Raw genomic sequence first — 144,179 nt, forward strand, 5'->3', positions numbered from 1 at the left:
TGCTGAAGGCATTTTGTCTTGCAGTCCTAGTCTTGGAATTACATTTGAATGGGTAGCCATGTATGTTCCCATTATGTAAGAAGGTAAGTTTCCACTATACAGCCAAAATTCCTGTTATCAAGGCCTGCATGACTTGCATTTCATTCTGGTACTTAAGCCACTTCCATTCCTATGGCCTCCTGAATGATACTCTTAGACAATTCTGAGATGAAAATGGTACTTGACTTTTTTCTCAGAAACAATTTACTTCAGCATATCATTGCTTTTCTGTACAGGCTGTTTTAACATCTACTTCTAAATATTAGTTTCCAAGCCAGAGACCTTTTTCCACTTAAATCCTCATGATCTAGTGCTGCTATTATTATTTAATTTCATCCCTAATCACTTCACTAATGATCATCAGGTTGTTTATCTTAAATAATAATCTTGTGTTGTGTCAAGGAAACATGTCAAAAAAAAAAAAATCATTGATTTACTCAGAATATCTCAGGTCTCATGAAAGAAGAATTCAGATTATTTGGGGAAAATGGATTTGAACAAAGTATTGTAGCTTATTAATTCATTTTACTGTATATCCACGACTTCAAAATAATTTTTTTTTAACACTTAGATATAACTAGCACCAACCTAATAGGGTTTTGGCAGACCCATCAATTTGGCATAATTGATTGTCCATTTCCTTTTTTTTTTCTTACCCACTCAAATAAATGTCCAATTGTCTTATCTGACAATAAGATCAAGTGATATGTAGAGAAACTGTGTGGAGGAAACACTTATCATGATACCTTAGGTCAGATATTTTTCTCTACTCCATTGAAATCCAATGGGATGATGAACAGGAGATTGTGAATTCAAATATCATGGTCCTGTCCTTAAAAACACCTCTTTCACAAGATTTGGCAGTTCATGTTGGGGTGGTTTAAAAGCTTTCCATCCCAAAATGTCTTTGTCAGATTACTGATTGGGTGATTTCACTATTGCCACTAAGTGCAGACCACCATCAATCTCAGTTTACATTAAAACATCCAGCTGTAAGCTGTGCAGGCTGATGACTCAGATTCACTATCATCTCTGATTTAGCTCCAACAGGTGAAGAGTTTATCTTCCAGGCTGGTAACCTCTTCAACTGCTGCAGATAAATCCAATGTGAAACAGTTTGAATTGCTCTTCTTTTCTCAATTATCCAGCTATCAGTTCACAAGGAGCTATGGGAGTCATGCTGCAAACCTCTGCTGTCCAGTTCAGAGGTGCAAATCTTATCAGAAAAGAAAAGATTCCAATCAGTTTGGATAGTTTTCTGCGATTCCAGTCATCTCCTCAAGCAGTGACAATATATTATTATTAAGGATTTTATCAGATTATTGTAATCCAAGGCCTATGAAAGAAATATGACAGGAAATACATCCACAGTGTTAATCTTCTAGGAAAAAGTCTATTTATTGTTTCAACATTTATTGGCAGTTACATCAATCACATGCTGGGAGATGTAGAGCTCTACAGTTGGACTGCACCTCATGGAGTAAGCTTTGGTATGAGCTCAGAGATGTCTGCTGCTGAGTGATGGGATTAGCTCATAGCTAAGCTCAGAGAGTGGATAAGAGTGTAGCAGCTGAGATGTGAAATGGCAGGTGCCATAGATTGGCTGACAGGAGCAGAGCAAAGAACACGGTGAGGTATACTGACTGCTTTCAATGGCAAATAAATATTTCTGGACCTTGAGGCCTAGTGGCACACATCAGCCCACAGCCATTCTAGTTAGTCACAGCAGTACCCAAAACAAGATAGCTGTACACGTGCCACCTTGGGGAATGATCTCTAGACCAGTTGTCAGATTGTATGAAATGTCTGCTGGGGAGTGCACAAGTTGGAACAGGACAAAGTCTTAAGGGGAAATAGTGTAGTGACTCGTCAGCACACAGAACTACATCCCCATGCCAAGGAGCATGCTGGAAATTACTGGGAGAGAAGCAGCCCTTGTGTGCAGATGTGTGGAGAACTGGAACTGGTAGGGCAGGAGTGGAGATGGAAAAGTCTTTGGTAGAGCTATTTGGGATCCAACCCACATTATGTGGTTCAGAGTCACTAATAGGGCTCGCTACCCTACCCACACAAGTAGGGCATACCAGAGAATGCCTAGTCCACTATGTAATGGAGGAGTCACAGCACAGGGAAGACCAGAAAGCATGGACAAGTGATGTGCTGCTCAGTGTTGACACATCCAGGCTGGATGGGGCAGCCCCATAGATGCCAGTTCTAGGTATGGGGCTAGAAACTGCTGACTGCAAAGCACCCTTGGAGCATGAGGTTTGCAAAGTATGTCCTCTGCAGTTCTACAAATTCACATTCATTTACTTTGCTGAGCTGTAGCAGTCAGATGTATAAGGAAATATCTACTAGGTTTTGACTGAATTTCACTCAAAAAATGGTATTTTATCCACTAAGCTATTTTATCTACCTGGTCTAGTACCAGATCTGGAGGTTGGTGGCCCTGCCTATGGCAGAAGGGTGGGAACTTGGTGACCCTTGGGGTCCCTTCCAACCCAAGCCATTTTATGATTCTATGATTCTATGATTCTATGATCTTTGTATTAGTGAATCCATTTAATAAATTCTGTTTCTCCTGAGAAAAACAGGAGGCGGTATTTCATCAATCATGTGTCACATGTGACTTTCAAAAAATGATCTTGAAGGCAGAGGTTTTTAATTCCACCTGGTTAAAGTTGTCTTTCAATAGAAGCTAGCATGACTACAGTCTTTGTGTAAACATTATACCAAAGAGTAACTTCTTTTGAAGGTAATGAGAGGAGAACCACTCTTCAGTGAGGATGGATTTTTACAAAATGCCAACATTAGTGCATTTATGGGTGCAAAAATCATATACATGCAGATGTCTATATGGCAAGTATCTTTTTTTCTGACAGTGACAATGAACAACTTAATCTTTCAAGTGACAAATGACTTCTTATTTGGCAGAGCTGATTAAATTTGTTTTGTGGTTAGAAAAAGAAGTTGTGCTACAATTCACTGATACAGAAACAATCAAAATAGATTGGTTTTGCTGATGTGATTCTAGACATGAAATAATTATCCCTTTATGAAATCACATCTGTAAAAAGATAATTGATTTGAACGAGTACAATTTTTCAGAGACAGGAGTGAATACAGCACCTATTTTACCTCTACAATATTTTCTTATAGTCTTTAAAAACCTAACATTTAATAGTGGCTGTTTTACCATTTGTTTATTTTTATTTTATGTGTGCCTTTCCCTCACGCTTATATATTTAGACATAAAAATGTTGGGCATCAGAAAAGCAAGAAAATAGCTTGGAACACGGTGGAGGAAGCGGTTTGCCTAAATGACACAGTAGTTTTTCAACCTTCTGTTTCAACCTTCATGCTTCCAAGGGCTGTCCCAAGGAGTTCATACAACATGAAGTGACTTTAATGTTTTCCAGCATTATAAGCCTCCCATTTCTTTTGCCTATTGGATGCTCTGACTGGAAAGCAGCATTCTGCACAATGGCACATGCCCTGTCAACTCCAGAAAGCATTTTGATTTGCAGAAACAGGACCAACATTGGTACCCAGAAGTGTGAGATGAAGAGAAATAATGCCAGACAAAGGTACAGATGCCATAGTAGAATTTCAAGGTTTGACAAGGGAAAACGGTTAAAGGAATTTATAGCATACAATGTAGAGAACAGATTTGGCAATAAACAATAAAAGAATATGCTAAAATAGTGTCAGTAAGAGAGGAAATGTAAGTATGCTATTTGGAAGTGACTGGTGATGTTAAATTTTTAGGTCAATTAGTGGAATAATTTATATAGGGTGGTAATAAATGGAACAACTGAGGAGGAAGGCTGGTTTGTACTTGTCTATCATGAGTAATTGAGAGTTTCCACTGCTGTAGCTGTGTGAAAGTCAGAGGTGTTGCTAAGATGCATGGGAAGAGACTTTTCCAATGCATACAGTGAAATAGAAACGTGACATTGGTCATTATTCCCAGGGGCTTCATCTTCAGTACACTGAGACAGTGATGTTGCACAATTTAAAACACAAAGTGGGCATGGAACAAAAATAGCCAACAACGCTGATGGGCAAGAGGAAGCAAGAGGATGCAAGAAGAAGCTGGATGCAAAGGACTTCCTCAATTTGTCAAAACATAAATACAGAAAGATGCAATGGCCTTTTACTAAAAGTTACTTCCTCCTCTCAATTTCTTTAACGGAGACTATAATAAAGGATAAGTAACCTTGACATGGATACATTTAAATAGTAAATTTTCTGAGCACTGAAACCCTGGGACCCTCAGCAAACACAGAAAAAGGATGTAGTTTAGAGACATTTTTCAATCAGTTGATCACGGGGATAAGAAAATGTGGTACGTGTAACAACAGGAGGCAGAGTCTGATGATCATTCTAGAGCAGCATTCTAGGTGAAGTTTAACAGCACAGCCTCATCTTCCATGGAACCAAAAAAGAACAAAGCATTACTCATGACTTTGTGCTTATTTTTGAATGATCTGAAAAATATACAGCAATTAAATACTGGACTGCATTTAGCAAGCACTGCACACTAATGTAGTTAATTTACAGGAACTGCTTTTGATGATACAACACTGTGCTGCTAGCAGAAAAAAAAAATCATAATAAAGCAAACTGAAAATGCAGCATTAGATAAAGTGAATTTAAGATGAAAATAATAACATAAATACTGCAGTCCCAATTTTATTGTTCATAACAGAAAGTTGGCTGTGTTTTCCATTAACTAACAGAAAAACCAAAAAATGTAAAACTTAAAAGTGAGTTCACTATATTATGCTCTGTATTTATTCTGGTTGTACGTTGCATTGATTTTGTTTTATCTACTGCTTTGAAGTCTGTACCATTTCCATGATGCTCTGCTTTTTGAAAACAGTCCCTTATTAACACAGAGGAAAGAAGCTTTGACTAGCACCTTAGGACTAGGTTTCTACAGTCTATGAATATACAAATGCCACAGATTTTGGTGGAATTGAAGTTCATCAGTGCCTAGTACTGAAAACAGTTTAGCAGAACAGTAACTAAAGAAAAAAGATAAAAAGTTTGGATGTAATTAACCAGGAAGGTCATTCTTTCTGTTCTCTAAGCAGATATTCCAGTACTCTAGCAAGTTATTAATGGAGCCAGTGCACAGATGATCAAAGGAGGAGCTTGAAAGAAGTAAAGATTTTCAATGCCATGCTGTTTTTCTGGCCGCAGGCCTCCTACCAACATAGTTATTTCTTCTGATTAAGTGCAAAGCCAGGTTAAAGCAATGAATTTTTCATGGAAGAATATGCTTCCAATTTTGGATATATAACGAAAACAAGTTTGCATATGGTATTACTTAACAGGTTGGAGCAGAGAACTTAGTTTGGTTGAATTATTGCAACTACTTAGATACTCTTTTATAATGATCTCATTTAAGTCAGTTCTAACCAGCCTACATGCCAATAATATTCAATGCTTCATTTCCATGATTTACTTGAATTTTTTTTATTTATAACCACCCCACAGCATTGTGCTGTCTACTGGGTGCACAGGAATGGAAACACACACTCTTCTAATGCTACTGTTTTTCAATAGAGAAGCCCTAGAAGAGATTACGCAGAGACAGAAGGAATTGCCAGAAAGTTCATATTTTGATTGAAGGAAATGAAGGCATGTATATTTATTCTCAAAAGAGCAGCTCTCCATGACATTGAACGCTATCTCAGATCCAGAAATCTCACTCATTCCATAGACCCCTTTCAGTCTTGAACAGTCTCAAATACAGAGCCAGTAACATTTCTTAAGGGGGTAAGTCTAAAGGAGAGAAAAGCTAAGGATGATTTGGTGCTTAACTTGGCACAATTTTTGACACTAGTATCCATGACACTATTTTGTAAATAAGATAAAACATAGTCTGGATAAAATTATCTTTTGTAGGTGCAGAACTAATGGTACACCCTGCTGTGTTTCATACTAGTACTGTTCATACTGTTGATGACCAGGTCTGTTATCAATAGGTCTTTGCTAGTTTGAGAATATGCACTGGGTGAGGTGCCATCCTTCTGCCTGTTCCTTGCTTGAACAGTGAGTCTTCAAAGAATTTGCAAAAGCTGAGAAGGCCCCATTCAGTCTCCTTGAGAACAAGGTCAAAATCACAGACATTCTTGACGTTATCTGACACATACAGGGTGAAATTCAATACAAAAGCATGCAAGGCAGGAAGAACCAACTGCACAAACACAAGATATGGACTAACTCCCCAGGCAGCAGCAATTCAGAAACAGGGAAGTGGCATGCAGTGAGTCATGAGCTGGAGATGAGTCAAGAATTTCCTGACATTTGAAAAAGCAAACAATCTTGATATGCTTGAGAAGCAGCATACAGCCTAGGGAAGATAAGAAGCTGCATACCTTGCTGGAGACATTAATTATTGTTTGCAGCCATATAAAGGTTTTACTGATGTAGTAGACAGAGCAGGTCTCATAGAAGATGTGATCATAGATGAACTGTTTGCCCAGGGCAATGTTAAGCACGTCAGGAAGCCATCAACAGCACTGTGAAAACAAGGTAAGGGAGATGTAGGTTGAATATCAGGTACACAGCATTCTTTGCTGGGACTGGAATGTACACTTTCGTAGATTATGTACAATAACATGAGATTGTTTTGACCAGTTAGGCTATTTGGCATAAAGCTTATCTACTCAAACATACGAAGGAGCCCAGAGATGTGAGGGCACTGAGGGAACCTCATTACCCCAGCCAGAGATGCAAGTCCCTGTCAGGCTGTCTAGGAGAGCCTTGGTGCCAGGAGCGAGGGCTGTGGCCCAGTTGTGAGTGTGTTTGCAGATGTGTGCCTGATCACATCATGGCTTAGGTTGCAGGGGACCTTAAGGATAACTGTGGCCAGGATTGCCATCCACTCTGGCTGCCCAGGACCCCACTCAACCTGGCCTTCAATGCCTCCAGAAATGGGGCATCCACAGCTTTTCTGGGCAGCCTGTGCCCTCCAAGTAAGGAATTTCTTCCTAATCCTTGACCTAAATGTTCTCTCTTTTAGTTTAAAGGCATTCCCCCTTGTCCTATCACTGTTAGACCGTGTGAAAAGTCACTCTCCTTCCTGCTTTTAAGATCCCTTCAATCATACCTTTGGCCACTGACAAACTGGACACTGGACAAGAGCACCAGCTTCCTGCAAGGAGCTTTCACAGAAAATGAGATGATAGAAAAATAATCATGCAAAGAGCACAGACTGAATCCTCCTGATAGGAAATATTCCTAATGCTGTCTGGTTTCAGACTTACTCTGTTTCATGAGGCAGGATGCTTCCTTTGCCAAAAGCATTTTGAGAGCTACGATAAATGACTACAGTAAATTAAAGAAGGAGTCTCTGAAGTTTAAAGGAAGCAATTTGCAGTACCATATTTTATGTACATCAAGCACTTTTCAAAATCAGTGACAACCATCTAAAGCAGACAGTTTAGGCATTCTATAACTCACTATCAGCTACAACATATTTCTTAGCTCCAAAACAAACTGATATGGAAATAGCATTTGAAGCTTCTTTATATCCTATCAGTTTAATTTCTAAAGAAGCCTATTATTTAAGCTTCATTTTCTAAATATGAAAGAACAAAATAACATGATAACTGGTGGGCCCCAGCAAAAAATATATTGAAGGAAATCTGTGTTTGTTTGTTTTATTTTGTTTGTTTGTTTGTTTGTTTTGTTTAGGACTGGAAAGGTATGTTGGAAGATGTAGTAAATGCTAGGGCAGCAGATCTCAATCCCAACATTACATCTATTTCGTATCATCTTAGCATGAAAACTGAATGCCCAGACCACACAGCAGACCAAGAAAGTGTAACATGCAACCCTGTGTCAGCACTTGTATTTCTTTTGGTCACTTCCAGGCTGCTCCCACTCAGTGAGTGGGACTCCCTGCCCTGTTTCACCTCCTAGCCAGGGAGCCTTCCCCTCCCCAGGTTGTATTTAGTGGGAGGCAGCAGAGACCAATTCCTACCCCATGGTCATACAGATCTTAATGGATCTCTAATGACCCATCCTAAAAATGGCTAAGCACCACAGATGGAGAAAAATCAGGTGGGCAGGTAGTGAGGCTGAGGATGGACCAGAGCTGAAGTGAAAAGAGAAGCACGCAAAATCAGCAGTACATCATATCCTTTGGAAACACCTGCCTTCAAATCAGGGATATGGCAGCCATGTGAACTTGGGCAGTTTTTACATAAGTGGATTGCCCAATGCAACATAGGAAATGTGCAAATGAGCAAGGGTGAACATAGCAGAACAGAGGCCCTCCAAAAATCTGCTAAAAAAGGCCCTTCTTAATTTTGTCGATGGCTAATTTTCAATATTCTGATGCAGATGAAGCCAGAAACAACACACAGGGTACCAAGCTGCAGGAAATGTATCTTTTTAGTGATGCCTGGCAGCAAGTTAGAATAAGTCAAAGCTCCTCCTCCATTTTCACCCTCCCAGCAGAGAAGAATGCTGGAAATACCAAACGAGACATATACATACTAAAAATTGAGATTTTTAATACATCAGTACACTTTTAGTAAGCCCAGATGTTATTAATAGCATCAGTACAGGCATTTATTTTCCTCACACTAAAACTAGAGTTTTAATCCCCTATTGATTTAAGCTGAAGTGCAGGACACGCTGCAATTTATGTGATTGATTCATGCACCTTGAGGGAATCAAATCATCTGTAAACCAAATTTTTTTCTTCCCTTAGAGGTCCCCATTAGATAAATGTCTCTGTAAGGAAAATATGTTCTTTACATTAAGGTCAAGAGGTCAAATACTCTGCAAGCAAAAGCAGGTGGCACTTCAGTGAAGTACAAATGTAATATTCAGACTGAAAAACACATTTCCCTAACTTATGAGAAGGTAACTTGGATTCAAGAAAAACGTTTTTTGGAAAATCTGAGAAGTTACATAATTCCATAGAGAACATACATTTGGCATAAACAGAAAATTATATTTATCTATTTACATGCACTGAGCGCATTGAAAGCTCATTATTGCTGAACTCCAGTCCAATGTCCAATTCAAATAGTCAGGATGTGCTCTGATCTACAGACAGAGCCAAGTATTTCCCCTATTAGAACTGCTTGTCTTGGGCATGAAGTACAAGCTGAAACATCCCAGTTACTTCATGAAAGGAAACCTGGATACCTGTACAGAAACCACAGATAAATCACCTTAGGAAGAAAGACTGAAGGAGAAGACAGTCCTGGAAGTCTCTGCTGGATGTGCTGATGATTGATGTCTCCTTAAGCATTCTCTTTAAAAGATTTATGTCAAAGTTTTTCCGGCATCTTCACAAAGTTTTTGCCCATTCAGCCTAGTGTGGGAATGTGTGATAATGTAGGAGGATGAAACTTGAAAGCATTTCTGGCTCATTTGAAATATCAGCAACCACGATTTGGTGATAAAAAACAAAGTTGTTTAGATATTGTTATTGATGTAAATCTATATGATGCTATTTCAGGCAGCAACAATATCATTTGATTTTTCTTCTACATTTGTGTTGCAGGGACTAAGTGCCTTGGAGGAGGGAAGGAAACAACAACTCAAGAATTCAAACATAGATTTATTTATATGCTGAATGACACCACTATGGAGTTGAGGATATACTACTACACATTACCTTTCTCATCTACAGCATAGAATCATAGGATCATAGAATCGCTTGAGTTGGAAGGGACATTTAAGGCTCCCTTCCAGTCCAGCCCCCCTACAATGATCAGGGACACCTACAGCTAGAGCAGGTTGCTCAGAGCCCTATCCAAGGATGGGGCATCCACCACCTCTCTGGGTAATTCTTAGCATTCAAAGCCAAAAGATAAGTGATCCATTCAAGTGTTTGATCTATTTGTGTAAAAAGCTAATTAATATTTTCTTTTTGTTTGTTTGTTTCATGGTGACATTCAGTCTTTACCCACACGGTTAAGTTGGGAGGAATCCACAGTGGCCAACATGCATTCTTCTTCAGGCTGATCTGAACAAGGAGTGCCAGTGTTTCTTGTTCACATGTGGCTCAAGTGGTTCATGTTGAGCTGGCTGCCAAGTATCACAGAAAACCTGGTAGGAGCGTAACAGGGCTGTCTGCTGCCTTTTCAGCTGAGACATCACAACACTGCTTGTCCCATGTTTACTTACATCATCCTTAGCTTGTAAAAACTGTATACCAGCTCTCAAACCAATGTGCCATTCACACTCAGATGGGTGACTACCAATCCCAGAAGGCTGGCCTGGTACTATCCTGCTACCAATATGCCACCTCAAATGGACAACACATTCTGTAATGTTGGAAACATCTCTCTGCACCTCGTATGTAAAGGCTACTGTAAGTAAAAGATTTTTATGATGACCTTTTTTCCCCCTTTCTTTTTTTAGGTATTATTTATGACCGAGGTAAAAAGATTCAAGACTCCCCGGTGCACACTATCTTCCCAAAGGAGTAAATTGTAAGGAAATTATTACACCTCTGTAAAACAAGGTAAATGAATCACTTCTTCACCTTCCCCTCAGAGAATGGCTTTCACTCATTACACCGTTACAAAGCTCTCCTGTTATATTTAGCTCAGATAAAACTATGGAGAGCGTGGACTCTCCTTTCGTTGAAGTCCTGGTCATTGAGCCAATGAATGGAGATAGGTGATGCAGCATTTGGAAAAACACTTCTGTTTACAAAACTGTGATGAGTCATTGGAATGAACCTGAGTATTTAGTTCAGTTCCCTCCTTGTTGTGCTAAATAAGTCTTCATTTTCATCCATTCCTGTGTAGCCGCATCTCAGCTGGATCTAATAGTACCAACAATTTGAAGTGAAAATTGCTTTTGGTGTCTCACAATATTTCATGCATAAAGCAGCCCTCGCAGGCAGAAGATGCAACTGCTCATCCTGTGCAGAGCAGTGAAGTTACTGAGGTGTCAGGAAACAAATGGACTAAATTTAATGTGGTTTTCCAGTTTCCAAACAGTGCCAACCTATGAACCTTTATGTAATGGCCCAAGGACACAAGACTTCACCAGCATGGGAGGGCACGAAGGAAAAACACTACAGTATTTCCAGCCTAGTTCACCAGAGATGAGAGAGAGAACTCATTTAATATTAAAATTATTTGAAAACATAGAAACAAACACATGGTGTCTGAAAATTCAGTGCAGTGAAAATGGAGGTGTCAGGTTTTGCACAGTGGGCTGCAGTGTATGCACACTGCTTCTTTGCCAGTCAGAAATACAGAAAAAAAAACATTTATTGTATACTGCCTGGAAGAGTTTACTGTATCTATTTAAATGGTTATGAGAGAGGTTTCAGAGGAACAAGAAGCTCTATTTAAGGGCAGCACTGCAGTAGCTGAAGATTTATTTCTATTTGCTCCTTGTGGGAGGTGAGGATTGTATTTTGCATTTTAAAACATATTTGTAGAAGGTGCCAGACACCACCATAAACACCAACCCTCTGTTCATCTAATCTATAAAGCATCCTGGGCTTGAATCCTGGGCATAAAGCATTCAGGGCTCCATGCCTGAAGCACTACTCCTCCTTGACTCCCATCCCTGAGGACTGGCAGTGGGAGGGCTGCAGGACATCACCTCCTCCAGCACCAGGAGCCCACAGTGTTGCTCAGCAATGTACATCTCACTGTGAGATACAACCACTGCCATCTGCTCTTTGTTAACACATACATTTGTATCACATTTAAACTCATTTGGATTGATCACAGCCCTGCCTTAAATTGATGTTAAGTTTATCCTAGCTGATCCTATGGGAAAATAGTCAGAACTCAGTAAAACAACACCTCAGAATGACATCTTAGGTACGAACTTAAAGGTAAAGCATCAGTCCAGCAATTCAATGTGACTGTGAAGAAAGAAGAAAGACTTCAGTAGGGTCTGCAGTGATAAAGCAAGGGGAAATGGTTTCAAATTTAAATGGAAGATTTAGACTGAATATAAGAAAAAAGTTCTTTACAGAAAGGGTGGTGAGGCACTGGAACAGGTTGCCCAGAGAGGTGGTGGATGCCCCATCCCTGGAGACATCCAAGGTTAGGCTGGATGGGGCTCTAAGCAACCTCATTGAGCTATGATCGATGATCGTCCCTGTTCAATGCAGGGGAGTTGGACTAGATGTCCTTTAAAGGTCCCCTTCCAACTCAAATGATTTTATGACTGTGCAATAGTTGTGACTGAGTGGTTATGGTGATGGAATATAAATCCATTGGGGTCCTGTGCAGGTTTGAATACTGCTGACACTGAAGTGATTGATTTTAAGGGGAATGACTTAAAACTAAACAAAGGGTGATTCAGATTAGAAGTTAGGAAAAAAATCCCTTCAGAAAGTAGTGAGGAACTGGCACAGGCTGCCCAGAGAAGCTATGGATAGCCCATCTCTGGAGGTGCTCAAAGCCAGGTTGGGCAGCAATCCTGTCCACGGCAGGAAGACAGACTTTGCTGATCTTTAAAGCCTCTTCCAACCTAAGCCATTCTATGATTCTATCACTTTATAATGCTTCTGATGTTCTTTTCTGTTTTGTTTTCTCATTTTGGGATGGGCACAGTTGTCTTTCTGCAGCTTTACATGGCAGGATGTAGGAGATGATGTAGTCAGCAAGTTATTTTTAAGCTGAGTTCTTGATAGAGACAGAAGCAAACAAGTGCTTGACAGAAAACCAACATCAGGATGGATATTAGGAAATAATTGTTCTCAGAAAGAATGGTAAGGTATTGGAACAGGCTGCCCAGGGAAGTGTAGTCACCATCCCTGGAGGCGTTCAAGAAAAGGATGGATGTTGCACTAAGGGATATGGCTTAGTGGGCACGGTGCTGATGGGTTGATGGTTGGACTAGATGATCTTGGAGGTCTTTTCCAACCTTACTGAGTCTATGATTTTATGAACAGGCACACACTTGCTGTTTCCCACAAAACTTTATTTATGGAAATGATTCAGAACTTCCACTTTCCTGTATTTTGCTGGAAGCATGGCTACAAATCATCTCCAGCTCCAGAAGTGCACCCCTGTCACAAAGGAGGTGTAGGAACTAATTTTGAGCCATCAGAAATGTTTTCAGGCTGTCAAACACAAGTTGTGTGTCACTGTGAGGGTGAAATAGAGGAAGGGACCTAAGAGCACTTGACAAAAAATTAAAGGCCAGCAGAAGCACATTGCTAATTCATAGAAATCCTGCAACCAGGCTTCAGAACAGCACTGGTACAAAGTAATAAGCTACAAACCTTTGATTCCTTTAAAAACACTACTGCCAATCATCTCAAGTTTGTTATTTACTGCCTGCATACTGAGCTGCCTTCCAGTTTGAACACTGAAAAAGAAATTTCCCTGGACAACAGGCCAACAGTGATTAAAATTTAAAATCCAATTCACTGCTTTAACCCTACGCTCTCCTGTCTTCTGTGCAAGGAAAAATAGGTGTTTCACCTAAAATTTGACAAAAGAGCGGATCTTTGCAAAATTAAATTAAAAAATTAAATTAAAAAAAAAAAAAGATAACTTGCATGATTAAAGCCAGGTGGGACGATGCCCTGAGCAGCCTGATCTGGTGGGTGGCAGCCCTGCCCACGGCAGGGGTTAGAATTGGATGATCTTTGAGATCCCTTCCAACTCAACCCACCCTAAGATTTTATGATTGGGAGGGGAGAGAGGAGAGAAGCTTTATCATTAGTATCCAGGGCTTTTTTTGGAGGGTTTCATACAGGGTAAAGCAAGAGCCAAAATATTTATGGGGAAAAATCCACGCAGAATCTTTCTGGAATCCATGCTGTGTCACTCCTGCGCTGTGCACTTATTACATGAAAATAGAAGCAGCCAACCCGGAACACTCCATTTTCTGATTAAAAAGAGGAAAGAAGAGGGGAGGGAATTGTTATCGCTGTGTTTGCAGCATGGCATGCTGACAATTTTTTTTTTTTCTAAACTTACTTTTACAAGTGCATCATTAATAATTCATGCTGCTCCTAAACGGCAGGGCAGCCGCTATTGCTTTGTCGCATCTCACAATGGCTGAGTGACAACTGTGGCTCTGACTCCGGGCAGTTATCTCTGACTGTGCCTGAGAGACACATCGCCGTCCTTCCTTTGCCATTCAATCTGACATGGCTGTGACAAATGCCGCCGTGCCCTGTCATTCCCTTCACCCTCTGATAACAGAAATCTGCCACTTTTCGATGTGTGGTCTGCACTCTCGTCCCCCAGAGAAGAAGCTGTATGCTAATGATGTGCAGGTTTGTTTCTGGTTGCTTTTCCCCTGTTACGTATTTGGATTGATTGTGCTTCAAAGAGCACAGCGTTCAAGTGCTGCTGGGGACCAGCACCCAGCTGCAGCCTGTATGGTAATGGTGTCCACAGGGGCTGAGGGATAAAATAAAGGCTGTCATTTTTAGCTAGGAGACAAAGAACAGACGGTGAAAGACCACAGCTGGAAAGTGCCTGTTGTTGGATGCTGAGGAGCTTTGGGGCCTGAGCTGGAAGCGTGCAGCGAACCCCCACACTACTGAAGGTTTCCCAACGCAAAGAATCATTGAATTATTTGAGTTGGAAGGGAACTTTAAAGGCCATCTGGAACAACTCCCCTGCAATGAACAGGGACACCTACAGCAGAGCAGGTTGCTCAGAGCCTGACCTTGGATGTCTCCAGGGATGCGGCACCCATCACCTTTCTGGGCAACCTGTTCCTGGGTCTCACTGCCCTGGTCATGAAACTCATTTTTCTTACATGCAGTTTAAATCTCTAGTTTTAGTTTGAAACTATTTCCCCTTGTCCTATCTCAACAATCTCTACTAGTCTGCCCCTTCTTTCTTACAGCCCCTCAATAGATACTGGAAGGCTATCAGTTCTCCCTGGAGCTTTCTCCTCTCCATGCTGAACAACTATGAATGACACTGCATGCAGTATGTGTTGCATATCCTGCTTCTGTACTGGAGCATCCTGTGCTTGCTTTCAGAAGTCCATAGAAGAAAACAATCCTGCTTCCTGCCTCTGGTGCTCTGGAAGCAGTCGGTTTGAAAGTTGTGGGGTTTGCTCTGACCCTGACAGCACCTTGCAGCCCCCTCCTCCCTGCTGCCTGCAACCAAGGGCACGTGCCTGATGCGTTCAAACAAAATGACTCCATTCAGTGAATGTGCAATACCTATTACAGCACACTGAAGAACCTGTTGAGGTTTCTAGTTCCAGAAAGGAACTAGGAATCTTAATGAGTTTCCTATTGTCCAGCACTTCGATCTTCCCAGATAAGTGGGTGTAGGTGAGTGCAAAAGAAAGATTAAGCCACTGTAGCTGGAGATGCCAATACCAGTGTATTGAACCCACCAAGCCCTAGAAGCTGGCTTCAGAACCTAATTGGGGCATATCCAGCATTCAGCTGTCATTCCTGCAGCGAATGTTCACTCCATGTTGCTATTACAAACACATGGGACAAAGATGTTCAAGGGCACTTTATTTTCTTACGGAGACACAGAATGCTGCTTCTTTTATCCTTCTCTTCAGCAGTTGTTACCAACTGCAAGCCCTAAAGGCGGGCAGTGGGCATTTGTTAGAACAGCAAGCTTGCTTCCAAGTCCACTGAAGCTGATGGAAAAAGGATCTCCTTTCTTTCATCAGATTTTGGATCCTGCCCTATGGGACCTTATGGTTTAGGAAACAGGTGGTTTTTGTTGTGTTGGGTTTTTTTTGAGGTTTTTGATATGGATTTTTTTTTTTCCTCTTTCCTTTGTTACTTCTCCATCTCATGTTTGTGACTAGAAAATGCTTTAAACATGCCATACCTCCAAGTGAAAAGAAGCTGAGGCAGTGTTACTCCTACCATTTGTATAACATAAGAGAAATTAATTAAAAAGCTGCACAGCAGGGCTGGAACTGTTAGAAACTAGAAAGAGAAAGAATGAGGCAGAACAGCAAACAGGAGCAGACTTCTGATGTTCTTTGCACATGATGTTTTTTCCCATTAAAGTACTTTCATGGCTGCTCCACGCGCTTCTCAAAGATCAACTCATCTTGCACACAGGCTTTGCTGAAAGATAATGAGCAATTCCTAGCAAGAGTTGATTAACATGTGATCTTTGACATTTTGAATCATGAGCAGTTGCCAGATGCTTTTCTCCCCTACAAAGAATGAAACCTACAGCTTAAGCATTGAGAATTTGATTTTGTGACATTTTTCCATATCAATCTAGACTGCTCTGCTTTCCAGTGTCATAGTGAGAAAGTGCCCTGAGTTTGTCCAACATTTTTCACAGACTCATTAAGGTTGGAGAAGACCACTAAGATCATCGAGTCCAACTGTCAACTGCTGACTCTTTGGATGGACCTTGAATGAAAGGTTTGAGAAGGCTACAGAACAACTTCAGTTATTCTGATCCACTTGCTAGAAACAGTCTGAAAGTTTTTTAGTTTATCTGAAATCCTTGCAAATGTTTTTATATATATTTGACGTCTTTGCTGTTTTCTCTTACCGCTTCTGAAAACCAAGCAATACAACAGCACTCATCAGAGCGTGATTATTGTTTTTGTGTACAAAAGATGGTTGTGGAAGAAAGGTTTGAGTAAGATCTCAACTGGAAATGACTTCTGCAAAAGAAGTGCCAACAAAGCAGACATCCTGCTGGGATTATAGACCACCTAACCAGGATGAAGAGATGGATAAGGGGTTCTTTGAGCAGCTGGCAGAAGTCAGGCAATCACTGGCCCTTGTTCTCATGTGGGACTTCAAGTTCCCTGATATATGCTGGGAATACAACACGGTACAGAAGAAGCAGTCTAGGTGGTTTCTAGAGTGTATGGAAGGTAACTTCCTGACACAGCTGGTGAGAGAGCTCATCAGGGAAGGTAATTAAATTAATCATCCAGAGCAGGGCAAGGAGCCTGGTGAGGAGGCTGGAGCAAAACCTCGTGAGGAGCAGCTGAGGGAACTGGGATTGTTCAGTGTGGAGGAGACTCAGGGGAGACCTTATTGCTCTCTATAACTACCTGACAGGAGACTGGGAAGAGATGGAAGTTGGCCTCTTCTCCCACATAACAAGCAATAGGATTAGAGGGCATGGCTTCAAGTTGTACCATGGGAGGTTCTGGTTGGATAGTAGGAAAAATTTCTCTGAAAGAGTGGAGAGGTGCTGGAATGGGCCACACAGTGAGGTGGTGAAGTCACTGTCCCTGGAGGTGGTAAGGAAACATTTGGATGCTGTACTAAGGGACATGGTTTAGTGGGAAATATTGGCGGTAGGTGGATGGTTGGACTGGATGTTCTTGGAGGTCTTTTCCAACTCTGGTGGTGATTCTATGATTTCAAAGTTCTATGGACTATATCATCTTCAAGTAGAATGGAATTCACACCTTTTAATGTGTGCTGCATTGCAAGTGCAAAGTGGTTCTATCCACTGGTATATGCTGACCCCCTTCACATGAAATGGCTCACACCTTAGGTTCACTAGTCAGTCAATTGAGTCAACCTGATAAAGCAAACAAATTCAGCCAAAGCACAAGTAAAGCACCACAGAAGGTACTGTTGCAAAGGTAGAAGAGTAATGCATGGCACAGATGCAGAGAAATTGCTGTACATCCTGAGAGTAGCATGCTGGCCACAGCAAGGAAATACTAACTGAAATAATTAATTTTCCAGATGCCATTTTAACGCCAAACAACTTAATTTGGGCCTTAAAAATGAAGCGCCAGTTTTGCATGACAAATCTACAGAGCATTTAGGGAAACACTGTGCAAGTGATTTACAAATACATGCAGCAAGGTTGGTATCAGTGTTACTTGGCTTGGCTTGCATTTGTGCTCTGCGGCTACAAAAAGCCACAAAGAGCATTGGACATGTTAAAATGTCAAGATAATTATTCCCAAACATTCATATTCCAGTAGCACTCATAAGCCCATCACATAGTAGGGTCTAACTGCTTTATTCCATTCGTTAACAGGGATTCTAACATTGAGGCCATAGAGCTTCTCCTTCTGCCTCAAAGGAGGATAAACAGGACTCAAGTAAAGTTACCTAGCTTACATTTAAAATCCTGCACTGATGAAAGCCTTTCCCTACAAAAATCGCTTCTGCAAAGATTTATCTCTGTTCCATCTCTTTCTTCCTAACATTTAAGCTCATTTCTTCTTGTTCCTTTCACTGGAGCAGGCTGCCCAGTGAGGCTGGGGAGTCTCCTCTGGAGATATTCAAGACTCACCTGGACACCTGCTTATGCAGCCTGCTGTAGGGAACCTGCTTAACTGGATATTTCAAAACCTCTGAGGCATGCCAAATGCTCCCCATCTCTGAATACACCTAGGGAAAAACACTGCATTATGGGTTGTACATGCTCCTGGTGAAAGTCAATTGCCTTTGCAATGGATTGATTTGTAGCATCTCACTCCCTGCCTACAACACCATGCAAACAGAAATCATCGTGAGGGCAGCCAGCCCAAATTACACTGCAGTATGCGGGGATCTTTGTGGGCTGTCACCTTTGCTGAAAGGTCTTGCAATACTTTGTTCTCTGCAATAAGTTTAGATCTCTGGATGGTCAGAAACTGGCAGTGCACGTCCTGAGACTCTGCTCTCCATCTATTTTTAGAACAGCTTCATCTCATGTTCCAGATATTGCAAGAGTCCTCCAGGCATCCTGTGTCAGCAGTGCAGCTCCTACCTTAATGCACAGAGCAGTTGAACACTCAATTAGTGGCAATGAGCTCCCGAGCTCGTTGGCACTGGAGAATTGGTTCTGTTGTTCATGTACTGATGCTTTAGAATCTCTAGACACGCATAGCTAATTTTGTTTTTAACCACTCTAGCTGTTCCTCTCAATCTCCAAAAGCTCCTGAGAAGCACTATAACCCCACTGGTTCCCATTTCCATGATACATGTTCCCAACACACGCAATTACTGCATGCATAATTGCCAGTTCACATAGGCTCAATTATTAGTTTCTAAAGCAGGTATTTAACTAGTCCTTCTAAATCACTGGGAGGGTGATTTAAACATGATTTCTTATACCCTTGTGGTGTCAGCCTCAGTAAAACGGTTTGAGTGTGCAGTAAATCCAAGTCTTAGTGCTATCTCTTTTGTAAGCAGGACCTTCCATCTCAGAACAAGTAAAGTCCTTTAATACACAGAAACCTTTTAAATTTCTGAATATCTGGATAAAGCAAACTTTCTGAAACAAAGGTTGAAAAACAGACCGGCACACTCAGCATAACAAAAGAGCATCAAGAGATCTGAAAGCACAGCAAAAGTGGCGAGCGCGTTCTGCTGAATATAGAGCACAAGGGACTAAGCATGAACATCCAATTCAGATGGATCTTGGCTCAACTGGGAAATATGCAATTAAATGACAATCTGGCTTTATGCCAAGCTGTGATGTAGGACATTCTGACATCTAATGCAGAAGCCTTATTGATGCCTCACAGCACTCAATGCCTTTAAGTCTTTGTGGAACAACTGAAGCATAAAGTACAGACACTAACAGCTAGTGAACTGGGCTGTGAAAAGACATAATAAAGTAAAAAACAAAAGTTTGTTTGTAGCTTAAGACAAAACACTTTCATTGTTTCAAGGAACGGGCAGGGGAACAGTAGTCCTGGTGGCTTACCCACAGAATCATGGAATAGTTTGGGTCGGGAGGACCCTTAAAGGTCACCTAGTGCAATTCCCCTGCACTGAACAGGGGCACCTACAGTTAGAGCAGGTTGCTCAGAGCCCCATCCAGCCTGATCTTGAGTGTCTTCAGGGACAGGGTGTCCATCACCTCTCTGGGCAACTTGTTGCAATGCACAACCACCCTAATCATGAAAACCATTTCCTGATACCCAATCTAAATCTCCTGTTTTAGTTTGAAACCATTTTCCCTTGTCCTGTCACAACAGACAGAGCTAATGAGTCTGTTCCCTTCTTTCTTATAACCCCCACAGGACCGTGTAAATACAGAATTTTGTTGCTATACACATTACTATTGTTAAATAGATAAAAACATACTTCCTTCTTGTAACACTACAATTCTGGGCTTTTCAAGAGTACTGTATCCTTTACACATCCCTTTGAAAGCTCTGTTCATGCTTACCTTGGTGCTGCACCCCAACCTTGGTATCTATTCAGACTTATCACTACAGCAGGCCTGACAAAATACACTCATCCACACGTGGTTCAAAGCCAGTCCCACATAGCTTCCTATCCTGAGAACACCACACAGAAAAACAGCATAACAAGTGAAAGCACACAGCATCATTCAGCCAGCTTCTGTCCTTCCATGCTTCCACTGCTCCTGCCATGGAAATGCTGGTTTCCAGAAGTTAGGAATCTCTAGGCTCACACTTGTTCAGAGCTACAGACCTAAACAACCATGCCTGCACTGTCTCCACTTGAAGACATGGTGCATGGTGTATCAGGTAAGATCCATTCCTGCTATGAGAAAAGCTTTCTTTAAGAAGAGGTTCCACAGATTCTTGTCCCCATCTACCCTCAGGCATTTCTGCACTTTGCCTGTTTCTTGTATATCAAGATAACCTAAGGATACTTGGCTCCTCTGGGCTGTGCCACAGATTTACAGGTACAGTTACTTTAACTCTCCATTTAAAAGATATGGAAAAGTACTATTTTAAGAACTGTACCAATTCTGCCAGAGTAATATCTCTGGAACAAGTATTTTCAGTCTGATTTTATAGCACTACCTCAGGATCCACTGGTGACTACATTGTGCTCTGCTACAAATGGTATAATAAATAGCCCTAGATTAAACTCCAGAATACATGACATAGTAATATATTTACTTTTTATCTACTCTTGATGCATCTTGTGTTGCAATTTGATTCCTGTCATAAGTTTTTAAAGCGATGTTAAAAAAAATATTGCAAATAGTGCATCTTGCTTACTAGGCAGTATCAGGAATAGATTTCACCTTGTCTCCATGTTTAAGTAAAGCTAATTAAATATTTTCTCAGACATCTTGCATCTTTACAGGGAAGTCTTACAGTATTTGCCTGATTTCTTTGTTTTCCTTACTTCACTTGAGGATCTGTAATTGAATGCATTGCAGGGAAAGATGGGCGTTCTGCTACAGCCCCGGGAAAAGTAAAATAGAATTCCTAGACTAAGCACCAAAAACATAACACAAACACAGTCCTTCTGTTATTTACTCTCTGCTGAAGTACATACATATATAAATTATTAGTTAGCTACTGACTTGGGAGGGAGGAGTTAATTATTATTATTTTTCCTTCTGATTTGGGCAAATTGAAGTAGTGAGACTAGCTATAAACACCATTTAGAGCTTTGCTCATTTGCTGTTGTGATTTTTTATTTTTTTTAATCACACCCTAAGAGAGAGAGAGAGGGACAGTGGGTCACATTTCCAATGTAGGTGATGTTATGGCAGCAGAAGGCCTATTGCCAGGAAAACTATTCTGTTCAGGAACACAGAACTCATTCATAATAGAAAAATCTCATTCATAATAGAAAAACACAAGCAATGCAGATCTCTAAAACATCTTACCATGATATTCCCAGCCTTAGCTATAGCAACGTACAGAGTATTATCTTATCCCCATTGCATCTTTTTCCACAAGTAATCACCACGGTTGATACCAGCAAAGTCTCAAAAGGGGTGGCCAGACTCAGTCACCCCTTGGGTCTGGCCCAGCAGCTCTGTGAACAGAGCGATCTGACAAAACCTTTAAGTATCATCCCAGGAACCATACAGCATTATAGGGGTTGAACAAGACCTCTGCAGTTCATCTCGTCATATCCCCCCTTCTTAACCAAGTTCCCTACTTGGCACCAACTTCCAAGCTTTGCCCATGCTCCCCTGTTCTGTCGCTGGGCACCACTGAAAAGACCCTGGCCCCATCCACTTGACTTCTGCCCTTCAGATATTTATATGCATTGATAAGATCTCCCCTCAGCTTTCTGTTCTCCATGCTGAACAGTCCCAGGTCTCTCACAGCCTATCCTCATCAAGCAGATGCTCCAGGCCCCTAACCATCTTTTTGGCCCTTCGCTGTGCTTTCTGAAGAAGTTCCCTGTCTCTTCTGAACTGTGCAGCCCAGAACTAGACATGATACTTCAGATGCGGCCTCACCAGAGCAGAGTACAGGGGGAAGGTCACCCCTCTCACCCTGCCAGCTACGCTCTTTTTAATGCACTTCAGGACACTGAACTGTAAATAGACATGACTTCACATGAAATTCATTATTTAAAGGTTTAAAATGCAACCTGAATCTGAATAGCTAAATTCAAACTTAAAACAGAATGCCACTGCCCAGGCTACTTTTATGGCAAAGGAACGATGGCTGTTTTTGCTGTTTGGATAAACTAACTGGGCCTTTGATCAAGGGATTAGAGGAATGTAACATGAAAAAAAAACAACCCTGCTCAATTCAAGAGTTAAAGAAAGTTGATAAATCATGTAGGCCTTTCTATATCACAGAATTATAATTTACTAATATTGCTAAGCATCAGTCATGTCTCTTACTTCTACTAAGCCATAAATAGGCAACTGCTGATGAAAAAACACACCACAAATTAAAATCAGCAATGACTTCTTTTTCCTTGAAATTCGGGTATGTACTACAAATACTGAGCTTTTACATGAGGAAAATTGGCAAGATGATCACAAATAAAGTTTCTTAATTTGGACTTCCATTCTTCCTCCTGTCTCAAGTTCTCACAATTGCACTAGGGTTATTTAGTTCCCACTTGGACTCCACTCACACTAATGAACAGCGCTCTGATGAGCAAAATATTATCTTATCTACTTATTTTTCCTCTAAAATTTCATTCTGGAGTTTGAATTGGTTGATACTAACATAAAATACCTTTGTACCAGATTTGAGATAAAAATAATAAATTAATAATGTATAGAGCCTGCTACCTTACACTTGCATCGTTACCAAAACTGTAAATCATATATTCAAAGAAAAAGTGCATCACAGAAGTTCTATCACAACAGCAAGTTTCACACTTATTTGCTAATGTATTTTTCAACTACTCTATAGATGATCTAAACTTAGGCTTCGTGTCAGTGTTTGAAATATCATTGTTTCAGTAAGAACTGACAAGTGATTTCGTTCCCAATGACATGGAGAATCTTGACTTGGGCCTTTCCTATTATATCATGATCTCTTTAACTTATTCAATTACCATTAGCTGATGGAAATACTCAATTATTTCCATTTGAGGATGGATTTGAATAAGTTATATAGCACCAAAGAAAACACCTGCACATGCTATTTTCAGTACCCGAAGTCCCTCCACCTTTCAGGTTCTAGAAACTATTTTCACTCCTAATACTAGTAGCAAAATAAATGCTCTCAAGACTAATGAAAAAGGGAAACCATTTCCAAAACAAATTGTAAAAATATTGACCAGCTCTATAATCTACCACAATATTTTGTCCTTTAATTCCTTGCTCTCCCATAAGGAATGTAATGGATGAGGTAGATTGTATAGCATCATATATCTCGCATATGCCTGTAAAATACACTTACACAGTATTTCATTTGGATGCAAGACATAAAATGATTCCTTATTTTCCTGAAGATAATATTCCTTGAAGAAATCATAACAAAACTTCTACAAATTTCTCCTGTTTGATTTCATTCCAAAGCACTAAAGATCTTCTCAGCCTTTTGAATTTACTGAGGCTGATGAAGTTACTTGCAGCTTTTCAGAAAAAATTCACAGCATTTGATAAATCAGGTTGACCTCTTGCAATGTTTTTATTATAATTTCCCTCCTTCATCCAGATTTAGCAAAGATGACTCTAACAATATTTTTACAGAACAGGTCATTCACAGCATTGTCAGAGCTGTTTATTTTCTGTTTTCATATTTTACTGGCAAGCACTACTCATTTCAAGTCCTGCACTGGATTGAAATGAAGAATAAGTGATTTAAGAATTAAAAAATAGAAGTTGCAATCTTGGTCTTATTTAAGATTCCATCAACACCCACCTCATCAATTACTACTCTCAATAGCATCCTAGTGAGGTGCAGCTCTGAGTATATAACATACGGGTCTTACATCATTTTGTTCTCCTTTGTAAAGCCCAGAAATCTTGAGGTAGAAGAGCAACCTTTGAGGTCAGCTGCCTTACTCACAGGTGCTCCATGAGAAAGACGTTCTGCTTCATGCAGGACTGAAAGGAATTATGTTTGCAAATGAACAAAGCAATTTATCCATTACTGTTTAGCAATAGAGGAACGTGTGTTGCTTCATGCCTCATCCATGTCAGCTGTGGAGAACACAACAAACTTGAACAGAGGATTTTGTTGGGTACCACAATGGCTCTGTAACTTCAACTGTCCTTTGAAATGTGTGGTACCACTTGTAATCACTAAAGCCCAGCACAGGTAAATTGAGAACAGGGATGCATGAAAGATCATACATCTAATTACCTGCATGTTACGAATTAAATCAGAGATGAATATGATGCTACATATTAATGGCATCAGTTTGATGCTCTCAGGATGTGCCAAAGTATAATTACGACTAAGTGCACGTGAAAGTCTTAAGAGATGAAAAGTTCTCATTACAAGGAGGAAAAAAAGGACAAATAGAGAAGCACTATTGATGGAAATGATGTCTGCTAATGATGTGAAAACTGGAAACTGAGAAGCTGTTAAGTACAGTACAACTCAGTAACCTCGTTGTGATCAAATTATAAAAGGGAACGGAACATCTGCAGTTTGTCAAGTTATGAGCAAAGACTGCAGTATTAGCATTACCTAAAGAAAGCACATTTTTAGCAGTGATATGGTCTGCAAATGAACTCACATCCTTCCCCATTTAACATTTCAGATGCAGCTCAAACATATCTCCAAAAAGCAGGAACTGCAATGTGGCATCCACAAAATAAACATAAAATAAAAACAATCACTGTGATTTTGTGTACAGCATCTGTTCTACTCTGCTTCACTGTGTGCACTCTGATAGCAATCATTATTTTCAGATGAAAAGAACTGCAAACCAAAAGTCAACATTCTTTTCAATTCATTACTAGTTGCATTGTCCTCAGTTGAACCCCACTGTTCTTACAGTAATAAGACTTGACATTTAAGTAGGGCTTAACAGCTTTTGAAGCATAAGGCTTTGATAGACCACTTCCCCTTTCATGAATGATGTAAATTAGAAAGACATTCTCCTGAATTGGTCAATCTTGAGTTTTCAATGTGCTTTTATTCTAAGAAATTGATTTTCAGAAGAGCTGAGTACTTAAATTTACTCACTGGGTCAGTTTTCATATCTTCATTAAACTCGCTGAAGCTTCAACAAGTGGTGCAGCAAATTATAAACCTCTTCTGTGGGCAAGCAGGAGGAGCTCAATCCAAAAATCAAATCCTGATTCTGCAGTTAAGTACAGAACCAAAAAGGTCCCTTCCATACCAAATTCTCTGTTCACTAAGAGTTCAAAACATTTCTTTGAACCACTGAATATCTGCAATATAATTTCTCTTTCTTTTCCTTCTGTGCTAATGGTATTTGCTTATTCTTGACATGCAAGTCAGTGGGGCTTTTTTTGGTTTGTTTGTTTTCTATTTGTTGAGCACACATCCAATCTGTGGTAGAACATACAGAAATGTAAAAGGATGCTTAATTGCCTTTCAGAAAGATTAAACTCCACGCTGAAGCGTCAAGATTCTGTATGTGAACTCAGAACTTTGTAACTTCAGAACATTATTCCAAAGTAATTTATTAAGACAATCTACACTGTAAAGAATCTCTGCTGCTTAGGTGATAAACAGAAGCAGACCTTCCCAAGCAAAAGAGCTGATTCTTACCTTCTTGGTAGTTTCAAATCCAAAAAACAGAAGTCAAATGAACAGCTGGGGCCTCTCAGAACAAGTGACTGGTATAAACAAAGTTCTGTTTTCCTTCTTTCAGTACCTTGCTTCTGAAAAACAGACAAATCTTCTGACATCCACTTTGTGAAGTGCAATGACCTACATTAAAGAGGAAGCACTAATCTCCTCAGGAATATTACAGTTGTTGCATATTCTAAAAATACGAAAATGTAATAATTATAGAGACAATAACTCAAGACACAGTACTCAACACAGCTCAAAATATTTCCTGTCTTAGAATCATGCGAAGATCTAGGTTGGAAAAGACCTTCAAGATCATCTATGTCCAACCACCACCTAACACTGCTCAGTCCACCACTAAATCCTGTCCCTTGGTGCCACATCTACACATCACTAGAATACCTACAGTATTATGGTGACTCCATCACTTCTCTGGGCAGCCTGTTCCAATGCTGGTTTCCAACCACTGCACTTCTGAGCAGATTTGGGGAAAATAATAACAACATCTAAGAAAGCACTTGAAAGTTATTCCTTAAATAAAAAGGTTATAGAAAATGAACACATTTTTATGCTTTATAATTGGAAATTCTACTGCCTATTTTCACATCTGAATTTATCTGTAATAGAACTCAAAATTTAGTGCAATATTCTGGAGGAAGAAATTTCAGTACATCAGGAAGTATGGTTTTCTAGTGCTGTTTACAAAAGGCAAATGAAGCCTTAAATTTTAGTGGGTATGCATGGCCATAACATACTAGAATTAAAATGAGAAAGATAAGAAAAATAAACCCATTTCTGTAAATACTGACATACTTCACATAAGGAGAATTACTGAATCTACCTGGAAATAATTTACTTCAGAATTTTTGAATGGTATGAACTAAAGTACTTTTACATTCTCCCTCCCCCCAGTTGGTAATACATTGCTGAATTTATTCAGAAAGGTTTTACATCAAAAACATAGTTGTTAATGCATATGATCAAGATGCTCTTCCAAATGTGAATTAATTACAAATTGGTTAATTTCAATAAATTCTAAGAAAACCTTTCCAGACTGTTTTATTCTCTTTCAGATAAGACTTATTTTTGCAATTCAACACTGCATTTAAACTTACAAAAACAAGTTTCTTCTGCAGATTCATCAAGTTGGCATATGTGGTGCATCATCTTCTATGTTACAATTATTACTGAACACTTTTCATCTAATCAAATTTGCTGAAGTCAACACTGACATGTAACCAATGCCAGACAGTTACAGCAATTGGCAAAATATATATATATACATCTTTGTCCTACAAATCTGACATCCCTGGTACATCTTACACACTTTCAAGATTTAAGCAGAAGAAATGCAGCAACCACTGAAGTTGAATTATTTTTACCTGAGTTAATTTTGAAGTATTTGGTCAGTTGTTTTCCACTAACAAATTTAAATTCCCTATCACCACACCACCAGAGTCAAGGGAGAATCTACCACAAATTGTCTGCACTCTAATTTTGTATGATGTGTAAAAAAACAGATTTACAAGAAATAGACAACCAACTCAATACATTACATGAATGTGTTTAAAAGCTTTTCTCTACTTCTTCACTCAGAATGCCCATAGATAAGTTCAATTACATAGATAATTCCTGCAAGACTTCATTACATTACCTTCCTGATTAGAAACTACTACTAACTGGACAGATAATTTGCCAGAAACATTAAAAAAAAAAAAAAAAAAAGCATTCTTTAATTAGCTGTGAAAAGGAAGTAAACACTTAAGTAATTAGTGCATTAAATGAAAACATGACAATTTTATTATTAATTAGTAACTTTTATAACTCAAGTTTAAAAATATTGAATCAAACAATTCGAATTCACAAAGAGAAGTCTGGAACTATATACACTTATAATTAAGAATATCTAAATTTTTGCCAGTATTTACTTATTTTTTGTACAAGTTCTTTCACACAGCCATATTTACAAACATCTTTTTAAAACATATGAACAGACATATTTTATAGCATTTACAAATAATTTGGATGTTTTTTTTTAAACCAGAATACATTGCGTTGACAAACATTTGGTTTCATCATGTAGTACTGAACAGTTCTTTATTCAGTGGGATGGAAAGAGTTATCATTATCCAAGTATCTAAAAAATAATTGGCACCGAGAATTATCATATATGGCTTTAAATATCTCCCTAACAATCAACTCACAAGTAGAAATTAAAATCTACCTGTGGTATATTTCTAAATCTTGAGTCTTTGAATGAGTGAGGTCTACAAATCTGCACACACATTCTAAGCATATATTCAGAAATAAGAAGTCCTACTAATTCTTCCTAAAACAAAACAAAAACAAACAAACAAAAAAAAACACCAAAAAACCCTGTTTCCATTGAAGTCAAGCACGAACTTAAGGACGGACGGAGGGACTTTTCTAGACAATCTGCTGCTTTGATGGATGTTTTTTTTATTGTGGTCTATAACAAATTTGAGAAAACAATATTTTGAAGATTTTGAAGTAATGATATGAGGTCTTAGATGGAGAAGAATAATTTTTTTTTCTCACAAAAGGAACTTCTTTCAGGAAAAAGAAAGTCCAAGGTAGTTTTGTACTGAAAGTTGCTGACACAGTCCAACCAGCCATATCTGTAAAAAGGTTTTACCTCATAAATAAACTAAAAATCTGTCTGCTTGCTTGTTTTTGTTGTGTTAGGAAAAGAATTACAAGTTTTGGCTTTGGCAAATAAGTAGCCATCCCATTTAAATACCATTCTTTAGAGCTCCTGCACGGATTGTTCCACAGTCTGTTCTTCTACAGACTGCATCGCTTCCTGAACATAAACTATGAATTCTGAAGCTTCTCCACCCTGTGTGTAGACAGTCACTGTCTCAATTCCCTCCACTTCATCTGATGAGACTACCAGGTGATGCTGTTCAGACAGCTCCACTGAGGCCTGCTGCAGAGTCTCCTGAATCATCAAAGTGTGATTGGCTGATTGCTCCTCTTCTTTTACCTAGGAAGAAATTGAAGTGTTTACAGAAGTTTCACCTTTCCAATAAATAATTGCTACTGTGATGATTAATGCAAATACAACACAGAAATCAGAAACTTTTGAAAGCTTTACACAAAACTTGTAGCAATTAATTTTAATAAGTGTTTAGACAGACAAAATACTGAAAGCAGTAAACCATCATTGCAGTTACACCCATGGAGAACTACAAGATTATAGGAACCCATGTCTCTTGAAACAGTTTTAATCTCTCACCCGTAATTCACTCAAAACTGCCCTTATTTAAATAAACCAAAAAAGTAAACAGCTCCTCCACTAACAATAACATGAGAATCCATCCAAAGCCACATTAAAAGACGTATACAGTCATCACAGAATGGCTTGGGTTGATAGGGATCTTAAAAGATCATCCTGGACCCAACCCCCCTGCTATGGGCACCAACACACCACAGAACAATTCTCACTCTTTTTTTTTTTTTTTTAAACCAATAGATTGTTGCTCATTGAGGTAAAATAAGTAAACAAACAAACAAAGAAAGTCATTCTAAACTTCAAGAACAGTCATTGTAACCAAAACATAATGGACTAATTAATTAGAAAACTGTGAAATTTAAGATTGACTGAAATGCACCCATACACCTGTTTATGAGGCAGCAATTTTTACATTATTGAAAGAATACTGATAGTAGCAACTGAAAATTGCTTTTAATAAGCATTCTACTTTTTGACAAAAAAGGAAGATTCTGGTATTAAATTTAAAAGAACTCCACTATTTGTAAATTATACTGAGACTACAGTACTCAGTAGAATTCAAGATCAAAATCTAGCTCTTCACTAGATCCGTACAGCCCATCAATGCGTAGTGTTCCAGGCCAGTAACAACACACTGCATTCTAAGTTATGAGGAGGAAATTGATTCTAACACATACTAATTATAACATTATTTTGGAGACAGAATGGGATAGCAATTTTTACATGCACAAAATACATGCAAAGGCATCTGTTAGGTGTTTTCAGCATAACACCACTCCCCTTGTTCACTGACGAGGGCTGTTTTATTTGCTGGAATATAAATGCCAATCCACTTGTATTTGCAACATGCAGTTAATTAGATCTTCTCTTCCTTTCCTATTTGGAAAATGGGTAGTTCTTGCTAAGGCCTATTTCTTTTTCATTTAGGCTTATAAAATGCTTTATAAAATGAACTTCCAGAGATAAATGATGTTTGTCACTGCAAGAAGGTAATCGACTGAATCTCTAGGAGCAATCTCTACAGAAATACCTTTTTCACATCATCAAATGGATCTATAAATCACCAACTTATATATAAATCATAAACTATATATATATATATCACTAACAACAGAGCATGAACACAGAACTGTGGCTCACTTACATACTTTGGCAGAAAGCAAAACTTGATGGCATTTCTAATAGTCACACAAAGTGAAATATGAAGAGAACACAGGATCAATCAGTTTACTAGATCAGTTTACTAGATTTCAGTGTAACCCTTGTACCTCAGAGCAGTGTATGTTGTGCTCCTGGCAGCAATGAAGTCATAAGAGATTTTAAAAAATAAGTATGATAGATTGCACTCTTTGTGGAGTCCTCTAAATTACGTATATTTACATCTGTAATATACATTTTTATTTTTTTTTTTTAAATTAGAAACTATTCAAAAGTTCTCCACTTCTCCTTTGTACTACATTGATTTCTAAGCAGTAGTATTAGAACAATGGACTCCAAGGAATTCTACGGAAGTTCAGTATTGGTGCTTAGGAGGAGAGTGGGAACAGCAGGGAGAACAGCAGTGAAGTGTTTAAGCATGTGCCAAACTCCTTAGAGACTGGCAAGAAGAAATTCTGTATGCCCATTTCTTGGTTCTCTTTTTTAGATTTTTAGTTATTTATTTACTTATTACACTCCCCCAAGCAACCATTCCCATTTTCGTATATTGACTTTTCTGCAGTTTTTTTTCTTCCATGTTTTAAGTATCTGACAGATCAGGAAGATTTCAGACACAAACAGACCCCGCAGGACTTCGTATCACTTTGAACTTTCACTCAATTCATCAAGCTTTACAAGGCTTTTTCTCAAACAATAACAAATATGTTCAGGTGTTAAATTATTCAGAGGTCCAAGTACATCTGTGGTACTGATGAAATATAAGTGGATCTTAACTGGTAAAAGATCAAACTTCTAAAGAGAATCTTACCAATGCCATTTGCCTTACCTCAACAGCACAATTACAGCTACTGATGCTGACTCTGGCTTTATTGCACAGCATTCAGGTTATAGGGATGAAGATATGTGATAAGGATAAAGTCCATTCCATGTTCTGCATCTTTTACCAAGCATACCTGAACCTTTTAATTGCAATTTATTTTAAACAGCTCCAGCAGTCGTTAAGGTTCCATGTCTAACAAAGTTGTGTGATGTAGAATGCTTTGTCTTGACGTAAGAAAATTTGCACCCACCTCCAGAAAAACAAATATATGGTATTGCAAAAAAAGGATATCCCTAAAGTTACCTTTTACATTTTGAGCTCCTGTTCAAAATGCAACAAACTAAACCATGAAAAGAAACATAACACTTTCCTTCTCCTGATACTCCTATATACCTTTTTCAACAAAAACAACCACTCTAGCTGCTGCTTAAACACTAAAAATTTTGTGAATTCAGACAGCACTCCCTTTCTGTAACTGTTTCATTCCCTTTCCTGAGGCTACCTGCTCCAGTGGTAGCTCCTGCTTGAAATGTAAGGCTCCACACAACATCTACAACATCTGATCTAAGATCAGAACAGGTGGACCAACGTCTAATCGCCAATGGAGCTGGATGGAAAGCTGCAGTTAAAAATGTCAGGAAATTATAATCTCATATCTTGTTCTTATGTCAGCCTACAGATAGAGTCCTTGATGCTATTGATCTTCAAAAACAGATCGAGGTGTCTAAAAGTTGGCTTTTTAATTATGTAGTGCACAGTCACTTCTCTGGTATTAGTGCATGATACATAATCCTCTGATACGCCTCAGGCCAGAAAAATTACACTACTTTGCTAAGAGCTGCAGGAATGCACAACACAGTCTGAAAAAGATCTTGTATGGTCTCAATTTAGTCACTCTCAATCAGAACTATAAATAATTTTAAAAATAGTTCTGTGAGTGTACACAAATAATGAACAAAGGAAGACAAAGCACAGTTGACATGAAAATGAAATGAAACTAGAATCTCATTCAATTAAATAACAACAATCTAATACTCGTTTTGAAATTAAAATGGCCAATAAAGAAATTTCACTTAACCTTCCCATCTACCTTTATCAATACAGATTTGTGCCCTTGTCAAGCAAGGTAAAGAAGACTAATGTCCTTATTTTTTGTGTTTCTAGCTTCCAGTATCTTTTTTGGACAGTTATCTGTAATCCTTTTAGTTTGACAAATTACCACTTTACTTCGGATATTTACATTTTAAATCAGTTCAATGTTTACATGCTTCTGCTTGGTTCCTGTTAGGTAGTTCTACAGGGAATAATCTCAAAATAATTTATATCCCTCAAACCGATGAAACAGTGGGACAGCTGCCATAAGAATGAATGAAGTTACTACACTCCATTCTTTTTATTGGCAACTGAAATCTCTGGAAGAGTAGCATCCACGACCTCTTTTCTGTTCAAGAGCCAGATGATAAGCATCTGACTGCATATACTGCACTAGAGAATGGCAGAAAGGATCTGAAGCCACACAGCTGGTATACTAAATCAATTCAGTACCTGCATAAATATTCTTCACTGGCTTAAAGTGCTTCCTCATATAAGCTGATGGATCCTCTGCCCCCATGTCTTTATAAAAAGATCAAGATTTCTAAATTATCTCAAGTTCTAAATGCAAATATCTGAGGACTATCTAAATGACAAAAAAATGGATACATCTAGAGGAACTTCTTCCTATAAAACAAATCAAGTAATTTATATTTTAAGATATATTAACTCAAGCCATTAATATGCCAAAATAAACTTCTTCCTTACTGTAAAAAAAGGGAAAAAAGGAAATACATAAACTGCCAAAGCTGCTTTCTTATGTTATAGCTCATAGAAATAATGAGCATTTACATTTTTCTTTGCAGTCAGTAGGAATTCCAGATTCACATATTTAAAACAGCCTTGCTGAGCTAGACTCAAAATCCTCTGCAGAATCTACATTTTGGACTGAATGCTGCCTTTCAGGTTACCATGAAGAAGAAAAGTTAAACAGACGCTGCAGGAATTCAGAATCTTACACTAGGTTACAGATGACTCTATTTATATTGTAAGAAACCACAGTAAGCAAACATACAAGTTATGAACTGAAAATCTGAAAACAAAAAGTGAATATAAGCATTCTAGATCATAGAGAGCACCTGGCTATGTGATGCCCAGCTTACGCTGCTGCCTGCTGGACTGCCTCTACCATTTCGTTCGGTGCCATTTGAATAATCTGAACTCTCTCTGTTGTGGTTTACACACAGACACGTTGTGTGAAAAACACACAGATGCACAGAAAAACAGTGTAATTTGATCGTCTATATAGAATCTCTATAGAGAGGTAGAAAACAAAGACAATCTGGTGAACACTCATTTCAGAATAACAGAAAAATTCAACACACAAGACTCAAGATGCATAAAATTAAAAATGCAAAGTGGCAAATAGATCTTCATACTGGTGAAGTAGATTTTTAAGAAGCTTCATCCATTGGCTGGTCAAACTAACTCTGACAAAGAGACTGTGATTGGCAACATCTCTTGTCTAGCAGAATGCATTATCACCAGATTTTCCTCTGAAGAAATAAGGCAACACTCCACAATTTCAAGAGTTCTAACAGAGAGCATTTATGTTGACAAGAGATTTTATTCGTATGTTATGCAGATGACAAGAACTTCACAGAACCTAAGAAAATGGGGACATCTGCCCACAACAACACTTTTATTTGCTGGCATCCCTGAGATAAAGAATAAATTGCTCCACGTGCTAAAGGAACGTCAGTCTTGGTAATCAACACATATATAACTCTATGTATTAACAAAAGTTCAGGAAGAACAGTGTAACAAGGATCAAGTAGGTACAAATCATAGCCAGATTAAAATATGAGTGTTTGTGAAGTGTAACATGCAGTACCTGTTGACATGACAGCCATAGTAATATTATTAGATGCTTATTTTTGAAGATGTGTTATGCTATAAAATTCTGTCCTGTGATCATCTGCAAGCTGATATGTAATCCTTGCTATGCATTACTTCTGCTGTCACTTTGAAAAAATGTGGCTGTTGCCATGGTAGGATTTTACCACAGCCTGAAGAGATCACAGAATGAAATGATGAAAGGAACTAAAACGAAGTACGAAATGCATGAAAAACCAGTGTTTTCCTAAGCTTGATAAAGATATGTCTGGCTAGTGAAACAATTCATACACTTGCTCTTGAGATCAAGGAATTTAGAAGTCCAGGCTGAAAACATACTACTGTGCTTTTCAGGAACAGAGCTGAATTCCAAGCTGCAGAGGTACTAAGATCACTCTTGTCTGTTGTTTTTGAATGGGAGAAAAAGAGAAAGTGAGCCAATAGCTGCTCTTCATTGTTAGTATTAGTATAGTGAGTTGGACCAGGATCTGAACTCTATCAGGTATTCTAAGTGCAAAAAGTATTTCACATCCAAAGGTCTCATAATTTCAACATAAAACATGAAACAGTAAGCAGACAAAAGGAGATGGATAAGCACAATATAAACATGACAGTGGTATCCTCAGGATTGGACATTAGGAAAAAATTCTCTGAAAGAGATGTCAGGTGCTGGAACAGGGTCCCAGGGAGGTGGTGGAGTCACTTTCCCTGGAGGGGTTCAAGAAACGTGTTGATGTGTCCCTGAGGGGGGGGTGGTTTACTGGGAAAAATTGGTGATAGGTGCAGTTGGACTGGATGATCTTGGAGGTCTTTCCAACCTTGGTGATTCTGTGATTCTACCTTCACATAACAGGCAGCAATGTCAACACACCAACAGCCTAACCATAGATAACTGGTGGTGTTGTACTTTTGAAGACAATGAGGTACAAGTTGCTCTTCGTTAAGAATCCACATAACTAAGGACAGCCACAGAATTGTAGAGGTTGGAAGGGAACCTCTGCAAGTCATTCAACCCAACCACCCGCTGAAGGAGGTTCCCTACAGTATGCTGCAAAGGAAAGCATCCAGGTATGTTTAGAACCACTCTAGAGGAGACTCTACAACTTCTCTGCGCAGCCTGTTCCAGTGCTCTGTAACAACTCTCAAAGTAAAGAGGTTATTTGTCATGTTCAGCTGAAACTTCCTGAGTTCCAGTTTGGTAGCCACCAAAAAGATCCTGGCTCCATCCACCTGACTTCCCTCCTTTCAATACTTATATGCATTGATAAGATCTCCTCAGCCTTCTCCACACTGAACAGTCTCGGGTTTCTCAGCCTATCCTCAAAGAGAGATGCTCCAGGTCCCTAACCATCTTTTTGGCCCTCTGCTGTACTCTCTGAAGAAATTCCCTATCTTTTGTTAATGGTGGAGCCCAGAACTGGACATAATACTCTAGATGTGGCCTCACCAGGGCAGAGTACAGAGGGAAAAGAATCTCAACCTGCTGGCCATGCTCTTCTAATGCACCCCAGGGTACCACCGACTTTCCTGGACATAATATGGAAGGCATTAAGAAAGTTATTTAGAAAAAGTATTGAATAATTAAATCTTCACAGTAGTAAAGTAGAAATCAAAATCTTTCAAATTTCAAAAGTAGAAATCAAAATCTTAACAGCTAATGAGAGATGGGCCACTAAATGAGAAAGCAGTAAAAAGTTAATGAGTCAAATGGCTGTATATTACTTAGGAAGTGAAGCTCTGAATCTTCAAGTAAATCTTTCACATGCCTCTGTACCATAAGAAAGACTGCAGAAAAACATTCTGTTTGCAGTGGTCATTCAGGTATAATTGTCATGGAGAATTAGGGATTTGAAGAGGTGAAAATACTTTGGGAATAGGTTAGTTGGATTTTGGAGTGGGAAGTGATTTGGTTTTGTTAGAGAGAACAAAGAGTACTGCTCTGCTCAAGCAGTTTTCTGTGTACAAGGCAGGCAGGATTTGCTTTGAATAAAAAGGGATTTCAGTAACTTACTCATACAGGATAAATAATACCGAGGACAAGATTTAAAGCTTTACATAATCATCTGCTGATGAGTTTCTCATATCAGAACAATAACTTCTGTGCTAATAAAAATACTCAAAACATATTTCAGGTCTAAAGACAAGCAAATTAACAACACATTTGTTTACTAATATCTACATAAAAACAGGAACTATTGGTAACGTAAACACATAACATGCAACCAAACTTAGCTGAGTTCTACAGTATAGTGATCTACAAGTTTGACTGAAACTAGAAATCCAAAAATCCACTGCTCTGCTCATTAAATTGAGGCAAAAATATAAAACTAGATTTGGATAAAGAATTCTACATGGTTTCTATCTTTGGTTTCAAAAAGATTTTACAAAAATAATACACCCTGCCTTTACACAAAATACACATATTGAAACAGAATACATCTAGTTACCACCACTCATTCCTGCTCGTGACCACTGGAAATGGAAGAACTATAACAAAAATGAGAGATGCTGGACGCAGTCCAAAAATGGACAACTCTGCTGATGCTGCAGAATGCAGAATGCAGCTTGCAGAACAAGCAAGAATGTTTGCTTTGTGAAACCAACAAAATATATCTTGAATTTTGTCACCATAGAGAATCATTTACAGACAGGACATGATGACAGAGTCCTTTTCTACTAAAAAATAATTTAACAGCTGTGTGCATCTGTGAGGGAAACATTTCTTCACAAGAAGCATGGTATGTATATCAAACAAATGCTTAACATGGAACAATCTTCTCCAGAATTCGTTGGCATCCTTGTTTGATGTAGTGCCTAACTGAAAGATGTAGTCATACTTCAAGGCAGTTTGTAATTGAAAGGTTTTGAAAACACATCTGCAGACACTGCTAATCAAGTGTGACTGTGATATTGGCATGATTACTCATCCTCCAATCCTGGCTCTATATTCAACATGCGATCTAAAAACACAGTCCACCTATATAAATTATGAACTGAACAAACTCTGTCAGCAAAATAAACAAAAACACATTCACATTTGTTTTCACCCTATAGCATGAGGGTAAAATGATATCTGCTAAGTGTCAGAGAATTAAAACCACAGAAAGGAAAGTCACTTGCTTTACAGTGCCAGACACTCCTTGCTATGTTCCGTGTCTCTGCAGAAATGTCCAATTTCTTGTCTGTCTTTACCATTCACTATGGATATTTCTTATTTTGTTAAAGCATTTATTAATCTCTTTCCTAGCAATTCTTCAAACGTACCACTCCACACTTCCACCTTTTTCCCATTTTACTTTTTCTAGTAAGTGCAGAGTATCTCAAACATTATGCCATAAATACCATCACTATCTGTAGTAATCCAGACTTGATCACTAGTAACTGAAATAGATTCAAACTGACAAACTGTTCTTTTCGTTTCATACTGTGATCAAAGCCTCACTGTGGATTTTTGCCAATTTCAGAATATAATGGCAGAACCTCACAACTGAATCCTGGTTTTCTCTCAGGCATTTGGTGTGCATTACCTTCCTTATCAGCTGTATGTTCCCATAGCACAACAACATGACAGAACTTCTCCCAGTTTAGACATCAAAAAGGTTTAATCTTGATAATAATCTAATGTAGTGGCTCTCAGGCAAGAATAAGCTGAAGACATTTCAGATTCTAGACAGAATCTTTGAAAGGACTCACATACATAGCACTATCAGAGCTAACAAGAACTTCCATTTCCCAATCATAACCCAAACTAGATAGGACTTACATTTTTTTTTTTTAAAGTCATATTATGAATAATGATTCAGTCTGAGATTCATTATTGTTATGCTGTGAAACTATTTTCTTTTATAAAATCATTCCTATGAACAACAAATATAAAATTTCCATAGTCAAAATTGAATTATTTTTTTCTTCTCAGCACTCAATACGTGAGGTGGGAGCTCTGAATACAAAATCTGATCTTGAGTACAGCTGCATAATAATTTGTACTCATGGTTTAATATATAAGCAATATGAACATATAAAACTCAGAAATAATGTAATAGAACAACGTAAACTCCATAACCTTTCTGCTTGTGAATTAATACAAAATAATTTAAAAAGAAGATACCAAACAGAGCTAGCTATATACATGACATGTAGCAATCTACTGAGAAGGACTTAGACAAAGCTTGTTTCTCCAGGTAAAAGTCTTGCATTAACATGAAACACTAGAAGTACTGCACAGAGAAGACATTTAAACACACAGTTTGGGGAAATACTAAGAGATGAAGAGGGCTGCCTTATTCACATAATTTCAGGGATAAAGTGTCAATGGCACATTTACGAGTGAAAGTAAAGAGGAGTACAGATGTTGCAGAAAGTTCCAAGAAGGAAAAGAAAGAAAAAGATAGCAATAATGTAGTGTAACATTCACAGAAGAAAAAGAAAAGAAAAAAACAATGTTTAAAATGTCCTACTAATATAGCATTTCAAAGAAATTTTAAGGTGCAAACATAGAAATATGAAAGCAATTTGCCGGGCCAGCCAAAAATGAGGGATGAAAAAAATAGGTTATGTGTGCTCTTCATAAAAAGAGAAACAGAACAGCATAAAAATCAGAACAATACATGTTTTAAGGAAAAAAAAAAAGAAACTGAGCAGCTAAGCAAGGACTTGGAGAGGCCACTGAAGAACAAGAATGGAAATTCAGTGACAGATGATGCTGATATATTGCTGACACCCTGAATGAATTTTTTGTCTCACAATTCACAAGAGAAGCTGAAGGTCACAGAATAGAGTCTGGAATAAATTTTCCAGTGGGGAAGTGAAATACGAACGTGTCTTATGATCACCTCAAGGTTAACAATTAGGAACTCAGCATAATTAAAACCTGACAAAGTAGCAGGTACAAATGAGTGATATCCAATAGAAAGCAATGCAGTGTTAAAAAGAAAAGCTGTCAGGAGAGGATTACAATCACTTTAATAACATTTAAAGACTTTTCCCCGCAGGCTGAAATGGGTGTGGCTGTAATTCTGAAGCCATTCTCTGCTGGGCAGAACTGAAAATAATAAACAGAGCAGTGTCATAGGTCAAACAGATCTGATAAAGCATCAGAAGTACGAAATTAAAAGAGAAAAAAAAAATCATTAAAAAAACAAACACCTCTACAGATCTCCTTTGTTCCTTGCTCTACTTCCACAGAGCCCACCCAAGGTAACTAGGAATCTAAGATATTAGAAAAATTCAGTGTAAGCAGAGGAAGCACAAGATCACTCAGCTTGAGAAGTGCTACAGTTCTACACTAATTTTATTTTCTGCAACTTCAAAATTAGGGGGGAAAGGCATTTTATCAGCAGCACTCTTAACAGGTAGAAACAAAAAAGAAAAATAGTAAAGATTCTGTGCTCTGAGAATTCAATATTTGATGTAGAAGTGGAGCTTATACCACTCTGACATTAGACCACTGGAATTTGTTGATATATATAAAGCAAAGGAAAAGCAGTGATCAGTTCTTAACAGCTTGTAAACTCAAAGGCTAGAACTATGGATTAAAAAGTGAGATAGAATTAATTTGCAATATGAACACTCACAAAATGCTAATAGCAAATTCAGATGCTCTAACAAGAAAGAGGATAGGTGTTAAGATGACTGAGAAATTGATCAGATTCAATAGTCAGAAGAGTTACTGTTTTAAATTATTAATTTTCACAGAATCTTTCAGTTGGAAGGGACTCTTAAAGGTCATCAAGCTCAACTCCTCTGCAATGAACAGGGACACCTAGAGCTCCATCAGGTTGTTCAGAGTCCCATTCAGCCTGACCTTGGATGTCTCCAGGGACGGGGCATTAATCACATCTCTGGGCAACCTATTCCAGTTCCTCACCACCCTTATTGTGAAAAACTTCTTTCCTACATACAGTCTAAATCTTCCCTCTTTTACTTTGAACCATTTCTCCTTGTCCCATCACAACAGACCCTGCTAAAGAATCTGTCCTCTTCTTTCTCATAGCCCCCATTTAGATACTGAGAGGACACTCTCAGGTCTCCTCGGAGCCTTCTCTTCTTCAGGCTGAACAGCCCAGCTCTCTCAGCCTGCCCTCGTAGGAGAGGTGTTCCATTCCTCAGATGATTTTTGTGGCCCTTCTCTGGACACGCTCCAGCAGGTTCCATGTTTCTCCTATACTGAGGACTCCACACCTGGATGCAGCACTCCACGCGAGGCCTCACCAGCACACAGTAGAGAGGCAGGATCACCTCCTTCGCTCTGCCGACTTGTCTTCTTTTAATACAGCCCAGGATATGGTTGCCTTTCTGACTGCTGGCTCATGTCCAGAATGCCATCCACCAGTACTCTCAAGTCCTTTTCAGCACAATCCTTACATCTCCCAGCTTGTATTGCTAACGGGGGTTGCCGTGACCCAGCTGCAAGACCTTGCACTTGGCTTTGTTGAACCTCATGAGGTTCTCCTGGACCCACTGCTCAGCCTGACTAGATCTCTCTGGATGGCATCCTGTCCCTTGGATGTGCTGATCACACCACACAGCTTGGTGTCACCATTTTTTCCTAGTTTCACATACACAGTTTCTTCCTCACAGTTGTCACTTATCTAGGCATTGTTTTCTCCCAGGTTTCTGGTAGAAGGGCCTCAAAATACACACTTTTAAGGAGAGAACAGTATTTGGTTGTGGATAATAATGCATTTAGCCTTTTAAATCAGTCACAAATACAGCACAGTATACATATTGGCACTGAGTAAAGTTATTTTAAATTTGCATGTAGAGATGATTAAATGTCTCTCCTTTTTAATGATAGAATTTAATTTACAAATCTGGAACTGTTTTTCCTAATTAAAAAAAAAAATTACTCCAAAAATTCTTACATGTTTTCTAATAAAAACACCTGTTAAGTAAAAAATAAAAATTATATTAAAAAAAAAATTTTGAAATGCTTTTTCTTGAAATTCTGCCTTGTTTCCCTTACATCTGGGTGGCTATTGTCTTCAAACTGTTTTCACAGACTACACACTTCTACAGAATTCTTATGAATTTAATATCCACAATACTAAAACCTCAAGTTAGTTCAGGCAACCATAATAACAACACTTTGGGTTCATTTAAATAAAAGGAACTTTTCATTTTTCCCTAATGTGAGTGGTCATACTGACTTCAATCTCATAGAACCAACTGCTGCTAAGGAGCATCAGTAATACTCTTCTCTGAGCTGTTACATGACTGCAAATGAGTTTTGTTGCATCCCTCATTAAGAAAGGCAGTATGAACTCAGACTGGGCACAAGTCTTCTTTGTTCTCATGGCATGTGACTTTAAGACCTTGCATACCTCTCTAACCTTAGCTACAGGACAGCAATGGAAAGGACAAATGATGGTCACTCATCCATGGTTATGGTCAAACAGTATAATGGTTGCAGAGTACGCACAGTTGTATACAAACCTTCCATGTTCTGTTTCCAAAATAATGCAGCACTAAGGAACTCCTGACTCTTTTAGATGACAGTGGGACTACATCCCCACTCATGATGGAGGTACACTATTTTAAGAAGTCTGAAAATGCTATATTTTCTCGCTCTCACATGTTCCTATATATATTTATCCACTTATATTTTATGTATTTATACTGATGGCTATGTATTTTATATAAATATATGAGTGTATTTATGTATAAACGTGTGTGTGTGTGCACATAAACTGGGGCTGGGACAGAACTAGGCTATTTAGTCTAGGAAAAAGGAGGCTAAGGAGAGACCTTACTGTTCTCTTCCAGTATCTGAAAGGTGCTTACAGCAAGAGTGGGGCTGGTCTCTTCTCATTGATGACAGGTCACAGGACGAGGGGAAATGGCCTCAAGTTGCACCAGGTAAGTTTAGGTTTAGCAGAGGGCTGTTACTTAGGGTAGCGTGGTTAGATTGTGGTTGGACTCAATGATCTTTAAGGTCTTTTCCAACCTGGGCAATTCCATGATTCTATACATATATACACACAACAAAGGGAAAAAATTACCTTACGACAAATCCTGTGTGTCTTACAAAGTCATTCACAATTTAGGCTTTATAGAACTTCACTGATTTCACAAGAAATATACTAAAATAAAACAAAGCTGTCATGGAGAAGAGCTCTTACCTGCTTTACTACTGTCACAGTTCCAGGTGCCATGGTAACAACAGAAGCAACTGCAGTGGCATCATGGGTTTCTGATCCCAACTCAATGATTTGCTGGAGAATGTTTACAGCTGTTGGATCAAGTCTTTCACCTTATTAGAAAGACAGTATGTATAAGATCATTACAGTAAAGCAGGCCTTAAGGGTATGCAAATCTAACTGCCAGAGACACTCTTTCCCCTCATGCTTTAACCCTGATACATTGTGCTGCCTGTAAATTCAACCAGCTCACTAGCATGACACTTTAATAACAGATCTATAGGATGAAAGTATTCACAAAACAAATGCGTGCATCAACAAGTGAAACCACATTGCTCATTTTTATAACTATTTTAAAGAGATCAAAAAGAATACACTGACTAAACAAACAACAGATACAACTCACAGCAGTAACTGTAAATTATGCAGCTGTGAGACTATACAAATCCAAATGTGTATTTGCCAGACATTTATATTAAGCAGAATCTGAAGCCTATACTTACAACAAAGACAGCTGTTCGGTATATTAGATATCTGTGTTTATCATCTGTCCGAATGTGTGCAACACCTCACATCCTTAAATTATCACTAATGTGCTGAAGTGAAAAAGTTAATTTCTTGAGAAAATCAATGCCTATTACATTATAAGTATGGGATCAGAACAAGTTTGTCACATTTTTCAATTTTCTTTATGTGTGCAATTCTACCAAAGGAAAGGCAAGTTTACAAAAAAAATTACATACTTTCACTTCTCCTGAAATGTAAAAAGGAAAAACTCAGCTGCTGAAGAATGTTTTGTGACATGCAGGAATAGGAATCCCCCTCCTGTGGTCTGCATGTCCATACGATTAGCAGTAGCATGATAGATGTCAGAAAGGGAGGAAAACTCAAGGTCATGATAAAGCTGCTTCCTTTTGCTGAAATCACTGCTGAAACTAGGAAAGAGGCCTGAAGGAGCCAGTCAATGGAATAAAGCTCATGTCTTAACCCCCAACCTTTACAAACTGATACTGTAGTGGGAATCTAGCTCAGATCATTTAATTTCAAACTAAGCAGTTCTATTTTGTTACCCAAATGAAATTTGGATCTAATTTTATCTGAGAACTGAAAAATGTTTTCTTGCTTTAATTTTTTTTCTGTATAACTGCCTTCAGTTACATAACTGGTATAAACTACTAGGTTTTATATCAGAAAAGTTGGATGATTAAACCAAATTGTTCTACTTTGAAAATTACTGCCTCATGCTTAAAATCAAAACTGTTATATGCAGCATATTCCGTGATCATGCTTACTTTAATTTAAATATTATAGCTTAAGAAATTTTCTCAAGATATTTTTACTCATTCTGAATTCCCACTTACTAACAATATACAGAAAGTGCCAGTTACATAATGGAACTGTGACGTGCCTGGAGACGCCAAAAGAAATGGGAGCTTGTGAAACTTATCCGTATTATGAACCATACAGTTCACAGCAATGGTAAAATGCTCTCCTCTGGCAGCCACTGCATTTATTTACACACATAAATTCAAAAAATATAAGCACTGATTCTAGTCTCTGTTTTAACACTCTCTTAGACCTAAGAGTTTCTTCTTACAGTTGTTATTGTTCCTGACTTATCAATCTCTTTTTCTTCTCTAATGTGATACTGAATAGTTCATTCTGCTTTCTGTACCATTAGAATTAAGTTTGGTTGTACTGTTTTAGGAAAACAGTATCTGGTTCTATCATTAGTGATAGGACCAGAGGGAATGGTTTCAAGCTACGGCAGGGGAGATTCAGGCTGGACATTAGGAAGTATTACTTGTCAGAAAGGGTGGTCAGGCACTGGAATGGACTGCCCAGGGAGGTGGTGGAGTCACCGAGCCTGGGGGTGTTCAAGGAAAGGCTGGATGTTGTGTTGAGGGACATGGTTTAGTGGGAGCTATTGGGAATAGGTGAACGGTTGGACTGGGTGATCTTTTAGGTCTTTTCCAACCTTGGTGATTCTATGATTCTGTGATTCTATACCATGAGGAATACAGTAAATTAAGCATTCCACTGTGTCAGTTCTGTAGGATGGCTGATTTATAAGGGAAGAAAAATGATAGCTAGAGAACTGCCATTAGATACACACCATCTGCTTTGTCAAGGCAGCTGAGTTCACTGAATAATGCAGGCAGGAAATTCCACACATTTAATAATAAAAGGCAAAGTACAGTGTGGTGATTATGATTGATTTAAGGACACAGAAATTAATTATGAATGGTCACTTACTATTTACGCTCCAAGAAAACTCCCAAGAATTTCTGGATGACAAATTTCAGCATTTTTAACTGTTTCACAGTGATTGTATACTGCCCACTATACTGAAAAGAACTAGATATTTATGAAAAAATACATATTTGGTGTTCCAACCCCACAGAAAAGTAACCTACCATTTTCAGAAGTATATCTAAGGTTCTGTAATGCAGCTACAGCAGCCTGAGTGCCTTGATCATCTTCTCCAGCCTCTGTGATATGGAGATACTGAGTAGATGCTTCTTCAGAAACTTCAGCAGTTAACTTGAAAACAAAACACAGCCAACGCATGGTTAATCTCCCTCTCATTTCAGCAAATTAGAGAACAATCAAAGTTATCAGTCTAAAATAACGAGTTTTGGACAATAAGCAAGAGTTATAGAAATTATCTTTCCCACAGCTACTATTTTCAAAAGAGGCTGTTAACATGTACTTTTGTTCTGATGGGACTTTACTATTGTACCAATGACAAAGATTTGCTTGAATCCTGGGTGTCCTCTTACTTTCTCATGTTTGGCCACCAAGGAAGGCGGATATAGTATGGTTTGTGAAATCCATATGGAAATAACACTTCAAAGGACTACATTCTAAAATACTTGCCCCTTCTCCTTTGATTAACTGTCCACACAGAACCTACTGTGATAGTTTTTGAGCATTTTATACTCTATCCATGCGTACTGCTGAACACAAACCACAGGACAGACTTCTAAACCAGGCATCAGGCTGATGCTTAGGGCCGGACTGCCTGAAATCCAGCAGGATCTGAAACTGACTTGTCCACTGCAATTGATTTCTGTTTTTCTCCTGTCACTGGAGACCAACAATGAACTAATCAGGCAGTGGAAACTCAGCTTGCTAACTGTGATTTTTTAATGGAAGTGACTGGATGGTTCTGCGGTTTTGCCGTAGCTTCTACATCTACATTCAATTTTGTTTCATTAAAGTAACAGTCCTTATTTTAAAACAAATTGCTACCCAAGTTACAGCAGAAAAAAGATTTAGAAATTACAGCTGCTTAAGGCAGCTGCACTACCCCACCCATCAAGAAAATTCAGATGGGTTTTGGCTTTGCTTTGTTTTTTTCCTGACTTGGCTTCTTAGATCTACGTTAAATATTTTAAGCTTTGCTCCTAATCATTGATGCTGTGACTCCTATATACTTTGGACACAAGACTAAATAGTGGAAGACATACTCTTTCTAACAGTATCTCATTTAGCTGATTAACATATAAATTCAGTTTTCTGTATTTTAACATTGGACCAAGTCATAAGCTTATTTCATTAATTCAATACAACCTCACAGCTTTGGGCACCTTCAAGTTAACATCAGTGAATATTTTTTGTATGTATATTTTTTGTATATATGTTTTTTTAGTTTCATATATTTTTGCTAAAACTTTTATTCTTTCTACTGCAGAGGACTAGAGCCTTCTCCATACAAAAAAACACAGTACATTATTAGTCCAATTACTAGTCATGAAAGCAGTCAATATTGACAGTCAAAGGAGTGTGTGCATTGAAAATGGTGATGAGAGAACACAGGACCTCCTGTTCTTATATAAAGTTGAGAACACACTTTTGAGCACTTGTTATCCTTAACTTTCCCTCCACAACTTCCTAAAATCCTAGGCCCAAATCCATGAAAAATTTGCTTTACCTCCCACTTTGCTTCTCCATCGTGTTCCACAAGCTTCATTCCATGCTTGTTCTTAAGATGTCTGTTGAATTCCCATTTTGTACCATATACAAAGCTGCAAACAGGACACTTAATACCACCTACAAGGAGACAAAAATAAATTATTTTAATTATTTTTCTATTAGGTATTTTTCAAGGAAGTAAATACCCATTTCATTTAACCTCATCTCTGCTAAGATTTACAATTTAATTTTAAAATCTTTGCTTTCATAATGTAAATAGTATGAAAGACTGGAAAAAAACCTCACAAAGTAGGTGAACTCTTAAAATGCTTTAAAGGCAATTTTGGATAATGGTAATAAAAGGAATATGGAACAACTCATGCACCTGGAAAGGTATAGCAATCTTTCTTCCCTACCTTCATGTTTCCCTATGATGGATGGAAAGTTGGAGGAATGCTGTTTCCATCTTTCTCTGCTTCTACATCCCCCTCTCTCTTGGGAATCCCTCCCCAATTACAAACATACAGCTATCTGCATTAGCTTGAGATAGTACTTCATTTCTGTAATTAAGTTCGAGCGAAAAATAATGGTTTCAAGCCTACTGAGCTAAATGTTAAGAGACATAGCCAGAATATAACAGAGGGAATTTAAACTGCAAAGTAACAACTTACTTACTGGGCAAGAACATAAGCTCACAGTCATGATTCTGGTTGAAATTCAAGCTAAGCAGCACTAAGAGACCATGTGTAGTTTCCAAGTGACATTTCTTTGAAGTCCAAGGGTATTTGTGACTCATACTGTGCCATAGGCCAAGCATAAACTAAGACTAGTACATGCATTAAATAATTCTAAATAAATACTTTTTCACAATAAATACCCTTTTATTTCAAATTGTAGAGTTCTTCAGAAACTTCAATGCTTGCTCCATTGCACGCTGTTGTAGCTTCCAATGTAAATTGTATGTATATTCAAAAAATCTACAGGAATGGGCTCTATCAAGTTTTAGGTTTAGATACTGGCTTCCTGCTGTCCTATTAAGACACTTGTTGTCTTTGAAGATCTTTCTCAAGTTCAAAACAACATATTTGTGAATTTGGCACAGTGTTAACCTAGTAAACAATTTTTTACGGGTAAAAAAATACTGAATATGATGAAATCATAAGCGGCGAATTTTAGACTAAACAGTTTTCACTTCTTTTTCTTATTAAAGTCACTTGTCAAATGTCAGATTCCAGTTGTTTGTAATTATGCAAGTAAGTTTTTTTGTTTTTTGTTTTGTTTTGTTGTTTTTTCCCTATTGACTAAATAAGAGCAGGAATAACATATGATAATTTGTTGCATTAGGTGACCGGAACTCACTCTAACAAATCTAACTGCTTTAGGAGCTATTCCACCAGATGGCAAATGATGACTCTTACTCATCGTGTTGAAATGCTTCAAACAGACTCTCACAAACTGGCAATAGGCCAAGCTCTCACTGCCCATAGTCTTTTAAGCATAAGGTGATTAGAAAAAGCTTTCAATGTTACAGTCATGGAAATCCAGCAAATGGTATTCTACCAGGTGAAAATAAACTTTCTGTTTTGGTAAAACAGAACGTAACTACACGCACTCACTAGAGTCTCTCATTGACACTTAATATTCATCTATGATTTCCCCCTCGTTGCTCTCAGTCTAGTGTAAGTCCTCACCAAACTTCATTATAGCAGATGCTTAATATTCTATCCCAGTACACAAAAATGAACTGGTTTCTCTATTAAAGGGCTTAAAACTCTGCAGTTCACAAAAGCAAAATAATGTGGCTCTGATGAGGACAAAGAAATTATCGGTTTGAGAAAAGGAAATTAAATATTAATTCCACACTAATCTGTACTATTAGAAAGGAATACTATTGTGTAAGAGAAGCCTTTCCCACATTAGTTATGGAAATCATTATAACAATACACCAGATTAATTAAAGTGCAACTTCTGTTACTGAGACTTTAAATAAAGAACAACTACGAAAGCACAGAAGTGATAATATTTAAGTCTAGGTCAGTGATTTGGAAAACTTTGGAAAACTAACTTTTGCACAATTCTTTAAAAATTTGCAGCAGAGAGTCAGTAAATGATGTATCTTCTATTTTTAATATCAAAACTGATCTCTGCAACAAAAAAATACACAAAGACAACTGTTTTTGTCTGCTAAAGTGATGACAGTGGTATAATAGACCATAAGGCCACAAATAGATCATCCTGAATGTACTGAGCAAGTTGCTGCATGAACACAAATAGAAAACCCATACTCCAGAGAGTGCAGAAATACATAAGCAAAACAATGCGTGGTAGGGAATAATCAGTAAAGAAAAAGTAAGCAATTTACAGGAAAAAAAACAACATGACATGCTCAACACTGGAGAACAAATTAAACTAAAAAAAGAAACTATCTAATGAGTTGGCAGAGTCTTCTAATATAAACTCCGAAGAGAAACCCTCCTGGCTGTTCCCAGCAATACATAATCCTCTTGCCTCTTCTATTTTCTAAGCACTTCCAGGAATGTACAGTGGAATCTAGCAGTTTACAGGCATTCAAGTATTTAAAATTAAGGTATTTGGAACACAGCACTGTAGTCACAAACCAAACGACAAGAATGGAGAAGAAAAGATGAGTGCATGTGAGATGATTCACTCTTGGGTAACTTGGAACAAGCAGGATACAAAATGAGGAATATTTTTACATGGCTTCTATTAGGTGTTAATTTTTGTTTGCCTCCCTTCTCTTTTCTTTTTTCTTTCTTTTTTTTTTTTTTTTTCAAACCCACTCATTTACTGGTTCTCTTGTCTTTTCATACTTGTCTGCAGTCCTTTAATTTCAAAGGACTTGTTTAATAGCAAGTCTGAACAGTCATTTTCTCTAATATGAATACATGAATAATTTTCTAAAATAGCTTTCAGATCCATGAATATGCTAAATTGAAGCTTGATAGAGACTACTGAGGCAGCAAGTTGCAACCGCTGACCAAGGCTGCATATCTTGTCACACTGCATCATACGTCCACATTGATCCATTTGTGCTGTGACCTAAAGATCCTCTGATTCCAAAATCAGGGAAAAAATTAACTTGAATAGCACTTATGTGCAACTCCAAATGCAAATCTTAATTAACTCAGTCTCCCAAAGGGAACAATTTTTTCCTAGTGAGATACGAAGACACTGAGAGGGGGAAAAAAAAAGATAAATGATCTTCATACGGTCTGACAAAAAAACTACAATGATCCCATTTTTGAGTCCACATGTAATACTCCCCACAACAGGCTACACAGGAGGAAGAGGAGCTGGCAAAGGAGGTTGCATGTGGGAAAACTGCATCTACTAGCATGGCTTTCCTCATGATAGTTCTGAGATGAGGCATAGTCTTGGTCGCTGTTACACAAATTTGAAGTCCATTCACTGTTCCTATACCTTACAGAGCAGGTGAACAACTGGGAAGCAAGCACAGTGTTAGTGGTAGCATGGGAAATGTGTACGGAAAGGAAGAGAAAGAAGTCAGGGAAAACAGCATGTCTAGCAGAGAAAAACATAAAGGGTAATTCTCTTTAATCTCATTCCAAGGTCCTAATTCTCTGACAACAACTGCATTCTCTATTTTATAATTTGTTTGTTTGTTTCAGTGGAAAAGAAGTAATAAAATCAACTCTACCAAACCCTAAAATATTTCCAGAACAATTTTTTTAATTTAATTAGGCCTTTCCATCTTCAAGTCTAGGCACTAGAACTGAATAAGGTTTGTGTTTCATGAACCTTTTACACTCACAAAGGTATCTGATAGCAGAGTCAATTGTTTGTTTTGATTCACTGCCCAGTGCAAAAAAGGACTGATGGGAATCAGACAACCAGTACATGCGAGTGCTTTGCTGTTACTCAGGCTCTGCAAGGAAAAAGTTACACTGTGATTGATGCCTGTATGAAGTAGAAATGGCAGAAATAAAGCAAATAGTGCTGTCCATCTTTTCAGAAGGAAATACAGGACTTCAGCTGAAAATTATCAACAAAAAATAATGACAGTGAGTAATAGAACTTCTAATGCTAACTACATAAACATGATAAAATAAACTAATTCAAGCTGATTTTCCTTCCCCTCTGACGCTCTGTTAGCTCCTGAATTTTGGATATCCGCCAACATTCTCATTACGTCTTCTTGACCTGTCTATGATGGCCATTTCTCCAACTGACAGGTGCCTACAATTAATCAGTTTTATTTTTGTGTAGTACAACTTTAGTTTTACACAACAATAACAAGGAATGGAACACTTAGGACCCTAACACAGTGACACGAAGTAGAGAAATGCAGGCCAGGTGCAACAACCTTCTGATGTGGAGACACAAGATGCAGCATAGAAGACAAGGAGTGATAAGAAATGGGACACAAGGTTGGTAAAGAAGATCTCAGCTATAAACTATCAAAAAAAAAAAAAAAAAAAAAAGATCTGCAGATAGACAACACTGATGCCCTTCACAAGTATTTTGCTGCTCTTTAAACTATTAACAGTAAATTTGGATGTAATTTGGAGCTACAGACCAATTAAAAAGAAAGCGTAAATATGCAGAAACCAACATGTTAACACTGACCTCAAGCAGAAGGGGAGAAGAAAACAAAGCCGTCAAGATTAACATCATTAGATCTAGATTAAAGACTATTCTTAAATTAGGTTGTTAAGATTTACATTATACTAACACATACATAAGTTGTACTTCCTTTGGCCACAAACAAGCTTTTGAGCAGTACTCTGTGCAACTGGTTTTATCTGCACTCTCTTTTGCGGGGGAACAATTTAGTGTCATTTACTCTCAGTGTTTAGTTCAACCTTGTAAAATTGTCATCGAAATTTATCAGTGTGTCATTCATTTCAAGATACTGAATCTTTACTTACAGAAGGAGACAAGTGAAAAAGATAAATGTACACAGCAGTGAACAGAACAGGCAAGGTCAATCAAAAGTCTGATTCACTCACTCTTAGAAATCAAGAACAAAGGACAGTGAAAAAAACAGTTAAAGGCAGGCTGTTCAGAATTACCACAAAGTAGTACTAATTTATAACACCCAATAACATGATGAATAAATATCCTGCAGAAGTTTATTCTACATCAGGTTTGCTTCAGCAAGATAACATCAAATCTTATAAAGTGGATGATTACCTTGTTGGATAAGAGCTTCTGCAGCAGGCTCCCCAGAACCTACATTTACGTACTCTTCGTTAGGATGCTTTTTGTTGTAATGCCTCTTCAGGGAACCAGATATGTTGCAGGAATAACGGCAGTGTGCACAACGGAAAGGCTAGGAGCAAAAAGGAAACAGCTCTAAGCTGCTAGATTTAGATTCAGAGAAACCAGTTTGAATTCTAGTTTGGGCATTTTCCAAGGAGACTTTCCAAAATTCAACACAAAGTCACAATTAAATTTTACCTACAATTTCGAACTTGTAATTATATGCAAAAACAAACAAACAAACAGAAAAAAAGAAAAAAACAATCAAGAATTCTCAACATTATAATATCAGTACTTACTTTCACAATTCAATAAACTGGGTATTTTCATAATGAAATCAGACCTGATCTCAGGTCTGACCACACAGAGATCCTCTGCAAGCGATTTACTCAGTTGCCCTGAACAAAGTAATTTTCGTCCGAAAAGAGGGAGTAAGAGAGCTAAAATAACTTCAGCTTTTGAGTGAGACATGCAACTATTAAAGGAAGCTAGGCAGAACCAGGTCTGAAACAGAATGCAGACACTGACTGAACTCCTTCGGGAAAAGTCAAGTTCCTCAGAACAAGCAAAATGCTTCATGTGCAGCCACACTGACCAGACTCATCTAAAGCTAGTCAGCAGAAAACAGCTGGTACAGAAATTCTGATTAAGAAGCTGAATTTAAAGCAGGGAAATGTCTGCTGTCAGGGTCTACTGACCAGAACATTGCCCTAACATTGCTGCTCATGACCTTCCTTGAGGCTTCAAGCCTCAATAAGGAAGAAAACTGGTGTTCAGATTCCTTTAACCTTTCAATCCAGAAGGTGCTGTAACATTCAGCCTTCAATTTTTTCATAGTAATCGCCCTCTATTTCCACAGCAGGTACCACAGTTCTTTCAAGTAAATATTTTATGCAGATTGCTTAGTTGTTGTATCAGTTTAAATACACTCGCATGTACTGTTATTATGTGCTGTATGACAGCAGGATTGGTAGCAGAGTGAGGAGAGACAGTAATTTTTTCTTTAATCTGGCCATATAGAGTTGATGGCACAACCTCTACAGCTCTGTGCAAACAGAATACATTTATGCTATGATAATGCACATAACAAACATGAAATAGTACATGCTGAATTATACTAAACCTAGCAGTGGATGTTCTATGATCCTGAAGATGAAAACGGAAGTGCAGAAAAACTTCAAAAATGGTCTGTCCAAGTCACCAGTACGAGATCACAAAATATTCTGCTATTGTCCTATTTGCCAGTATGAGGTCACACAATAGTTTCACGTGTATCTACTTATAATTATTTCTAATTAATACTTTGGAAGTTTCAGAATAATCAACCTTTTACATTTGGTTCAGTTATTTCAAACATGTCTGATGGTAACAAAAGGTCTGAACAATATGCAGTATTATGCTATCTGCTAAGCAATTAGAATACTTCACACATTTCAGCTAAGCAGAGGGCAGAAAATAGGACAAGAAAGCAAGCAAGCAAATGAACAAAACAAAAAACATAGGCAAATCTAATCATTGGTAGAGAAATTTTCCCAAGCTTCTATTATTCATTACTGCTCGAAGTTCACCATCTTCAGCAAATTACATTAGCATCTCCAAGCCATAATGGAAAAGGGCTTTTCTAAACATCCTGTTGATTCCTTTAAGCAAACTGTATTGTAATGGTGTAACAGCAGCAACTTTACTGCTCTACTACTGTCTACAGTGCAAATTCATGAAGCTGATATTCAGAAAAAAATGTTCAAATGTCAAGTTACAAAACTTTTGTTGTCAAAAACAATCTTAACGCAATCATAAAACTGACCAGATTCAATATCTCAATAAATTTAACAAAAAGAACGAGTGCTAGAACTTGAGAATGGTGAAAAAGGACATCACCTTACCACTGATCATCATGTTTTTCTGCAGGTATAATGCTTATACATACAGGGAAATGAATGAACAATACATCTGGATGAAACTGTTTTATCAGAAGAACTGTCAGCATGTTTAGTGTTCATGAGAATACACCAAATGACACAGTGCAAGTTCACTAGAAATGCTATTTTCAAAACACTCTACATCTGCCCAGCTTTCCTACTATGTCAGGAAAATGTAGTCCATTCACTTCAAATTTGTTTCTTCAAATTCTACGCTGTACTGTTTTGCTTTTGTTTTGTGTTTACTGTTTGTTTTTTTTTTTTTTTAACCAGAATAATTAAGAATAAAAAAGTCTGAGCATTGGTGGATGTCTCCATGGACACTGCTGAGGGAGCTGGCAGAGGTGATTGCTGAACTGCTCTCTGTCATCTTCGAGAGGTCTTGGAGAATGGGGAAGGTGCCTAAAGACTGGAGGATAGCCAGTCCGGTCTTCAAAAAGGGCAAGAAGGAAGATCCAGGTAATTACAGGCCAGTCAGCCTCACCTCTCTCCCTGGAAAGGTGATGGAACAGCTTGTGCTGGATGCCATCTCCAGACAACTGGAAGAAAAGGAGGTTATCAGGAGTAGTCAGCATGGGTTCACCAGGGGGAGGTCGTGCTTGACCAACCTGGTAGCCTTCTGTGATGTTGTCACTGGCTGGGTGGATGGGGGGAGAGCAGTGGATGTAGTCTACCTTGATTTCAGCAAGGTGTTTGATACTGTCTCCAGAACAAAGCTGAAGAAGTGTGGGATAGATGAGTGGACAGTGAGGTGGGTTGAGAACTGACTGACTGGCAGAGCGCAGAGGGTCATCGTTGGGGGTGCAGATTCTGGTTGGAGACCTGTAACTAGCGGTGTTCCTCAGGGGTCAGTGCTGGGTCCGGTCTTGTTCAACATCTTCATCAATGACCTTGATGAGGGAATAGTGGCCACCCTCAACAAGTTTGCTGAGGATACGAAGTTGGGAGGATTGGCTGACATGCCTGAAGGCTGTGCTGCCATTCAGTGAGACCTGGACAGGCCGGAGAGCTGGGCAGTAAGAAACCAGATGAGGTTTAACAAAAGCAAGTGTAGAGTCTTGCATCTGGGGAGGAATAATTGCATGCACTGGTACAGGTTGGGGGATGAGCTGCTGGAGAGGAGCTCTGCGGAGAGGGACCTGGGTGTCCTGGTGGACGACAGGTTGGCCATGAGCCAGCAGTGTGCCCTTGTGGCCAAGAGGGCCAATGGCTTACTGGGGTGCATTAAAAAGAGCATGGCCAGCAGATTGAGGGAGGTGATCCTCCCCCTCTACTCTGCCCTGGTGAGGCCTCATCTGGAGTACTGCGTCCAGTTCTGGGCTCCCCAGTACAAAAAAGACAGGGATCTCTTGGAAAGAGTCCAGCGGAGGGCCACGAAGATGGTGAAGGGCCTGGAGCATCTCCCCTATGGAGAGAGGTTAAGTGAACTGGGTCTGTTCAGCCTTGAGAGAAGACTGAGAGGGGACCTGATCCAGGTCTATAAATATCTAAGATGTGGGGGGCAGAGTGGCGAGAACGGACTCTTTTCAGTGGTGAGTGGAGACAGGACAAGGGGAAACGGACAGAAACTGCAGCACAGGAAGTGCTTTCCGCACCAAGAACTTTTTATGGTGAGGGTGACGGAGCACTGGGACAGGCTGCCCAGGGAAGTCGTGGAGTCTCCTTCTCTGGAGATGTTCAAGACCTGCCTGGATGCCGACCTGTGTGGCCTGGTGTAGGGAACCTGCTTTGGCATGGGGGTTGGACTCGATGATCTCTGGAGGTCCCATCCAACCCCTATGATTCTGTGATTCTGTGATCCCTGGAGACATTCAAGGTCAGGCTGGACAGAGCTCCGAGCAACCTGATCTAGCTATACACGTTCCTTATTGTTGAAGAGGAGTTGGACCAAATGACCTTTAAAGGTCTCTTCCAACTCAAATGATTCTATGTGCATTTCTTCTCATGTGCAGTTGAAGGAAATTTCCTGTGACCAGCTTCAGCTTAACCAAAATAAAAAAGTAAAAAAGTTCTAAACAGCAGTGTCTGTAGTCTAGAAAAGCAGTACAGCAGTAATTAGTCACCAAGAACTCACCTATCACTAAACATATAAAGAAAAAACAAAACATAATCTATTTCAGTTTCTCAGATATCTATAATTTAAATCAAACTATGAAATGTTGATAATTATTTATAATTCTTTTTTTTTTTTCTTCCAGTGCTCCCTGAAATGAGTTCTTGTACTTCTGAGGTCGAGGTATTACCAGCAACTCACTGTCCACACAGGAAATAATTCTCAGCACAGTAACAGGATTAACTTTGATTTCTGCAGCTCTGGAATTCATTTTTGAGAGTGTCCTGAGGTCCAAATTCAAGCACCTGCCAACCACCAGGGTTCTGTGACTCAAACACCATGTAGCTTGGAAATGGGATTGATTGAACTATTATTACATTGTGTTGCTACTGATGAGCTTTATATGCATAAAAGCAACTATCCCAGAGAGAGGTAGGTGTTACTAAGAGACAATTAATGAACCCCTCTTAGCAAATATTCCTGATTGACTTACTTCAGTGCTTTGCAGTTCTCTTAATGCATTGAATAGCCACAATTCAATGTAGGCTTAGAGGACTGCCAAGAGATATTTTATTTGTAACACTAAAACATAGTCAGAACTACCCATGTTTTAACTCATAAAGTACTTACTGTGAGTACTTTCATCTCATTAGCCATTTAAAAAGGAAAAGAGTGTTTTTCCACTAAAAAGATAGGAAAATTTTTTTATATATATATTATTGTATATATTATTATGTATTATTATTATATATTATATTATATATTATATTATTGTATATATAATATATTGTTATATATTATATTATTATTATAATTATATATATTATTAAGAAAAAAAATCTTTCTTTAAAATATACAGTCCCTCTAGATGATTTGCTTCATTTTCCTATATGATCTTGCCTTCCAAAACTTAAATCATGAGTCAAAAAACTGTCATTCTTTCTGCTGTATGAAGAAGCAACTAAAGTGTACTCTTCATAGAAGCAAACTAATTTGTTAGATAATGAAAACTGTTTGCATATCAAAATAGTATGACATTTTCCATGATTACTATGTTCATTGCTAAGATAAGTGTTACATTAAAATGAACATTTCATACATAAAAAACACCCGGTTTTTCGGGAAAAAAAGACAAGGATCACTTCTGTTTTCTGAAAGCAATATTTCACAATTCATTGCATCAAGATCATGCTGAGAACCAATTTGAGAATAAAGCCAAACTAAAGTCTACAAATTTCTCACCTAAACACTTCATAGAAGCATTAACAATCTTCAAAATTCTCTCCAAGCCACATTTCAGATAAACGTGTTGGGTTTTTTTAAGTTAATTAATTCTCATCAATTTTCTTCAAGTATATGAACTCACATACAAACTTTCACGGCAGATTAAGATGGGCAATGAACAGTGATGGATGGGATGCATATTCCTACTTTAATAAGGAATTTTAAGATACATATGAGATTAGTAATGTCAAGTCAGACATAATAGTTACATCTGACATATATTTTAATACATGTATCTTTGTCAGGTACAGATACTGAAAATAGTCCACAAACAAAACAAATCCACCTCAGAAGTCTGAATATGAAGTGAATATTCCCAAAATATTATATTATTAAGATGCTGTAATTGTGACTATAAAACAAAATGTGCTAGTTTTGAAGCTGTTGCCTGAAGTTCCATGTATTGCTGAAAGTCATCAGTAACGACAACTTATGTTTTCTTACCTTGAAAGGGACATGTTGTTCCATATGACGTAGGAGTTGTGGCTTCTGAACAGCTGTATAGTCACATACTGTACATTTAAACTGCTTTCCTGAAACAGGTAGAAAATGGAATCACAATTTTCTATTTAAATTCTGAAAACTACCTTAATATTTCTTCATAATAATGATTTCCAAAATTATAATAATGAACAATACTCAGTTTACCACCTGTTCTCCAAAATTTGATTAAACAGAGTGAAGAGCAGTAAGGAAGAAAAAAGGCTTGAGCGTCACCTTTAAATTACAAGTGTTAACTATTTGAGGTTCTCTTGGGATAGTTTTTTGGTGAAAAAGAGAAAAAAGCAGTATAGCAAAGCCTAAATGGAAGAAGGAAATAGAGAATTTACCACTACAGTCACTTTTACTTCGCTATTCATAAAGCAGATTTATACATCTCTAAAATATTGATGTTTGGTCATGGTTATATGGGTTTACTCTTCTTTTGTCCCCAGTAGTGAGCTGCTAAAATTCAAACACATTTAAGTTTGCTTGGTTTTCCCTGCATGCTTTCTTGATATATTTCAGGTATAGCATGACAGAACCTATTATTTTTACCACAAGATTTCTTCAACGTATTTTGCTCTACTTTTCCAATAATGACGCAAAGTACCTTAAAAAGATTTCTATGAAGGCTTAACCCAAGACACAGGGAGAAATAAAACTGGTCATAGAATGAAATAGGATTAATATGGCAAATAGCAGAACCTCATGTTCCCACCTTTCACTTTTGCTTACACAGTTTTAAAAATGAGCACAGACTGCAGCAGAGAGCATGATGGCTCCTTGTTCATTATGAGTTTTTGCCTTTTTTCATCTAAATCTCTGCAGTAACCCTCAGACTCACATACAGTCCTACAAGGCAAGAGAGAGCACATACTGGGATTAGCTCACACCTCCTGTGCGGTGTCTGGAGGCTGCCAAACAGAAGGAGAAAGGGAAAGTTCTATCATCTGTCCTTGTAGTGCTGACTTGTATTTATTTTAAAAGGGGACACATTTTCTCAAAATGTTTGGGCTTAAAATAACTTCGGAACTTCTACTTGACAACAGAACATGAAGACAACTGTAGCATAGTTGCAAAACTTTGTTCTCACAGATACAAGGCTAAAAAGTCACTGAAAGATTCAAGATACACTGTATTTCTCAAGTACTTTACAGACTGCAAGTCTGATTGTCAGTACAGTCATACAATTTGTAGAGACTGCTGTGGAAAAAAAAAATACAAAAAAACCCAACAACATTAATTCAGTACAGAAGTGTTATCCATAGAAAAGTGCTTCTTTAAGTTCCGTATAGAAAGATTATGTTGTATTCCTAGATTATTTGAAATTTTTTTACATGCCTACAAGTTTTTAAGTCAGGCCTTAATACTGCAGTTACTAAACCTGAAATAGCAATAAGAAAACAGAAGAATAAGAAATGGAATTGCAACTACCCAAGCTGATAGGGAGAACATTCAGTCTAAAAGTCAACATTTTTAACAGAGGGCATGACTAATGTCTAAGACAATTTACTCAAAAATCAGATAGATGCCCTGTCACGTGAAGTCTTTAACTCAAGTCTGCTTAGATATAATACATCTAAAAAGATGTCCCACACAACTCATCTGAAATATGATGTAGAATTATTAAATTACAGTCTGTATTCTGCAAGATATCAGACTTTGTGGTCATAATAACCAGCTTTTAGCCTTGAAACCATTACCCTAAGAGGAATGAATTCTCTATGACATTTTCAAGAAACATCTGTAGCTGTTTGTGGCTCTGTAAAGAGGGAAGCTCTCAAACAAATACCATGCACTACTTCCCTTTGTGCACCTTTTAGTTTAAAGCATTTTCTCTCCCCAATCTTTTTTCCTTATGATTTAAAAATAAAATAGCTTGTCTCCATTTTTTGTCTTGCTTTCAAACTCCCTTTCTCTACACATTTAGATTGTATCAGTCCTGCTATGTATTCAACACAGAAAGACTGCATTTCCTAATTAAATGCCCATGGTTGGCCAACTATATCTGATCAAAGCAGTGTGTGTGTTAAAGCTAATCAAAAAGCAAAAGAAGCAATAGGAAGGATAAATAAGTATTGTCTTGAAGAAATGAGGTTTCTTTAAACTCTGAATCTCACTCAAACAATTGCAAGCATTTTATAACAAGTGTGAAAGCTTCCATGAAACAAACCTAAGAAAAATTGTGTTGCAATTTCTGATATCTAATTAAATAATGAAAAACAGCTTTTTTGATTTATTTCTTATCACAATCAGTAATAAGACTGGGCTGCAGAGTTGTTTTCTATCATGTCACCCTCAAGTGGAATAAAACAGACAGAAAACCACTTTATATTCCACTAGTTAAATTGACCTTGCAAGGCTGATATTTGAACAAAAATTGCCCAGATTCCTAACTCAGGAAGACAAGACTCAAAGAGCAGAAGCATCTCTCAAATTCATTTGTTTGTGAAATAATTGAAAAACACTAGCTATGTGCTAGTGAGAAGTTCTGAAGTGCTGTCAGTGTAGGAGGAGACATTCAGCAAAGAGAAATCAGCAGCATCCTAGAGGTTCTGAGTCCCTTAACAAATCATACAGTACATTCTTGATGACAAATGTTATCTTTATTTTCACAATTGTTGGAAATATATGAAGAGTTTACTGAAGCGAACTTTGTGAGGAATAAGACTCTATAGAGTCACTCTCTATCTAGAGATAGTGAAATCTGTCACCCCAATGGCAGCATGCATTTTTCCAAAGGTAATGGGAATTTCCTAGAACTCTGTGTTTGTATCAGTCCCCATGAAGGAGGTATTAATGGCACCACAGGAAGATGTTTTTCTAAGCTTCATATTTTAATTATATTCCAAATTTTCTTTCAATTCAAATACAACCTGCTCTCCCCCACTGCCAGCTATCAGCAGATGATCTGGTAAGTGAAATTGCTGATTTCTGCACATGTAATTTATACATACAAGTGCAGTACCTGTATGTTATTGATCAAGTTATTTGAATACACTGGAAAGTACTTTTGGAATAAGGAATGATTTTCTGAGTTGGCAATACTACATATTTCCTATAATATATATCATACCACTATGAAAGGGAACACCCCTTCAGTTAGTGTCACACACACTGAGGAGAACAGACACAAAAATAAGAGTATCAAAGGATAATAAGGAACTTGTGTGCAAGGGCAATGCTAGTGAGCAGGCAAAAATTTCAAGAAAAAATAATTTAAATGAAATAGTCAATAAAGAGAGGCATTAGGCTCCACAAGGTTGCATGAATAACAAAGACCATGCTACTAAGCTCAGCACAACTTATAATGCTTATTATGCTTTGAAAACAACAGGGAAATAAAGTATTGTTGCATCCCAAATTTTGAAAGAAATTAGAATATTTTTATCTTGGTTTACATCTAATTTTTTCCTATCATTACCACAGAAATATTAAAATTACTGAGCAAATGTTTCTGCACGTGTGTCTATTGTGAATACATACCTATGTGTACCACCTAGGATACCTGGGGACACAGGTGTGCAGTAATTTGCCTCTACTGGGCTACTGGATTTGGCAACTCCTAGCAATATTCTCACAGAATAAAGCAGATAATAAAGGAATTATCTGTATTTTCAAACTTCTGTTGAGATCAGAAGTACTCTGAAAGTATATGGAAGGAAGTGACCACAATAGAGAAAAGCAAGTTTTCCACGGACAACTGTCTTTCACAGAGGTCAATTTTGAAAAGTTTTTGAATTATTACATAAACAGAAATATCTCCTGGGAAAAAACAAACTTTGTAAGTAGTGTTCAGTGCTCAAATGAAAAAAAGGTTGTTAATATAGTGCTATATGACAGGCAGCAGTTATTGCCCTAAAATAAACTTGGATTTAATAAATGTGCTCTTACCATCAGCAGTATGAAGGAGTTTATGGCTCTTCAAAGTGCTTTTTGATTTGAACTTTTTCCCACACATATCACAAAGGTGTGTTTTCTCAGTGCTGTGACGATTCATATGAGCTTTCAAGTTACTCTTGCTGCGAGCAGCATACTCACAGAGAGAACATTTGAAGGGTTTGACACCTAAAAACAAAAAATGCACTAGGAAACAAGCTGTATGTTTTGATAAGAGAGTGGACATTTCAGAAATTACAAATTTTGAGAGAACAACACAGGCAACATTTTAAAATTAGGGTGTTTACATTTAAGAAATTTAATTTGTAGAGTCTAAGTAAACTACACTGAGTTCTTGACAGTATCAGATGATTTAACTCATTACGAGAACGGAGTGTTGGGGTGCTCATTTTAGAATTAAATATTTCTATATTAAATGCAGGTTCTAAGTTCAATAAAGAAAATATGATTATTTTTGTATTGTTATGTTGACCCTGCATTTAAAAGCAGAATCCAATCCATCTAAATTTGAATCTAACTGACAACCAAATGTTTTCCTAAAAGTCTTCTGATAACTAACATACTCTATTTACTGTAATAAAGAACAGAGAAACTTCTTTTAAGAAGACTGGTTCATTAGATATTTAATACATAAGCACAAATTAAATGTGTAAAGTTGCATTTGATTGTTAATTAGCTTCAGACCTGCTAATGGCTTGCATAGTCGTACTTTTTTCTGGTTAAGCTTACAACTTCACTTCTTTCAAATCGTCCAAAGCATCAGTATCTCATCTAGCAGAAAGTGAACTAGAACAAAGTAAATCTTTCAAAGAAAAGTTAGATGTAACTGAACTAGTAGAGTAATTCCACAGTTTCATGAGGCTCTGACAGTTTTAGGTTGATAGTCATGATCTTAAAACTGGATTTACAAGCATGAGGAATTACAACCTACTTTCAAGCAGACTTGATTGCACGCTTTGATTTTGGAATAAATTCCTGTCCATTTCTCCCTAGTTACATGAAAAGGGTACCAAATTTTCCTGGCAGTATAAACTCTGTCTACAGAATACATGACCAATTGTTCCAAGCCTTCGATTTTGAATTACCAAAGCTCCTGAAGGATCCTAGAGAGAACAACTACCATAGTAAAAAGATAGAGTTCAGGCTTTCAAACACACTATGAGAATAAATGTCTGCATGGGCACTAACACTTTGGTAACAAAAAAACAGTTCAGGAATTCCATTATTCTCTTTATGCAAATTTATGGATAAAGAATCCAGAACAATGCTGAAAGGCCAAAGGCAATCTGCTCCATAGTTTATTTACCATTTGAGTTGTCATATGAGCTGTCTTCCATCTATTATGAGCACAGATACACTGAGTAGGCAAAAGCTTTTACTGGACAACAGTTTTAAGTCAAAGGAATTTTCAAACTCTGTGCTAGCACTGAAATGCAATTTCTTCCTGAGACACATAAATAAATACATATATGCATGTAACATATATTTGTATGCAATTATATGCATATATACACATATAGAATGCTGACGCGCACACGCACACATACATATATACAGGATCAGCAGTGTCATATCTTTTTTCCATCACTGTTTAGGCCCATGTCAGCTAGCTGCCATGCTCAGCATGATGCAATTAAAATACACACAGAAGTTGTAAGTGCACATCAAAGCAACAGGATTTCAGCTGTTTTACTAATAGTTTCCTTTAACAAGCATGTTTGGACAAATCTGAAAGAGCAGTAGCTTTTCATATGGAATTACTGAAAATTACTGGTTTTAAGAGACTCTGAATTTGAATTTAAATCGCTTCTCTCTTTTTTATAGAATAATTTTTGGATGTATATGAATGAGGTCTAGAAAAAAATGGAATAAGAAGCTTATTAATTTTCTTTAACCTTTAGGCTGTCTATTCATGTTGAGAACATGTACTTTTTGGATGCATATGAATGAGGTATTGAAAAAATGGAATCAGAAGCTTATTAATTTTCTTTAACCTTTAGGCTTTCCATTTGTGTTGTGAAAATGTAATTTCATATGTGATTTAGAATCTATTAAACTAATTATATAAACATTGAGAGCTATTCTACTGTAGTTTAACTTTTTTTTGATTCAGGTATAGCAGTAAATTTGAATTCCTTTTTAAGTCAGTGAAGCTTGTGTGGAATAAGAAACTGATCATATCCTCAAAAACTCAAAACCAGACTTTTACCTTCATGAGCCCAAATGTGACGCTGAAGGTCTGATCCATTCTTCATAAAATAAAAATCACAATAGGGACATTTCACAGCTCGTTTTCCAATAAGTCCTTTCAACTGCACTCTTCTGCCAAGAATCTCAGAAATGGTACTCATCGAAACCTCTGAGAGAAAAGTAACAGATAATAAAAGCAAGAAGGACATCAGGGAATTTGTTCTCTGTTACATATCTAATACTGAAGAGCTAGATCCTGATCCACTTCAGATTTTTGTAAGTTTTACCTTCGCTCATGCCACTCAGATAATACCAAAGTAATGAATACAACACTTCTACTTTAGGGCCTTTTCCTTTAAAGCCTTTCATATGTTCTTACCTTTCTCTCTCAATTTGCACACTCCATAATCCCCACTATTTGGGTACAATAAATAAATGAATAAATAAATCTTGCACATGCCATTGGCTGAAAAACCATTTTCCAACTATGAACATTTACAATAAACAAATCTAGTGGTTTTTTCTTCAACATTTTCAGAAGAGTTTCTTCAAAATTTCTCCCCAGCTTACCAGAGATGTCAAGGATCACAATAATTCAGTCAGTTACAATCCTCAGAATGCCTGATAACCAGAAATTTTCAAGTGAAAAAATAGCGGTGTGCTCTTGCAGCTTGAAAAGCAAATGGTATCCTGGGATCCATCAGAAAAGGGGGGGTCAGCAGAGACAGGGAAGTGATTGTCCCCCTCTACTCTGCTCTTGGGAGGCCCCATATGGAGTACTGAGTCCAGGTCTGGAGCCGCCAGTACAAAAAAGACAGAGAGCTGTTGGAGAGGTTCCAGAGGAGAGCCACAAAGGTGATCAGGGGACTGGAGCACCTCCCCTACGAAGTCAAGATGAGGGAGCTGGGCTTGTTCAGCCTGGAGAAAAGAAGGCTGCGGGATGACCTCATTGCAGCCTTTCAGTACCTAAAGGGAGCCTACAAACAGGAGGGGAATCAGCTCTTTGAAAGGGTAGATAACAGCAGGACAAGGGGAAATGGTTTTAAGTTGAGGAAGGGAAGATTTAAGTTGAATGTCAGGGGGAAGTTTTTACAGAGAGAGTGGTGAGGTGCTGGAACAGGCTGCCCAGAGAGGTTGTGGATGCCCCGTTCCTGGAGGTGTTCAAGGCCAGGTTGCATGGGGCCCTGGGCAGCCTGGTCGAGCTTTAAATGGGGGGGTTGGTGGCCCTGCATGTGGCAGGGTGTTGGAGATTCATGATCCTTGAGGTCCCTCCCAACCCTGGCCATTCAGTGACTCTGTGAAAACAAACTTCTGGAATGCATCTGGAAGATTTCTAAGGTCACCTGTTCCAAGCAGGGCCAATTTAGCAGGTTCAATTAAGATCTCTGCAGTCCCATCCAACCTTGTTTAAAGTACTCAAACAAGAAAAAACACAGACAGGTCTGGACCCTCACCTACTTTCTATGGTAGATTCTTGATTCATGACTTCAGGCTTGTATGTCTGCTCAGTAGGGATCTATGAAAGTTGATGCCTCTCATGTCTCAGACTATTAATACATTTAATGTTAGATCAGATAAAAGCTGGATAAAACCTGGTCAAAAGCTAGGTAATTCTGTGAGATGGGACGAGAATCCAAAAGCCCTCCTTTACTGCTAAGTTCCCTAGACATTGGGCAAAAAGGGCTAAGTTCTCTATCTCTGGTTCAAAATACAGCTCTACAAGAGATTTTTGTCCTACTGACTTCATGGAACTAGAGTTCAACTCTATCCTCTGTAAAACTAGTAAAAGAAGAAGTATTATTTAATAACACATCTTATACTTGATGAAAATTGAAGCAATGAGAGCAAGTCATGCTGAATGATATTAAGAAAGGAAGGAGAAAAGAGCTACAGAAATAACGTTTTAATGATAAATATGAAATGGTTTCAGTTTAAATTAATTTTTGATGTGTCGTTTTAAAATTCAATTCCTTTTAACAGTATCCACCTTTTTTTTTCACTTTTTGTTCTTTTCCATTTCCATTCTTAAAGACAATTGCAGTCATTCCATTCAGTAATTGACAATTTACAACAACACATTCCTTACATTTATTTAGCTTGTAATTAAGTATGTTGGAAGAATAAAGGGTTTCCTCCTGCTTACAAGGACAGCATGCACAGTACAAAGAATTGTGCATTAAAGCTGCTTAATATATTTATATAGTGTTGTTGCATAACTACTGCATAGGCATATCTTAGATGCATTTCATTTATACCATGGAGGTATACCAGCAAAATACCAGATTTATCAGGTAAGTTCTATTCACATATATGAATTAGAAATGAAGATACAAATAATAGGCTGTACATACATATATTTTTTAACCTCACTTCTATTATAATCAAGAGTTTAAAAGAGTGCAATTTCCCAAATCAAAAAATCATTCTATACTTTTAGAAGGAATCAGATGCAAAACAAATTGCTCACTGTATTTAAATTCCTGAGTTCAGTACAGCTTGACAGCTAACTGGTATTTCTGGACTGCAGACACACCATACACTAATAATTCAGCAGTCAATGGACCAGTGCAGGCCAATGGCAAGCTTTAAGGCCACAACAGACAGTGCATTGCTAATTCACAAACTAAATTATTTAGAGAAGCCACATATATTCCCTGGCTAAGGCAACAAAAAAAGCTTTACAGCCACAGATCTTGAACATTAATTTCTATGCTTACTGAGTGACTTATCTACTGTCTACAGTACAGCACGTAAGCCTTTCCTCATCTCAGCTTGGTGCACAAGATACATCCCATAACATTTGACAAGTCCTCCACCAGGCACATTGTTGTGGTCTGCAAATAAAGAGGTTTGGGAAAAAGAGAGCTGAAGTGGAAGCTAGTCTGAACTTAGAGCAAAGCAAATTGTTAAAAACACGAGTCTAGCACTATCTAGTGGCAGCAGGAAGATAAGAAATTACTGCTTTAACTATCATGCTGTATTTTAGACAAAGACTATGAAAGACATTTCAAATGGACTTTTTCTTTCCCAAACTCAACTGGTATTTTCTTACTTAGTAACAAATTATGTCAAGTGGTAAGCATCACCGTAAAACAAGCTGATAAAAGTATGTAAGCCTATACAAGTCAACTCCCATTATCCACAGTGGCGAGAATCATTCTATCCAATATCATACAAATACTGATGAAGGAAATATTGCCATTTTGCTTGAACTGATAAATCATGGCATTAGAAAGCAAATCTAAAAAGATTTTCACTGGATTGCAGTGGCTAGCTTGGATCCAGCTTAATTCTGGGCACAGAATATTACACCAGGTTCTAGTAACAGCCCTGCTGCAGACTTCAGATGGCCCTGGAGATAAAGCCTGGCCACATCCTAACTGAGCAGGCCTAGAGTCAACCCAAGGACTTCTGCATTCATGGGAATTTATCTACAAATACAACAAATTACCGACAGACAAAATAATGTGCAACAAACTCACTTCTGTCAGTTAATGTATGGACAATGGTATTTTATGTCTAATATCCTGTTACATGGTATCTATGGGACTAATTCCAGACATGCTGATCTTAATTTGAATTCACTTAAGTCATCTTTTGGATGGAAATGAGTTCTTTGCCAGGTGAAGTCAGATTGCTTAAAACAGTCACCTGATATACCTGGAACAATAACCTTTTCATTCTAAATTCTAACATCTGCAAACCCAATAAAATCCTTAATCAAAACAAATTAGATTAAACATAGACTTTTTCTTTGGAAGGTAACCACATTATATTGCTCACTGTAGAGTGTATAGTTGAATTGTAATATACTGAGAAAATTTCCCTGATTTTTTCTTACCAGGATGATTTATCTTGATGTGTGATTTTATAAGTCGATCTTCAGAAAATGACTTCTCGCACACAGGACATGAATAACTCTTTTTATCCTTAAGTGAGAAATAAGAAGAAAGAAAGAGATTGTATTTTAAGTCCATTGGTAAAATCACTATGTCATTATTCAGTAACACGCAGTTCTCAACAAAGTTATAACGGAAAGTTCAGGGTTGTTGGTGTTGATTTTTTTTTTTGATTTAACAAATTCACATATTTATGGTGAAATAAGTGAAAGAGAAATATGAAAGAATTCTAAGCACATCATTAATCCTTGTGAATGTAGAGCTCCAAGTTAAAGTACATGAGAAAGCGCACAATAAATGTAAGCATTATCTTCTGGATGACACTTTAGACAAGACACATAACAGATTAAACTTCTTTGATAGATGCACAACTATTCAGTTTCTTCAGTGATTTCAGAGATTCTCCAATCTGAAACCTCAGATTTCATTATTCTGAAGACATCTACCAGTCTTATAATACTGCATAAGGGCCTGAAGTTGAGCAGAAGAGTTAACAATGACAGATGCCATTACTTATTCAAAGTCTATATTTTGAACACTATGAATATGCAGCATTTTTACATGTTACCAATAAAGCATTATTCAATATACTATACTGACTTCAAGACTTCCAGATCTCTCTGGATTTTATCAGTGTTGCTGATGTTATAAAAGCTGTAGCATCACCAAACAAGCGGAACTAAAGAGCTTTGATGAAATTTCTTTCTATATGCATTCTTAGTGGGCATTAGTGTTGTTTCAGAAGCAGCTAATTCCACATAAAAATGCTGGACTTTTCTCCATTAACTGAAGAATTATCCAATTAAAAAAAATCTTTGCTGTTTATATAAATTGAAGAGATTGATCTGTCCAGCAGTACCTGCTGACACAGACCAGGTGCTCCACCAAACACATCGGTCATCTACACACCGCTGCTCTGACCAGGTTAATGCATGACAGGAGTATCAAAACAACAGAGAGAGGGAAGAATGTCTAGTTAGTCAGGACTAAGTAGGTAGATAACATCTCCCACCAGGTAGTGTATCTACCAAACCACTGGGAGATTGCTGGAAAAGGTGAGTTGAAGTTACAGAACAGATATTTTCATGGTTATTTCAGGAGGACAGAAAATCTCTTGAAGAGCAAAGAATGAAGATTATTGTTTCAAAAGGAAAATGTTATGAAAGAGAAATGTGCAAGTAAAAGTAGAGTAAGAATCCTGGACTCTACCAATTTCTCACCTGACACTAACGAGGAAAATAGGACAAAGAGATAAATATTGCCTGTAGGCTGTAGTTATAAATGAACATCCCTCTTAAAAGTAAAGCAAAAATGAAAGATTTTAGTCATAAATTGTTTTGGATTACCTCATAAGTATTTGCATGTAATATCATTTACATCTGAGAAAACAAACAAACAAACAAACAACTGGCTGAAATAGCAGTAAGCAATTTCACAACAGTGGAATATGGGATAGAAACTCTTTCAGTTAATATGGCAATAGCACAACAATAATTCGGACTGCACTGTCAGAAAGTTGTCTGTGAGAAAAACTATGCCAAGAATGGGGGATAGCAGCTCCTAGAGGATTAACACCTTGAGTGAAATAAAGTGCCTTACTAAGATGGAGCTGGGTCAGTCACCACTTGGAGCCCTGAGAACCTCACCTGAAGTGAGAACAGCAGAGAAGACCAGCTAGTTTATGGAGGAAGAGATTCAAGAAGCCTGTGCAACGTTCATCAAGTGCCCTCAAGAAAAGAGCTGTTAATTCAGGGAATTAGTATCTCTCAAACCATGTACCTATTATCTCTAAACCTGCTACCTGCTATGATTTTGGTTTTCTACCTGAATATGTTACCCAAATGAAAATTGACAATTCATTTTCATAAAAATAAATCTTTAGATATATTTTTATCATTTCTCTTATTACTTTTATGATGTAATTATGGTAATTTTCTTGCTCTTGAGGAGCAGCATGAAAGTACAGGCATCAGAAAGTATTTTTCCATGTGCTTATGGAAAACAAAAATAAAAAAAAAAATCAACAACAATCCAACATGTTTCTTCAAGAAGTAAGAAAGTTTTCTACACCAAGTTCTATGGTAAATGATCTTCAAAAATGTGTCTTTTGTAGAGTAACAGATTTCAGTTCTGAGCATAGCCCCAAAAAAGATCCCCCACACCACAGCTCCAGCTCTGCTGATTGCCCTTGTCATAGGCAGTGACAGAGGCACTCGGAAGGACTTACACTGGGGTTGTAGTAATACTTTCATCACATTCTCAGCATGCAGGTTTTCCTATGAATAGAAGTTATTTATCCTGCACCTTATCAGACTGCCTGCCTTTTAGATGCCTTTGAGGGCTTTTGAATGATGCAAACAGAAGCAAGGTATCAAGAAAGACAGATCTACCTTTGTTGGAAACCAGCTGCATAATCCAATCAACTACTTCAATTTCAAAGTCACATCCATACTTCCTGAGGCTTCCTTAATCCCTCTATTAGTCAATTTAAGAATATGTAGGAATCACAGAATAGAAGGGGTTGGAAGGGACCTCCAGAGATCGAGTCCAACCCCCTTTAAGAAACTTAAAATAATTCCAAAGTTTTTGATTGGAAGTACTGTTCACATCCCACAATTCAGGAATTAGTCAGGTTCATAAACAATCTTAAACCTAGAAAAAAGTAGTCTACTATTATCACAGAACTTTCTTTGTTTATGTTATCATTCATTATAAACTTACAGAGGAATCACAGTGCCTTCCTCTCTATATAAAAGAATTAAAATTGTGCTTAAAAAGGATTTCAATATCTATCTATACTGATACAGTCCTTAAAGAAAATTTATTTCCCTGAGGTATGTGTTTCAAGATAATTCAATGGGTAGATGTACTAGTATATAGCCTTAAAACAAAAATGAAACTCTCTGGATATTTAAAAAAACAGTGGACCACTATAAAGTGCAATTAATTAATCAAGCAATGCCAAACACAACCAACAATGCAAAACACTGTGAACGTAACCAGCCTACTCATAAACAGAGGCACCCTGATGACACGAGGATCTTACCCTATGAAAATAAAGAGTAACATCTGATGATGCTATATCAATATAAATTCATGGACCGTAACAGCAGTTCTGATGCTAATTTCAAAAGAGACTGTGTGAACTCCTGACTGCTTTGTAATTTGTCTTATTAGCAGTGCAAAGTCAAAACTATAGCTATTATAAAAATCATTCGATTCATACTACATGAGACTAATGTGATATAGAAACCAACAATACCCTCAGCTTCTTTATTAGCAGTGACATTATTTTATGAGCAGGAAATAAAACAAAGCTCCACTAAATATTGGTTCCCATTGGCAAAACTAAACGTTTCTCATCTGCCCAGTGCCTCCCAGCTCAGCAGCCAAGTGAGTGTAGTACTCAGGCCAAATGGACTACACTGGCTTAAAAAATATTTTTCTGCCATTACCACTCCTCTTTCTTATAAAGCTTTTCTGAAGCTAATGGTCAGCAGAATATTCTGATGCTGGATGAACTGAGCTGCTGAGAAGAGACGTCTAATATCTTTTCCTCCCCATACTGCAGTATCTGATTGTCTCAACTCTTCCTGCTTTATTATTTTAAACATACTGAAAAGAATACAAGATTTTACAGATGTGAAAAGTAATTTGTTAAGACAAAGATGCTTCTACACCAAAAATAATATGTACGTGTCAGAGTAGCAAAATAAAGAACAAAAACAGAGGAGTGAAAAATCAAAGCTCTGCACAGAAGTTGATGACTGAAGAAAGAGACAAATTACAGAAGGTGTCTATGCTAGCATCACAGTAAGTTTTACTGACTTAAAACCAAAACAAGAGCAAAGTAGCACGTACAGTCCCAAAATGACTTTATTTAATTCTCCTCCCACACTGTTTTCTCACTCCAGTATTTAAATCTTTATGCATTTTGATAGTTTGGTACTTGAACATTTTTGTTCTTTTTGTTTTCTCCATAGCTGATGCACTTCTTCTTTCATGTGGAAGAAAAATTATGATGAAGCCACTCATTGGCTTGCAAAATGAAAACACTGTCAAGCATCTTCCAGTGTTACTACATCCTCAGATGGAATTCCTGGACCTATAGCTGCAGTGGACATGCAATCACAAGCCTTCTTGTAGTAAGAAATGAGCTAGCTTGAACTCCTGTGCATGTGCCCTGATCTAAGAGTATTGCCAGCAGAAGTTCTCAATTTGTTAATTACAAAAAAATTATTGTTCAATAATGTAGAGTAGTAGAGAGATTATGCCCACTCCTGCACCTACTCTAATCAATAAAAAATTAAATATTAACATAAAACATAAAATAGGGCTCCTGAGTTAAACTTGTGATGAGTGAAGAAGTGCAGAAATCCTTATCAAACTTGTCATGATGCTCAAATTGAAATTTTCAAGATTGCTGAATTAAGCTGATGTCACTGTTAAACTGCAACTCTGCTCTGCTGGTCTGATGTACCCAGAAAGTGGTCACACACACAGATGAGGGAAATTACTTAAAAAATTGTAAAAAGCTAGACAGATTTTATTGTAGCTCACAAGATGATAGCAATAATTTTAATGCATTTTTTATGAAATAACTGCTTAGAAAAATAAACGGCCAGCTGAAACTTCTTATGGAAGCCAGCATCAAGAACAAAAGCCATTTTCCAACTGAGTGGCCAGACACACGTTTGGTTAATTCTTTTTCTGTTCATTACCTTGCATTCTTGACTACACAGTGGCAAATATCCCAGATCTAGAAGTACCACAGCCAGATCTGGATTCTGGATCAGAACTCCAGCAGTGTTTATCTTGGAGATAACTTATAGATTTATAATAACTTCAGACACAAACTTCTCTGTGATGTTTATCAGTACAGAGCAAATGATGAGTGACAGGAATTAGCACAAAGTTGCTTTTTAATAAACATCATTTATCCCATTCATCAAATAAGACAGGAATCCAGCTGAAAAGCAGCCAGGAAAAATCTAATGAAATACGTGCGTTTGTCTACAGAACTGAGATTTTCATACTGGCTATCACTGGGGAACTTCAAAATTAATATTTATTAAGTATTAATTTTGCAAATGAAAACTAACATTAAAGTAGCTTTCTGTCTGTGCCTACTTTTTTAAAGTGCTGTATTTTGGATGAGCAGCCCCATTTACTGAAGGCATGCACTAAGTAAATATATCAAGCAGCAGGCAAAAGGACCAATAAGAGCACTGCCAAGGTTAGTTACTGAGTAAATGCTAATGAATGATTTTTTTCAATTCATTTAAATACTCAACTAGATTTTGCAGTAAGCACCACTAAGCACAATTTTGAAAGAGCTCACTTTCACAATGTTTTTAATTATGAAATGCATTTTCTCAGATCCATTTAGTGTCATGAAAATGATCCTCCTGGTGGGAGCTGTCGGATATTTATCACACTTGAGAAAAAAGGACAAGGACACAGAAGTCTAATTTTAGGCTCTTTTTTTACAGTAGTCTCAGATATCATTTACACAGATTTTTCCCATCAGATGAACATTATAAACTTAATAAATTCAAAAGAAGCCTAAAAAATATGTTTCATGAGTTTTTAAATAATTCATAGTGAATTCAGATTGATCAAAACATCAGCAATTTGTGGGATAAAGTGGAAAATAAACCTTTTTTTTTATGTCATCTATGGTTGGTTTGGTTGTTTGGTTGTGGTTGTTTTTGGGGTTTTTTTGTGTGTTTTTGGTTTTTATTTCCCTCCGGTTGTTGGTTTTTAAAGCTGTCCTGCAGTTCCATAAGACTATTACTTAATCAGAGTAAAAATACCTGTAAAATAACTTCAGTTGTTGGAAACATTTGCCAAGAGCCTATCCGCAAAATGCAGATGACCTGAAAACATTAGGCTGCTATGTAAACATCTTTTTGAAGCAGCTATGCTCATTTAGTAGCTAGAAACTGTCCACATCTGGGGAAAAATTACCACAAATTCTTAATTCAAACATTACATTTCACTTGTAAAAAAAGACAGAGTGCACCACCAACACTTATCACAGTAGTTTAAACAAGTTGTGATGTTATTTTCTCATGTGATTAGGAGAAACATGCCCCTAAGTGGTGCATTCTACATTATTCATGTAATAATGTTAGATCAGAGAAATATCACCAAGCTGTGTTTTAGAGAAAGAGGGTTCCCAGTCCAGCATGCAGTCTCTAACATAGTCTCAAAGAAAACACGCAACAGGGCACTTAAAAGCGTATCTCTTCTATCTTCTAATGCAAAAAAAGCAACTGCAATGGGCATTGAGGGCTGGAAGGTTTACTGACTAAGATGGGAAACTTTAATATCAGAATTCTTGGTCTTCATAGCCACTAAAGAAAATGGTGGTTGGTCAAACAGATGGGCTGCAACTAGTTGGAACTATTGCTAAGCAATATTAATAACAAAGCTTTTCAGCAATTTAAACTTCACTATAATAATTAAGAGAGAAATAAATATTCATTTTACCACAATCATCTCTCTGAGAAGGAAAGGATCCGCCTCCAAGGAATGAAGTAAAGAAAAGTAAAGAATCTGAGAATACTGGGAAAACTGAAGGGAGAAAGTGGATAACAACACTATATGGGAAGCTACAATAAGAGTGGTCCAACTTAGGGAAATGGTGGAGTCACTGACCCTGGTGGTTTCCAAGATAAGTGGAGACGTGGCACTGAGGGACATGGTTTAGCAGGCATGGCAGCAATGGTTTGATGGTTGGATGAAATGATCTTAGTGGTCTTCTCCAACCGGAATTATTCTATGATTCTACATATATACTTGCTCTAGCTCATGTAAACAGCTCATCTAAGACTTCTCAGGCAGACAGAAATACTCATGCTCAGGTTAGAGCTCTTGTATCTTCAAGCGTTGCCACATGGTTCCAAACACCAAGGAGATGACACTAAATTGAGATAAACATACTACTTGGCTTGTTAGTTTTGGTCACTTACCAGCTCAGAATGAACTTTAAGATGTGCCTGAAGCTTGTATTTATCTGGAGTAGAGTAGTCACAATGCTCTGTAGGACATTTCAGCAAAATATTGCTGTGCTTTTGAATGACATGACGCTTAAGGCAGTTTTTGGTGATGGAAGAGTAACTGCACTGGGAGCAATAATATAAATGTTCTCGAGTGTGTGTACGAACATGCATGTCATAATGTACTTGGTACCAAAATAACTTGCCTGAAAATAAAACCAGACATGGAAAGAATTATTTCTAAGCAATCGTTAGTGAAAATTCCAATGCATAGCAATTTTCTTTTACAACAAACCATGCTGCTTGAATTGTGTCCCTTCTGGCTGCAAAACAAAAGCAAAAACAAAAACAAAACTTATCTTAAAGAGTCTAATAACAAAAATGTTTACAAAAATGCTTTTGTCTAAGAAGGTTGTGTCATGTCCTGAAACAGCAAGTGCAACTCCATTACCTATAAATGACCTTTTTACTAATGAGGAAGTCCTTTATTTCTCTTCTCAATGAAGACTGAGTTCAACTCTTCAGTAGAAGAGCTTGTCAGAAATCTTTTTTGGTACCTCCCTTCATTTTATTCCTTCCTAAAAGTTCTTTTGACACATTGGCACCAAAAAATTAAAATGCATACAAATAAAATACATGTTATGGTGTTTAAAACCGAAAATTTAAAAAACAAAAACATCGACTCCTTTCCCTTCTGAAAAAGGGAGACTATGAGAAAAATCCCAATTACTTCACTCCAGCTGTGTCAGCTAAAAAAACTGCAGTTGGGATAAATGAGGATGTATAGTCTTCTCACATCTATGAATACAAAAATCAATTAGAATCAGAACAGTGCTGATCTTAAACCACATTATGAAAATTTTCATTGTCAGAGAAAATGATTAAAAAAAAAATCAGCTACCATATCCATTGTACACAATTTGTATGATAGTACATCATTCCATGCTTTACAGCAAAGACTGAATTTTACACTAAGACAATAATGAAGCTTCAGTGCTAAAGCACAGACTGGCTAATACTCATCACAGATACTTATGTCTGTTCTGCTCAGCCCCAGTAAAAAGTTCTGAGGTAGGATAAGGCAGATAGGCAAAAAGAATCTGTCCAGTTCTATTAAACTTCAAATCAACAGAAAATCGATTAGGGCAAAGCTCTGCTTTACTACATTCTATGACTGTTTTATGAGGGGATTTCAATTATTTCATTTTGTTTATACAGGTTAAACTACCCTGAACTGCACAGTCCATACCAAACTAAAAAATACTGATGGTAAAAAATACACAAATTTACTAAAGACTATAAACCAGAGAAGTAGGAAAAAGCCCAACATATAACATTAAAAAAAAAAAGAAACAAAAACCCCCACATCTTTGTACTGCTTCTTACCACAGTATTCACATTCCAAATCTCCATAAACCTTCCTTATCCTCTCACACAACTCTGTGTTCATTTGTCTCTTCTGTAAGCTATCCAAGATCTGCATAAAGGCAACAGCTCCGTTCCGATTATCTGATTTATCTGCATTAGAAGAGGCTGCCTGTGGACTGACAGCTGCATTAGCATCTGGTGCTAGCAAAGGGTCAGTTGTTCCTGTTGAGTTCTGAACTGATGGATTGCTTGTTTCTGACTCACTAGAAGGAAGAGACTGATTTTTCTCTTCAGAAACAGAAAGATCCTCAGTCACTGCATTGTTTTGACTCACATTTAAACTTGCATCCTCAGAGAGCAAAAGCTGAATTTCTTCACCCCGTTCGTTTACAGAACTGCAGTGATCAGATTCCTCTCCATTTGCAGCAGAATCTTTTAACTCATCAGGAGCAGAGGTGCCATTTTTCAGCAGAAAGCAATCTGACATTACACAGGATTGAATGTTTGTGACTGCTGCCTCTGCTGATGCCTCACACACAGTCTCTCCTACATTCTCTACCAGAGGATTTTCACATTCTAAGGAAGAAACGGAATTAGTTTTTAAGTCACCATTATGCTGATCATTATGGTTCACATCTGCAGCTATCGATTCATCTGTGCAAGTAGACGGTGTGGTAACAGCATCAGTACTCATCATAGTCAATTCATCTGCAGTTTGTGATAGCTGTTCACCAAGTGCTTCTGGCTGTATATCACCTCCTGGCTCAAGCAGGCAGAAACTTTGATTGATGGAACTATTAAAAACAGAAGTTTCCTGCAAATCTGCATGTACTTCTCTGATGTGAGCACGGAGTCTTACAGAACTGACAAATTTCATCAGGCACACAGAACACACATAGACAAACGGGTGTTTGCGAACATGAAGCTCAAGAGCTTGGTATTTAGTTGCTCCATGACCACAGAGCTCACAAGCAAAGGGTCTTTCATCACCATGGACAAGCATGTGACGGTCTCGATCGAGTTCATTTTTAAATTTGCGTTCACAAATATGGCAGTCATAAAGAAGTTGTCTTTTGCCCTCTCTTGTCATCAAGCGAAGCTCGTCAAAAACATCTTTCACCTTCTTATCTTGAAGGTCATGTGTTTCCTTGATATGCTTGATCAAATTTTTAACATCTGAATATTTCTTTTTGCAGAAGCGACAATGCTGCTTTATTTTCTTGTGAACTCTTTCAATATGGACTTTGAGATGGCCTTTGCTGAGACATGTGAAAGTACAACAGTCACAGCTAAATTTTTCCCCTGTATGTTTCCGCAAGTGAACATTAAGGTTGGCTTTGATTGCACTGGCATAATTGCAGTATGAACACTTGTATGGTTTTTCATTAGTATGAATCCTCAAATGTGCTTGGAGGGAGTGTTTGAATTTGAACACCTTATTGCAGTATTCACATGTAAAGATCTTCAGCTGAGTTGGACCTAACCTAAAAAGAAACAAAAATAGCTGTACTTAAAATATTGAAACTTGGTATCAAATATTTCATAGATATTCATAGCAGCCACAAATACTTACCTTTATTTATTATAAAGAAATATTCCTTGTTGGCTTTTTTAAATTCTACAACCTATGCACAGAGTATTTTTAGCTGTTCCTTTATTGAAAAGGCTCAGAAAATATGAATGCAAAGCTTTCCTATTGATTTCAATGAAAATGAAATATTTTGTATGAACTAACGATAAATACTTCAAAATTACCTGATTGATTTCATTGTCTGCTCATATGGAGTCTGCTGAATTGCATATTCTTGATATCCTCTTCGTTGTGATGGGTCTTGAACCACTGTTTCTGGAGTACTAGGTTCACTTTCTTGGGGAGCAGCCTCAACTGGAACAATTTTTGTGGCTCCTAAAAGAATAAAATGTTTGTTAACAGTATTTGACTAAATTCTGCATTATCTATAATACATGAGTGTAAATCACCAAATGCTTTAGGTTGGAAGGGCATTTAACGATTGTCTACTTCCAACCCTGCTTCTATTAGATCAATTTGCCCAAAGCCCCATCCAACTTGGCTGTGAGCACTTCCAGGGATGGGTGATACACAGCTTCTCTGTGCAACCTGTTTCAGTTCCTCACCACCCTCATAGGAAAGAATTTCTCCCTCATAACTAGTTTAAATATACCTTTTTTAAAATCCATCCTACTGCTGCACTGCCCGATAAATAAAACATTAAACTCAGTAATCATTAGTTCAACTATTTCAGTTTCTATTTTTAAATTCCATATGCATATAATGACAAGTACATGTGCATAGGACGATGGGTACAATTCCAGAAGATACCAGTACTCACACCAAATATCTGCTTAAATTACGTGACAGAATTATTGGTGTTGCAGAATTACAGAAGTGCTTGATGCCTACTGCTATAAGATCCCATACCCAATTATTTCCACCTTTAAAAAACTAAGTTTTCAAAACTCATTTTTAATTTATCAGTTTCTGTCTCATAATGCTACTGAAAATTTCAACTGCTGAATCAGTTCCACAAATGAGGCTGGGGAAAAAGACACTGTTTTGTCTATGTTTGAAAGTCCGGACAAAATTTCCTTGAACAAATTTTTATTGCTTATGTTTTGGGTCTAACTGCCATCCACTCAGAACAAAAGAACAAGTGCTATGTGCACTTATAAGTCTCCATTAAAAACAGAGGTAAAAGGGCTACGTTTAATGCAAAAAGATCAGATACCATCCCACAGAGCTTTCACAAAAAGGGGCAGAAAGAGCACATTTTGAGCACATTGTGATTGAGATTATTTAACTGCCTTTTTTTTTTTTTTTTTTTCCCTAAACAACTGGATGGAAAATATTCAATGTTAAGCATCCACATTTAGCACTGAAGACAATCACATAAATATTAATTTACAGTGCAAAGAGAAACCTCAAGTATATCAAACCAAGCATTCATTATTGATTGATCCCCTCCCTTTTAATTTCACAGTCCAACTGTAATTCATCTACCCATGTTTTAAATGAGAATATTACTAAGTTTATAAGTGGTAATACGTATAGTTACTTATTTATTAACAAGTATATTACAAGTATTTATACATAGTTGTGAAATTCTCATATTCAACTAACAAGCACTTTAGAAAAATATCTGAAGATAACAAAAATTGATTTCAGGGCTGATACTGGAAAACAAACAGTAAGCAAGGACCATATACTGAGTACTGAAGAGAAAACACACATTAAATATGTAGTAATAGATGACTTTCATAGCCCCTAGGAATAAAGTATGCAATACATAAAGACTGTTCTATAATATATAGACAATAGAGAAACAAGAAAGGTTGCACATGAAAATATCTTTGAATTAAAAAATGAACTTAACAACTCCATGTAAAACTGAAATTCAGTATATTTCATTTTATTTCCTTTTTCCTGGATAGTACATTTGTATTTAATTTCATTTCAATGCACCTGAATAGAAGCCAAGTATGAACCAAAATAATTTTACAAAGACACAGGAGCCTACATTATATGTATGTTAACAGCAAGAATATAAGTATTTACAAAATGAAACACATGAATAAAAAAGGAAAAACATTCAAGGAGTGATTGCTCCGTTAATAATAGAATGAAATTAAAATCCTTCTTGTTCCATTTAGAGAGAAGTTATCTGCCCAGGTAAAAAGTTGATTTCCCTCTTGTTTATAAACTCTCCTTAAATATTGGAAGGCTGCAATGAGGTCTCCCCGCAGCCTTCTCTTTACCAGATTGAACAAGCCTAACTCATTTAGCCTGTCTTACAGGATAGTGCTCCAGCCCTCTGATGATCTTCATAGCCCTCCTCTGGACCCTCTCCAAAAGTTCCACATATTTCCTGTGCTGGGGGCCCCAGACTTGGATGCAGTACTCCAGATGGGACAGAGTAAAGAGGGACAATCACCTCCCTCTCCCTGCTGGCCAACCCCTCTTCTGATAGCACCCAGGATGCCATTGGCCTTCCAGGCTGCAAGCACACACTGCCAGCTCATGTTAAGTTTTTCGTCAATCAGGACCCTATGTCTTTCTCAGCAGGGCTACTCTCAAGTTCTTCTCCTACTTTATATACATATCTGGGATTACCTTGACTCACGTGCAAAATCTTGCACTTTGCTCTGTTGAACATCATTAGGTTCACAAGAGCACATCTTTTGAGTTTCTCAAGGTCCCTCTGAATGGCACCCCTTCCTTCTGCTGTATCAACCGCACCACTCAGCTTGGTGTCATCAGCAAACTTTCTGAGGGTGCACTGAGGAAATGGACCTGGGGGTATTGACTGATGCTCGGCTGAACATGAGCCGACAGTGTGCCCAGGTGGCCAAGAAGGCCAATGGCATCCTGGCTTGCATCAGAAACAGCGTTGCAAGCTGGAGCAGAGAGGTGATTGTTCCCCTGTATTCAGCACTGGTGAGGCCACACCTCAAGTACTGTGTCCAGTTTTGGGCCCCTCACTGCAAGAAAGATATTGAGGCCCTGGAACGTGTTCAAAGGAGGGCAACAAAGCTGGTGGGGGGTCTGGAACACAGGCCGTATGAGGAGAGGCTGAAGGAGCTGGGAATGTTCAGCCTGGAGAAGAGGAGGCTCAGGGGAGACCTCATTGCTCTCTATAACTTCCTGAAGGGAGGCTGTAGTGAGCTGGGGGTCGGCCTCTTCTCTCGTGTCATTAGTGATAGGACCAGAGGGAATGGCTTCAAGCTACGGCAGGGGAGATTCAGGCTGGACATGAGGAAGTATTACTTTTCAGAAAGGGTGGTCAGGCACTGGAATGGACTGCCCAGGGAGGTCGTGGAGTCAGCGAGCCTGGGGGTGTTCAAGGAAAGGCTGGATGTTGTGTTGAGGGACATGGTTTAGTGGGAGCTATTGGGAATAGGTGAATGGTTGGACTGGATGATCTTTTAAGTCTTTTCCAACCTTGGTGATTCTATGATTCTGTAATTCTAGGAATCCCATCATCACGTCACTGATAAAGATGTTATAGAGTACTAGTCCCAAGATGGATCCCCTCAGGAACACTGCTCATTTTGGGCCTCCACCTGGACATAGAATCATTGACCACAACCATAACCAGAATTTAAAAATGCTAAAAATATCTTCTAAGCTTTCAGCATTTGCAAATTCTGGATGATAATTCTTAACTGCCATAATAGCAATTATCTTTTTATTGTATATATTCTCCCTGGGACCTTCCTAAGTAGTAAGCGTAATAATTGCCAATCGAATAAATGAAAAGATAGTCAGAAACAGCTTCAAATCCACAATTAACTGTCATTTCTTCAATCCATTACAGATTTTTGAATGAAACCTACTGTGCCCAAACTGCTCCCAAGTTGAACCTATTTTTAACATTCTCCATAATTTAAAAAGCATAGAAAGAAGAAAACAGAAACTTCACATTAAATAAAAAATTACCAGGTAGTAATTAAGGCAACAAACATCGCTAAATATTCATTTCCTTTCTGTCTTCACATGCCTTATATATTATTTTTATTCTCGGTATTTGCCTCGTTAGGCTGGTTTCCTATGAAAATAGGGCTTTGATAGCACTATCTATCATGCCTTTTCTTTCCCTCTTGAAAAAATTGTTTTTCTTACTAAGGGAAAGGTAGAGTTCTCAAAGATAAAAATTGTTGCAATGTTCATAAAATTTAACACCTGGACAGAGGAGAGCCAAATTACAGCTCTTCCTCCAAAGTTCTGTTTGGCACTGTTCATGTATAAATGCAGCAACCAACAACTACGTGAGTCCCTTAACCAGCCATCCCATGTTTCTCTTTGGACAAAGCAACAGAAGGCATAAAAGGGAGCCTTCAATGTGGCAGTAAGGGGAATGAGGCCAGGATGGAAGAAGCATCTGAATGTGGTGGGAAGAGCCTAAAAAGGTGGCAGAGACTGTGGGGAAAATGAATGCTCAGCAACAGGTAAGAAAGAGCTCAAGGTCACATCAAACAAAAGCATCAAGACTGTGCTTAGTGAAAATCCAGGTATTTTCCAACCCACAACATCAATAAATGCATTCTAATTGTTCTGAGATCGGCAAGCAAAACAACTGTTCAGAACTATTAGCAACAGTGGACAATAAAGGCTACGAAGCTGAAAAGAATGCACAAAACTGCTAAAAAGGCATTTTGTCTTTCAGGTAAGTACCAGGTTTATACCAACAGGAAAATACAAGTCTAAGTTTGAAATTATTTCAAAATCCTTCAATGCAAAGGCTCTAAACAAAATCGCAGATGAAGAACTACTGAACAGCAACTTCATGCGATTTTGAAATATAAATTTCCTAACAATCTATTTGTAAACATAAATATTAACTTCTGTATACTTTGAGCTGTTTGTGTTTTCATAATCAAATTTATATTTATCATAAATATATAGAGTCAAGAGCTGAAATAAAGATATGATCAGAGAAAAATACTTTTTTTTTCCTTGTTCAATGATATTTCCTTTTCTTCTTTAAAATCCCTCACAGACTCAACATTACTCACGTTAATGCAGATAAATACATTCAGGTCCACAGAGTCTTTTCCCAATCTTTGTCACCTATAAAGTAGCTCTACAATGATCCTGATGCCAGACACAGAGATTCTATACCAAAATGACCAACTAAATACTTGATTTTTCAGATAGCATGTACCCTAAGCATTTCAGTATAGACCTATTTCTCTTTTATATGGTGTCAACATAAACAGAAACAAATTTGATTAACTAATTGGTGATTCTGAATACCTGGAATAGCTTCATGGGCTGTCAAAACCACACTTATTATAGGATTTTTAGCCCCTGGAACCTGCTCAGTCTCCTTAGTCGATGGAGTTTTCTCTGTTTTCTGTACTCTGGGCCTCTTTGGAGTTTTTTCTCTCTCATCTTCCTTCCTGTCAAGGTCAACGTCAGAATCATTACCTAAAGAGCAAACATCAAAGAAAATATATATATAACTACATGCAAAAGAAATGCAGGTAATAGTTATGAACACCACAGAAGAAAATGAATGCTGCTATTGAAAATACTGTGTGTTATTTAAACAAGGTGTGCTGCATGAATCCTTAAAGGAAATTTTTTTCCTTTCATTAATAAAAAATATGATAATTATACAAATAAAGTAGAAAAAAACAAATAATAAAAATTAGACTCAGAGAAACATTTATGTTCCCAAATTATCTTTATATTATTGTGGATTTTTGCAAAAATTCTACAAACCTGGAACAATTTCTTATGATTTAATCATTAAAGAACAAATCATTTTTCTCCTTGAAGTCACGTCCCAGTGACTTCAGGATTATTTATCCTTGTATTTGATTCACTACCCATCATGTTTAATGGAAAATGTTCCTACAAACCCTTTGGGTTAGGCTTTTTCCCCCAGCCATTGCAATGAATCAACAGACAGAAACACACTTCTCTTTTTCAGCGTTGAACACTGAAGTTCAAAATAGTTTATTTGGTTCAGCCTAACTCTTGAGCTGTAACTTTGCCTTTTGAAGGCCTGCACTTTTAAATGACCCCCTGTATTCTACTGTTCAGAATGCCTTCGTATCCTTAAACTGCATAAATTTTGGACCTGCTACCTAGAAAGCAACAATGTCTACAAAACACTCATCTGAAATAACACATACATGATCAGCTCAGCTCTTTCTTGAGGCTCTTTCTCCTTAGAGCAAATTAGGAATTCCTTACTGAAATTTGTTTCTAGAAGTGCTTATAAATGAAGAATTAGAATTTAAAAAAGAGAGGTTCAAGTTTACACTCAAAACATTCCTTGCATTAGATGAAATGATTGGAAATACAGGCTAGAGAAACTCTCATGGCAAATTAGGCTAAAGAAAGCTCAAAACTGAAGAAAGAAAATTATAAATGAACCCCATGAATTTCAGAAGATTGTTTTGGTTTTTTTTTTTTTCCCTCAAATCTAAAGCAGCTGACACAATCTCCAGAGTATTCAGTGTATATTCATAAAAGGCTGTAGCTGCTGTGCTGGGATAAGGAAACAATATATAAAAATACAGCAGTAACAGCACAAGCTGGAGTGTGTTCTGTCATTTATAACATGTAAATAGCAAAAGCAGTAGCATGACATGCTACGTGGAAATCGCTGTGTTCTCATTTCAGTAATATTTTGCAATCTGTTAATACTCAGCTGAGCTTCTGGTTCCAAAATCATGGGGAAAAAAAGGAGCTAGAGACAATAGGCAATTCTTTAAAAAAAAAGGAACAAGCACAAACTAATGCAGCACAGGTAGCAAGGTAAGTAGCACTTGGTAATTTGCAATTCCTCTAACTAAATGCAAAAGTAGAAGGAAAGAAAATATGTAGGAGTTAGTTTAGACTGCATTAAAAAAATTCACTTATATATTGCTCTCCTCAACAATAATTTTTCACTGTAGATTTCAATGGTTCTGGAAATTATTACTACTTTATAAGCACAAAGAATCTCATTATATTCCCATTTACTTCCTTAGAACAGTTGTAATTTATTGACCGATATGGAAACTGAGTAATTCTAACAGCAACATTTCACTGCAATATTCCAAAGGGCTATTTAAATATAAACATATAACCCCATTCTGGCAGACACTTCTTGTGCAGTGGGATGAAGGGTGCGTGGCAGCTTACTAACAGTGTATTTTTCCCATGTATCCTTCATGAAACTGCCTCCATTACTTTATTACCAACAACACATCTTTACAAATATCACAGCAGGAGTGCTCACAAACATCTTACCTGCTCCACAGAGGAAAAGAACACATCAGCATGCAAGCTGCCTAGTGAAGTGTACCTCGCCGAGGCTACTTTATGTATTGTTAAACAACAAATACAGAAGTCGATTGAGTTGATTACACTGTCACATTCAGTGGGCAGTAATTTAGTGAAAATTATTTGCTATGCCTGTGAAAAAAAGGCATTTTGCATGTTTATAGCTAACAAAAATCCAGAACTACTGACTGAAGCAAAAGATGTGATAATAACAGCAGAAGTTTCCCCATTTTGCTTAGAGTAGCACAGTGAAATGTTGGTAGGAACATGATTCCTACCCTACTCCCAAGTCTTCTAACCATTAAAAAGTAAGAATCCGTTTAATGAGAGTAATGAGAGACCAGGAGACTTTTTGAGCTGATCTTCTCATGTTTAACTTGTAACTCTATAAACTTTAGAATACTGGGATTCTATTTTATTTTTATTGTTTTTTTGTTTTTGTTTTTTTTTTTTAATAAAAATTAGTAAGAGAAGGACAGAGTTGTGTCAGTTGAGCTTGTTGGTTCGTTGACACTAATGAAAACTACTGTTACAGCCTTAACAAGCTAACAAATATTACTTGCTGCTTTTCTTTCCTAATTTTGCCTCTATTAGGCAGAGCAGTTTGATGACTGATTCAGTTTGATCAAGGGTCAATGAGGAAAAGTACTAGAACAAATCTATTACAATAAATATAGCTGACTAATTCCCTGCCTGCAAAACAAACTCCAGAAATTTTATTAAGAAGCAATTTTTACATAATACATAACAAAGACAAAGCTGGTAAATACTTCAAGCAGACTTGCATCTCAGCTTCCACCTTCGAGTTGAGAAAAATGCAATTAACAGGACTAGAATCAGCTCATGCATAGGTGCTAGGAAGGCACTGAGTGCTGCGCAAACCCCTGTAGTACAGAAAACCTGGCACACAAATTTGGCCAAAAGCAGATAAGGGAGAAAATTCACCTGATTTATCTACAATACATCTTGAACTAGAGCTGAATATTTGTATGAATATGATCAACATTCAAATGATATGTGCAAAACACAAAGCCTTCCTCTCAGTGTAAAGTCAAGTTCTGGTACTTAACTTCAAAATCCACTCACTAATCCACACTGAAGCCTATTCTCCCTCCTTCTGAGAGGAACAAGCATCTTCCAAAAGCAGTTTGTTGGTAAGGAGCAGAGGCTGCACGCATGACCAATACATTTTTGTACAAACACAACTATGCTCAATTCTGTGTGTAACCTGAAAGAGACATAAAAATATCAAACCACTCTCCATCAAATCACCAAAGCAAAAACATCTTACTTCCTAATGATAGCTGCTTTCTTCCTCCACATCAAAAAAAAAAACAAAAACAACCAAACAAAACCAACCTGAACTAGGTGGTCATTTAGGAAAAGAACAGTGGGAGACAAAAGATGAGCTTCAGCTTTGACTATGGGGCATTGCCTTTCCATAATACAGGACAGCTTTCTATCTTAGTAATTCAGATATCTCCCTTGCAAAAATTATTTTATAGTTCCCACTAGACATTAGAGTCAAAATCAGTCTTGATCTTTCACAACAGTCTTTGATCTTTTCATACATTTACCTACTACTATTCTTACTGCATTGAAAAAGCATCCACCAGTGATTTTGAGATGATTTAGGAACAATTGAAGTATCACTCTAAGTAGCTAAGCAAGGTTTCTCCAAACTGTAAGAGTCTCTGCTTGCTCACAAACAGATTTATTTAGATAAACTGCCTCACTTTGCATCTCCCTTGCTAAGCAGTCAGCTCAGCACTTCGACAGCTGGCACTCTGACTCAACAGACTAATAGACTGACCTTCCTTACCTAGCAAGAGGCACGTTAAATTCTTGCTGTGTTTGTGCAAGAAACATACTGCAGTGCCTCAGTTAGAATTTTCTAACACATTTAAGGAGCAGTCATGCCCGTGCTGATGAGGAAAACTGACAACTCTGAATGAACCAATAGTTTCAAAGTCCTGTTGAACCAGGCTGTTCATCTGTCCTTTGCTTCTGTTTAAGTCCTCAATTGAAAGTACTGCTCTCTGCTTTCATAATTGACTATGTTTCACAGGCACAGCAACACATCCCTAATTGGCATGTTTCTAAACTAATCTTCATTAAAATTATTGTTTTTCTCCATAGAACATACTGATATTTCATAGTAGTAAGAGTATAGCAGCCAGTCAAAATGAATACACGTAATTGTTTCTCTTGCAGAGACTGGCACATTACTTGCAAAGAGAATTCATGTAAATGAGAATCCAGTTGATGTTAAAGAAGTTTAAAACTAAGGCTGAAGTGTCATTTTTAAGAATTCTGAAGGCTCCAAATTCCCTATGACTCTCTTGAAAAGGTCTAGAAGAATATCTAGACTGCTGCTGATAAAATCTGATGAACCACCAGAAGTTAATTTTAACAGATCAGAAGCACGTACAAAGCCTGTTATACTGTTCCAGCAGTAATATAACTTCTTAAGGATAATTTCTTAATTTGCCTGAGTATGCTTACGTTTTAAGAAGTTGTATGTTTGAATTAAATTGCCTTAAATTGTGAACTGGAACTTTTGCAAGTTTCTCTATTGACACAGGCACTTCTTTAATCAAAATTAAAAATTAAAAATCCTTTTAGTTAGTGTGAAGTGATTTAATCCAGAGAAGATAGGTGGGCTGTCCACTGCTGCAGTCTATCTTCCATCCAAATCCCATTTCCAGACAACAAACATCCACTCCTATAACTCCCAGAGATTCACATAAGCTGCAGAGTGGAAAGGGGAGGATGGTTAAATTAATCTTGTTTTCTTGTTTTCTCAAAACAATTGAGTGCAGAGCAGGAGCTGGGGAACTGAGCAAACCCAGGAAAAGTCAAAATCCCCAGATAAATCCCATTGCAGTGCAGGAGCTCCAGCATCTCCTTTTTATTCACGTGTTCAGAAACATTTCTCAACTCATCCAACTTTGTCTTAGGACAAAAAGAACGGATGGTATCTCCTGCCAACCCATTAACAAGAAACTCCAATTTAGTTTAACCAAACAAAAACAAAAATTAGTGCTCACATAACTGCTTAAATCAAAGCAACCTACTTGGGCAGAGAAACCCTGTATTAAATAAAGTTTACTGAGCATATGTTTGGGGCATTTGTAAGCAAAAGCTGGATGGATCTCTGAGGAACCTGATCTAATAGGTTCCTCACAGGAGTTCAAGGCAGCAAGTTGGACTAAATAACCTCAAAAAATCCCTTGCAATTGTAACAATTCTATGATTGTGAGGTGAAGGTAATCATTATGTATGAAAGAAGCATGTTAGCTGCACAGAGGAACTCAGCAACCAGTAAGGCTTGATGACTCCTGAAAAAGGGGAAGGACCATCTCAGTGAGAAATTATTTCAATTATTTCTCAGACCAACAGATATTGTTGCCTCAATACAGTTTTATAGTTGTTTATCTATAGCAGTTTTAAACCTCCAATAAGCTAAGTGTTTCATTACTTCCCTTAGGGATCTATAAAAATGAGCAACATGTTTTATTATTTGGAAAACTTTCCTGATAGTTTAATTTCAGCTCAATATGCTTATGTTCCTCTCAGTAAAAAATATCATGCAGAATATCAATATATAGCATCTCAATATTTAAGTTTAGTATATTTTAGCACTAGCTACAACACTCGTGTGTCAACAGCATTATTTTGGTCATATATCAAAAGTGCAGCGCATTATGAGTCACTTGAAGAAAACGAATTCCATCCCAGCCAAATCCAGTACAAAGTGAAAACATATTTTATTATTAGTAATACATTCAGATATCAGATATCCACACACTGATAAACTTTGCAAGAAATGAAAAACGTAATAGATGAAAACAGTAGGAAAAAAATCTCAGAAGCAGTGGAGAAACAAAAGCAATCTAAAGTTGGAATGACAAAAGCTGTGGAAAAAAAGGGTGGGGGAAAAACCTGTTTGCATTAGGCAAGAGGATAAAAACAATAAAGAACTTGCTGTCAAAGGTCTTTACTATTTTTGGCCACTTGTTCTAACCACTGTGTCAGAAATAAGAAAAGGTATTTTAACTGGAAGGTTCCAAGAGCCTCAACAAAATTCTCCACCCAGCTCTATGAACACCAACAACAGAGAAATGTTGAGGCAGAAGTTTCAGTACTGCTGTTCTCACATGCACTAAAACTTAGAACTTCGAGAAGTTTTGTCTCACTGATAGTTCAGTCTAGAAATTGTTGACATCAACCATGTCTACTCAAGCAACTGCAATATTTCTCGAACATTATAAACAAAAAAGCCACACACAAAATAAATATTTTCATGCCACTGCCTAAATCAAGGATGCTTTTGAACACTGCCTGTACTTCCACTCCTTCATCTCAAAACAGGGACAGCAGAATTGCTGGGAAGAATGATATATGATCAGATGCATAAGCAATTTCCATATCATCTAGTTAGTCTGTTACTTAAGGCTCCTAGTAGAAAAGAAAAATCTGAAAGCAAACATGAAGATTTCTAAATTGTGACTATGAACCTCAGGCAAGAGGTTAATACAGGATTATTAAGCATTTATCAGAATTATACAGTAAAATGGCACCCAACGAAAAGAGCAGGATCAGGTTTAAAAAACAATGCAAAAATAGCACCATTTCACAGATGGTGCAATAGTGCACTCCAACTCATTAACACAGAACATACCGACACGTAGAAAACTAAGCAGCTTTGTAGCTCACAGAATCACAGAATCACCCGGGTTGGAAGGGACCTCAAGGATCATGTAGTTCCAACCCTCCTGCCTAGCAGGGCCACCAAACGTACACATTCAGATCAGGTTGCCCAGGACCCTGTCCAACCTGGCCTTGAACACGTCCAAGGACGGGGCATCCACAACCTCCCTGGGCAGCCCGTTCCAGGGCCTAACCACTCTCCTTGTAAAGAACTTCCCCCTAACATCCAACCTAAATCTTTCCTCCTTCAACTTGGATCCATTTCCCCTAGTCCTGCTGTTGTCAGCCCTTCTGAAGAGTTTACTCCCCTCCTGGGTGTAGGTTCCCTTCAGGTATTGATAGGCTGCAATGAGGTCACCCCGCAGCCTTCTCTTCTCCAGGCTGAACAAGCCCAACTCCCTCAGCCTGTCCTCATAGGGGAGGTGCTCCAGCCCCCTGATCATCTTAGTCGCCCTCCTCTGGACCCTTTCCAAAATCTCTATGTCTTTCTTGTACTGAGGGCTCCACACCTGGACACAGTACTCCAGATGGGGCCTCACAAGAGCCGAGTAGAGAGGGACAATCACCTCCCTGTCCCTGCTGACCACCCCTCTCCTGATGGAGCCCAGGATCCCATTTGCCTTTCGAGCTGCCAGAGCGCACTGCTGGCTCATGTTCAGTCTCTCGTCCATCAGGACCCCCAGGTCCTTCTCTGCCGAGCTGCTCTCAAGGACCACTCCTCCCAGCCTGTACGGGTGCCTGGGGTTCTTCCATGCAAAACCTTGCACTTTGCCGTGTTGAACCTCATTAGGTTCACCCGAGAACCTCATTAGTTCACCTAGGTGAACTAATGAGATTAACAGCTTTCATTGACATGGTGAAACCTCCAGTACAAAAACTCTTGTAAACAACTTCAGCAACTTCGAATCTTGGCATATTTGTACATGTATGAACAGGTCCCCATGAAATTATGTGAACAGATAAAAAGACATTTACTATTACATTATTTCTTTGTCTTTTAGACTTTTTTTGTTCACTTTCCATCCTCAGAACTTTATTTGTAATGGAAAGTCAGCCTGATAATAATATTCCAAAAGCTACAAGTTTAGAGAACATATTTTCTGAGCTGGTAAAACAATAAAGCTATGATAAATAATATTGGTTTTGTTCACGCATCAAAAAGCTTTGAGCTACTCCATTTAATCACGTTCTCAAAGGATAATAACAACAAACATGCTACTTTTATCTACACATTCTAAAACTGGAAAGTTATTCCAAAACAATTCATATATCAAAGGGAGAGGTGAAAAAGTTCTCCCTTGATGGCTTAGCTAACAGTAGATGACTGAAGACAGAATTGCCCAGGTGTAATCCAAACAATTATTCCTTCAAGTTAAAAAATGGTGCTCAATACCTTCACAGTTTGCCATCTAAGTATGAAACTTTGGGCTGGAGGCACTGTCTGCACTAGACACCAACAACTAAAAGCCCTCACTGTTTGTTGTTCAAGAATGACATATTTCTCCTTGACTGACTTGCTTTTGCCAGAACATAAATAAAAAATGTTCCATTCAAATAAAATTGAGGCTGTTTTCTTTTTTAAAGGAAAAGACTAAGCAATTTATTTTGAAAAACCTGCCAATGTGTTTTGTAGCAAAACAGATCCAGATAAGATTTAGCAGCTCTAATGAGCTAACAGATCTAGTGCAGTTAATTTGAGCTGACACTTTTTTCTTTTAAAAGGGCATGCAGAAAAGGCAACATTGACAAAAAGATGCAAATGCTAACATTGTACCTAACACATACAAACAGCAAAGGACACAGACACTTGCATTCTCAGAGATGAGACTGCTGGAATGAATGTCTCTACATGTATCATAAAAATCCTACCAATGATTACAGAAAAAAAAACCAAAACAATCAGGTAAGAGTTTCTGTTCTGTCAACATATTCCAAACCCATTTTAAATAAATTAGTCGTAGCCACAGGGGTTAAACTACACAAATCACTGGAAACAAAATGCAGTCACGCTCACTGTGTATCATAATGATAGAGTGGACACAAAACAGTAATAGAAAAATGGAAAAAAAAACAATGGCAAATACTGTCTGTAAGTAGGAATGACACAGCAATATGCAATGCGTGTTAAACAATGCAGCTAAAGAAAAGAATTCAAGGCTAAACTATTCAGCGGATAAAGAATCGGTTGGAAGGTCACAGTCAGAGGGTTGTGGTCAACAGCTCTATGTCCAGGTGGAGGCCAGTTACAAGTGGTGTCTCCCAGAAGTCCATGTTGGACGTAGTACTCTTAAATCATTATTGACAATATACACACTGGCATCAAGTGTACTCTCAGCAAGTTTCCTGAAGCCACAAAGACAGTAAGAGGGCTGGAGCACCTCTCCTATGAAGAAAGGTTGAAGAAGTTCAGCTTGTTTAGCTTGGAGAAGAGAAGGATCTGCGAACACCTCACTGTAGTCTTCCTGTACTTGAAGGGAGCTTAAAAGCAGGAGACAACATGGTCTGACAGTGAAAGGATAAGGAAGAATGGCTTTAAATTACACGAGGGAAGATTTTGTTTAGGCATTAGGAAGAAATTTTTAACTCAGAAGGTGGTGAGGTGCTGAAACACATTGCCCAGAGAAGTTGTGGATGCCTCATCCCTTTAAGTATTCAAGGTCAGGTTGGATGGGGAGCTAGGCAGCCTGATATAGTGGATGGCAAGCCTGTCCATAGCAGGAGAGTTGGAACCAGATGACTGTTAAGGTCCCGTCCAACCTAAGCCATTCTATGATACAAAAACTTTTGTAAAATAGAAGAGGTGAGCTTTGCATTACTTTCTATACAGCATAGCAAGCCATCCTGAAAGGCATTTCTTTTGTCTATCACAAGAATAGAACAGAATTCAGGTTTCCCAAATGGAATGACAGAAACAACTCTATGGAATCATACCTCTTCATCTATGCACGATACCCACCTATGTTGCTATATCAGTTCCCATTAGAAAACAGCAATCCTCTGCTCAAAACAGTTTCTTGTGCAAAATATGCATTTTAGTGAGTCTAAGACTACTAATGTAATAAGCCTTCAGTATTTTTCGAAGAAAAAAAAGAAATGTCAAACTTTATTCTCAGTTTTATTTCAACATGCTTTTTACATGACAAGAAACAGTTCATTCTCTTCCACTGAAAATCAACATTAATGACTAGGAGTAATCAGGATGGAAAAACACTGGTTCACAATATGCTTTGTATCTTTTTAGTGGATATTCTCTTACCTCCATCTCCTTCCTCTTCTCCTTCATTCAAAACAATAATGCAGATATGTTTCCTCAGCTGACGTGTATTAGAGAACTTCCGATTGCATCTCCTACATTCCAAGCTGCCTGGTGAGACTTCAGCCACTTCTGGTACTACTTCTGTCCCAGGCTGAGCTTCTTCATTCAGAACAGAGTTATTTTCTGCAACATCTTCATCCCCACATAACTTCTTAGTAGATCCTTTTGGTCTGCCCCTTTTCTTCTTCACTGAAAGAAACTCTAGGGAGAAAAAAAAATGAAGGAAATTAAGAGCTAGAAACAAGCTATAATGCAATCTCGTAGGGTTACTCCAGTATCTGGCTGAAAAAAAGCAATATTAAATGAAGATTCAGTCTCTACCCCAAAAGCTTAAAAAAAAACCCAAAAAACAGAAAAAGGTTAGTTTCATACAGATTTATTTCTAAGCAAAGACATTTGTTGGCATTTCTCCTAGTCACAAAGCAATAATATGTTACTGAGATTGACAGATATCAGAGTACTACAATTTTACAGAAATCACATTGCAAGCATTCTTTTAGATTATTGAATAATTGTATCAGCATGCATATTCTAAAGAATTGCTTTACCCTGCTCTGACACTCCATAAAAAACATCTCATTTTAATTTAAATCACTCTCAAATAAATTGTTTAAGCAGTTGAGATGCATTCAGAGAAAAGCACTTCATCTTTTAAAACCAGAACTTCATTTTTCTTTTAATAATGTGGGCCAATGACATTCTCACTCAAGGCCACGTCAGATGGGGCTTTGAGCACCAGGATCTAGAGGAAGATGTCCTGGCCCATGACATAGGAGATGGAACCAGATGGTCTTCAAGATCCTTCGCAACTCCAAGCACTCTGTGATTCTATGATTCTGAAATTCCCATGATTCTTTATCATCAACACTTTCTATTTTCATTCTCCTATCACTCACTTCGGACTGCTCTGATCACTGCTTCATAGTTACTTCAAAAGCAACTCTGCTGTCAGACTCTCACAGACATAAAGAGTGACAGAGCCAGTTAGACCAGCATAAAACTTCTAATTAATGAAAGCCAATACTAAGAGGAGAGGAATTTTCCAGTGTCCAGGTACTTTTCAGAAATTTCATCCTAGCTATCAGTTACTCTGGTGTAATTGTTTATACAATTAAAAGAGTTGCTTTTTATCTTTCTTGTTAATCTCCAGCACTTTTTGTTCTTTATGCTTTACTATTTGAGGAATTACCTGATTGTTACTGTATGTATTTTAATTACTTTGTATCTGCTCTTCTGCAAGAAGCTCAGTTCATGAAGAGCAAAGCGTGCTAGCTTTTCAAGCATGTATTTGCTTCTGAGAAGGCATCTGGTAAAATATCAGATCTATTTCTGCATAGTTCTGAGAAAGAAAAACTAATGTGCATGTAGAGGAGTTTGTCTGATGGTATATGGAGGAACAGGGAGTCAAGCTTATTCGAGACTTTTAGCATTCATTTTATCAAATATCAGACACCTATGGTCTTGTACATTGAATGAACATAGAAAGCACTCTCCAGAATGCACTTCAGATCACGTAAGGCCTGAATACTCTCCGGATCCCAGGGTGACTGGGGCTCTGCCATTTAAGAGCCTTCAGTAATATGCAGTGATGTTCAGCTTTGAAAATTAAAAGGAAAGACTTTGATACAGTCACTGTAATTGCAAAAACAAAACACAACGACCAACAAGCAAAAAACAAAAACTACAGTATAATGTGCATAAAAATGCTAGGTGTGCTAAAGTGCTAAGTGAAATAGAACATGTATGAAGTCCCTGTCAGCCATCATCTTTATAATATCATAGAGAAAAACAAAGGAGCAAGTTTTGCCAGTAACCTTGTATTTAATGCTCTAGAAAGAAAAGGGGAAAAAAAAGGAAATCTCATGTCCATGTCAGCTTATGGTGACAACAGCAAAGAGGTCCCTGAAAGCATTCTTACCATTCATTTCCAAAATATGAGACTCATGCAAAAAATAAAAACATAGAATCATAGAATCACCAAGGTTGGAAAAGACCTAAAAGATCACAGTCCAACCGTTCACCTATTCCCAATAGCTCCTACTAAACCATGTAACAAAATCACTCCTCTCAAAAACTTATGGCTGTTTTCTCTGTCTGCTTGGCACAGATGGGAAAAGTATGAATTACGTCTTCTGGCTTCATTTCAGAGAGAGAAATGCCCAGTAATGAAGTAACCGTTGTAATTCTGAATGTGTGAAAAGGTCTTGAGATTATTCAAGCTAAATCAGACTTGCTGTGTAACTCATAAATTTTCCTCTGCATGAAAAGCTTGCAGTGCTTTTATTCCAGGAACTTTCACCAAAACTGAAGATTAACAATCGTCTAAACCTTTTTATCAGATATTTATAAGCCAGTAGCTTATTTTCTATCTGGTAAACTGAGACTGACAATATAAAAGTCCCCAAAATCATAAAAGAATAATAATTAAAAAACATATGATTTTCAAGCAGATATGCCAAAAGCCCCTGCTAAATTGGCTGACTTAAAACATATGGAAAAATAAATGACCTCAAGGAATCTAAAGGGAAGATGATGCAAGAGAACAGGAGGTGGTAGGAGCATCATTTCTGAATCTGTTCATCACTTCCCTTAAGTATTTCAGACAAACAAAAACCCACACACAGAGACCACAGTTTCAGATAATCATGTAATTGATATCCAGTGAACAAGAAAGCATTCTGTCTAATTATAGTGGTGTTTGAGTACCCATCTATTTAAATATGTCACAAGAAAACTAAAAGCTCCATTATAAATGAAAAAAAAACCCACCACTTTTCTCACATCACCTTTTGCAACTACTCAAAAGCAGCACTCTGAGTTTCTGTGCTGCTACACTCCAGAAAGTGTCAATTACCACCAGAGAAAGGTGATTTCAGTTCTCTCCAAACTTCTCTTTGTTACCACTGTAAAAAAGTGGTATTTGATACCTTGAGCTACAGAAATTAACTGCAATTAAAAAAACCAACAACATTTCAACGTCAATCATGCAAAAAGGTCAAATTGCCCACCTGTCAGGCATAGTTTGAGGAATGCAGATACTGCTTAAGTTACTTTAGGTAACTAAATCCAGGGTTTGAGGAGTGAATATAACCTCTGGGTACAATATTCCTCTCATTATTATTATTTTTTTTTTTGCAAAACAAATTTCACCACATTAGTAAAAAAAAAAAAAAGAAAATTGATAAAAGAGGTTTACCTCTTGCTAACAGTTTTAAAGTAAATGAAAAAGAGAGCAGTGTTTTCATGTTACAACTGGAACAGACACAAAATCCTGTTTACAAACAGAACTGTGAGAACTGCTCCTTCTGAAGGTTGGTGGTAGATCCCTTTCTGTGGACTATGAAATTGTGGTTTCTAATGGTGTGGCAACCAACATAAAGAATATGTAAATTTACACCTGTTTGTAAATGAGCTTACACTGCACACATACATTACATTGGCCAAAAGAACAGCCAACAGTTGTCAGACGTTTTAAAAGGCCTCATGTAAGTGCTAAGTAGCAGCACACACTGGAACAGGATGGCTCATAGACTACTGATACAATCACCAAAACTTGCTCCTGCTCTTTCCTCCTTCCAGAATCTCAGGCCACTTTAAATGAACAGTGCCCAAATTCAATTTTTAATGATGCACATGACCATGAATTCCAGCTGTTCCCACATCCAGTTTGCCACCTTCTATCCATTCACGCTGCATCATACTAACCACAGCTCAAAGTACCACCTAAGTTGAACTAGGCATAATAGTTGAGCACTACGTTGTCACTGTTGAGCACAGGTCACTGACCTGTTAGCAAATAAGCAAGCCAATGAGAATGGTCCCACCTTGCTAAAAGGATGTATTAAAGCACTTATCTCAAGAATGCCTGGTGGGAAGCTTAAGTTTTAAATTGATCATTAGAAAGACTGTATAAGTGGGATCTTATTCCATGATTGCCTTCTTAGCTGTTTCCAGGTATTCTTACACCCACCACAGATTCTCTGAAATCAACCTTTATGTTAACTGGTATTGGATGTGCAATGGCAATATGCTGAGAAAACGTTCTGTGCTATGCTATATAATTATGTACACAATGGAACTAAGAAAAGGCATTTCAGAAACAGGACATGGAAATAAACTATATAAATCTACTTCTATACTGTTCCTTCACAGTAATTACTCACATATGCTTCTCAAAATCAGTCTGTTTAATAATCAGCTATGTCAGAAATATTCAGAATATTCCGAATATTTCCATTTATGAGGCATTCTGTTTTGATACAGCAGAATTCTATTTAATCATTCCCTTGAAGTTAAAATAAGCAACTACAAATACATACACACTATTCTTAACTCTTCATATTCTGAAGTAGATCACGGCTCTCCAGCAGTGTGGATTTTGTTGGGCTTAATGATGTGGTTGTACAGTGGTTGCACTGATTGCCTCAGAATCAAACTTAACCAAAACTGGTTCACTAAGGGCCAACACCCTTTCAAACCAGACTTTTCCCAAGCCACTTTATTACACACAGGGAAATGCAACAAATGGATGAAACTATGTACTGTAATCATATTTTTTCACTGGCTTTCTACCCCTTCAGTCTTAAGTGCATGAGTAATTAGAGTCTCAGATGTACAAAACAACATTAAGAAAACCACATAATAGGCAAATATCTCTGACTCTGGAAAAGTGGAAGATACAACAAATCCCTATCAAACAATCCTTTTTCTCCAAACCCATATATGCAGCTTAGCACAGTCACTGAGCTGATAGCTACAGCATGACTCAAGCAAAAATTTGTCAGAAGTTGCAAAACAACTGTAAAAGTGTTTGCATGAAGAACCGGGCCAAATGGCAATGGCTGGGCGCATTATGCAACAGCAAACCATTTTCATCTGTCAGCTAAATAAAAAACAGGCTCATCCTCTTTTACATAAATGATTACAACAGTACATGCTGTATTCACAGTCTGCTGCAAACATGGATGAAAATCCACAACTTCATTTAAATGCAACAGTGATCACACATCCTGGTACCCAGGAACAGCTCTTAGCCCTGCAGCCTCAACAGATGCTCTAGCTATAGCTGGTCCTCTTGTCAAGATAAGGCTGCTCTTTTTTACATGACCTTAAGGAGTTATACCTCTTGTGGAACATTTTCATACTCAAATAACTTCTTCCAGTTCTCATAATCAATAGATAAGGCCTGAAAACAGTGCTGCAGAAAAGACGTATCGCATAATGCAGATACAGCTTATAACAACAATCCATCAGGGAATGATACTACGAATAGATGAACTTAGGATCATCCGTGCTGCTCCTCAAACCATTACCAACCTGATTAAGTAAAAATAAAAAAGCAAAGGGCTTTGACAGGCACTTTGAAAGAAAAATGAGATCATTATGGAAAGTTACGAACAGAAATCCCACAGAAAAGTAGAGTACAAGTGATTACCGTAAATCAGTAAATATCTGTCACTTCCCAAACAAGGCTGGTATAATCCAGAGCAGAACAAATTGTGATCAATCCATAACCTTCACCACAGCAACATTTGCCTGGTCCCCTGACTCCACAGCTCTAGCATCACCTGATCAAAGCAGTTAGGACAAATCAAGTGTAAATATATCACGATCTAATTATGGGAAAGTGGTGTGACTAACTAAAATTCAGCAGAGTGTATTAACAATAAAATAACTTCAGAGTAATAAACATGTATTATCAGCATTTTACTTTTTCACAGTACTTATAAAATCATTGATTTAGTATTCAGGCAGAACACAGCTCCATTAACAACTCAACATTCACTCATCTATACCAATTCCAAAGTAAATACGCTTTTTACCTATACTTGGAAGAAAAACTGTTTGCAAAGGACAAAAATATGTTCATCTATCAGGCAGCTGAAAGGAAACTGTTCCATATTGTCATTCATAAGTCACTCCTCCCTTTAGTGACAACACTGAATCACTAAAAATTACAGAAGGGTCCACAGAGAAAAAAAGAAGTATACTAAAACCTTTCTGTGCTACAGATTTCATAACAGAAGGGGAAATTTTCAAACTCCTACATTCTGCTATGAAGCTTCCTAATATTTAAACAGTAAACTGAAGAACAGGACTTCAGAATACACTACTCTCTTCTCCAATCAATTTGTGTAATGAGAAAGATTTGATATTTGTTTATATTATAGAAATATTGTAGTATCTTTTCTAGGTGAGTAATTCACTTTGACTTTCTTACTAAAAGCAGATGCCAAAGAATTAGACCGAATAATCCAAAAAAGACAGCACCACACAATCACACCAGATGATACAAAGTATTGACCAAGAGCAATGGAAATGGTAACCTTAAACACGAATGTTTGATTTTACACAAGTAGATTTACAAAGCCGTGCTCTTAAAAGCTGCTTAGGTCTGATTTCTGCTCATTTAGATCTTTATGGCAATTACATGTTACACCAATGAATGTGTGATGCTTGCCTTACAACATAGGACAAAAGTGCTGATAGTTCCTGCCACAAATACAACAAGTTTACAGAAGAGCCTATTTACTCACAGGAATAGTGTTGCAAAGTACCGTAATCACTGTGCTCAGAGATACAGCTTAGGGAAGGGTAACGGGACACTAAAAGATGCAGAAAGGAAGATGGATTCTGCATAGCTGAGATACTCATTCTGTATAATTAAAATAAAATTAGAAGAGGATTTTGGAATTTGAAGCACTGTTTATTTTAGGCGTAGTGTGATATGATAATCTGATGCAAACGTTTCCACACCAGCCATCTGAGGAGGTAACAGCTGAACACTATGTGACCAGTTATTAGAAATAACTTCTTACACTCATGAAGTCAAAGTACCTACTGAATTACTGCTGGTAAGCAAAGGAAGAAATGCCACACACAAATGTTAACGATAAAAATATTCGTTCAAGTGTGATATTACAGTGGGTTATTTTTTTCCTTATAATCAGCAACCATAATTATTAAGGACTTCAGAAATCTTGGTAGTTGTGTTAGAACAAGACCTTTGCCAACAACATGAATCCACTGTTCAATAAGTTTGTAAAGCATATAAAGTCTGAATCATTTTGAACCCGTTGCTAATATTACAAGGGATTGAAATTATAATCCATTGAAAATAGTCATGAATGTAACTTCTTTAACTGCAGAGTAGCATCAAACTTTGCTTACAAGTTTTTTTGTTCAATTTACTAGAACTGGTATCAAAGCACAGTAACTAATTATGAATCATGCCGCTGCCTTCTCAGAACAAACTATTATCTGAAATTCCAAAAGCAGTAAGTTTTGTAACTCAAAGCATTTCACCCCCTTCCCTTTCCCAGCCCAAGGTGCTCCGGCTGCTTGCCCAAGAACACTGATCTGTCTGGCACTTACACTCCTTACGCTGCTTTTAGAGCCTCAAATCAAAGCTCTAGGAAGCAGACTTTGCTGTACTTGACATTTAAAATTAATGGAGCACTGTAATCATCCTCTGTCACACGCTGCGTTTATCCATGTCCATCCTCTGACCTAATCTGCACTAAATGAAATTCACGTTGGCAGCACGTGGTGAAAACTGTAGAAGCAAGCTATGTAAACTGTACACACAGTGAAGAACCACGAGACCACAGGTTTCATTAAAAAAGTCTAAATGACTGTTTGAAAATTACATTTTACTCCATTTATCAAAGTACCTTCTCCATTTCTGTTTATGTCTGCTGGTGCTGTTAGAGGCTGGAGTGGAATAATGATGTCGTCCACGTTAGTCCCTTCTTCCGAGTGCTTTGCAGAGACGTGAGACAATAGTTCTGACTGATTTGGTGAAAATAAGTTACAAAGCTTACACATGAAGATGGAACTGATTCCTGAAAAATAAATTTAAAAAAAAAAATTAATATTAATTAATATTTCCAAATTTGGTCGTTTATTCCTATTACCAGTAGTTAAGGAGGTTTTGATTCTTGTAACACAGCTAACAGATTGTTAGACCAGCAAATGAAAGCATTCATAATGAATCACAAAACAAATTTAAGAAATGGTACAACTTCTACCCAGATTCTCACAGGCCAAAAAACTTCTGACTAAAACCTAAGAAAAGTGCTTCATCCCTGAGGTGTTCAAGGCCAGGTTGGATGGCCTCTGAGCAACCTGATCTGGTGGATGGCAACCCTACTAGCAGCAAGGTGGATGGAGCTAGGTCATCTTTGAGGTCCCTTCCAACCCAAGCCATTCTGCTACTCTGAATGGAAACAGGATAGATGAAGTCAGTTTTTTTCCCCACTTCCAGCCTTACACAATGCCACAATTTCACATTTTTACAAACATTTGAAAAACAGAAAATTGTTTAAGACATGAAGTCATTGCCCAGATTTGATTCCACTGATACAAACCCAAAACATTTTATCCTTCACAGAGTAGCTCTGCAATACAGAGAAGCTCAGCTTCTCTGGTCATGGATCTCACTGTTCTTTCCTTTACTTTTCAAGTGTATTCAACCTTAGAACTTACCTCACCTAGGCACAAATCTAATTCTCTAATCACCTATTTAAGTACTGGAAACACAAATAGTTAGAAATGTTTGTTAGAAAATAAAGGCTTTTGATAACAAATGTATGTTTTGTTACACCATTTTTTCCTTTACTCATTGAGCTCATTACCAGTTATCTTCAGCTGTGGCTCTACCACTAATAAAAGAGTGGGGAGGAAGGTCAGAAGATCTGCAGTGCTCTACACCACAAAGTCTTGCATCCTATTACAGCTATGCAAGCATAGTGTCTTCCTCTCTCCTTCCCATTCACTTTACAGCTACACAGACGTGTTTTCTTTCAAATTTGGAAAAATACCAGACCTCATCTTGAGTCATTAACCTACATGGAGAAAACCAGGGAGGAAAAGGTGGAAAATTTAAGGAAGGAAAAGGAAAAAGAAGTGTTATACTCAAAGCGAAACATCACGTTGCAGGCAGAGTCAGCATTAATTACATGTGACACCAAGAGAAAGATCAAGATTTGATATACTTTGACATACAAGTTCGACGAAAAATTCTTTTAGTTCTCCAAAATAACACCAGACAAAACAGTGAAAACTTATGAAGCAGCAGTAAATGAAGAATGTCACTGAAATGTATATTGGTCCAATGTTTTAAAATGAAATTTGCTGTGATGCTTTGACTTTGGAAGTCACTGCTTCCTTCTGTTTCTAAAGAAACCCCCAACAGCCAGGAGCCAATCTCAGGCACACTGGTTCCTCAGCTATGTACAGTAAGCCCCGACCCATACATTGCTTTCATTTTCTCCTCTCCCTCTGTCCCCCTAAGGAAAACAAGGAAAACAAGGACATGCCTTCATTGAAAACAAGCTGGAGCAGCCAATGCTATTTGGGGTACAAACTAAAACTCAGGTTAGCCAATAAACACAAAAATACAGTGATCTTCTATCAACTTTGGGATGAATCAGGGAGGGAAGAGAACAGGAAAGCTGTATTTCAGAGCTAATAACAAAAGCAAAGATCACTAGTCCTATGCAACCTTATTATCCTCCCTTTGTGACACACAGTGTGGTTCACACCACTCAAGAAAAAGCTTTTGAATGTTAAGAATAACAAAGCTGGCACTCATTTACACTTGTTGTAACAAAAACAACATAATCTTTAGAAATAGTACAAACACCTCAAAACTAAAAGACATCATACGCCTCCATTTCTTAACACAGCTCTGAAAAACAGCCCACAAACTATTCCTGTTGTACAAATATACCATATCCTACACACACGAACAGCAATGTAAAATGTATATTAGACCCACGATGGTCTTATGAGCACGGCAAGGCTCCTTCTCAGCCATTCTGCTGTCTTGAGCACACACGCTTTCTCATTTTGATTGTACTAAGTTTATAATGCAAACGTTCCTGTGAATCAGTTCTGCTCTGTTATTTAGCATTATTCTTCTATTAAAAACCTTGTCATTAACCCAATGGATGACGATTCTCCTAAATGCATGTTTAATATTCCCAGCACAAAACCTATGATTATCTAACAAACAGCTTAACCACACCTGAACGCTGAAATTCCACAATGCAGTGGACACTTCCCTTTGAGGCTTTATCTGCCACTGTTTCTGCCTCCTGACTGCCAGCTGTGTTCCCTAGAAGTTCAGGCTGTTTTTTGTCTCTTCCCTCAATAGCTGTTATCAGTGCTCTGCTTAGAAATGAGATTGAAACAAAATAGAGGAAGAAATGCTTTTATGCACCATGACTGGAAAAGGAGGTCAGAAAGCAGAGGATAAGCTGCGCTGATCACGGGCCTAAACAATTAGATTAAAACAAGCAAATGATAACCAATTAACCGGTTGCTAATTAGGTGGTATAGCAATAGAGTAATGAATTACAGTCAATTAAGTGTAAAAATCAAATAAGCAGAAAGTCAATTAACTATGCAGGGAATCAACGATTAAGTAGTGGATAATTAATTATGTGGGAAATCAACAGAGCAATTAATTAGACATCAATTAAATATGCAGATAATGAAAGAAATATTAATCAAGTATGCAGGTAAACAAACAAGAGTAGTTTCAGCCAACACCAATCTGAAACATTCCACCTAATAAGCTTGCTTTGTGCTAATTTATTACCTTCAGTTTGCTCATATAAACTCTGTGTATATTGAAATAAATGTTACCAGTTTCATTTTTCTTAAATTAGAAGTAGCAAATTAAGCTACAATGTAAGTGAAACCACTTCAATATTTTTTTTCCATTATTCCAAAGATCTCAGGGTACTTCTTAATTAGACAAAAGTGGTTCTTTATACTGAGCATGTGCATAGAGGGAGATTAACCAACAGATTGCTGACGACAAATGGGGTGCAGACCGGGAAACAGGCTCCCTCATTCCCAACTCCCTTCTCAAAGTTTAAAAGCATCTGTTCTGCTTCTCTGTAAACCTGCAGGAGGGACCATTCATATTAGAAACATTACTGAAAGTAGAATTATTTATGGAATATATATATTTTTGATTACCATGAGTCCAAAACTAAGAAAGAGCTCATTGTAACAAGCCACAAGCTTCCCTATAGCATTAAGGACACGCTGGGGGCTGGGTTCTGTTTTGCTTTTAAATAACTGCTTTCATGAGAAACACAAAGAAAGTAAACCAAAGAGAGATTATCCAGCTGTGTTTATATGTCATAAATCATTCTAATGCATCCAAAACTTTTGAGCAGCTATTTAATACAGACAACACTTTATAATCACCTTTGAAGGTCTCCAACAGTTAAAAGGAACAGGTGGGAATGCCCTTAAGCTGAGCCGGAGGAGGTTCAGGTTGGATGCCAGGCACTGGCATGGCCTGCACAGGGAGACGGTTGAGCCACTGTCCCTGGAGGTGTTCAAGAAACATGCAGACGTACTGAGTGCCATGGTTTAATGAGAATACTGGTGATAAGCGGATGGCTGGACTGCACGATCTCAGAGTTCTTTTCCAGCCTTAATGATTCTATGAACTCCATGGTTAAATACAAAAATAAAAGTTCACCTGACACCCCCTGGCCTGTGGAATAACCAAGTTGCTTGTACAAATACTTGTGCTCCTGCTCAACCTTCCTAAAATACACAGCAGTGTGGTTTAGAATTTACATAACTACTTGTTTCAATCTGAACTTAAAGATAAAACAAACTCTGCTTCAAACATCCGATACTGTTCTGCAAGTAAACTTGTATTACATCCTGAGACTGGAAGTTTTTTGGCCTCAGGCTTTTTGCTGGTTTCTTTCGTGGCAATTAAGTATTTACTGTATTGTAGACTTATTAGTAATCCAAATAAATAGGTATAATGTACATAATAGATTTCTTCCCAGCTTCAGTACATGTAATACAAACTTTATTCTCAGTTTAGTAACTCTCTGATCTCGTGAGTTGTAGTAATACCTACTACCTTTTTTTTTTTTTTAACCCTCATCTCCTGCTAGTATTAAATGTGAAGGCTGGCAACCCTGCCTGTGGCAGGGGGGCTGGAGCTTGATGATACCTGATGTCCCTTCCAACTCAAGCCATTCTATGATTGTAATAAATCCCTTTCTCACTCCAGCACCTTCCAGCCTACCAGACTTTCCTCTCTCCCTGCTCCTCATTATGCATTTTCAAGCTTCAGTTATTCACCTTAACTTACACTTTAATACCCGAACATTTTTCTTTGCAGATAAAAGAACTTTGCTTCTCCCCTGATTTGAATCCATCAGGGCTCACTCTCAGCTAACAATCATAAAGGCAAACCGAGCACCCAGCTTTCATGACATTTGTACAGGCCAGAACTAAAGCTATCAAGAACAGGCTTCATTGGGATATTACACTGTACAGCTACCAAATGCTGTCATGGAATCCTGGCAGAAGATTCAAGTACGTTTTACCTCACATTAAGTACAAAAGCACACCTTTATTTCATAGGATCAAAGAATCACAGAATTGTTTGAGTTAGAATGGACCTTTAAAGGTTATCTAGTCCAACTCCACATTATTTCCAGCATTAAAAACCAAGTGACATCACAAGACACCTTCTGTTTTCTCAAGAAATCTTTTTTATACTGAATATAAGGAAAAAGTTTTTTACAATAAGGATAGTGAGGCACAGGAACAGGTTGCCCAGATGTGGTGGATGCCTCATCCCTAGAGACACTCAAGGTCAGGCTGGATGGGGCTCTGAGCAACTCAATCTAGCTGTAGGTGTCCCTATTCCTTGCAGGGGAGTTGGATCAGATGACCTTTAAGGTCCATTCCAACTCAAAAGGTTCTACGATTCTGTGCACAGATGATGAAAAGTTAGCTACTGCTGTGCTACCAAGAAAAAGCAGGCACAGATTTGGAGAAAGCTACCTTGGCTTTGCAAGAAAGGAAAAGGAGAAACAAGATTTGAGAGGGGCTGTGGGACAATGTAAAACAGATGAAGGAATCTGTAGAGGAAGGAGTTTGAGGAGGAATGGAAAATGGTAAATAAGGAACTGACCATACCCTGTGTCTGACCACTGCAGTCTGTCCTATTTCTCATTAAATCCCAACACAATAGTCTTTCTGTGTAATCCCACTGTCTGCTCCTCATATTCAAGTGCCAGCTACTGGAGGGACCAGCAAAAATGGATCTGGTGCAGTGCCTGCAATCAGACTGGGGCTGGATGTACCAGGCCATGGTGCCTGCCAATATAGAGTGGTGAGGCTTGTTGGCTCCAGACACTGGGATGGGACTGACGTGTTCCAGGAGCAGCAGAGAGGGGAGAACAGAGTGTGTGTGCTTTCACTACTTAAATCTCTATCAGCAGAACAAGAGAAAGACTCGGCTTTATTTACATTACATGTGAACCCTCTACACAAGCACTGTCAAAAGCAGTGCCTTGACTGTGGAGCCTCCCATGTTGGTGTGTGTGATATATTCTCAGTTTTGTTCCTGGCTGAACCTACCAATGGGAAAGCATTAGCTGCATCCACCATCCTGGGACCAGTAGGTAGGGTCCTACTGTCCCACAGACAGACAAGAGGAAGACTCCAGTCTGCAGAGTTACTTAGAATATCCCTTATCAACAACAATCTTTCTCCAGCAAGCTTTACTTCCTTATGGTGTGCTACTCTCCAGGCCCATGTCTACAAAAGCAGCTGCACTTGTGGACCAAGGAAAATCAAATCCCATGGTCCCACACACAAACATACCTCACTACAATCACAGCATCACAGAATCAAAGAATGGCCTGGATTGAAAAGGACCAAAGTGATCATCTAGTTTCAATCCCCTGCTATGTGCAGGGTTGCCAACCAGCAGACCAGGCTGCCCAGAGCCACATCCAGCCTGGCCTTGAATGCCTCCAGGGATGGGGCACCCACAGCCTCCTTGGGCAACCTGTTCCAGTGCCTCACCACCCTCTGGGTGAAAAACTGCCTCCTAATATCTACCCTAAACCTCCCCTGTCTCAGTTTAAAACCATTCCCCTTGTCCTATCAATATCCACCCTTGTAAACAGTCATTCCCCCTCCTGTTTATATGCTCCCTTCAACTACTGGACGACAAGATTATATCCAGGGATAACAGCCTGCTTAAAACTCAGCAATAATTTCCAAATGTTCCTAAAACAATTTCTTACTACTGTAAAAACAAAAAAATATACCTAATAGCATAGAAATGCCTGCAATTACCTAACGCAAATGGTACAATAAAATCAGAAGCCAACCGCAGCTTCATCTACCGGCAAAGCACTGCACTAATGACAGCCCAACAAGCTTATCAAAAACAGATGGTGATGCTATTTCAGTACCTGACCTGCTCACTGTCTTGTCCTTCTTCAAACCTGCAAGCACTCAATCGCAGCACTACTAGCCACAAGCTGTCTTTATTCAATTGAGTTAAATATTCATTATAACATGAAACAACATAATTATACACTAACATGGGAATTACTGAGAAAATACAAGAGTTTTTGTTGAAGTTTCAAATGCAATAAAAATAATAGTACCTATCATACCAGAAGGTGGGCACAGTTCTGCCAATAAATGTACTGTGGTCATTAAAGAACTCTTTCTACACAAAAGCTGAGCACGTGGGATATTACAGTGTTCAAGAACAAATAAACAAGGCTTTTCCTTTACGTAGAAGCATTCAAATCTTGTAAACTGAGATGGGAGGTTTAGGTTAGATATTAGGAGGAAGTTTTTTACTCAGAGGTGGTGACGCACTGGAACAGGTTGCCCAAGGAGGTTATGGATGCCCCATCCCTGGAGGCATTCAAGGCCAGGCTGGATGTGGCTCTGGGCAGCCTGGTCTGCTGGTTGGCAACCTGCACATAGCAGGGGGTTGAAACGAGATGATCATTGTGGTTCTTTTCAACCCAGGCCATTCTGTGATTCTATGAAATAATAATTCACAGAAGAGCAACATACAAAAAGGCAATAATTTATGTTTGACAGGCAGAATTACTTCTCAGTAAGAAAATCAGTTTGAACGACACACAGAGGAATCAGCATCTATGTTACAAGGAGTTACGATATTCCACCCTAAAGTCCAATACATTGACAGCATTTCTCCCAGCCATCAGGTCTGATTCGTCTGTTCATGTTAGGGATTTGTTTTCCCATTTTCCAGAACTATTTCAGAAATGAAAAATTCTTCAAAACGCATTAGGATGTATCTCTGATTATTACTGCTTCACTGAAATGGCACTTTTTAAAACCAAAATCTACTTTATTCTAAGAAGAAAAAAACAGTCTGAAATGCATGAGTGCACACCCTAAATATCTGCAAGTGATCCCTTCTACTTCATTTCAGTAAAATGTAAATAACTGTCAGCTGCATTTTTCTATCCTAAAAAAGAATCTCTCAATGAACCTAAGTTTTGATTACATCCATTTTAGCCTCAAAAAAAGCTGTGTTTTGCCACAAATTTATTCTCTAGACCTCTTCCTTCACCTTATAGCATTTTAGTTATCATTTTAATAAAGGCATTGGCATACAATAATTTTATTTCTCTTCATTTGATAGAGTTGAAAAAAAAAAAAAAAAAAATCAATGAATCTGTATCCTGCTGTTTTCAATGCTTTGATTCATCAAAAACCACGGGGTGAAATACAGCATCTCTGAAGCCAAAAGCATGACACTCATTAGAAATATAAAAATCAATCTCCCACCACTTGCTAACACGAGAGCAGCAGCATCCCAATAACTCCCTCTGCCAATGGCTCACAGTAGCTCAGCACCTATGTTCAGAACTAAGGAAATAACTGCATTAGAAGCAGCAGGCTGAGAGAGAACAGAACACTACTGCAGGGCTTCTTTCACCTGAATGTGAACTCGTGTCAGCAACGGCTCGAGTTCGCCCGCACAGGGTGACCGCTGAGACAACGCGCAGTAGGACACGGGCGGTGTAAACAGAAGGAGCACCTCATCATCCCCGTCCCAGCCCGTGGCTGCTAACTGAACTAATGTCAGTTGAACTGAGCTGCTAACTGCCCCCAGAACTGACTGGTAAACACCGCAAACGTTTCTCATTTTGGCCTAAGAGAAAAAGTTGTGGAAATGCTGACATTCTTGGAAAAAAATTAAATCGCACCAAAATCGATTCCAATTAATACTATTTTAAATAAAACCTAATGATATCCATTCAGTATCTTTTTTAAAAAAGACCTCAAGCTTACTTTCCTGGGTTAAACACTTCTATTGAGTTTGCCAGATCCTACAGAGAGGAGCAGGGTTTCAGAGTAAATTACAATGAGTGTGTTGGAGTTTCTAGGTAAGAAACAAGCTTCATCTACAAATGATACAAAGCAAATATATTATAACAAAACCTGGGTAAAAAGGCACAACTTAAGTTGGTGCTGTCAACCGTTTAGAACACAACTGCTGTGAGCTGTGCTGATTGCTCCATCTGTGCCTAAGGGAACGCGACAAGTCAAGGATAAAACACCAAGAAGTGACGGGCTCCAATGGGCTCAATCAAAACGTAGGGGGTTATGGAAAAGTTTTTGAGCTGAAGATGTTAAGGGTGCGTGGCAGGTGTGACACACCACGCAGATCAACGTGACTCACCCTGAAGTGATAAATCATAAAGACTGTTTTCAAATGAAAGGTGAGACAGAAACAACAGGAGACAACAAAGAGCACAGAGTTGAGACAAACCACTCTTCTTGTTTCTCATTTCTTTTTTAGCTGCCTCAAAAAATAACCTGCACGCTACTACAATAACTCAACGAGCCTAATAAGGTGTCAGAACCAGAATGCTGAGCCATAAAAAGGCCGTTGACTGATAAGCATCCAAACAAGGTTCTGAAAAATACTGTTCTAACATAAGTGGGATAATGCAAAATACGAAGCAGAGAGGAAACAAAGCAGGATGCACGATTTGTGAGGCACTGCTGCCTGTTAGGGGAAGCTTAAGGCCAAATCCAATTACGAGACTTTGCCAAAAAGCAGCAGAATCTCTGAAGACTGAAACACTCACCCTGTACACAGAGGAGCATTGGGACGTGTTAGCAACAGCCTGAGCACGAGGGTAAGAACGACTGACACTGAAGGAGATGTTACAGGGACACAAACAACAACACAATTTAGGTTTCAATTACCCTTATGCAAACTGCTTAAATGTCAGGTCAGAACACAGTGACAATATTAAATGTTTGGACACCATCAGCGCCTACTTCACCCAGCATATAATCAGAGAAATAATGAGAGAGCAGTTCTTGACATTATCAGAAGTAAAACAGGACCACATTCGATGGGACCCTACTTGAGACTTGTTCTGCAATAATGACTCAAGTACTACTCAAAAATCCTTTACAGAAGTGACAAAAAGCCAAATGCTTGTGTTTAGCGACGTGAACTACATGAAGATTAAAAGCATCTTTAATAAAAGAAAAACAAGCAGCAAAAAGCATTCTAAAAAGTTAAATCTTGAAAGCAGCATGAAGAATACTTAAAAGCATCACACTGGAAGGCGGATAGTGATAGGACACCACACAAATGCAGCCCTTAACACAATTCTGTTGCTACAGCATTCAAATCTTTTATTCTTTCATCAACAGAAGACAGTACCTTTGAAAATTCACAAATACTAAGTATTCCACAGCGCATGGACTTGCTTTGGAGTTGTCTAACTCATCACCAGAAAGCAGAACCTGCATCATGCCATGTGATGAAGCCAGCCCAGGAAGGAAAAGGCACCAGGCCTTCATCTCCCTCCTCTATATGAAGCACATCCTTCCACTCTCACAGCACCAAAGGCACGGGATTTGCAGTCCATTGGCAAAAGAAAGCTGACCTCTGTTGCTTAATTAATTGGTGCTTAAGAATATTGGTGCTTAGCTAAGGAAGACAGATAAGTCTGTCTTTTTTCCTCTTACTCACGCTAGATTGATGTAACTTTACAGAAGCACTTGTAGTTCTTCAAAAGATACTGCCTGCATACTTTAATGAATACACGAACTGGATTAAAAGGGGTGTGCTAATAACTAGTTCAGGCCAACAAAAAAAGCCTTCTCTACAAATGGTTTTAAATGAAAAGCCTGACAAAGTAAGGAAATTAGCTTTACAGCAGAACTTGACAATAATCAATTTATCAAAAGGAAAGGAGAAGAAAAGAAAAAAAAAGCTTCTCCATTAAAAAAGCAGAGGTACCTACGCTCACATGAAGACTTCGCCTTTTCAGTGTTGTAACATCGCCCTCATGTGGATAAATGCAACACTACAGCAGTCATCACAAAAATCCTTAAGCTGCAGCACCAGATGTAACAAAATCATACGGATGGCTCCGGCTGCAAGGCTCTGAACCTGACGTCTGGAGCACACCTGATAGAATCATTAAGGTTGGAAAAGACCTTCAGATCATCAAGTCCAACCATCAGCCCATCACCACCATGCCCACTAAACCATGTCTCCCAGTGACACATCTCCATGTTTCCTGAACACCTCCAGGGACGGTGACCCCACCACCTCCCCAGGAAGCCTGTCCCAATTAACAGACTCTCTTTCAGAGGAGAAATCCGTCCAAATACCCAACCTGAGCCTTCCCTGGCACAACTTGAGGCCATCACTTTTGCCCTATCGCTCTTACCTGGGAAAAGAGGCCAACTCCCATCTCACCACAACTTCCTCTCAGAGAGTTGTAGAGGGTGATAAGGTTTTCCTTGACTGTCCTCTTCTCCAGGCTAAACAACCCCAGTTCCCTCAGACACTCCAAAACTGAACACAGCACTTGAGGTGAGACCTCACAGGAGCTGAGTACAGAGGGACCATCACCTCCCCGCTCCTGCTGGCTTCACTATTTCTGCCACAAGTCAGGATGCCATTGGCCTTCTTGGCCACCTTAGCACACTGCAGGCTTTGTTCAGCCAGCTGACAACACCCTCAGATACTTCACCTCTGCACAGCTTTTCAGCCAGTCAGCCCCAAGTCTGTGTGACCAAAGCAAGGGACCTGAGACTTGGTCTTGTTAAAGCTTACGAGTGGCCTCAGATCATCAATCCAACTTATACAGGCCCTTCCTTTCCTCAAGCAGACTGACACTTCCTCCCAACTCGATTTCATCTGCAAATTTAATGTTGGTGACTCAATCACTTTGTCCAGATTGTCAATAAAGATATTAAATAGGATGGGCCCAATACTGACCTCTGAGGAACAGCATTCATGACCTGTCACCAGCTGGAATTTAACTCCAATCACTGCCACTTTCTGGGCCTGGCCATCCAGACAGTTCTTTACCCAGCAAAGGGTGTACCTGTCTAAGCCATGGGCTGCCAGCTTCTCCAGGAGAATATAGTGGGAAACAGATTCAAAGGATTTACTAAAGCGTAGGTGGACTACACCCACAGCCTTTCCCTCATTCTAGGCAGGCCACCTGGTCATAGAAGGATTTCAGGTAGGTCAAGCAGGACCTGCCTTTCATGAACTTGTGCTGGCTGGGCCTGATCCTCTGGTTGTCCCACACCAGCTGCATTGTCACAGTCAAGATAATCTGTCCCATAACCTCTCCGGCACTGAGGTCAGGCTAACAGGTCTGAAGTTCCCTAGATCATCCTTATGACCCTTCTTGCAGACAGCTCTCACATTAGCAAGTCTCCAGTCCTCTAAGCCCTCTCTGGCTGACCAGGAGCGCTGACAGACGGTGGAAAGCAGCTCCACAATCATCAGCACTCCTGAGTGGATCCTATCCAGTCCCATGGATTTGTGACAGTACCTCTTTCCTCCTGAATGGGAGGGGAGGTCTGGGAATCATCTCAGTGAATGATAACCAAGAGCCACACTTCAGTGTAGAGGAATACGATGTTAAATCATTGCAACGTCACCAGCTCGTACTACAAGAAACAAGGCGCTGTGAAACAGCACGCACACATTATCGGGGCAGTCCCGTCTGCGTAATTTTATTTTCACGTTAATCGCCATGAAAGCCAGGCGAAAACACGGCACACAAGGGGCTGGGCTGACGGCGCAGCAGAAGCTCCCGGTTTTAACCATTCACGCAACAAGGCGGACGCCCCCAGCCGCCCGAGCCCGGCACCGCGGCCGCTCTCACTCCCGCCGCAGGCACCGCAGCTCGGGCCGCATGCCGCGCAGCCCAGCGGGACTCGGCGCCCCTCCTCCCGCCGCCCCCGCTGTGCTGAGCGCTGAGCAACGGCCGCTCCCGCTGACGGAACTACTTCGCGCGCGGATGGCGATGACGCAGCACGCTGGCCGGAACTACTTCTCCCCTGCCTCAGCGCTAACTGCTCCGCGCGCGCTCCGCCGCCCTCCCCGGCTCGGCGCCGCTCACCTGCAGCCGCAGCCTCCATAACCGCGGCGGGGTTGGGGCTGAGGGGCAGCGGGAGAGCTGGCTGGAAGCGAAGCGCGGCGGCCTTGTCAACAACAAACAACACAAAAAAAAAAAAAAAAAAAAAAAAAAAAAACACAGAAAAGAGCACTTTCGCACCAGCTGGGCTTCACATGTGCCGTGCCGCTCCTCCTTATAAAAATATATCTATGTTTTGATCGATCGAGACGGTGGGGGGGTGAGATTGGCCAAGCGGCGGATTATGGCGAATCTGCCGCCTCCGACACGGCGGCTTCTTCCTCAGTAACGTCATACGGTGCGCGCGAGGGCGGGGGGTCGCGTGCCGACCAACAGCTGAATGGCGGCCGTAGGGCGGCGCATGCGCAGCTCGCTCTCCTCCCTCCCCACCTCCGCCCTCCGCACTCGCGCGGGTTTCCGGCTCGCCTGCGGGGCGCTTGGCTTTGCCTGGCCCTCCGCGCCCTCCGCGCCCTCCGCGCCCTCCGCGCCCTCCGCGCCCTCCGCGCCCTCCGCCCGGGCTGCCATTAGTGTCACTGTGCCCCAACACCCTAAAAGGAGTTCATACTGACCTCGGTTCCTAAGACCCGTTGTAAGACAAAGAATGCATACCTACTAAAAGAGATATGTCTCTTAAAAATAATTGTTAAGAATCGCACTTTATAAGCCGCCATAAAAAGTAAAATTAAGCCACAGTCAGGAGACCACAGAACCTATACATTCCTGAGACCTTTTTAACTTTGAAAACGGCTATGGAATGATCCACAGTTCTAAACACTGCCTGCGGAGCCTCTAACGCAGTTCTACACAGCTGGGCTGAGCCACCTGTGCCCTCACTGGGGCAATAGGAGAGCATGCACCGTCCTGTGAGCTGCAGTCAACTTTAGTGCTCTTGTTATCTTTGTGGTTGCAGCCTCTCTTCTACTGCCATGTCTCAAAAAATGATGGGGTCAACGACTGCAATTTTATTTCATTTTTTTGGATACTAAATACTGAAAGAATTAAGGCTTTTATCCTAACAACCAGCTTCACAATTTGATCCCATACTTTAGGCTACATCGATGGAGTGAGGTCAGATGTACGAGCTTTAAGAGGACCAAGTGCCAGGTCCTGCAGTTTGGTCACTACAACCCCGTGCATCACTGCAGACTTGGGGCAGAGTGGCTGAAAAGCTGCGCATTGTCAGCTGGCTGAACACAGCCTGCAGTGTGCCAAGGGGGCCAAGAAAGCCAATGGCATCCTGAAATGGATATAAAATTAATTTCTTCTTAATAGAATAAAACATCAGAAATAATGCAGCCAGCAGGAGCAGGGAGGTGATCGTCCTTCTGTAAGCTCCTGTAAGGTCTCACCTCAAGTGCTGTATTCAGTTTTGGGCTGCTTGCTGCAATAGAGACATTGAGGCCCTGCAGCCTGTCCAGAGAAGGGCAGTGAAGCTGTGAAGGGTCTGAAGCACAAGCCTTATGAGGAGTGTCTGAGGGAACTGGAGTTGTTTAGCCTGGAGAAGAGGACAGTCAAGGAAAACCTTACTACCCTCTACAGCTCTCTGAGAGGAAGTTGTGGTGAGATGGGAGTTGGCCTCTTTTCCCAGGTAAGAGCGATAGGGCAAAAGGTGATGGCCTCAAGTTGTGCCAGGGAAGGCTCAGGTTGGGTATTTGGACGGATTTCTCCTCTGAAAGAGTGGCTATTAATTGGGACAGGCTTCCTGGGGAGGTGGTGGGGTCACCGTCCCTGGAGGTGTTCAGGAAACATGGAGATGTGTCACTGGGAGACATGGTTTAGTGGGCATGGTGGTGATGGGCTGATGGTTGGACTTGATGATCTGAAGGTCTTTTCCAACCTTAATGATTCTGTCATTCTTGTAGGAGTCTTCTGGCCTCAAAATAAAAATCCATTACCTATCATCAACACAAAATGCCCTTTAGATTGCATACCAAAACAGAGAACGAACAACTCTCTAACCAAAAGGATATAGAGCCCCTGCTACTTAAATCACTGGAATATATGGGAAATGTGGTAGGCCAGCAGCACTCAAAGTTTTATGAGGTGGGAGTGCAATTATTTGTAATAGAAACACTAATATCAGTGCTGATGGAAGTTTGTGTTGGCAGGAGAATCTGAAGAATGGTGTGTGCTGCCACTATCACTCAGCAGTCACTGATACCACAGCACATCTACATGCAGCTCCTCGAGGCACCCAGAGAAAGCAAAGGGCAGACAGCCCTCAGAGAAGACGTGAGAGTACATCAGCACTGTTGTCTTATGGCTTAGGGGCACATAAGATGTAAATTAGTGCCAAATTCTTAACATGAAAGACACATCCAATCACCAAGTACGCCCATCAGGCAAACACAGCACACTCAGCGCAACACATTACAGGGACATGTCCTCCAGGTCATCACAAGTAGCTCTGACCAAATTACCTGAATTTCCTGGTGCTTGTGAATGTGAGAGGATAAGTGTGAGAAAATGAAATTGTTTTCGTGTCAAGCAGTCATTTTTGTGTCTCGTGTTTAACAATACCACACTGCAGTACATTAGCTGGTACAGATGCAAATGTAAAAGGACAAAGAAGGGCTCAGCCAGAGCCAGATTGAGTCCTAGGCCCTAGCAGAAAGGCTGTGAGTGAGAAGCTGTATGCCACCAGTACTGGCTTCACTAATCTTTCTGTTGAAAGATTTGCATTAAAGGGCTGTTACAAAACATGTGTTTTTGTACTCACATGCTAGTCTTAAATATAAGGTAGCAGAGAAGGACAAGACCCTCCCCAGGCTATGGTCACACACCTCTGCTAATTCATCTCTGAACTGAATGACAGAGCAACACTACAGCAGAATTATAAATGATTGTTTTGACGCGATCACAAGAAGCATTTAGGATTATACCTTTGTCTTTAGCCACCTTGATTCCCACTTTTCCCCTCCTGGACTCTTGCTTTGAGTGCTCTTTTTGTCCCTGTTGACATCTCTGCTTCTCACTGTATCTGTCAGCTTCTGGAGAATGTTTTCTGCTTGGAGCAATAACGATCAAAGCACATGCATGCTCAGACACTCACCTCCCCTGAAAGGAAGGGGTTGTGCTCTTTTTAGGACGTGAGTAATATTTGTCCTTACCTTGGCATTGAAAGAACATTCCCTGGTCCTTGAGTCACTGAGCCTCACTACAGCAAGAAGGCTGGATTCTCCTGCCAAGAAAAGTGCTTGCCCCAGATCTTTCACTTAGTTAGATCCACTGTGTGAGCATCAATCCACACACGGTTTGTTCCTTCTTACATGGTTATTTTATCCAGTTCTGCTTTGCACAATCACAGGTCTAGGTAAAAGGCCATGTTAATAAGGCTTTGTTCCTTACCAAAAAAAGAAAAGAAAACAACAACAGCAAAAAACACTGGAATCTCTGAGCTTTTGTGTCTGGCCTAGTCAAAATATTCTGGGAGCTCTGTCAGAGGTCAGCAGAGAACAAGAAGGGCCCTGCTGGGTACTCGGCAAGTCGCAGAGCCAGGTCAAAGCAAAGCGTCAGTAAATCTGAGTTACAATTTCCACAGCCTAAGCAAGAATACCCGCAAGTTCTTCCACAATTTCCTCTCCGTATTGTTGTATTAAAATCCACATAATTCATCAGTGGCCTGAGTTCACCACACACAACAGCTGGTTGAGCTAACAGGATAAGGAGCATCATTTGTAGATGGAGTGCGAAAATGTCAAGATGCCAAAAACGTCAAGACGCAAGTAATTTTCTCTGATATCTTCTGAAGATGGGAACATTGGTGTTTGTGAATCCTAAGCCATGCTCTGTGACACAGCATGGTCTCACCTGATGAGGGAATCTGATCCTGCTCTGTTGATTCATCTCCCTCTGTCCTGCTTCCCTTATTTACTGAACACAGATCCACTCTCTACTTGCTCAGGCCCCACCAGCTTCTTGTCTGATCTCTTTTACTGTCTTTCTTCTCTCAGTCCCAGTTTCTTTCACAGCTGTCTTTCTTATTTTCCCCAGAAGCTTCTTCCATGTATTTTCTGCTCTCCTGTCCCAACTTTCCGCTAGCCTCCCAAGTTAGTTCCTGCATGCAGTTCATCAAATACCACTGCCAAATCCTTTCTTCTGTTCACTGAGAAGTCTCCTAACAACTGTCTCTAGCTAACATCAGTTCATTTCCTTTTAGCAAAATCCCTTAAAAGAGTGGTGAAAAAAGCCCCAAACCCACAGAGCACTGGAGCAAAGTTCACATGCAGAGGGAATTCAGTATTGCATAGAGTTCTGCCCGTTTGTGGAGCTGGAATTGATGAAGAGAGCATGGTTGCCCCTTATAGAGGCCACAGAGCAGATGTTGATTCCTTTTCCCACTTTTGTGGCTATGCTTTATCAAGAGGAAATGGAAAGCTAACCTTATTGAAAAAGTATTGTTTCACAGGTGTGAAATCAGGGCACACCTTGCTTAGCTGTTCAATAGAGTGGCCCTACAGAATTAAAGTTGAAAAACAATAACAAGTTGAAATTAATAAAATAAATAAACAATTTTTAAAAACCTTCCCACTAATATTCCATTACGTTTTGTTGCCATGAGACAAATGGAGTCTGACAAAATGGCATCTGACACACAAGTGCACACAAAGCAAAAGCGTGCCACTGAATTCCTCCGTGGGGATAACAGTGGCACCCACTGACATTCGTCACCATGTGCTGAACGCTTACAGTGACCAACAGTGTATGATAACACAGTGAGCCAGTGGACGGTGTGTTACAATTCCTGAATAGCCCCTCCCCACACTCGTGCACCTCCCAGTCTTACACTTCTTTAGGACATTCCTTGTCCTTAATGCAGAAAATAGAGCTTTGCTTTTTTTTGTTTTTTGTTTTTTTTTAATAATTCAGTATTATTCATTTAATCGTCAAACACCGCATCTTCTCAAAATTGTGTCAAGGTAATTTATTTATTAAAACATCATTTGGGAATTAATCTTTCTCTGTCATCTTCTCAGTTTACTATTTTTAATGCCTTCAAACAAATTAAGCAGTTCCTGGTTCCAGTTTATTTTTGTATTTTAAAGTTATGGATTCATTAAAAAAACCAGACATGTTTAGTTAGAATTAAGTAGTTCTTCCAGGGTTTGTATAAACTGGTCTTCCATTATGGGATATGGGTGGATAGTGACAGGAAAAGGGGGAAGGTCTTCAACTGAGACAGGGGAGGTTTAGGTTAAATATTAGGAGGAAGTTTTTCACACGGAGAGTGGTGACGCACTGGAACAGGTTGTCCAAAGAGGTTGTGGATGCCCCATCCTGGAGGCATTCAAGGCCAGGCTGGATGTGGCTCTGGGCAGCCTGGTCTGCTGGTTGGCGACCCTGCACACAGCAGGGGGTTGGAACTGGATGATCGTTGTGGTCCTTTTCAACCCAGGCTTTTCTGTGATTCTATGAATCTATGGACACTTCTGCCCAGATTTACAGCTGTGAAGGTATTGAACGGCGTCTCTTTAAGACAGATTTTTGGAGTGGATGCGAAGGATTTGTGGGCATAAATCTAAATTAGACTATTTAAGGCATATAATTTATGCTTAGACTTCTTTTTAAAATGTAAAGATGGATTCCTGCAAAAGTGTTTAAAAAGCATAACTCATTAACCTTCACTCTGTTGCAAATATTACTGCCCTCTATCCCTGTCCCATCACTTTGATCATCCATGTGGCTCACACAACTCTTCCACTACAGCAATTTAAGAGGGAATTGTAAAGATACTTCAAGAACAAAGTGAGTCTGGAGTATTCTACCATTGATCACTATGAGGAAACAATTCCAGCTGATGCTGTGCACTTCTAGAAGCTCAGCTTGAGAACTGCAAGGAGGCTAATGCTTGGAAATTATCTGAGGTTGTTTTGCAGGTAGTTCTGTGCTTAACAAAGAAAAGTTGTTGTTTTCTGTAAAGGTCTCATTTTTTCCCCGCAGTATCTGGAATAACTCGATGTGCTTGGTTTTTTTTTTTCTTGTTAGGTTTGATGTGGAGTTCTGTGTTTACATCCATATCATTGCCCTTTTCTTGTTCCAGGACATTAACTTTGTGCTTTCAGTAACAGCTGTATAATGAAAATGCTAATAAAAATGGGGCAGCACAAACTACACATGTGCAAATCTCTCCAGAGCTTAGCATGAGGCTTATCATAATTCTTGCCATCTCAGGACTGTATAATCTACTGATACTGACTGTGCTGCACAGTTAATGTAAAAATTACCTCCTGTAGGCTGAGAGAAAGGCAACAATTATAAATAACTTCAGAACAGACACATGGGCACTGAAAATATTTCTAATGATCAGACTGTCATTTTCTCAGTATAGCAATATAATCACTGCAGGACTTTGAAACACGCTATATTAATCACATTTCTGCTTGTAGGTTTACACTGCTTAATCCTATTACAGCTGTACAGCATGTTTTTCTCTTGCTAGGTGATGTCAGACTGTCTGGAGACAGCAGCACAGCTGAAACGCTGCAGATTTAAATGCTGCCTTTCCTTGCTCTTCTACAGACTTCTTGTTTGGGACTTGTTTTCTCATGTAGGCTCCTACGAGACAAGAAATGGTACTTAAAAATGAGTGTTGAGAAGAAGTAGCTGGTTTAACACCACAGGCAGCTCAGTACAACATGGACGCTCACTTACTCTCTCCCCAGGCGGAATGGAGGAGAGATCAGAAAAGATTAGAAGTGTGAGAACTCATGGGTTGAGGTCAGGACGGCTTATGGGTAAACCAAAAGCTTTGTGCAAAAGGAAATCAAAAGGAATACATTCAGTACTTCCCATCAGCAGGCAGATGTTCAGCCACTTCCAGGAAAGCAGGGCTCATCACACATAATGGTTACTTGGGAAGACAAACATCATCACTTTGAATGTCCCCTCCTTCCTCCTTCTTTCCCCCAGCTTTTAATGCTGAGCATGATGCCATATGGTATGGAAAATCCCTTTGGACAGTTTGGGCCCTGGTTCTGTCCCCTCCCAGCTCCTTGTGCACCCCAGCCCCTCGCTGGCAGAGCAGCAGAAAGAGCTGAAACACCCTCAGCTCTGTGCAGCACTGCTCTGCAACAGCTGAGATGTGCCATCACCGTTCTTTTCATCAGAAATCCAAAACACAGCATCACACGAGGCTCTGTGAAGAAATAGCTCTAGCCCAGCCAAACAGTGTGAAATAATCACCACAGCTGGACTGGAATAGAAATGCATGCATGAGAACAGACTTTGCTAGAAGCTTTTCAAAATACAATGCTTTCAAAATGGAAGATTATTTATATTTGTGAAAATGAACAAAAAAACCCACAATGCAATATGCAAACAGTACCATGATTTCATTCTCTTCACCTTTACTGTAATCCAAGGAAATATCAAATACATGCATAGGTGTCAAATAGAAAAGTAGATTAATTGTGCAGGAAAGCACATTCTAAATACCAAGAGGCAGCAGTATTGAAAAGGCACAAAGACAGGTGTAGCACAGATGTCTTTGTTATCATTTCCCTACTGGGATAGATGCCGCAGCTCTCACTGAAGAGAGAGCTACTTATAGGATAGCAGAGCAAGGATAAAAGCAGCACCAACCATGCTGGGGTTGATGCATTAACTGTACAGTAGAAATAACATCCATGAGATACCCAGTCTACCAGCTACAGCAGTTCATAGCACGTAGGATTTTGATTTGGTTACTCCAGAGGCTGCTGCTCTAAACTTAATTCCCGTCAACTTTCTTCAAGATTAACACATCATTAAGTTCTTTAGTTCCTTCTTAGGAAAGCAGGAAAGATCACATCTACACACGTCAGTGTTTTTAAGTCCTCTAGTTACTCAGAATCATAGAATTGCTCAGGTTGGAAAAGACCTTAAAGATCATCAAGTCCAACCACAAGCTAACCATCCTACCCTAACTCTAACAGCCCTCCACTAAATCATGTCCCTGAGCACCACATCCAAACAGTTTTTAAACACATCCAGGGATGGTGACTCAACCACCTCCCTGGGGAGCCTTTTCCAGTGCTTATCAACCCTTTCTGTAAAGAAGCGTTTTCTGATATCAAACCTAAAATTACTCTGGTGCAACTTGAGGCCGTTTCCCCTCATCCTGTTACCAGTGAGAAGAGACCAGCCCCGCTCTTGCTGTAAGCACCTTTCAGATATTGGAAGAGAACAGTAAGGTTTCCCCTCAGCCTCCTTTTCCCCAGACTAAACAGCTCCAGTTCCTTCAGTCTCTCCTCACAGGCAACATTCTCCAAGCCCTTCACAAGCCTTGTTGCCCTTCTCTGGACCTCCTCAGCACTTCCATGTCCTTTCTGTACTGAGGTGCCCAAAACTGAACGCAGTACTCAAGGTGAGGACTCACCAGTACCGAGTACAGGGCAGGATGACTTCCCTAGTCCTGCTCACCACAGCATTCTTGATACAAGCCAGGATGCCATTGGCCTTCTTGCCCACCTGGGCACATTGCTGGCTCATATTCAACCAGCTGTCCATCAGTACACCAAAGTCCCTTTCCATCAGACAGCTTTCCAGCCACTCCTCCCCTAGCCTGTAGTGCTGCCAGGGGTTGCTGTGTCCAAATGGCCCTGTTGAAACTCATACAGTTTGCCTTGGCGCATTGATCCAGTCTATCCAGGTCCCTCTGTAGTGCCTTTCTCCCCTCTGGCAGATCAACACTCCCTCCCTACATAGCACATACATGTAAAAATACAATATACAAACACACAACAACTACCTACATTCTGTTTACCACAAGCACTTTGTTATAAAGTGTGTGCCTCTGTATACCCTTAGGTTTGTATTTTACATAAATTTAAGCATGATACAATACCACTTCATTTACCCATCAAGCTCAACGGTTAAGACAACTGTACCTTTGTTAATAACTTTTTAATTACTAAGAAGTATTAGAATTATAAGGAACTTTATGCATCCATTACAGAGGAGGGCCACAAAGATTATTAGAGGGATGAAGAACCTCTCCCATGAAGACAGGCTGAAGGAACTGAATTTGTTCATTCTGGAGGAAGATCCAGGGACACCTCATTGCAGCCCTTCCAGAGATTATAAACAGGAGGGAAATCAACTTTTTACAGTGATATGACAAGGGGGAATGGTAAAACCAAAGGAGGGAAGATTTAGATTAGATGTCAGGGGAAGTTTTTCACTGACAGTGGTGAGGTGCTGGCACAAGCTGCCCAGAGAGGCTGTGGATGTCCCATCCCTGGCCAGGTGGGATGGGGCCTTGGGCAGCCTGGTCTAGTGGTTGGCAGCCCTGCTTGCAGCAGAGGGGGTTGGAACTTGATGGTCTTTGAGGTCCCTTCCAACCCAAACCATTGTATGATTCTATGATTTTTTTTTTTTCTCATACAAATTCAACACACTGAGCAAGCCTTTAATGCAAATGCTGCCAAGAGATAATTACTCAGGTTAGATGGTAAGAAGAAAAAACATTATGTTTTGTCACTCACACACCTGAATATGTCTCCCATTTAAGGAGTGTACTCCTGGACTTTTTCTGTTTTGGCAGTAAATGAAAGTTAGGCTTTAAAGGTAGCTATATATCTTTCTGCCCCATTTATCTTTCCCTGAAAGAACAGCACAGTTGCATAATACGTGGAGTACAGTCCATATAAACCATCTGCTCAATCTTTCATTAGTACATGACATCAAGGGTTTGGGGGTTTTATTTTTGTATCACAGTTACCGAAACATCCAATAAAAATAAGAGTTCAATTTTCATGTTCGTACTGGGAAGCTATGTTAATAAATTAGTCATTCCTGACATATTTTAGCTGTGAATTTTGCAAATCTTTATAGTTAAACCTGCTTAAGTAGTTATGTGCACGCTGCATGTGCTCCACATGATGTTACATCTGCACGTATTTAGTCCCCCAGTTACATTCTGATGTAAGCCTGCTCCTGGTCTCGCCAATATTAATGAGAAATAAACGGAGATATTTTAGGAATCAGTGAGATCATCCAGATGAACAGAATTAGAACGTGGCCTTCAGACACAACTGCTGAATAAAGAGTAATTCATCAACCTGTACTGTTATTCTGCAGTGAAAACAATCAACAGATCCGAAGAATAGATGTGAGCTACCACTGAAACAAGGTGTTGGAAGACATTAGTTTGGTTGGACTCAGTGATCCACGGTCCCTTCCAACTTGACATATTCTGTGGGTCTGCAATTACAGTGCGACCTCACTTACCTGCTTTTCTATAGAAGCTCAAACAAACAAAATAATCAGGGAAGCTCAGTACTCTTATCATTTTCAAAGCACAGAATCACAGAATTGTAGGGGTTGGAAGGGACCTCCAGAGATCAACTAGTTCAGCCTCCCTACAAAGCGGACCCCCTCTACAGCAGACTGCACAGGTGGGTCTTGAATGTCTCCAGAGAAGGAGAACCCACAGCCTCCCTGGGCAACCTGTTACAGTGCTCCATCACCCTCACTGTGAAGAAGTTCCTTCCCATCTTGATGCACTGCAGGAAATCCTTCTGAGGACCCAGCAGAACCTTCACATACTTCATGGTTTCTATGCAGACAGGACACGTCTGTAACAGACACAGCACCAAAGCCATCAGTGAAAGGTCAGAGATTGGCACCACGCAAACCTCTGTGTGCCACTGCCACCCAGGAACAGACATTCAGGCCCTCCACGACCTACTGCTCCTTCAGCTGAAGGAGTACGGCACTTCTTGTCAGCAGAATCCTGCAATTTGATGCACTGGAACAGGTTGCCTAAGGAGGTTGTGGATGCCCCATCCCTGGAGGCATTCAAGGTCAGGCTGGATGTGGCTCTGGGCAGCCTGGTCTGGTGGTTGGCGACCTGCACATAGCAGGGGGATTGAAACCAGATGATCACTGTGGTCCTTTTCAACCCATTCTATGATTCTATGAATTATCCAAACTGGAGCTTGATTTGTACAGCTGCCATGTATACACATTCTTTATGACACAACATCTTAACTTTGAGGCTAAGTTTCTAAAAGTAATAATATATTTAGTATACATCCGTGTAACACTACATGTGATAAATATAAAACATTGAAATAATAGCAATAAAAGTGATAACCTAGAGAATTAACATTGATACCTCACAAAACTTCACGTTGTTTTCCAGCAGGAGGGAGCCAGAGCCATAGATGTAAGCGTATGTGGGAGATGTCACATTGCTGCTGGAGTTCCTGCAGAGCAGGATGAATATAAATAACCAGGTGAAAAGCTCCTCGGCCCACCCTGCTTACAGTAAGGCATTAAAGAGGCAGTGTCCATACGTACTGCTCCGTGTGACAGCAGCTGTCTCAGAGCAGCACCTAACCTCAGTGAAAAAAAACAATAAAAAACAAACGTGAAAATAACTTCATCAGACTTGACACAAAACTTTAATTAAGGCTCCTAAGGTTAACGAGTTCTCTTCTAACAGATGTTTGGGAGCAACTCCAAACAGCAGTTTGCTCTGAACATTGGCAGTGAACAGATGATGTTACACAGGCAGGCTGCTTGTATACGTTGCTGTGATTTACTAAATAATAATTATAGGGTCTAAATTTGGGTATGGAGCATTTACTTGGGGGGTTGGGAAAGAGGGGGACATTTTTGGCTTTTTTTTTTTTCATAACTTAGTTTAAAAGAAGCGTGCAGACAGAGCCTACCAGTCTGCATGGTGGCACAGTGTACACCTACGTGTTTAAAAGCAGGAACGATGGAGCAGTACTTACTATACTTCTTTTTGCTTAATATTTTCTTCTATCTCTGAGAAAACTCAGAACAATACCACCCAATGATGAAGATTCCAGTAGCATAAAAACAGTGTTTTCGTGCTGACTTTGGAAATGCTACTTTCAAAGCTACTTAAGCACCCAGTTACTTTATAACCCCCGAAAATCAGAAAACCATTTGAATATACTCACCCCCATTCGCTTCTGTAATTTTGACACTCATAACCCAATATCTCCAGAAGTAAGGATATCATATCTAAGTCAGGGCAGCCTGAAGCTGTGCAGCCCCTCAGAGATGAAGGCGTTCTTACAACAAACCTGGGCCACGGCAGCTCTGCAGTGTAACTCAGACTGATGCACCATCAGCAAGAAGCTGTCCCCTAGAGAAGAATCAAATGATTATATAGAACCTCACAAGCACTACTGGACCTACGTGCTCTTCATGTTCAAATACTGTTCACAGAATAACCCCTTCCTGTGCTTACTGTCCATAAACAGTGTTTATGTACCGTGGAAACTGGCAAAGAAAGCTGTCCCACATCCCCCTGTTTAACCTCCAGTATTCTCCTGAGGTGGCTTCAGCAGCTTTGCATACATAGGGTAGTTATGTATAAACTCAATTTATGCATAATTCCCTTACAGATAACAGGAGTTTGTCCAGTTATTGAAAATGTGGAACAGTTACGTCAGCTGAAGTTAAGCATCTTCTGAACGCTTCCTGATGTGTGATATAAACAACCTATTTGACTCCTAAAAAGAGGACATCCCCCAAAATAATTTTAAAATCTTGTTAATTTGCATTAGAGATGACATTAGCCATCACAACCTCTAAATTATATGGTTTATTTACACAGGTGCAATGGCAAGCAGTCCTGCATGAACTTAGCATCTAAAGCAGTGCTTCTGTTATTACTCCACAGCCATAATTTAAGGACTGCTACTAAGAGTTGAGCAGCTGGCTAAAAAATCTCAAATGCAGCTGTGCAGCGTCCCTTCAGTTCAAACTGCTATTCTGCATGCAGTCTTCTTGGAAAGTTCAACTCTAAATTTTAGAGCTGCTCCTTCCCCAGGCTTCCTGCCTGGAAGTAGTTTTCTGGAGAACGCTGCTGCACGTGTAAAGAAGATCTGTATAATTTTTGTTTTCTTGAATTGGCTTTAGCAAATCTAAGCAGGAGTAAGGAAACAACCTACAACAGCTCAAGTGTAGTTCAGTAGAATACGAAAGACCTCACACAGTGTGCAAAAACATCCTATTTCATGAAATCACATTCAGCTATACCATCTCCACTGACTGTTAATTCTGAACTGGAATGCAGGTTAAGAGAGGTTTACCAGTTACATATTCCTCAGATTCTAAGTGCGAGACATCTCCAAAACAATCTATTTTATACCACCTGGTACAAGTCAGTTCTGCTAGGTCATTAATACTGGGGAAAATGGGTTTAAAAACTGCACAAAGTCATGCATTCAAAGTACACACTTTCAGCAAGTTTTCCATAACCTTAAGTAAACAGAGTTCAGTGCACAAAGCATCTTTCATCGCCACCACCTCCCTTTCTTTGTCAGGGAGATAAGGCCTGTGCAATGTTGGGAAAAATAATTTTTCACATTATTAAACTGGCAGATGCCTTAGATAAAGCCATATTGTTTACAGGAAATTATTTCTCTCAAGAAAGAGATGCTATCAGATAACAAACGATCCCAACTGACATAAACTGCATTTCCTTCATGGTGAATGCAGAGCCCATGCATTGCTTTCTTGGGTCAGGCTCTCCTCCTTTAAACATACACGACTGGGCTGACAGCACGCATTCCCAGACTGTCTGAACAGACTCCCACATGAGTTAAGACTCCCACTGCTAACACTCAACTACTATAGGATCACATGGAATATTAAGCAGTTTTTATTAACTTCACACACACACACACACACACAAAAGTTTTAAAACATGAACGAAGCTGGCCAGAATTGGCATAGCTGGTTAGGAGTACACAATTACTAGAAGCAAAACTTCAGTGAACAAAACAGACAAGAAAAATCGATATCAACATACTTTTATTGAAGTAAGTTTGGGTTTTTACCATCAGGAAAACAAAACCAGGAAGAATTAAATACAAGAGTAAATGCATGTTTTCAAATAACAAAAAAATACATTAACAGTGCCTGTGTTCTTTGAGATAGATTTGTTGACTGATGCTACACAACTTACCTTTGCCACCATACTAAGCAGAACTTCCGGACCCTGGTATAAATCATACACACTGTGGCCTTTTCCAGCTATTTACTCAACCCTGCTTTATGCCATCGCTGGGGCCATGGGACTGAGACTTACCTGTCCAAAAATCACCGACGCGATGGATGAAAAATGAGCACGCCTCACAAGTTGTAAGTTTGGTGGTGTTAAGCACAGAACCTTGAGAAGTATTCTAGGTTAGAAGTCTGACTTTTTGCATTTGTCCAAGGAACAGCTACATATCAGCTGCTTCCCAGACCACTACAGAATTCAGACTGCTGCAAATCCAAAATACTTCCAAAAAGCATATATTAAATGTTAAACTTTCAACAGGCCGTCCACCAATTTCACTGTTTAACATTTTCCTCCTATAATACTCACACCAGAAAGATTTTCCTCTAATAAAACCACTAAGACTACTGTTTTGTACCTATTTGTAACATGAATCTTACATCTCAAGTGCATTTAAACCCACTGAAACCCCACCTGCGCACCCACACCCAGTCTGCTCACACTGCTTACTCGCTACCTCCACAATAGCTCTTATTTCCAGACAAATGGTGCTGCTGAAAGCAGTCTTTGCACCTTATGATTGGTGATAATGTTGATTTGAGGATTCCTTCTTGCTGTCGAACCCTACAGCACTATGCCATGGCTACATCAGCACGGCTGCTTGTCGTGCCAGCCAGATGGAAAGAAGCATCTCCATTAGCAATGGAGCGAAGTTAACTGATGCCATGGGGCATTTACCTAGAGAATAAGACAGAAAGAGATGCAGATTGTCCTGCAGGTAAGCTTCCCCTTCGTCACAGGATCTCTTCTAAAGAAGTCAACTTACATCCCTAAGATCTCCCTGGTTCACCTCAACTGGAAAACTCAGAGCTCTGCTCCAACTGAACAGGTGACATTGGTTTCACAAACAACAAAAAAAATTTTTAAACCATGCAAGCTCATACACAGAAGTGTGTGGTTATACTGCATATATATATATACTGCATATAGTATTTCCTATTCTCAAAATGCTGGAGCTCTATTTCATTTAACAATACATCCACCACTAATAGCAATGGGAACCTATCACATATGTCATAATGTAAAATGAGTTAAATGGAAAACTAAAGATCCTCTCCTTCCACGTTCTTCTATCCAAGTTTTCCAAATCAAAGCAAACCTTCCTCATTTTGCTAGCTACCAAACCTAACAGAATTGTTCTACCACTTAAATATTTCATATTATTATTTCTATTTACCATAATCCAACATATCCATTCTTCCTCTGACACTGAAGAAATTGATCAAAAATAGGAAATGGCTGCTGCAAATTGAACATTCAGTAATAGATTCTGGGTATTTTCCTGTCAAGAGTGTATCCTAGGTGAGCTGAGGACAGCAGAATGTACTTTTCAAGACAAAGATACAGGATCACAGTTTATTTGCAATCAAAATGATACACATTTTAGCAGTTAAAGACTGCTTTACAATAATCATCCATTAAGACATTTATGGAAATACAGCAGAAAGAAGATTACAGTAAGTTTATTTGAATACTACTGAAATACAGCATTCCGTTCTTGCCAAAATGTCACTTGATCATTCAGGAAAGCTGCCTTTCCAAGTCAGTTGAAGTAAACATCCACCCCCCAGCCCTACCACTTGTTATAGCTGAGTGTAGGATGTTTACAGGAACTAAAAGTTAGCTTAACAATATAAATACAGCATTGGCTTTCAAGACATCCAAAAATGAATCGGCACAGACATATTTCAATACACTGTGTGTGCTACAGCTTATGCTACTCAGAAGGCATTTGCAACAGTTATCAAACCTTACTGACAAAGTTGGAGCACTGTTTCTTAACATTTAACCTTATAAGTATCACAATACGATAATGTATTTGTACAGTCTCTAATACTATAGAGATAAGAGGGTAAAACACAGAATAAAACAATTCCCTCATCCCATGGAGTTCAATATTTCTGTTGCACTTACCTGCCAAGACTTTTGATGCTTACAGTAGGCGCCTTCTAGAAACCTCAAACGCAAATCATTATCAGAATTGCTACTGAATACCAAAATACACATGGGACAACAGGAACAGAGTCCTCAAGGATGTCCTTCTCAAATGGTTTGTGCAAAAATTCAGCTCCTGTGGTACTAAAAATTTCAGCAGTTCCCTTTATACACTCAATTTTACAGCTTTTATTGCTACATTTGCTTGCAGTTGCACTACATTTTCCTAAACTAACTCCCATTCTAAAACCGCTTCCAAGATTCTTTCCCTGTTGTTTCAATCTTCTTAGTTTCCTCCAGACAGATTATTACTCAGAAAGACGAGTCATTTTAACAGTGAGAGAACAGAACACTATCAATTAAGCTTCAACACTTACTTTAGATTTTACATGTGCGGCTTACTTAGCATCTAAAGCCTTGGATAACTAAAACATTAGCAATCCAGGAAAAAAAAAAAAATGCTTTATAAACTTCATCAGCCTTCTCAAAGCTCTTGTCTGAGCAGGTGCTTTGCAGATTTACTGGGGAGAAGGAACCACAGATGCAGATATCTGTTCATACACAAAGGCTGGTGGAAGCCTTCTGAGCACTTAACAGTTGGTTCTTTATATGAAGAAAAAAACATGAGCTCAAGCATTTCTAGTGAACGCAGCTGCAAGTTCACAAGGGGAGACCTTCATGCAGGCCAGCCTGAGGGTACTGAAGAGTGTGATGTGCTGCTGTTAAGTGACCATAAAAGCCACTAAGAGGAAAACCACGGACAACTAATTCAGACTGCAAACATGCATCCTCATAAGCATTCCACTTGCTCAGCAAGCAGGGATCATGGTATTCCACCCTACTTTCAAGTGTCTGCACGCCCATTCCTACTTGTGCTGGGCGCGACATACATCCAGAATTAGCAGCACGTTCACAACTCCACTGCCAGCCTCTGGACTAGCAACCTCCTCCTTCAGATATCTGCCTCCACTATGAGGTCAGTGCATCCTAAAACATTAGAAATCGATTCACACCTCCTCCTTCTATCATAAGCAATAGTTGCAGCCATTACTTTAATAACATGAGGTAATCAGCTTTGCTGACGATTAGGCTGACACATCAAATCTGCCTCTTCCATTCCTAAAATTCAGTGATTCAACTTAAAACATTGTGTAAACACATGTCTGGAAAGACTCCACCCTCTTGAAGTTTCTGTTTCACATGCAGAAAGCAGAGACCCTGGCTTTTCAAACTCTTAGCAAGAAAATTCCAAACAAAAATGCAATGTAAAAATGCAGCGTGGGTTTATTTATTTCCTGTCACTACAAACCACTTCAGCTGGCTTTCATGTAAAGAAGTACAATGGCTGTGTTTGAGTATGGGTATTAAACACCAGCACATAAATAAAATTCCACAATACTGAGCTGATGAACTGCACATGACTTATCTAGCATGTGAAAAGACAGCACTAACAAAAAGGACTACAAGATTAACCACAAGATAACGTTTACTTTGATCGTTCAGTGAAGAATGTTAACAGACAACACTTCATTTCTTCTAAGTCCAAGCAGCATGTAAAACTATGGAATGCCAAGCATTTACAGCAAGAACATCTGGAAAAAAATGACTACCACTTGTGTTCTCTAAAATGGAAAAAGGATTTGTAAATCCTGCTTGTGTTTCTCTTTCTGATTTGAAGATGTACACAAGCCAAACATCATATTTAAGAGAAAGTGTTTTTTAACAGAAATCATATTGTGTGTGAACTACTCTGAAAACAGATCATTGCAGCAGTGCTAGCAGTAAGCTCAGAACCTTCCATCACCACACACTGCTGTGCCAGCAGACAGGTGACCCACATCACAGCAGCTCTGTGTTTACAGTCACACTCCTGCCCAGAAGAATGGCTGTCCTGAGTTCACTGGTGGCCATTCATGACATGCTTGAGAATCACTGCTTCTGCAACGCTTGCAGTCTATCTTTTCCAGGCCTAAGGAATCCTCAGTTTTAAGAAAGAAAAATAAAATTTCTGATAAGTATCTGTATCTTTGCACATAATCTTCTACAGAATTCCTGCAGTAAAGTTAGATCTAGCTAACCTTTATAATCTATATTACCATAGTATCAAATAAACTGAACGTAAAATTTGCCTTTTGAATGTCAAGGAATGTGAAGCTAAAATTTTCAGAGGTGGAAGACTGGAAAGCTAAGGTAATGCAAGAACACTTACTACTCAAACAGCAGCAGAATTCACTCATTTAGGCTGTTCTGCTCCCATCCTTTACAAATAAAGGTCCAAGAAATTACATCTGCAGAACACACTTCCTAGATCCCTCACTGAGAAAAGTGGAAAGTGCTGAAGTTGTTTTGCTGAGAGCTCTTCTCAAAGAACTGATTACTTTAAGTTGAGAATTAGTGAAGAGAATTCTGAAAAAGTACTTTCAAAAGCTGTTTCTTATGTGAAAAATAATCTGTTTTTTAATGGTAGTACAAAGCAAGCTGACCATACCACAAACAACTGTACGCATTTGGCATTGTTTTACTACAAAAATACATCCTGTGCAATCTTTTTTAACCTTTATTTTGGCCTTGGGTAACATGCAGCTTACAAACAATGAGAGCACCACCTACTCATAGGAGAGGCAGAACACGGAATTTCAGAAAGAAAAAGCAAGGCACAGCAAATAAAATATTTGCTAAGTATTCAACAATATTTAATCTTTTTTTTTTTTTTACAGTTTAGTAACAGATGGCATTAAAGTAGTTCATAAGGTGAGTTTTGTTTATGTGCATTTGTACAAGAAATTAAACACTGCTTGCTGTTACATTCCATAGTTCTGTAGCTCATACTATGAAGCAGCAGAGAATTCAGTTCTGAGTGACATAGGCAATACCTTGGCATCTCCATCCTGTTACAGATTAGCTTGTAATCAATCACACTTGCAATATTAATAAAAATCAAATTTAACTCACGTGGAGGCAGTTCAGTGTGTCTATAGGAACTACCAGGTATGTATCTACACATGCAGGTTTATGACATCTTTTCCTCCTGGTGCTGTCCAGGTATAGCCAGGTGCAGCAAACATCTGACTGAAAGCTCGAGCTGCTACAGCTTCCAGTCGGGGATGTTTACAGCAACAGACTACTACACGTCACTGCAGCTGTCCAGCAGCACAAAGCAGTCCATTACCTTTAGGGAAGGGGAAAAACAAAAGGATTTATGACTCGTTTCTGTGACATTCCAATCAAATACCTTTCAACTAATTCTGAACAAAATCTCAGTTTCACTTAAAACAAGCACGAATATAAAAACACCACAATTCTAGATTTAACACACATTTAATGTTTCTAAATGCAAGACACAGAATATACATACTCAATTTTAAACACATTTTTTAACCTCTTCAGGTTTCAAATACATTTATATATACACGTATATAAATGTATGTTTTATTTTCCTATACCTTCATTACCAGAACTCTCAAAAAAATAAATGGAGTTCCATTCTAAACTTCCATACTATCTGCTCTTTCACAGGTACTTATGTTTCTAAATAAATATGTACAAAGTTAAACATAAAAACAGGAAAACACACTTGTGATGAAGGAAATCTTAGAAACAGACCTGGCAGAATTCTGAAAAAATGTGTATTTCTCAGCATCACAGTAACTGATCAGTTTAAAGCTCTGTTTCTCCCTCTATAAATATATATAGATCCTGGGGGAAACATTAAAAGGGTCAGGTGGGAATAAAACAGTCACAGCCTCTGGATGGAACCATGTTACTTTCTCTCTTCAGCAACTCAGTACCAGAAATCCCACAAGACTGCATTCTGTTCTGATGCAGTCAACTTCATTCTTCTCACTAAAAAGAACGCTTCCAATATGAAAAATATTTAAATGACAACATACTATTGAAGGGTAAAGAATTTAATTTAGATCAAAGTCATCATTAAGCATACAGCTCTCATTTAGTTGCTTCATATCAATGCTCTGATTGGAATCTTCTGCACAGAAGTAACCTGACAGTCAATCCAAAGGACTTCTGTAGTGTTCTGGTGATGCAAAAATTCTCCCATTATTTGTTAAAAAGAAGGAAAAATAAAAAAAAGAAAGAGGGGGGAATCTACGAGGTTATTTTTTTAAATCCTATCATTCTGGCTTGATCATGTTCACGTAACGCTTAAATGCCTTTATCTTCTAGTTTGCAGCAGAAAACGTTCCTTTTACTAACAGAGCAGAAAGCAGACAGATTTATCCTTGTTTATCACTGTTTATCCTTTCAGAAAGAAAAAGCTTAGCCAGTAAGTAGTTTTCTGCTTCCAGGAAATACGCAGACTCCTGCGATTTAAAGTTGCTGGTTCTGAGGCCGTTCAGGCCTCCAAGGCAACTCATAAAGGGAAATTCTAACAGAGTTTAAGGGAAACTACACATACAAGATCTCTCAGTTACAAAATGTCAGTCCCATACTGTTTTCCAATAAACGCTTCCTTCTGAAATGTGAACACTTGTTAGTAGTAAGCGAAAGTAGTTATTACAGGAGTTTGCCAAGATTAATGAGGAAGCTGCATGCAGTCTCTATGGATACCATGCTGACCTTCATTATTTGAGAATAAATAGTTAAAAAGCCAATGGACATTTGCAACAAAGGCCTCTTCAGGCTGTTCCAAAACTGAAATTTCCTATTTTACCTCGCGAAGAAATGGGTTATTTCATGCAGAGGTAGGCACATGGTATTCAACTAATTAGGCTGCTAAGCATTATGCTGCAGTGAACCATTTCTTATGCTGCTCTCCTTTAACACTTCCTTCTTAAGGAAGTAATGAAGGTTACCACAATGTCACCTGCCTAAAGAGAGGACACTCCTTTCAGCTTCATTTTAACACTCAAATCACCACAAAACAACCAATATAAGTGACAGTGAAGTCTCTTGTTGTGCTGGGATTGGATGTTTGATAAAACAGCATCTAACAACGTGATCGTATTTGTATGAAGGAGTTAAATTTTCAGCTCCATCCAAATACAGCATTAAGAAAATGTATCCGCAGCACAGTTTTGTGCAACTACATTTGTGAAGGACAGAGAAAACAGAAAGAACCATGCAGAAAACACAAAGAACCATGTGGATCTTTGAACTACATAAACTGCTCCTGACGCACAGTATTTACTGATCTGTCAATTCTCAACAAGCCTTAAGATGTCAATACAAGGGAATCACCAAGAGCTTTAACACTGACAAAAAGGGCACTATTGTGATATCTGAAGTTTGTGCTCTCTCAGTTTCCAAACCCAAGCCACACAGGTCACAGAGAGGAACTGCAGTTTTCCCAAGTGCCACAGATTATGTGTTCAGTCACACTGAGCTTGGACTGCACCGTGATCAGAGATTTAAACAAGATGGGAAGAAGGAAGAAGGAAAGCAAGAAGGGAAAGGAAGATGCAGGGGAACATGGAAGCTAAAAAGAGCTTCCTTTTTTTCTTCCCACGTCTTATTCCATCCCACAGCCTCATTCCATGATCAGCATGATTACAATTACTCAGTGAATTCAAAGTCTCAGTTCTCACACGCAAATAATTAACTGAAAAAGAATTAAAGCAGATCTTTACTACTGCTCCAATTATTTTAAGTCGTGTTTATTGACCAGAACATAACTGAATATTAGACATTAAGTTATTGGCCCCGAGTAAAACACAGTGTCTGATTCAGTGCTGCATTTAAAGTGCCCTAGCTTTCAGCTCTCACATAGTCCAACTCAATCTCAACAGCATTAATGTCACACAGATTCAGACAGAATACAGTCTGTCCTAGCATGCAGGAAGAACCTCATCTTTTAACAGCCACAGAGAGTTCACTTCAGCATTAAAAGTATACAGTGCACAATGAATTATGATGAAGTAGGAAGCACACGTAAGTAGTTTCAGAACTGCATTTCCTGTATATTTTCAGGAAACTACACACTCTGCTTCTCATAATCACAGAATGGCTTACAATGGGAGGAACCTTAAAGACAACCAAGCTCCAACTCCATGCCACAGGCAGGGTTGCCACCCACCATTTCAGGCTGCCAGGGCCCCATCCAACTCAGCCTTGAACACCTCCAGAATGTGGGGTAGCTACAACTTCTGTGGGCAGCCTGTTCCTGTGCCCCACCATCCTCTGAGAAAGGAATTTATTCCTAACATCTAACCTAAATCTCCCCTCCTTCAGTTTAGAGCCATTCTCCCTTGAGCTATCACTATCAACCGTGTAAAAAAAGTCACTCTCCTTCCTGCTTATAAGCTCTCATCAAAAACTAGAAGGATACACAAAATATATACATAAGCACAAACACTAAAACTGATAGTCTCGCTGTGTAAGAAGTAAAAAGATTTTTTAAATTGAGCTGTCAGAAAAACAGCATCTCATATTTTAAGAATGCACGGGAATGGGTAAAAATAGTACAATATTAACATATCTAAGACCAAATTTCAGTGAGGATGCAAATGTCATACATAAACATTACAGAAAACCAAACAACTGAATGTTTTTGTCATAAAATACTGCTCTCATGTTACTAAAGGAAGAGGATAAACAACAAAACAACGATGGTATGAGCCAAAATAAAGTTCAGATCCTGATTAAGAACAGCATCCACCCAGATGCTCTGCATATCTTGAGGAGCTAAGTTAGAATAAAACTGTAAGTTTAGTCTCCTGTGATCAAGCATAAGGAAGAAAAAAAGCTGTCCTACACACTGCCCCATGAGTCACTCATTTCAAAGAATGGAGGTTTAATAGGTAAAAAAAAATTGACTATAAAGCCAGAGCTGCATCAGAGAGAATTACTGCAATCTAACAACCTCAAGAGCAGACACAGCATGCAAGACAGAAGTGGCCTTTATTCATTTCTTGCATTAATTCCCAAAAATATACAAGAGTGGCAACTACAGAGTCAGCTCACTGTCCTTCTCCACAGCCTTTGAAAAAGCAGGTATCCAAATCATCTCAGTATTAATTGGAGTACACTGAGCACACAGAAAGCTGGGGTTCAAACACAAGAGAAGGATGTTTTTATACTTTTAAATAAGCAATTTAAAACAAAGGAACAGTAGGCAGAAATTGAATACACCATTAGGTTGCACATCTGCATGAAAGTTCACACCCTAAAATTTTTCTCTTTAAGAGAATACAATCTGCCTTCAACTTCTTAGCTCACTCTGCTCCAAAATATTCTGCTCAATATTAGTGCTGTGAACTGTAAATACATAAAAAACTAACTGAAGCTGAAAAAAACAACACCAAAAACAGCACTGCAAGAGAACCTTCAAAGTTGGTTTCACTTTTGGAGGTCTTTACTTAGATACAGTAAAACAGACATGCAGTCAGAGCCCTTCAGTTAATACATGCTTTACAAAAGCACTGTCTCCACAGACACCATTTCTGACTCCAGTGAGCATAATATTAATAAATGAGACATGAAAAGCGATTACCATAGAAGATCAGAAAGACAGAACAATGCTAAGCCTTCTTGGTGAGGAAAAATCTTGAACAAGTCACCGCATGGAAACCAAAAATATCTTACAGTGGAAGTGACCTCTGGAAACCTCAGGAAAGCCCTCTGGAAACCACCTACAGCGAACTCCCTGCTCAAAGCACAAAGTCTCTTCCACTCAAAATCTGAGCATCCCCAAGGAAGGATTTTTCATACCTTCTCTGAGCCATCTAGTCACATTCTGAGTAGCCACAGGCCTAACTTTTTTTTTTTTTTTGCCTTACACCTAACTGGAATTTCCCCTGCTGCAACTTGTGTCCAGTGCTTCTCACCCTTTCGCTGTGCAACACCGAGAACGATCTGCCTTCTTCTCAAGATCCATTAGGTAACTGAAGGCAGCAATTAAAGACTCCCCCCTGAGTTTCCTTTTCCCTCTGGCTGAACAACACTGCTCAGCATGAAGTAGTCATGTATTTATAAAACACCTTCTTGGCTCTCAACCTGATAGAGTAACGTACTGAGCCAAATTCAGTCTTTAATTTAGGTAACCTGAGAAGTTCTGCAGCCACTTTGGGGGGCAGGAAGTGGCTAATCCAGATCATTCTGCTTTAGAAGTAAGCTAAGTTAAAAAAAAATAAATCCATCTGTCACTAATAATTTATCATAATGTATTACCCTCATAAAAACTCCCACCAGTAAGCTTACCTACAATCAGTACAGAAAAAGGAAGAAAGAGTATTAGCATCCTTAGCTGTATTTTTGTTTTCTCTGACAACAGCTTCTAACAGATCATTGCTATATAATGTATAGCCATATACGCTCTGCAATTTTTGCTTTTTCAGCAGGGGAGATGCATCAAAGTACACTGACCACAAGAGAAAGATGAATACCTGGAACTCCACATTAAGAAACAGAAATACATCCTACATATTAGGTCTGATGTTACATAAATAGCTGATCCCTTCTTTGTTCCCACAGTAGTATTACCTCTGGTAATGGTGTCTAATGTTGCTTATACAAACTCAGGGAGTTTAGTATTTAACTCAAATATTGCTGCCTGCACTAAATAGGTCTGATTTTGTAGTTTCCTCTATTCAACTCTCTCTTTTGGTCTCTCTTACAGGAAAAGAATTTTAGTCTCATTCCTTGGAAAAGCTGCACCAAAACCAGGTTTTGCCCTGCATGAGGCAGGGGGGTTGGAGATGCATGACCCTTGAGGTCCCTTCCAACCCTGGCCATTCTGTGATACAGGTTGCCTACTCTATGGGCAGAGTCCTGGAGACACTTTACTACAGAAGTATTAAAACAAATCATTTTATATAGGATACAGATACCTCCACATGATATGTTTCTCCACATGTCATGCTTCTATTTTACCTTGAAGAGTCTTCCAGTTTGTCCTTTTCAGTCAAGGTAAGAAGCATCTCTAGTTCAAGTGACAAAGTTGTCTTCAGAAAATGAGTTGGGTTTTTGTTTGTTTTTGAGAAAAGCTTCCCTGGAGATCATCTACATCTTATATTCAATCTGGAACACACAAAGAAAGTTCACACCACTGAATGTGAAGAAGTTAATCTGATAATTTCTTTTAAGGGGAGCAGGAGGAAGACACAGGAGGGCAAAACCAACCCTAGGACTTGACAAGAAATAGAATACAGAATACCTTCAACAGATGCTGTTTGGAATAATATCAGATGACCTCTACTCATAAGAAGTTAATCTGAAAGTAAATTCTTAAATTTAAAGCAAGAAAGTCCATCAGGCACTGGATGTGTTTTTCAGGGCAAAACACTGAAGCCCTTCCTGCCTGTTGACTCAAAAATGGTCAAGAGTGAATGGAAAAACCTTCCCTAAAATAACTAGAAATCAAGAGCAGAGAAGCTTCACATCTCAGCTGATAGGCTGAGAGGCATCCCCTCCTCACCCTCCCCTTTTTGACTATCAGCCCAGTCTGATGTAGCACACTCCAAAAGGACAGCACATTTAGAATGCTTCATTTAATGACTATTCGCTCCCATTTGAGATTATAACTCTCTGGTGATACCAGCTGCCATAAGCACTACCATAAGTAATCCTCTGTAACACTGCTGGAAATAAATTGAGAACTCCAATGAGTCATCAATACCACAGAGTCCTACTGATGACCTCTGCTGACCAAAGGCACTTTGGATGTTAAGATCAGCAACGCAACAATTAAGACTACACCATGTTACTCTACTGCTAGAGAACCTGGTAAAGAAATACACCAGTTGGGCCAGGCCACCAAGAGATCTAAAGGGAACTCCATACAACAGTTCTAAGTGCAGCTTGGTGTGAACATATTTTAACCCTTTGAGTCACAGGTATGACAAATTCTCACGTGCACAATTTTGATAAGCAGAATCTGAGATCGTTACTGAAGGAAGCAGACTTGGGTGGAAGTGCAGTGTTACAACAACTTTTCCTTATGTGTGAAGTGCAAGCTCAACTCCTCCATCACAATTCAACCTTGAAGGACATCAGACAGAAGTGATCTGTGCAAAACTCTGAATCTTAACCTTGGTCCCAGTAAAATATATACAGCTTCTACATTACTCACAGAAAATAAACACAACCCAGCAAGTATGCAAGTCACAGACATCATGTAAGTGTGCAGCACTAAAAAAAAGTTTTGTTGTGCAGTAATAAGCATCAGGCCCATTCTTTTAAGTACACGTACACAGCCTGCCACCCCAAAGGAAAGAGTCCACACAAGGACAGCATGTCATCACAGCATCTGCTCAAGCATCAATATCAAAAGCAAAACAAAAAATGATACCACAGAAAAAATAAATAAATAAATAAAAAATCAGTAATTCTTAAATCACTTATTTCCAAAATTAAGATTTCACCAAGTTTCTCTCAGGAAAATCAGAAATATCAGTTTTCAGGATTTACTGACAATAACTGGAAAGAGACACAACCCACTGGCAAAACAGTTCATTTTGAAAATATTTCCTCATATTCTCAAGTCAATTGCACAAAAGATCTGACAAATATCTTTAGAAAACTACTATTTTCATAGCCTCTCAAACAACATTTGCTGTAGCATCAAGCCATCTCCATACAGTTTCTTACTCAGAGCAGCAAAACAGACTTTCTAGTCTGTAGATATGGGAGGAGTGGATCCGTTGGTTTTGATTTGTATTTCCTTACATGGAACAATGTAACAGTTAGCTGCTGGACTACTAAAGGAAAAGGCAATGGTTACTACAGTGAGAGTTTGTGGGTCACCTTTGTACATCACAAGCAATATTCTTCAAAAAACCCCTCCAGATTCTTATTTTACACCAACATCTTTGAGAGTAGACAGCATGAAAGACATCTTCACTTTCGTTTGTAGCAGCTGTCTTCAATTTGAAATAGATGTAATGTCTCCCACAAAACTACTCCCACAACTACTTTGAAGAGGGAATTTTTAAAACACCACTGTTCAGCAACATGCAAGAAATCTTCACATTTAAGGACAGATTACAGATTTCTGGTCTCTCTGCTTTCCCTACTAAATCTTATTTCCCACCAACTCTAAATATGGCTTTTCAAACCATAATAAACAACATGCAGGTGACTTACTCTATGACCCACCAACTGCTCTTTTGTCACAGTACAAGTGCAGAGCTTTACTAATAAACAGAATTAAACCAATAAACAAGCAGTTGGGAAACTTTGGAGCAGATGGGGTTCCTCAATCCCCAAGGTTGGAAGAGACCTCCAAGATCATCCAGCCCAGCTGTCCACCTGTCACCACCACTTCCCCACTAAGCCACGTTATCTCCTAAGTGGCCTCTCGCTTGTTGTGCAAGTTTATATATCCAATGAGCATCAATGAGGCAGGAGAAACACCTGGGGCAGGAAATCTTTTCTGAAGTTGCAAGATGCAAGACAGTGCTGCAATACAAAGTAACACCTTCATGCAAGGTTTCATTAAGCAGTACTTTTCCTAAGAAGTTGGAAACACACCGGCCCATTCCAAGGTTCGTATTAATGTTCACCACGTCACAAAAAACATTCTAAACTTGCATTAACAAATTACACCCAATACTGCTCCAAGCAGAATTTCCAAAAATTGTGGGAGATCTGTTAGAAAAATATTCCTAACTTCAATCTTGGTAAAAGTACCCTAAGAGAATAAAGATTCATCTTCCTTCTTTCTGCTTTTCACATGAAACAAACAAACCAAACAGGAAAATAGATTAAATATGTATAAATACATTTAGGAGAAAAAGCAGGATCAGCAACAAAGAATGCCACTACACAACTTCCAGCAACAGATGTTCTGCAGATAATGATGTAAAGTCATTCCAAAGTCAATCCTGAGGCCCTTTTTACTAGCTACATTTTAAGTCACAGAACCCAAACACTTGACATATAGGCATGTCTGAAAAATACAGAGTAATGTACGAATGCAAAAATCCATGCAGCTGAGATCTTGGTCACACCTCAAAAGACAACTCTGTAATATGAATTTCACCCAGAGATATTAAATCTTGTTTACCATCATTCTCATTAGGCTGACATCATTACCATAAGGGACCTTTCCAAAGACATGAAAAGACTGCTGTAGTACTTACACAGTGATTTCAGGCTGATTTAGATTGATCATAGGAACAGCAGGGTAGCAGAACAGGAGCCCTGCTTGTCCTCACTTCTGGCTGACGGATTCTTGCTTCCTCCATCGTTACAGGAATCTGATAAAAATACGATGCCAGTTACTGGGACCAACCACTATATTTAGCTGCAAACTAATCCTGGTGAGGGGGAAAAAAAAGATCAGTTTTCTGCAGGCAGGTGGCCTCAGTTACTGGACGGCAGGGCAGTCCCTGGCACTGGCACGAAGCAATTGTGTAGGGCAGGACTGTCTGTTTCGGTGGCAACACAACTTCAAATCAATGCAGGTGACTTGTGAAACCACAGCATGAACCTCTTCTCACTTTGCAGCAAACACAGTCCCCCACAAACTTGGAAAAACTCTGTTCCCTTAATAGCTTCACAGTCTTTCAGAGCTGGCTTCAATACTTCCACGCCTTGCAGCAGGTAACTGGCATTTGAAAAAAAGAGAAACACCGAGCTGCCTTTTGCTCTCTGCATCCAACTTCACCCCTCCTGCAAGTCTGAAAATTGTCTTTCAACGTATTTTGTTAATGCCAAACAGTCAGCAGCTTCCACCTCCATGGAGATCACTATTCTAAAATGCTGAAGGAACTATTTTCCTCCCAGACACCTGAAACTAAGTGACAGAAGCCCATCTTATGCTACCAATGCTCCACCTGCTGGTATGCAGATAGTACAGATCAGTCCAGAAAGCATTCTGACCTTAAAGAGAAGCAGAAGGCACACCAAAACAACACAAAACCAAACAGAAACATTCCTCAGCATTCTAAAGCATCTACAGCACCTAAGAGAAAACCTCCCTTGGAGAACTTGGCAGTGCAACAGATTTCTGAACAATGGAATTCCTAAAAAGTATTTGCAAAATCCACTAACCAAAGTGGCTGGTTATTAACAGACAAACAATTACTTCATTAGGTGAAAGGTACAGGTCTGTGGTAAAGTCTGCCCACAAGATTCAAGCCAAACCCAGAGAGGAGCTCCCACACAGAAACATCATTAAGTCTCGAGGCTCTACATGATAAATTAGGTTCTACCTAGATTTAAAGTGCACTTCCCTAGAGAACAAAAATGCATTAACAGGAAGGACTCTCTCCAACACGAATGAACCACAAAACTAGGAAGAAAACAAACTAAGAGAAGTAACTTAAACCATACCAACTCATTCCCACATATTCACATATGAACAACAATAATGCGCCTGTAAGAAAAACAAAAAACCTTCTCATAGGACTCCAGTGACACTCAGTTCAGACAAATCCATTGCTTTTAGTCTTCATTTTTAGTAACCAGCTACAAATTCCCACTAGATTTTACAGAACTGTTGCACCTCAAGCAGCAGCCTATGGAAACCACAATAACTCAATGGAAAAGTAGTAAAAACATCAAGAAACTACTCTAGGAAATCAGTTTTAAAAGGTCAATTTCATGTGGAGTTTGTGATCTGCCTCTCAATTTGAAAAACTCCAATGTAACCAGCACCAGAATAATGAGCACTAGTCACTGTATAAAATATACTCCAGCATCAGTAACAGACCAAAACTCATTATCTTCACACAGGCCCACAGTCAACTATCTTATGCTCCAATTAAGTGCAAGAAAATTAGCATTTGTATTTGCCATCAAACATCTTTTCCACATGCAAACAATCTCACATTTAATCCTTCTGCATCCAACTTGATACTCTACTATTTAAAAGTAGGATTCTTCAAACAAATTCCATCCTCCACATACAGCTTAAAAGACAGAAAAGATCAAAGTTACCAATAATCTGTGTATCGCAGTACTTCAGTCTCCAGTGATCTGGAACTCCTAACTGCACAAGCATTACCAAGACAGGTAAAATAAATTCTGCTGCTACAGTGGGTTGAGGAAGTGACTGAAGCTGACAGGCAGTTTCCGTTATCAGCATACTATGAACTACCTACACTATTAAGTAGACTTCTACAATAGTACATTTATAACGTATCAACAAAAGGACATGAAACTACTACTGACCCTTTCTTCATGAAGTGCTGACTTAGGAAAACACTCTTTTGGTGCAGTTTAATTGACGATTAACAGTCTTTAAGAACTACAGCAGAGGTTTGGTTGTATGATGATGCCAGTATTCTTATATCACAAATAACCTGGTGGAAAGAATCTGTCCTATCTCACAGCTGATTCAAGTGTTGAACTTTGCAAGCTGCTTAGTTGTTGGTTCTACTAAAAACCTTACAGATACAGCAGACCAACCTTCGTGAAGCTCTAGTCACCTTAACTTCCCTTGATATTTCCTCCAAGTAATGCTCCTTTGACACAGAACAAATAAGGGACAAGTTGCAGAACTGCCTTCCCAAATACCAGAACATCCCAGTGTTCCAGTGACCTTAATGCACCCCAATATGCCTGACCCATCAACAGACAGCTTAGATCTCCTCAGCAAAGCACTGTATTAAAAGAATGGTGTCCCTGGCCTACAGAGAAACCTGGGAGCTAAGACAAGAGAACCTGAGAAAACAAATTCTGGAAAACACCGTGTTGGGATAATTTATATTCCAAATGAGTTCACTGTAAAGTTTCTTGTCTTAAACTAATTTGATGGAAAAAGTGTTTAGTTATCCTAAACACATGTGAGGTAAACACAATATTAATACTGAAGTAAGAAGTTTTATTAGTTAAATCTGCCCAGAGAGGTTGTGGATGCCCCATCCCTGGAGGTGTCCAAGGCCAGGTTGGATGGCGCCCTGGGCAGCCTGGTCTAGTATTAGATAAGGAGGTTGGCAGCCCTGCCTGCAGCAGGGGGGTTGGAGCTTAATGATCCTTAAGGTCCCTTCCAACCCAAGCAATTCTATGATTCTATGAAACATCCAAAATAATTATTTAACCAAACCTCCAAAAGCAGTAGATTGAGAGGAAACAATGAAGAAAAAAAAGTTCATTCACAAGCACAATCTATATACGATCAGATCAGTTATCAAGTTTCAGCAGCAGTGCTAATAATATATCATATGTGGCTTATATCAATATCTGAAAATACTCTCAGAAAACACGAGGTTAGCAGAACACATCACACTAGAGTAGATGACCATGTTGTAAGAGTATGTTCAAAGCAATGATGCACGTCAAATACGGACCACTGAGCAGAGTAAATATGGATAGAAAGAAAAAGCAACAGCCTTTAGGCACTTGAGATGCCTCATCCCTGGCAGTGTTAAAGGACAGGACGGATAAAGCCCTGGGCAGCCTGGTCTATCGGGTAAGGAAGTTGGTGGCCTTGCTGTGGCAGGGGAGTTGGAGATTCATGGAGATCCTTGAGGTCTCTTCCAACCCTGGCCATTTTGTGATTAGGCACAAAGATGCCCATCTTTAGGAAAAGCCATGAACAATAAGCAGCTTTTGTGACCACAGAGTAAGTACAAAGCAAAAGGAACACATAAGAAACTGTGATGGAGAATTCACAGCAATCTTTACCAAAAATTAACCAAAAATTATTAAAGCTAAAGCTGACACGAAACTACTGCTACAAACACAGCCTCTCCAGGTCCAACAGCTGAGCTACATCTCAGAAATCCCAGCTAACAGCAGCTCAATATCTAGACAGGTCATCACTTGCTTAAATGCCAAAACCAAGTTTTTAATCTGTTCTACTTTTTACCATCTTTTTCCAAATTAT

The 144,179-nt window shown here is 38.8% G+C and overlaps 1 protein-coding gene across 3 annotated transcripts; it reads right to left on the reverse strand.

The window, feature by feature from the left end:
* Positions 1 to 27,619: 27,619 nt before the first annotated feature.
* Positions 27,620 to 112,800, reverse strand: ZFAT (zinc finger and AT-hook domain containing). 3 transcript variants are annotated; one of them, XM_052703569.1, is made up of 16 exons: positions 112,630 to 112,800; positions 99,904 to 100,074; positions 92,171 to 92,431; positions 82,177 to 82,350; positions 77,160 to 77,310; positions 75,423 to 76,888; positions 74,010 to 74,242; positions 66,975 to 67,062; positions 63,153 to 63,302; positions 60,938 to 61,111; positions 57,005 to 57,093; positions 51,236 to 51,374; positions 46,080 to 46,198; positions 44,560 to 44,686; positions 42,125 to 42,255; positions 27,620 to 28,849 (listed from the first exon to the last, which is right to left on the reverse strand). In XM_052703569.1, the coding sequence occupies exons 2-16, from the start codon at positions 100,055 to 100,057 to the stop codon at positions 28,610 to 28,612; spliced, it is 3,696 nt and encodes a 1,231-aa protein (XP_052559529.1). In that variant the 5' UTR covers positions 100,058 to 100,074; positions 112,630 to 112,800; the 3' UTR covers positions 27,620 to 28,609. The 3 variants fall into 3 exon arrangements, with proteins under 3 accessions (XP_052559529.1, XP_052559528.1, XP_052559531.1); XM_052703568.1 differs by having other exon boundaries at positions 112,474 to 112,800; XM_052703571.1 differs by lacking the exon at positions 74,010 to 74,242 and having other exon boundaries at positions 75,739 to 76,888; positions 112,474 to 112,800.
* Between the last annotated feature and the right edge of the window lie 31,379 nt (positions 112,801 to 144,179).

Source organism: Tympanuchus pallidicinctus, unplaced genomic scaffold, assembly GCF_026119805.1.
Source record: "Tympanuchus pallidicinctus isolate F22 unplaced genomic scaffold, pur_lepc_1.0 scaffold5, whole genome shotgun sequence".
In the NCBI taxonomy this organism is placed as follows: Eukaryota; Metazoa; Chordata; class Aves; order Galliformes; family Phasianidae; genus Tympanuchus; species Tympanuchus pallidicinctus.

Excerpts from the sequence above, each read along its gene's own strand:
- ZFAT (XM_052703568.1), bottom strand. Across the intron at positions 51,375-57,004 it reads AACAACATGTCCCTTTCAAG|CCTTTCCGTTGTGCACACTG; the intron begins GTAAGAAAACAT and ends TTTTGCTCCTAG. Across the intron at positions 44,687-46,079 it reads ATGGAGAAGCAAAGTGGGAG|TTAACTGCTGAAGTTTCTGA; the intron begins GTAAAGCAAATT and ends TTTGTTTTCAAG.